Source organism: Aulostomus chinensis, chromosome 8 (genome assembly GCF_037954235.1).
Source record: "Aulostomus chinensis isolate RoL2024-O1b breed Wild chromosome 8, RoL_Achi_v1.0, whole genome shotgun sequence".
NCBI lineage: Eukaryota > Metazoa > Chordata > Actinopteri > Syngnathiformes > Aulostomidae > Aulostomus > Aulostomus chinensis.
The window spans coordinates 12,951,739-13,077,317 of NC_141327.1; the positions used below are offsets into that span (position 1 = coordinate 12,951,739).

The following is a 125,579-nucleotide window of genomic DNA, read 5'->3' on the forward strand; positions in this document are numbered from 1 at the left end:
ACCTTCTGCACATAAGGTGACCAGCATGGCACTTCTCATTTAACAGCAGTTTAAATAACAGTTCTTCGGGTTGGACAACGTCGTGGAAAATATCTTGACCTTTCATTTGACATAACAAGTTGATCCAATCCACATCAGACCAACTTCAATCCTGCATTTAAACGCTGGTTTGGCATTTTCTGCCAAAGCCACTTCCTCCTGTGCCCTGTGTTTGAGTGTAATGAGGGAAATATTCCTGCCTCGCTGAAGTGGAGGAAGCAAATTGCCGTCATCATGGCCTCTTTTTTTGGGATTGTAAAAAAGCAATCAGGAGATGCAGTGTCCTGTGGTGTTACAGGGGTGTTGCAGGTACGGTTTCATGTGTTTGGATTTCAAACTCAAGTCAAAATTAATGGGGAATCGTACTACAAATACGGATGGCTACATCTTAAATAGCAGCAGAGTTGTGCTCGACAGTGCTCCCCGCCATCCTCAGAAACAGATGTTTTTGTTGAGAGGGTTTCTCCTGACGTCTAATAGAGATCGTTACGGAGGAAAACCGCAAGAGGTGACAATGCAATTGGCAATTTAGTCTGGCTTTCCACTGGCCATACAAATACACATTCTTGAGGAAAGTCTAGAGACAATGCGAGCGGGGAAATTATGTTGAGGACTGGGGACGAGGAACTTCGTGTGGCTACTCTGTGGTCGCACTCGCAAACCGAAGAATGTCGCCACAATCTCATACGCTCTTGGAAGCCAAAACTGTGATGCAGTATATTTGAGAAAAAACCCACAGCAGCAGCATCAATTTTCTCTTTTACTGCTGGCTTGAAGTCCAGGCGAGGCCAAAACCAGCAACTAAATAACTGTTCTATGAATTACAGCAATTTGGAAGGCATTATATGAAATCTTTTCTTTTTTGCATCATAAAAATATAATAGTTGATATTAGACTGTGAGAAAAATGTAATTTGTTACAACAATTTTTTTAAAAAAATTTTCACATTGAACTGTCAGATTTAATAAGACTGTAACAGAGGTGATCGTTCTCTCTCTTTCTGACATATTTTCTCAGCATGTTGACATAATCTGGTTTCACTAACACGCAATATGTTGTTATTCATAAAATGGATCCTTTAAGTGCACCGGCGAAGGAAATGTATGCATGAATCATAAACACATCAACAATGTCACACACTGATAAGACACCTGATGTGGGATGAAACAAAGAGTGACATTTTTTGTTTTTTAATAAAAAGATATTTTTTTAATGTAACAAAAGAAGGGCTTTTTTTAACATCCCGTAAAATTGAAATATCTGACAGTTATTTGTGTTTTCTGGTGAGAAATAAATATATTCACGCTTCATTTCAAAAACTGGAAAAAGATCAGGCTGGTTTTTGCTTTAAATCCAAACGTGCTCTTAGCGAACTGTCCCTTCATATTAATTTGACACACTGAACTAAATGTTAAAAAAGAGATCAAATGTGTGAATTGAGTGAAATCACCGTCCGTAAAGGCTTGTCTGAGAGTAATAATGTTAGTGCAGGCACCAAAGGTCAGAACAAATGTGTGTGTTTGAATATCCTGAGATTATAATTTCAAAGTCCTCACCGTGAGAAGAGGAACAATGGGAAGGGTGAAAAGTTAAAAAAGCAGGGTCTCTTTCAAATAAACAAGCATGGGTTGATCCTGAATAGGGCTGCGACGGAGCAGCCGGATTGGTTCTCAGAGGATGGAGAACAGCGCCAGCTCTCCTCCTCCTCCTCCTCTGCTCTGCTGTAAACACAAACAACCTGATAGAACCTCAAAACTATCACTGCCTTATTTATTTATCCCATCTTCCATTTTTAAACTCCCCTTTCTCTCCTGCTTAACATGGCACGGACAGGAAAGTAGATGGGTGGGTGGGGGGAATCAGAACCCCCCCCCCCTTTTTGTGCTATTGCTTAATGAGCCTGAAAATACAATTGCTCTGTTCTGACTGTGGAGGTAGCCTGCAGGCTAGTGTAAAATAGCAGTGTGAGGAAGCCCAGAGGGCTGAGTCTTGCTGAGCGGGCCCAATAGAGAGATGTGATGAGAGGGCTAAATCCCATTAGGCCAGTGATGTGGAGGAATCACGGTGCGTTTTGACCTCACTGCGACTGGTAGGGCCACTTGTTGCGCTGGCAAAATCCCGGATCCACAACCACCTCACTAGCGACGTGTACGATTTACTGAGCCCGCACCACAGTCACGTGTATTGGCATCCATTATGTGAGATGTCCGTTGTCACATTTCAAACCCATAATTCCAGTTAGTTCCACACAATGGCTCCTTTGAGCTGCTACTACAATCATCATTCAATTTAATTTTCTATTCTTCAGTAGATTCCAGGGTGAGGAGCGGAGGCGAGAGTCTCCCACATTGCATATGTCCTCTCGTGAGTCCCGGGTGCTCTTTTGACCGCTCCGCTAGGCATCTGCTGCCCATAGCCTGCCTATATCTGCATTCTAATGCACATATCCTGCTGGGATGTTAACTTTAGGCCCTCAGTAATTGATGGCTTCCACACTTCAGCCGAGTCCCCCCTTCCACTCTCCCCACCGATTGTTGGTATATCTCTGTGGTTTGGGGGTTTTTCACTCAACCATTGTTCTTTTATGGTGGAATTATAATAGACTAAAGGAGGGGGAGAACAGAGAAAGAGAGGAGGGAGGAGAGGAGGGGATAAAAAGAGAGTCGCTGCTGATATTTAGTGAACTCCAAAGGGGGAGTTTTCATTCTCATTCTGCAAGTTTGGCACATGCCTTCTGTTACTAAGTGGCAGTGCATTGAAAGAGGGCCTTGCATTTCCCATTCTGCAGCTCTGCTAGGTGCCTAGACTTACAACCCTGGCAGCTGTTGGGCCTTCTATGCAGCTATAGACTCCTCTCCACAGGTGAGCTCCCCTACCAAACTCCCAGTCTCCACTTCACTCAATAGGGCCTTTTTCTGGCCTTTTATCGACGGGGAGAGGCTAACATTGTGTGTGCCACTCACAGAAAGTGCAATTCATGCTTCTCAAGATTGCAATTAATGTTATTCATTGTGTTGCACATGCAGTTGGATTCAGAGAGCGGGTGATTTATATTTTGTTTCAGGGTCATCCTCTCGTGCTCATTCAGGCACAAGAATTTTGCATAACTTTTTGAAGTGTGTGTATACAGTAATTACAATGTCCATTAACAAACAATTACAAGCGTCGCACAACAAACACAGAGAGAGAGATCCGGTTTAAGATGATCTCATGGAACTAACAAAAAACAAAAAAAAACCAAACAGCCCGTTTGGTAAACGATGAAATCAGTAAAAAGGAACATTTTCATCATGAATTTCTCCTGATGATATAATGTTGCGCACAGTAAGTGTATGGACGATGAAGTGGCCAGTGGTTGAGTCAGTATTTTTTAAGGCCACAATTACTTTAAAGCTTTCGGCCGGATTGGTGAACCACTCTAAATGATGTTTGTTGTTTTGGCTTGGGCAGGTTTCAGCGCCAGTTTTTCGTCTGAAATCAGTGGCAGAATCCTCTCTTGTTTATTTTCTTCTTCTTTTTTTCTCTGTGATGCGAGCTGTTACATATTACTCCTGAGGTGTGGTGCCTCTTCCCTCAAAGGCCTCCACTGTTTCCCCCAAACTGCTGCCAAGCTGGGCTATCTATTCATTTGGTTACTTAAGTGTAATTGCTCCCCTTTGAAGCCTCAGAGAGGCAAATCATTTGCTTTGGCCCCGGGGCAGTAATGGTCACCGAGCCAGCGACCCCCTCCTGGTCCGAGAGCGTCGGAGAGACCGCGAGAGGCCAGGTCCCATACAGAGAAGAAATAATACGGCCAGGGCCGCTCAATTTCACCTCCCTTTTCATCCTATTCTTTGAAAACTTTTTATTAACAACAGCTTTCTCTCTCATACCAGGGCGCCAGGAGAGGGGAGGAGAGGAGGCAGAGAGGTGGGGAGGCAGGGAGGGGTGGTGGTGGTGGTGGTGGTGGCATGAGAGGATATCGGCAGCGCAGGAGGAGGGCGGAGGGGGTGGCTGTCCCCTGTAGATGTCTGCCGGATTCTCAAACATACACTCAAATACACACACACATACACACACACACACACACACACACACACACACACACACACACACACACACACATCCACACATCATCAATAGTGACAGGTCAAGGAGGCATTGAGAAAACAGCCTCCCCCTTTGCTCTCCCCCATGGTTCACACTGCTAAACAGGGACTCATGTTTCATATGCCACAGGCCTCAACACACACACACACACACACACACACACACACACACACACACACACAAACACACACAAACACACACACACACACAAACACACACTCAGTGTGACTGTGTTTGCTAATATGAATAAGTGAGTTTGCATTTGCTGCTACACACACGTGCGCACGCACGCACACGCAAACACACAGACAAACATACACACACACACACACACACACACCTGATTACCTGCTCACCTTATTGTAAATATGAGAATGTATTTGACTTCATGCCAGAATGTCCACTTTCAACTCATGACAGGCTGCGGAAATATACGGCAACATAGTACACAAAGAAGCTATTTAATGCTGAAAATTACTCCACCACTTACTGTAATTGTCACAATTCTGTGCACATTGACATTGTAATCTCATAATAAGGTAATAGGGGCTGAAACTGTACAGGAGAACGATTAGAAGGGTGTAGCTCCAAAAAAAAAGGGGTTAAAATGCCAGGATAACATTTTCTTCTCTAGATGGAAAGGTTCCATGTTGTGTGGAGGATTTATGACCGAAAGCAACAGCTCTGCCCTCTCGCTCTCAAGGAATATCCATGTATTTATGACATGTAATAAGTAGGAAGTCCCTTTTTAAAGCAAAAGTGATAATAGCAACTGCTCTCTAAACAGGAATTCCCATGCTCCTAAAAGTATACTGTGTTCAGATGTCATAGCATAAGACTGTAATGGTGAAACCAACTTTTAGAAGGAAAAACATTTCTTTAAAATAGCACAATTTATCTGGAAGACACGGTGGAGCCAAATCGATGTCGACAGGCATCCATAAAAAGCCAACCTGGTTATGAATGCTGCGTTTTACTTGTATCATTTTGACTTTGAGGTTTTTAAGAGAGGAGCATTCCCCGCAGTCAAGCCAGATGGTAACAATTCTTAGACATATTACGAGCAGCTCTCTGCCAAATAGCATACCTTTGGGCTATGTTTTCAGTGGGCTATAAAAGCCAATAATGTAATTTTGATCTATTTTATCAGATATCACCCGGCCCTGGCTACGTTTATATAAGACAAAGTTTAAAACAGGACAAGAATTCTATATGTTTTGCTTTTTTTTTCTTTCTCAGTGCACATTTTTCAATATCTGACCTGCTGCGTGGCTTTGTTTGTTTGACTTCTGCATTGGACTGAAATGTGAAGTGAGCCAAAAAGGTGAGGTTGGCTGCCATGTTTCCAGGCATGTGGCACTGACTATATGAAAAAGTACAATTTTTTTATATCTAGGTGCATGGTTGTCTACAAAATGATTGTGCAAGACAGTGCAGACAGACTGGGGGATTTGTTGTGGAAGCACTTATAAAGCCTGACCTTGACATTTCTTAGTGTAACAGTGACACAGTAGCAAGCTGGGATCACTGCATCACACTCCAGAGAGCTCTGCCATCAGCTCAATGACTCATTGCTGACCTTGCAATAACTTTTCCACTTTTCAAGACCCATTAAGGAAATCTTAAGCGGCTGTCACATCTTTCAGAATCCCATGTGAGACTCTATGACACTAAACACACTTGAAAATGTGGTGTTGGTCTGTGTAAACACAGAAACACAAGGCCAAGAGGCTAAATTAGCATTCATAGAGTCACATTTATACCTTTATTTTACAATCAGATGGGGAAAAAAACTGTTTTATTGCAAGCAGAATAACTTTGCAATTAAAAATGTATTATAATCTGAATCCAAAACTTTTCTTTGCGATCCAAATTCTCAAACTTCAATTTATACGACTCTGACATCTTTCAGCGTAAGCCCTGCCCACAAGACTTAGTTCAAAACAAGTTTGCGCTTCGCATTTATATATTTATATTCCCAAACATATCTTATTTGCAGCATATTGGATTGTTTGTAGCTTGACTCGCATGTGAAATTTGTCTTCATCGCGAAAAGTCCAAATTGGAACTCCATACATGCTTTTCTCCTCCATGATGTCCAGAGAATGCAAGTCCAGAAACAACCACAACAAGGTGGGACCGTGAAGGACATTAGCTCAGGTTTTCCGTCGTGAAGGTTGTTGTTTTCTTCTAGCCTGATCACATGCACAAGTGGAGGCCTGCTGGGTGGAATTACTTGCACTAATGGCACTGCACACTTTTGTAGCAGGAAATCGGACAGCCGCGCTGTAACTGCTAAAACGGTGATTAAAAAACCCAAATTGCATCATGATGTTGAGCAATTTAGCAGCGAGAGAGCGAGAGTGAGAGAGAGACAGACGGAGAGAGAGAGAGAGACAGAGAGAGAGAGAGACAGAGAGAGAGAGAGAAAGAGAGAGAGAGAGAAAAACCTCTGAAAATGAAGTGAGGGAGATTATTGACCAGTTATGTTCCACTCGCAGAGCTAGCTGGTTGTTAGTTGGGAAAGATAAGGCTTTTCGGTGACTAGCGTATTTTAATTAAAGATCGCAATATTAACTCTGTAATCTGCTCGTCTGTGCGGTCATCAAGCGTCTCCCTGGCTGCTTTTAATAGCACACAAACTGCAGTTAATGAGACAAATAGTTGGGCAAAGTTATGCCTGGCTGACTGCTGGATGTGGATGCTGTGAAGATGTCTTTGTACTCTGTAGGTGACTTTAGATTGAAGGATAATTGAAGGTGGAGTATGAATGCCAAAGTCATGAGGAATAAGGGGCGATTTGCTCAACAAAAAAAATAAGCAAAGAGACAATATTTCACCAATTAGCTAGTTTTTATGATTACATAGCTGCACGCACTAACTTTTCATCATGTGAGGCTTTTAAAAAACATGGTCCTAATTTAACATCAGAGAGATGTAGAGCGTGCATTATTTGACGTTTTATCTCCTCATAGTTATATCCCCTCTGTGGTGCTTGCAAAAAAAAAAGTCATTGTGGATAACAAACATAATTTTCCTGAGATTAAGTGAGTAAGACAGGGGAGTGATATCGAGCGGTCGGCACAGGACTTTCTTTGTCTCTCATCTCCTGCAGCCAGTCTCAAAGCCGAACTTCCTCGTTGTCTGAAGTCTGAGTTAACTAAACATTTTTTCCTCTTTATTCCCTTTCTCTCTGTGAATTTGTGGTCGTGTGCAATTCTTTAATGAGCTCCATCTTTGACCTGGGATGTATGTTTCCAGAGATGTCATGTCTGGAAAGTCGAGGAAAGATTTCAGTGCCCACATTATTTAACATTAAGGGGAGAGAGAGAACGCAATATCCCCTCAAAGGAGAATTTGTGAACGCTAAATACTGACACAGTTGTATTTTGGAAATAAAACAAACAGGACTGATGTCAACGTTGCATTTTTTCTTCTTCTAATGAATTGTAAAATGTGCGTTCAAACACAAAAGAACAGATATTTGCTCATTAATCAGTCAGTGTATTCATTTTTTTCAAGCAGCCTTTTTTTTTTTTTTACTGTAAATTTGTTCTGCGTGTTTCCTGTTAAAACACATGACATATGTCTTTATACTTAACTTCAGATCATAAGGATAAAAAGAAAGAGGAGAAGAAAAAAAAAAAAAACAGAGACGGCCTGTGACCGTAAGTGACATGCTTGCCACGGCATTGTTTGAGGTTTTTGCAGACCTGTAATCAAATTTGGGAAGGTTTGGAAACCTATCGTCATGGTGCGCTCTCCAAGACAGAATGATATCCCGTCTAAAATAAAAGAAAGTACTCTTGCACACATTCACTGTGCAGCGCAGAAGAAATATCCCCCACAAACAGCAATTTCCATGCACCATGAAAAACGTTCCTATTACAAATACAGTTGTTATGTCCTTAAATCTGTTTGTTTTGTCATTTTGCTCCAGGGTTGTTTCTTTTTCAGGAAACCCTGCTTCAATTAAGTGTGATGGAACACATGTGTCCCTTATCGGGGGCCAACATCTTCTACTGTTGGCCTTTGAAACGACACTGGCTCCACGGGATAATTTGGCTTTAAAGGGGGATTCTCTGGAGGTGCCTCCTCTTGTGCCTGTCGGCGCAAATCAGCTGACGCCCGCCGTGTCTATAGACTTGTTAGAATTGATCATAAGTGGTTATGCATGTAGCTGTAGCCTCAGGGATGGTAGCCATCCTGGGTCTCCTAGATTTGAGGCACAGAGATGGTGCAGGTTCATTGTTGCTGCTTTTTTATCACAAGAAACCCTGCACAGGTATATAAGAGTAATCATTATAAGAATAAAAGTGAAAATGTCAAAAGCCAACTTCTAAACTCTCCCTCTGACACTCACATACACGCTCACACACACGACTCAGCCGCTGCTCTTAACAAAGAGTCCCCAAACCTCCACCGACATCCCACAATGGACCAGTGTTTATAGTTATGCTCCGTTTATGTCACGTCACCAAAACAATTTCCACCCCGTACAACAAAAGACTTCATTATAAAAGCTTGTGACAGTGAGTTCTTCTTTGTTTTTTAGTCAGAAAGTGAAGGATAAAAGTTTATCCTCCTCGTCGCTGAAGTGGCTCACTGAGGCCTTGTGACAAAGACAGACGGCGCAGAATGGAAAATCGATTCCCTGCAATCATCTGCTGTCATCTTCTGTCAACCCTCACTACTGCTCCTTTGAACAGACAATAGTTTATTTCCACATATATGCTGTTTTTTTTCTTCTTCTTTTTGTGTACTATTTCCAATGCCTTAAAAGCACAAAACATTACACAAAACAGCCCATCTGCCAACTGCTCACAAACACACATAATTTAAGTTTTTCACAGTAATTTCAGCTAACTGTGGAGCTCTCCTAAAGCACTCTCATAATAGCACTGGACTCAGAATAAGGTTTTACACCGGCGGAGCGAGGAGCTGCCGGGGGGGGGGCTCAGAATAACTGCATGAGCCGTCAACAGGAAGAGTGTAGCGCACCACTGCAGGCCAACAGCTTTAATTGGCTGTCTGCAGGAATTTCTGCTGTGGCACACTAATTGACCCACAACTCCCTGGTGCTTTATCAACGCGGGGAAATGCCACTGGGCCGATAACCAGCCAGCCTTGTAAACCAATCTATAACCAATGGCCAATTTAAAACACGTGTTATTGACTATTTTTTACGACAGGTCGCCTCGTCTACTTGACTGAGATGTTATGGTGTCTTTTAAGTTCAGACACCTTCTGACTGGTGGTGCGATGATTACAGAGGTGACAGCGTTGGCGGGTTTCATTCGGTCATTTATTTTTGAAAACTTTTCACGCTAAAGGACAAATCAATCATATGTATTTGCATTTGTGGGTTTTGTTTTGTTGAAAAAGTGAATCAATGGGACCTTTGCACAAGCTGTGGACATGATTAAAAACACAACGGAAAGGTCGGTTCTCACTTGCGTGTTGCTTGCTAAGCTTTTCAGGGTCGACTACAAAAATGATGCCATAAAATTAGTGAGTAAGTGTGACAGGTCGTGATCCAAAACAGCTGCCAATTAACTTAATGACTGAATCTATCACATTCAATTAGAGGGAGTCTACGAGCTGTCAATCCAGGCCCTCGGACTAGTGGTTGAACAAAAACACAGGCGGAGTGATCGCTCAAGGAGGCATGCTTCTGTCTTTGTGATCCTTATCGGACGGGCCCTGCATCGTATTTGAAGCAGTCCACCCTGACAGGTCCCATGGATAAAATGCTGTATGAAAGGGGTCACCTCAACCTCTGGAATCCATCGTCAGCTTTCTGTCTCACCCAACTGACAAATGGTTTTGAACAGCATTCGGGGAGCTTTAGAAAGGTATGCGTGTGTGCAGAAAGTGCAAGAAAAACCCTACAAAGGAGTAGAGAGAGAGAGAGAGGTAGAATTAGATAGAAGAGGCAGATCTAAGTGAGATAAATGATCCAAAACAAAACAAATAATGAGAACCACTTTCTCTCAAGCGCCCTCTTCCTTCTACTGTAATCCCCCAGAGGGGCAGCTATCTGGCAGGAGTTTGCTCCATGGTCAGTGTCTTTAACCCCACATGATAACACTTAGCCCAGCCATAAAGTATAGGCCCCTTTAACTGATCCATTAGCGTCCGATCCCTGAGAGTGGACCCGCCGGTGTCTACTGAAACTTACCAGGAAGCCTTGAAGGGAAACAGCGTGGCAGACATGCACTGAGATCAAAGACAAATGCCCCCCCTCCTCATCCTTCTCCCCCCATCCAGCCCTCCGTCTATCTCTCACTCGCTCCCTCTATCTGTGTCTTTTAAGTGTACGTCCACACTTTAAAGTCAGATGGCAAAATCAGTGAATAACTGCTGGGTTGACAGGCCATTTAAAAAAATAGAAAAGGTTTTTTTGGAGTATTTTGTTGTGATGCTCTCTTAAAAACATTAATATCCTCGAGCTGGCTTTGACTCCCTTCACCAGATGTTGGTACTGATTGCAGTGTCACCAATAAAACAATCAACTTGTGTTTGTTTTGGGCTTAACCAAAAAAAAAAGAACAGCAGGACAGAAAGGTCTAAAAATGAAAAAAAAAATCTGTTTGTTTGGAGCAAATTTGTTGATTCATCTGGCAAGCAACTCCTTCTGACTGAGAACTGAAAAATATGTAAACAAGAAGAACCAAATGTTGATTTTGGGTGTATTAAAACACAGGTAAGGCTGTCGCTCCTCTACTGGGTGCTGGATGCTCATTGACCTGATTTTAACATGGTGGCCAGGTTGTAGTTCTCATCTAGAACGGTGCAAGAATGAGTCCTAAGTCCCAGAAATAAGTTAGCATTGTTGATCGTCTGGTCCCTCCATCGCCATGCTTTTTTTTTTTTTTTTTGTTCATACCACAATTGGGAATCTTGATGTTTCGTATTTTAAAGAACAGAGGTTACAACCAAGGGCCTAAACAGAGGTTTTCAAAACAGACAGAGACCAGTTTTAGTTGTGGTGATAAAGCTTAGCGTTTACTTTTTAATCGTAGCAATTACACTTGAAAAAAAAATTTAAGTGAAAGTACCATACGTTTTTATGTGACTCATAGTTTCTGGGTTTGCATTAAAAACACATAAGCGTTCTACAGCCTCAATAGACCCTTTTCCATGTTGACATGTCTCAGTCAGGTTAACACATTAATGACATTAAGTGGGCCTGGATACTGGTCTTGTACATGCAGGCACATTGGAACTGCTGTGAACAGTTATTAGTTAATTATACCTGTATCAACCCTCGTATGACAGTTCATAATGGCTGCTGTGAAGGGGCCTGTGTCTATAGTTATATATTGACCAGGAGGGATCCATTTTTGTAATGCTTATCCTGTTGCGGGTCACGGGGGGGGGGGGGGGGGGGGGCTGGAGCCTATCCCAGCAGCTAAGGGTGAGAGGCGGGGTTCACCCTGGACAGGTCACCAGTCCATCACAGGACCAACACATAGAGACAGACAACCATTCACACTCACAGTCACACCTACAGTCAATTTAGAGTATCAATCAGCCTCGTCCCCTCTTGATGTCTTTGGACTGTGGGGGGAAGCTGGAGTACCAGAGAGAACCCACACAGGAACAGGGAGAACATGGAGACTCCACACAGAAAGATCCTGTGATGGAGCCGGGACTTGAACCTGGAACCTTCTTGCTGTGAGGCCACAGTGCTGACCACTGCACCACCGTGCCGCCCCGCATTTAATTCATTATTCGATAATTCATATATCATGCCAGTAATGCCAATATGCAAATTGAAGTCTTTATATTGCTCTACAATGTTTTTAACTGCTTGATGAATCTGGTGAGTCAGTTTACTGTAGATGACTTGTAATGTGTTTTGGACATTAATTATGTTTTAATGGCTCAGAGCGTGTGACGTGCAGCTTCGTTGCCTGCTGAAGAGCCTTTTTATTATTCTGTATGATGTGATGATGTCATGATGTGACGTTCTGGTGAAACCTTTGGGTCGACAAGTTGGTCAATACAGATGTGCTCGGAAAAGATGGAATATCAATTTTTGGAAAAACGGAGGAATGTTTTCACAGTTTTTCTTTTGTTTACGTCTTTCATTGTGCAGCGATATCTTCCCCACCTGGCTGGAACACGTTGTCGTCGACACATGTTGTTGATGAAGCCTTAACCTTCTCCTCCTCAGATGTCTTTCCTGCTCTTTCTTCTTGACTCTGCCCTTCCTCTCTGCTCTATGTTCTCTATCTTTGTGTTCCTCCCTGAACTTCCTCCTCAGGAGCTTTTCCTCCCTTTCTCCTATCGACATCCTTTAGTCTCCGTCCTCTCCTTCTCTTCTATCATCAAAACCCCTCCCTCCCTGTGCTCTGTCTCTCAAACCTTTCCTGCCTCTCTTTACTACCAACATCCCCCTGTCTTCCTCCCCTGGTGTTTTCAATTTAGCGCCACTATGAACCAGTTCACATTGTAACGGTATCAATTAGTCAGCGACTCCAGCACATTTATTTAATGGGCCCAGGAGTGAGCTCTGGTGATTTACAGGCTGCGAGAGAGATGTAAGGGTGAGGTGTACAGACACGGGCTGATATGGAGGGGTTTTTGTTTTTTTTAAGGTCTGTGGGAACCCGGCCGATGTAGTGCGTACCTTGAGGATTTGGTCCTGCGGTTGAAGGTCCCTGTAGTAATGCGGTGAAACCTCCGTAAGATGAAAAGGTTTGGGGAGGAAGAGCGGTCGTGCAAAGCAAAGAGAAAATGTTGAAGATTTTCTGAAGGGCCTGATGCTTCTTTCATATGTATTGGGTTTCAACCACAGTCGCTCTGTTGCATGAGCCGTGTTCTTGTGACAAGCTATGGAAATGATTTGAGCAGAAGATCAGATGGCAGAAATATCGTAGATTGATTATGGACTCAAACACCACAACACTCTTTAATGATCTTCCTCGCATGTCGGGCTTTCTTTTGCCGTGTGGTGTAATTATTCTCCACTGGAGATGGTGTGATGTCATAGGAAGGTGTGTCTACTGCAACAACCTTGCTTTGTTCAGACTAAACTGAAACACATCTAAAACCGCTTGCGTGGAACGAAGTAGATACAAAAACGTGAAGATTAACATGAAATGGGGGAAGTGAAACAATTCATCTTTTCCTCATGTTTCTCATCTTTTATCCTTTTTCTTTTTTCCTCACTCCTCTGGTATTAGAGCAGCATGTTCATGTGATCAGCGTGTTCCGATGTGTCCCTCTATGCACTCATAAATAGAATTTCTTGTTACATTTTGGCATCTTGGTCATGTTACACACCACTGTAAGCTTCTATACATTCGTTGCTGTCTCACCTGGAACTGAGAGGTTTGTGTGAACGATGGAGTGCATTCGAGTCTGACATCAAACACACAGTGACGCTTCTGGAAAGACAGAAATAAAAGCAAGGGATAGGTGTTTTGGAAATATGCATATAGCTTTCTTACCAACACCCTTAGTCTAGTTCTAAAGAGAATCTCTGAAGGTTAACATTTCTTATTCACACTTCACTTAATTAATTATAATATAATATAATAATAATTTCCTTTGCAAACATAAATGTAATAAAGACAGCTTGGAATTTTCTGATATTTGTGAGTTGGGAGACTTGAGTCTGGAGCAGAATTACCAAATGTTGATGCTGCCTTAAGGTTGCCAGGCAACCAGGAGAGGTCCTGCTCAGAAGTTTGGGAGATGTTGTGGACAAACAAACAAAGCAAATTAGTGTTTTCCCCCAAAATGTCAAACTGCTCCTTTAATTTTCTGAACCTCAGAACCAATGCAAGCCAGAGGTCAGATGGGACAAGAGACACCAGTGTTAGTAAATTAGTGAATAATTCCCCAGGTTAGCTTTAGTTCTCATAGAGTACAAAAGGTTTAGGCTTTGCCTAAAAAAAAAAAAAAAAAAAAAAAATTGTTTTTCTTTTGGTACCAATTTTATTCATTAAGCTGCATACAAATATGTTTAAATATACTTGATTTTAATTTGTGAGTTAAAACGCAGAACTATAATATAGCAGGCAAAGGTGTGTGTGTGTGTGTGTGTGTGTGTGTGTGTGTGTGTGTGTGTGTGCACGGAGAACTGAGCAGGGGACCAGCCTGTTGTGGGTGAACCAGAGAAGGGTTTGTTGGCCTGTCGGTACACATAGCCAATGGCCTGTTGCCTGTCACCGAGCCCCCGTCATGTCTCTCAGTGTCTTCTTCTTAATTACCCATCATTCCTCTTGCGGCAAGGCCCCTCACAAATTACAGTGCATTGTCCCCCGCCGATCGGCCTGTCATCACGCGGCTCCATGTTTCAGAGCACGGTTCATTGTGAACAGAGAGCAGAGCTGGGGGTCCGGCATCGACTCAAACACACACAGGCTACAAAACCATTAGTGTGTGCACATCCGCGCACACACACTCATTGGATCTCTCTCATACACAGCCTGGCCATTAGCTGTGGTGCCAGCTGACTCTGTGACCCAGACAGTTTTCCGCCACGTCAGCAAGACCAAATGACAGTGCTACAGTGGTAATACCCTCACACACTCACACACACAACTACACAAAGACCAACAGAGATGAAGTGCATTGGACTGTGTGTGTGTGTGTGTGTGTGTGGGGGGGGGTTGTCAGTGGAAAATAATCTTCTCTGTTGATCAGCTGGATGACTATGTCGCCCCCGGTGATGAGCGAAGAAGAAGTGACCTCCTGTTTGTCGGGTTAGGCGGAGACACCAGCTGCAGGAGGACCAGTGGTTCCTGTTAGACAGTTGATCCACAACACGCAGGATTTGGGTTTGAAAATGACAAAGTTTGGATCACAACAAGGTGTGTGGAGACAAATTCACAGAACAATAACAAATTCCAAGACCAAAGTGCATTTTCTGCATCACATGCTACCTCCTGCACGCTATGCTACGTCATCGGCCCTCACCAATTAATATCCAGTATTCAAAATAGCTGAGAACATGTCTGACAGGTGTGAAAGGGAAACTCTGGACAATGATTCTGCAGACATTGTCAAGAGGTCACATGAGGAAACAGCTTATGACCTCCAGTTTCAGTTCCACTCATTCCCCTTAAAAATGTCTACATTTCTCTGTTAAATAGGTCCGTTTATTTCAGAAGGAAATGCTGGTCATGATAGTTTGTAGCAATTCTAATGGCATGTTTGTCGGGACCTAGTTTTGTATTTAGATAATCTGGACGTATTATAAATTTAGGATTGACTCAAACTGGTGAGCTGCCATCAGTTATATCAGTCATAGCATCAACTGATTGTTGGTTTTTCTCTTGGCAGGGATTTGCTGACCACAATATAATAGAATATTGCCGGGCTTATCTTTAATGCAACATGTCTAAAACTGTAATATTTATTTCTGAAAAAAAGACTTGAAGAATGATAATGAAAGGGTGCTGGCTAAAGAGAAGGACATCATCGCCAGATATTGAATTCATCCCTGTTTAGAATTATGAGCCTTTGCGCATCGTGTTTACCTTTTTAAATAGCAGAAACAAGAATAGCTCTTTTGTTGTGATTACGTGGTGACCCCGATTTTTTTCTAACTGAACATTTGTGTTTAATTATCAGCTGATAAAATATTCCGAGGCATATATTGTGTGCTCCACGTTCCCCTTGACCAGCGCTGTGACTCCCTCCTTCAACACTCAGGCTTGCTGCACTCCTCTTCGTCCTGCCGCTCTGAGAATTTTGTCTGCCAAGTTGTTGCATCAGCCAAACATTAAAAACTTATTGAAAAACAAACACATAGTAAACTTTAATTGTAGGCAGTTGCCTAAGGTACGAGGGCTTGCAATTTTACTGGTTCTCTCCTCTTATTACCTAAAATGCAAGCAAAACACTAATTAATAATCGCTAGCATATGCTGCATGAAGTGTGAAATTCTTTTACTGTGGCATTAGGTGCAAATTACATTCAATGTGCATTCATGTTTGTTCAGATGTCGATGTTCAGATCCTTCATCCGGCAACATGTTCGCTTTAAAGAGCAGCAACATTACTGATAACAAGTTCAAAGGAGTACTTCACCGCTGGACAGAGACAGAGACTAAGGTCACGGTGTTCATTGTGGCTCAAGAGGTAGAAAACTACCACCACAGCGTGCCGGGCTCTTGGTCCGCCACCCCACGTGCGGGAGGACAATCTCCCGATATCTAAATGTTCTGTTAGCATCTTCGCTAGCGTGAAGAATATTTCCTTGCGATGTTCCCACACTTCTTTTAGGGTAAAAGGCAGTATTTGGTAGTTGTTTCGGAAACATCCAGGGTGTTCTGGGAACATTTAGGGAATAGATCATAGGAATGTTCATAAAATGTTCCCTCTATTGTGAATTATGGGAACCCTTGGGGAGCTTCACTAGCCGGCATTAGTTCATCATAATCAAACCCTGTACTGGTGTGGCTCCTTGGGCACTTGTGAAAGCAGTCACGGTACTCCACTGCAGACCCAAAGAACTGAGACCACCTCGCCCTAGCATCTCTGTCAGTTTCCATGTGAACACTGGCTGAGTTTTGAGCTGAGACCCGGCTGCAGGAAGTGACCCACAAAACAAGAATTCCGGGCTGTCTGCACACAGCGTTTGTTCAGACGTAAACAAAGCGATCGGTGACGTGGCAAGAGACGACTAATTTGAACTTCTGCTGGTATGTGATTCTGCAAACACATTTCGTGCACCCCCCTCAGCAAATGCACCTTTTTATTTGTCCCACTTGAATTTATGCACTTTGAAACTCTACCGGACTAAACTAATAGAAATTTAGACTACAACACATTGACAGGGAACATCCCATACATATTCCCAAACATTGATCATCCAGGAATGTTTTTGGAATGTTAAAAGCAGGCTGTATTTTATACCTGTGGAATTGTTCCCAGGACTGGGAATGTACAAGTTTTATTAGTAAACAAAACACTGTCAATTTTTAATTTACTCTCAACTCAGACTGCCCTTGTTTGCTTTGGTGACGACATGGCCGACATGCAGGTCGAGGACCTACAGTGCTGCTAATATGACAAAAAGAGCCATGAGTATGAAGAATTTAACACCCAGCAGCTCCCAAACAAATACCTCTTAATTATAAGCAATTGGCCCTCCTTCCTCGCCGACTGCTGCCTGGGACACATGAAAGCCTTGGTGACTGTAAGAGTTGCTGTTTATATGGCGGTGTGGGGGGGGGGGGGGGTGTGACGCGGCTGTAAAATATAAAAATGGAAGGCTCTCATTGAATACAATGACTTCCTTCCTCTCTCGCTCCCTGTATCGCCCAGGCCGGGGAAGAGGGAGAAAAAAAATCCATTTGGCACTGATTAAGGAGGACGCTAATTTTAAGGAGGGGGCTTGGAGACCACAGGGGTTACACACATGTATCTGAAGGCACGACACTCAGGGCCCCCTCTAATTTAGATGTCTAAGAATTTGCTGTATGTGCTGCCTCATGCCAGTAAGTCTCAGCCTCACTCTAAATAAATGGCACAGGGCAATGTGCAGTCACCCCATTTGTAAGTCATTAAAATATTTTCTTTGTGACATCTTAATTAGAGTTTGCGTCTGCTCGCTTGCTCATGAGGAGTGCTGAGGTGATAAGTGTTTAGTGCGTGCGCGTGCGCGTGTATTTTGTGTGTCGCTCCATTCATGCTACATCATGTACTGGACAGGGACGAGTTCATCCATTTCAATCATCTGTAACTCATCATCTCATTCAGATACAAAGACACAGATGTCTTCACATGACTCACACTGTTCAACAGTAACCCTCCTTGGTCCACACAGCCTGCCCCCCCACCCCCAGCCCCTCCACCCCCCACCCCAGACCCTGAGAAGCTCTGACCAGAAGCCCAGAAGAACTTTTCAAACCCTTCAAAAGAAATGACAAAATACATTCTTGTTGCTTCAGGAAGCGCCAAGTCACATGCGACATCCCGATCTGGAGCACAACATTATTTATCTTTGCATAAATAAACTGTCTTCTTATCTGATGCCGCAGGGGTTAAAGGTTAGATTTCAAATTGCAATGACGGAGTAGAAACAAAAATATCATACTATTTCCTGTCTGAATTTTCAGGGCTTATGGAGATACTTCACCCCAAAATTAAAGTTCACCCGTTACCTATTTACTTCCATGCTGATGGAAGGTCAGGTGAAGTTTTTTCGGCTAACAATTCACTGCTGGAAGTTTCACAGGAGAAGTTGTTGCAGAAATCTTCTAAACAATTCAAGTGAATGGGGACCAACTTTCACACACAAAAAAAAAACATAATAAAACCATGAAATGCCTTCATACTGCTTCCAAGTGTCCTGAAGCCTTGATATGCCGAGCTGCTTTGAAAAACATCAGTGACGCCATGTTTTCAACAACATGTTTTATGTTTGTAGCTTCAGGCTACAATGAACAATGAAGCTGAAACGTGGCGTCACTGATGTTGAAAGAAACCCCACCGGACCTTCCATCAACACGAGGTGAGTAAATAATGAACTTTAATTGTGTGGAGAGCTATCGCTTTAATTTGATGAACCCACCGACTGTCTCTAGGAAGCTTTGAACTTTTCATATATTGTAAAATCATAAAACTATTGATTCTCATTCACTGACAAGGGGATATAAAAATCTGAATAAAGTCAGCTAAAGTTAAAATGTATTTCTGGTCAAATACTCATTTGTTCTGTAAATCAGTGGTCCTATGCTTTCCTTCCAGAAAGAAAATTGACTCCAAAAGACAGCTCTCTTTGGTTTAATGTTTTCTTCTCCTGGTTTTGCGCTAATTGAACAAAAATATGTTTCCATTACATATTATGTCTACGCAGCTGGAGAACCCATTTTGGTCGAATCTTTGCATAAAGCATGGCGTTTACTCAATGGCAGCCTGCTGCTACACAACAACCCACATTAGCTTTCTTGCTAACGTTCTTGCTTCTTACTGCACCTTGAAGCTGCCAAACAAACACTGGCACAGAAAAAACTGCCCGCTAGCTACTTTTTTTTTTTGTTGTTGTTGCTGCTAATTAGCTGCTGAAACAAGATGTAAACAAAGTTGCTAATGTCACTGTTGGATGTGGACCCGTGCTGAAGATTAAACTAATTCAGTAGAAACACAGACACGTGTAACATTCACAAATCGAAATACTTCCACATTTAACAAATAATTACATTTAAGAATTAAGATCAAAACGCTGCTGATGAGGACGTGACCCGAGCGTACTGAAGCACTGCGACGCTTTCAGTTAAAAGGTGTATATTTATGTCTGTGAGGACGTTGCAAAGGAGTGTGTCCTATCACCACAGCCTCTTTGGGGAAATAGCTTAGAACTCAGCATTTTTGGGGGGGGGGGGGGGGGCACAACAACAAGCTGCAACTAATTGAACTGTAATTTGTAAATCTCTAAATCTCTTTCGTCAGCGACACAAAGACAGCGCTGATTTCCCTCCAGCGTATCTTCTTCATCATGAGGATTATCTTTGTATCTCTTGGCCTGAGAATTGTGGCTCTAATAACTTTCATTCCCAGCCCCTGTAGCATCAGTAAAATGTTTACAACAGGAATGCAGAGAGGTCTTTTGGTGAAGCCATGCATTCATTACAGAGCCTTTGACTCAATTCAGTGTGTATAAATATATCCATTTCATTATGGAGGCCGGTCAAATATTTGTTTCAGCGGTTTTCCCCCCATATAATGTAAATTGCTGCAAGCTGTTGAACTTGGAAGACGTTTTCTCATAATGCTTTTCTCCCTTCACATAAATCACAGCTAAATGTTGCGTTCAAATGACTACAGACAGGCAATTTATTCTTGGATTACCCAGTCCCCCTCAAAAGAGGCTTGTGGTGACGAGGTCGCTTCGCTTTTTTAATAGTGACTGTCATTATTAGTTGACAGTTGTTCATCATCATCGCTTCCAAATTTATGGTGCTTCCTTCAGAGTATTTTTTTTATTACATGACCAAAGAAGTGAGGGGTGAAAACATGTCAGGAATTAGACCGCGGCGTGGCAATTGAGCGCAACAAGACTTTGGTGAAGCGAAGGGCAGATATTTGTTTATGTCAAAATCTTACGAATAACAATTTATAACCTTTTCACAACAGGCGAGTGTTTGGTTTCCATGCTGACTCACCTCAAACTGGCACTGACCTTTTCATTCCATTTATGGAAAGATAACAACTTCTATATTATATCATCTACAACCAGCAGGAGAGTCCAGAGGTGAAATCCTAGTTCCCCAATAACAGAAATGTTCTAGCGTACGTGCTGCAGATCTTTGTCAGCTTTAACTGGATCTCAGCGGTTTGCTAACAGTTGGCTCCGTTGGTAAGTGGCCCTGAGTCGCCCCACTGAGGGATTTAGGGGAGTCTGTCAGCAGTGGTAATCAAAGTTAATCCTGTGAAAATCTGCGTCTTATTTGCCTGTTAACTGAAGTCCTCCATGATAATGACACAAGTGAGTTTGGTGGTGTGAAGCAGTGGGCTCACTACAACCTGCTGAAGGAGTGACTTTTTAAACCAGCAGGACCTTTATGTCATGGTCCTCGTGGTGAACATGTGGAGGCTCTGCAGGCTCTGATTTCTGACATCAAGTGTTAAGTATTTTTTTTTCTCCTAAAAAATGATATTTTTTGTGTTTTACTGCATAGGGGAAATGACGCCGAGTGTCTTATTACATAAATGAGCGGCCACTTGGTTCTGGAGCATGTGCAGTGGTTTTCGACGCTTACAGGGCAACGGGGGGGGGGGGGGGGGGTGTCCAGATGTTGAATGGGGGTCCTGCAACATGTCAAGGATTAGACACTTGTACAGGGTTGTTGCCAGGAGTTAGTCGATGCACTGTGGAACCTGGATACTGTGTCATATCCCTCAAAACCGTCCCCTGATAAATGCTCATGCGTGATGTAAACTTAATTAGCCTAATTTGATGGATGAAAAGTGATGTGGGGTCAAGGATCTGTTAACCCGCCTCAGAGTGAGATCAGAGTCAGTTTCACAACAGAGCAACTATTTATCCTGGAGAGAGAAACACCTCTTACACAGGAGTCAATAATCATCTGCTCTTATTTTCATTTATAGACAGAAGATGTGGAACAAACGTCTGACTGACGCAACCAGCAGTGAGAAGTTACTGATGAGTTCAGTCCCCTCTCGTTGCTGACGGAAATGAACTAATGATGACAAAGCTATTAAAACTGCGACTGAAGACAATCCCGCGCTCATTCATTTACTATTTGCTACACAATAACAGCTCAGTGACATCTGTATAACGAACACAGATTTGCAATTTCACACAGGCATGAATATTTGAACATTTTTATCAAGTGTCTGTGTTTTTGTTCTCCACTTAAGCTTCCACACACAGCTTCTACTTCAAGAAACTATGAGGAAAACAGCAGTCGGCTACAGTGAAGTAAATGAGTAATTCAATATGAACATTGTGTTCCTTTAATTATGGGATGGAATCCCAAAAATGCTTTGTGTGTTAACAGGAACCCCAGCAGAGAGCAAGATGAAGTCACCCAGATGGAGAGAAAGACAGGAGGAGGAAAAAAGGAGAGATTTTATCTTGAAAGAAAGAGAAGAATGGACGAATCAAACTGAGGGAAACGCGCGCACACACACACACACACACACACACACACACACACACTGTTTGAACACAGATAATATCATTGCTTGAAGAAGTGCATCGACACATTAGAAGCAGAGTTCTTAAAGAAAAATAATAAATTAAAATTTGTAAGAGTCCAACCCCCCCCCCCTCACACTCACACACTGCATGTTAAAATCTTTAAATAAAATTTCCCAGTCTGTCTGTGGTACACTGATTACTTCTTGCCACAGAAATCACACAATTCTGAAAAGGAATTGTTAAATAATACATTTTATTTGTAGAGCACCATTCAGACAAAAATTGCAGCTCAAAGTGCTTTAGAACCAAGAGAGAACATTAAAAACCTGTTAAAAACATAGGATATGGAAAAAAGAATAGAGAAATACACTTTTAAAAATTATCAGCCACCGTAGTTTAGAACCAAATTGGTGAGTTATTCTCAGCAGCAGGATGGAGCTACGTTATAACATCCATTATATTTTAACATGTGAGCTGTACAGCACAGAGGAATAGGTTCTCTTTGCTTTTATCGACAGTGACAATGATAACAGTATAAATATCAGTTTTAGACTTCCGAGTTGTAGAAAGGAGTCATCATCCTGTTTGTGAGCGCTCCCCGGTGCTGTGAGCGTGGTATAATGACCAGTGATTACGATGAACAGGAGGCTCACAGGCAGTATATTAATCTCCATAAAAATAATAATAAAATCAAAAATCTGATACCACAGAGCTGCTTCCACATGACACAGAAACCAGATCTCTGTCTGGATTCTTTCAGCATGTTGGTTGAAAACATAATGAAGTGGGTTTTTTTTTCTTCTAAATTAAAATTAGACATTCGTTTTCTCATATGTCAGACTTTCCATCACTCCAAGAGCGTTTCTGCTGCATCATGAGCTACATTTTCCCAGCTTTGGCTGATAATTCCTCCCAAGCTCCATCTACGCTGGCCGAGTCACGGACTCAATAGATCACCATAAATCACACAGTGACCTTCCTCTCAACCGGGCCCATCTAAAGCTCATTCATCCCTATTTGCCATGCAGCTCTGCTGGGTCGATAATTGGCAAAGCAAAACACAGATTAAGCCCAATTTGGATGGTTTCAAGTTGAAGCTTAGCAGAGACAGCCGGGCTCAGGCTGAACTGGAGTTCACTCCGCTCTGGTCCTCGCTGCCTGTCTGAGGCTTCGACGGGAGGGGACCGCAAAACCTAAATCAAACCAGTCTGTGTTCCGTGTTTGTGTTTGCATGTGGGTGTGTGAGAGAGACAGAGATGCAGGCAGAGGGAACTCAAGAGCGGGGGTGTGTGTGTGTGTGTGTGTGTGTGTGTGTGTGAGTGTGTGTGTTCAATGCCATTCCTAATAGAAACCAACTTGCAGCGTTCAAACCATTTGTCTCATTAACCTATTAGCTTAAAGTTTAATTGCAGGATGTCGTAAAATGATTTGGTCTGTGAGTAATGACAATATTTCGACTCCGTAATAACCAGAACAAAGCAAACTGCGTGGAAGCAAAGCAGAGCGGGTTGTTTTTCTTCCTCACGACATGTCTGGGCCGCAGCTTTGGGCCTTTACCTCGCTGTGCCGCTCGGATAATTGTTTACTGGTGAGGTTTTTGTTGCGTGAGGGCAACATCGCGGCAGGATAACAAACTAATGACTAATTTCATGGCTATTGAGTCATTTTAAAAAGACCGTCCTGAGGATAAACTTTAAGGAGCAACTGTGACTAATCCAATAGCAGGTATTAAAGGTACGGTCAACAAGGCTCTTGTAAAGGGAAAATAGCAGCATTAAATGTCTAAACATCACTTTTTCAGAATCTTTACTGGATGTTAAGAAAACACAAACCACTCAAAATCTGTTAAAAAAAAAACAGGGCTTGTAAATACGAGCGGATACCTGGCACCTTATTTCTCGGTGCAACCATGGGAGACGACCCCTAGGTGGCAGCGTTCTTCATGGAACCTCCACTACTGTAACAACATCACTCCAATTTCAAAACCTCTCAATTGTGCTGATTTTATTTGCTCTGCAGGCAATGAAACGGGCTGACAGTGCATCCAAACCCCTCGATAAGTTATGATCAGCTGCCCCGGCTTTCGCTCCCGCCCTTTAAACAGCAGCTTGATAGGATCTATGAGGCGCGCTGGGCATGTATAGTGTTACTCTCATCAAAGGGGACTGAATGGGGGTGAATGGAGGATGATGTGTGTACTGCCTCTGCTTAGTGGAGGCATTTCCAGCTGGCGCCAGGGCAGAGGAAACCCACTGAGACACACAACAACACACACAGACACAGGGGTCAGCCTGGATTCACCCTCCTCCTCCTCCATCTCCACCTCCATGCCTCTTGGCCTCCACCGCCTCTTCTTCTCCTACCCAGACCCCCCTCTCACCCACGCACCCCCTCCTTCCCTTCCCAGGCCTGACTGCCTCTCATCTGCTCCTTCTCTTGTGCTCATCCTTTTTCTTTTCCTCATCCCTCGCTTCTCTCTTTTGTTGTTGTTTTTATTGATCAAATTATTAATTAGGCTGAACATCTGAACAGTGAAAAGAGTTTTTCAAACACAATAGTTGTGACACACTTCTGAGAACGTAACTAGGGTTGCAGGGATGAGGAAATCCTGCCGCCACTGTGACAACAACAGCTAACTTTTAACCGTTACCCCGGATATTTTACCATGTTACCAGAAAAGAGATGTCAGTTACTTCTTCTTCCTCCCTCTTCAATAGGCAACAATGCTTTTCGCCAACACTACAAACATATAAGCCAGAAAACGCTGTGGCTCCTCACACTGCTAAACATGGTTATGCTAACAATACCGGTTAATTACTTTTTGCTGCTGCGCGGGCAGGATAAAGACGCACACAGCAGCTTGACACAGTAGTAAACAAAGAAATTCTTTTACTAGCAACACATTTAGCCTTTAGTGAAACCTACACAGGCTGACTGAGTGCTTTTTAACTCAACATGTTTGGTTGGGAAAGAGAAAAGCTTACCTGAGCTCCTGTGACTTGTCCTGCTAATTAGCAGCTTATCTCCATCAAAAAACCAAATAAAACGGTTCAATAGCTTCGCTTTACTGACTTTGTATTCTTATTTCTTTAAAAATTAAGACAATTTAAACATGATGAGGGGGTACACTCAGTGGATGTCTGAACACCGAATAATCAAGGGACCATAAATAATACTGTTAATTATACCCACACTATGTCAAAATGCCATAGTTGCAATATGATTGACAGGCGACCTATCAAGGGTAAACTGCAGCGGCAATGAATGATAGAGATGAGGTGCATGTGCTTGCTATTGGTGGAAAAATGCAAAAAGTTAAAAAAAAAAGAACAAACTTGCCACTTAACTTTAGTTGTACAGTTACTCCAGAACACACCTCATATATTGATTGACATCATTTAAGAACGAGTCCTGGGTTTCTATCGGGCCAAAATTTACAAGCACTTTTAAGGTGAAAGACAAGTCATCAATATGTTTTATTCTCATGTTTACTCCAAATTGTAAAACCCTGCTGTCACTCACGGTCAATATCTGACTTTTACTATTCTAATAAATACAGGAACTGCTCTCTATTACACTTCCCATTTGAGTTTCATCTTCGTCTAATCTTCATCCCCAAGTAGCCCCTCTTTTATTTTGTATTTCACAGCATTTGCTGACTAGTTGACGCTGTTTGGGGGTGATGTGTGATCTTAACACCTCCTGTGTGATCAGTCTGTGACACCCAGGAAAGAGGAGGAAGACCCCTCCCTCCTTCTCTCCAACCACATCAGGGCAGGGAGGAATCTGATTCTGGGGGATGTTAACGGCTATGAGTCTTGGCATGGACCTCCCTCGCAATCTTTGGGGGAATTCTGGAGAACGGTCGGGACAAATTAAAAAGCCAACCTGCTATTTTACTGTTAAGATCTGTTGATGCTATAAAGCAAGTAAATGGAGCTGGCGGCCTTTACATGACGACTCGGGTGATTTTACGTGATTTCCCCTCCGGCACTGAATCCAAGCATTTTTTTGGCACAAGATGTTATGCCTTTACCAAGCGTGGGATCTGTAAATGCCCTAATAAATATTTTTTTTAGCACTTTATTCAGTTCCATGCCCTGGGCCAGCAGCATCTAAAGCATGTCACCCAGTAACAGTGGGAAGAAAAAAACAGCCCTAAAGGCTAAACAGGGTGTAATGTAGATTTAATTAACGAGTTAAGCATGGGCTCACACACACGCACGCGCACAGACACACACACTAAGTTGTAAAAATGAACACCAACACATGCGTGCATGCAAACACACACACACACACACACACAGAAACTAAAGGAAACAGTGTTTGTTAATGACTGCATCGTCACACACACACTTCTAACATACATACATGCATACGTACACACATACACACACATTCACGTCTTGGGTTTGAGCGATGGTGTGAAAATATGTGAGTGTAAATGAGATGCAGACAGGCTCACAGCAGTGAACCGACAGAGGATGTGGCTTGGCTTTGAATTGCTAAACGAAAGTTTGAGGAGAAGGAAGGAATGATATTTGAAATTCTATGCATACAGATCATCTCTGTGCAACAGTGTAGGACGTGCCGGGCATTTTTCTGCTCCTGGTCATTTAGGATTAGACCACTGGACCAGCAAGTGTCACATGAACATCTTCCTCCAGCTCAAGCAGACGTGGAAGAAGTCTCTATATCTTTAACTTGAATAAAACAAAGGATCTCACTCAACGCTCAGTGTTCTTCAGGCAAAATGTATTATTTGAAGAAATTTAAATTGGCAGCATCTCACAAATTCCTAAGTAGCAGTTGTTGGTTTACTTGAGGAACAAATGTATCCTTCTGTCTTTGGCCAGTCAAGGTGCACATTTTACAAGTAACTGAGCAAATACTTATGTTCTTTTTAAATTCTAAACCATTTTACATTCAATTAGATGACCGAGGCCGTTTATTGAAGATGACACTGTTCCCGATTTGTTTGTTCCAAATTGAAAACGTGTGTAAACTTTCTATATCTGGTATGATGCAACACTGAAAAGCTACACACACACAAACCTATAATAATAATAATAATACATTGCATCTGTATAATGCTTTTCCAAGTGCTCAAAGGTGCTTACGATCACAGATTTAAAAGCTATTTTCTATTATTATAATAATATTCATATTATAATGATAATATTATTATTATCAGCCCAAAATGCATTTCTATTGTTCTAATTCGAGGAATAAAGTACAGTTGTGAATGGAGGGGCACTTCTTTCAAATTCAGACATTATTTACAGAAGCATACATTTGCCGTCGGTATTTCACATTTTAGCAGGTCAAAGTAAAGCTTATTCAAACTTATATTGTAGTCCTACTGAATTCATGACAGTACCTCATGCTGGTCATTGGATTTGTATGTTCCAAACCAAAGGAAACAACAGCAACCTTCAGAGATGACGACAGCACCATGGTTACTGACCCCGGTGACGTGCACTGATTGACTTCATACTCTAACACACCCCGTGGATGCTTTCTGTTAAATCTGACCACATCGGTATCAAATCGTCCGAGGTCATTAGAAACTTTAAATCAGTGAGGCTCGTAGTGAATGACAGAACTGAAAATTGGGAGTCATTTATTTCTGTTCAGTCGGTGACATCAGAGCAGATGACGGAAACGTTTGGCACTCGGAGGACAAGCTGTGCTGCGATCCCACCTTCCTCCGACTCAGATGAAGAGATTTGCTCCGATGCAAGATATCATCCACCATTTAGAAAAAAAAACAACTAAGGAAAACAATGAATGCATTATAACACTCGTAACACTCCTCCTAAGTTCAGATAAATAATTTGCTAATTAAACAAACAGAAAAAAGTGAGGACCATATCAGTTGTACGTAATACATCAGGTCATCAGATAAGTTCCCATTTCATCCGTTCATACCCACTGACAGATGAGCGGCACATTACACTGCTGGTTCTACACCACACGTTGATTTACACGGACGCAGCTAACAATTCAAGAAGCCTAAATGAAACACATGCCAACATGGAGACGGATTCAAATCTGGATTTTCATCTTTGAAATACCTTAAAGATTTACTCATAAATGCAGCAAATAACTCACATCATTGTGCAATATTCTTACTGGCAGATTCATTATGTACAACCAGATAAACAGCAAGAGCCAAGTCCTGCTTTTAAAATTTGAATTTTAAGGTTTTTTTTTTACTTATTCATTCGTTTTGGAGGCTGTATTCCGCGGCTACTCACACTAAAATACACTATCAATGCCTTGCTTTTACTTTTTTTTTTTTTACCTTCGCTTCGCATTTTGATAATTAATATTTCAACTTGTAGGTATTTTATAACTGTATGTGTTTTCAGTATTTATTTCACGTGTGCTGAACTGTACTCAGAGATATTCTTAAGGTGAATTTAAAATGAGAGAATATTTAGGAGCATCTCATAATATAACCCAGTCCAGTCAATCACTGAGCTGCAACTGGCAGTCCAGAGATAAACAGATACGCTATCAACATATTTCAGCAAAATTTAAATTGTCCATCATAGTTCCTGGTCTCACTGGTTCAAGTGTGAGCGCAATCACTGCTGATTTCATCCTCAAAGACCAAATGAGACGACGGCGAGATAACAAGATGGAGTTACGAGGGCGAACTTACACTCATCTCATTAAAACTTGTTATCTTCACAGAGCTCTCGCCTCGCTTCTCTCACCTTGAACAAGAACTGAGACGAGTCAAACAGTGTATCTACACACACACACACACACACACACATACACGTGTGCGCTCACACGCACACACTCGGTTGCTGTGTGTGTAGACTATATACACGGGCCTATGCACACATGCTGAATGCAGATGGCAGAATTTAGTCATGACTCAGTAACACTGTAAAAGTCAAGACACATTCTCTGACACTTTAATGACATTCCTGCCACTAACCACAACAGTGCTCTCTCTCACTCTCTCACACACACACAAACACACACACACACACAAACACAGTTGGGTATTAACTTGTATTAAATATTAATAGAATATAGCTGGATGGAGGTTGAGGGGGCGTGTGGTTTACATTGCTGGAATATTGAAGCAGCATCTTGTAGGCAACTAACTCAATGGGCTGCCTGGGGGACGTCCTGGACACACACACACACACACACACACACACACACACACACACACACACACACACTTCACTCCTCTCCCTCCACTCCTTTGAGAGGTTCCTTGCCACCTTGTTGTTTGGCCATCTCAGCCTCCTTCAGAACGCTGATGACTGGTAACCATGGTGATGGCAGCTCAGGCCCAGTCTTCTTGACCTGGTTGAGGTGGCTGAGGGCAGCGTACAGCCCAGTGTTGGAGCTGCCGTGGACGCCGTGCTCCTGCTGCTGCTCTGTGTAGTACATCTCCAGAGCTGCCGGGGTGCAATGCCTCTGCTGTTACGAGAAAGAGAAAGAAAGAGAGAGAGAGAGAGAGCGAGAGAGAGAGAGAGATATCACGCTTACCTTCATAACTCACAACACACCCGGGTCAACGCAGACCATCCTGGAGGGATGATGATGCAAAAATCTATCAAAAAAATAGGTGAGATAGGAAATATGTTCATGATGTTTCTCCTGATTTTCTGTCTGCACTCATGTTAGATTCTGGTGCCAAAACTTAAGAAGGTTTGGGGTTAAAAAGCCCATTATAATTGCTAATGATTCCAGGCGCCTTCCCCCATTTCACTTCAGTCCAATTGAATTTGCTTCAAGTCAATCATGTTTGATTCCAGCTGCTGTTGCGTCACTGTCAGTCATCTGTGAGGGACAAAAATGACAGGAATCAAAGGAAACTCTGCTCCAGCTCTGAGGATTTGAGTGTACAGCACCAGAACAATGTGGCAGCATTCATGAATGAAGGTAACGGGAGAGGAAGCTATCAGAAAAACTGTGAGTTCTGACAGTGTTTATATAAATATTCTAGTTTTGATCAGGTCCCTGCTTACGTGATCATGACAGTGCGCTCTGAGTCTTGAAAATCTCATTTCTGCTTAAGTGACATCAACGATTACGAACAAACACACTTTGGTGTCCTGCTGTCCGAACTTAGTCTGCTAGATTTGACCTCTACGGTTGATCACACGTAGACAACAGTAGTGTGCGTGTTTGCGTGTGAGATGACATCAGTGCTCTGACGAGCATCAGTACACGAGACAATCAACAGCAAGGTCGTTCAAGTGCATCTCACTGCTTTAATGGGCTACTACCTCTCCAAGACCAAGAAAAAAACTTTAAGCTCTAATTCAAAATTGCGTGAGAAAGTAATTAAAAGTTAAGGATGTTTCACAGAAAAAAAATATTGCAGGAAAAAATATCATGTAGATGAAACAAAATATGATTAAAATGGTGCTGTAAATGCATCGCAATGTTTGGGGCCACCAAGCGGCTTTCATTTGGAATGCATTGTTTTAATGTTTTAATATAAAGACGAGACAGAAGCCTAAAGGGGCTGGTATACTCTAGTGCCTGTGCATGGATCCATCCTGTGTGTCACCTTGTGCGGGGTACAGCGGCCATAGGAGCAGAGCACGCAGACCTACAATTCTACAATTTAATTTAGCAGACACTTTTGTCCAAAGCGACGTACAACACAAGCAAGAATTTAGACCTAATTAAGGAAAAGTCCATAGGAAGCGCAAAAGTGCTTCAGTTGTGATTTGGTCACAGACCTCCAGCTTGCATATGACATAAATCGGCTGAAACACCAGCAGATTTCTCAGGAAAATAACGTTCTTTGGCTAGATTTCAGTTCTCTAATCAGATTAGATCAGATGCAACACCAAGGCTGCAAAGAAATCTCCGGAAGGGATAGAAGAGGGAGCATTATTTGGCAAGTCATTGAAATCAGTGTTCCGCACATCTGCTATTTCCCTCCTTAAGTTTGACAACACATTTCTTTTATTCAGTTTTTTTTTTTGAATTTCCTCGGCCTCAAACTGATCCATGCTAACGATGCCTGCTTGTTTAAAAGAAAATGTAGTAACATGTTTGACAGCACCCCCCCCCCCCCCACACACACACACACACACAAATACACACTTTGATGCCTAAAAGCCCGATCAAACCTCTGCAACTTGTTGCATTGTGACACTTTTCTGGATATGAGCAAGCTCTTTGTATGAGAGATTTAGTTTCAGGTCACAGGTTTTTAACTTCCTGCTGGGAACTGGCACGCTTACAAAAAGGGCTGCGTCTACAAATCCGTTTTAAACATGAATTGTTGATCATTAAGAAAACGGGGTTGTTGTTTTTTTCGAGGATTCTAAAAGGCAGACGACACAACAAACGTTACTGGGACCACATGACATGCAGCACATGTTCCTACACATCAGCTCAGGTGAGTGAGAACAGCTGGTGAAAAGAGAGTTGAGAGATTGAGGGAGTTGCCACGCACAGTTGAAGATTCACAGGACTAACAGGCCAATAACGGACGCTCGATGATCCAGAAAACTTCTTCACAACATAATTAGAAAGCCACACTGATTTGTTTTTGAGGGGAGCAAAGCTGCACATGGAGAAGTACTGTGGTTGAACGAAATCAAACAAACTCAACGCCCTCCTGTCACCACTATGTTTGGAGAATAGTTTCCCCTCCAGAGGATCTACTACCTGACCTTCCTCGCAGTCAGGAGCTGAACATCTCAAAAGCACAGCAGTGACTATGCCACCCTCCATCCTCACTCCTCTTTTTATGTCGCCAACAACGCATTAGCAGGAAAAAATGCTGAAAGCAACTGTAACCGGCACAAACTTCAAAGGTCCCCCATCCCCTCCCTCCTTCCCGTCCTCGCTTCCCCCCTCACTGTTAAGCCTTTAATCACAGTTTAGTCACGCTCAGCCCTAATTAAAGACCCCTCCGATTCACAGGCGGGCGCCCCAATCTTTGCCTGACCAGAAAGCAGGCTCTGTCGCTCCCTCTCCCACTCTTTCATTTGCTCTTCAGAGACAGCTTCGTTAACTAACATGCGTGGCGGCGCTAGCGCGGTGCAAGATGTCTCCAAGGTGTCGTCAGGAGATAATGAGTTTTGAAATGCTGCTCATGTGACTGATGTGAGGGTGTGTCGAGAAACAAAGCAGTGAGTTGCGCTGTTGACTGTGGTAGAATCCTGGGACTGGATCACATAATCACAGATCTGTTCCATCTACAGATGAGAGTTCTGCTGGTCTGCTGCAGGAAGACTCATTTCCTTACACGCAATTGTGTGAATCCGTATGTTGGTGCAGACCCACACCTGGGTGAGGGTTCATGGCACACTCGGACTTCTGCAGAGAAAACTTAAAACGCATTCATTTGTGTGTGCAGGTGTGTTTTCTACCTTCAGGGTGAACCCCTCCGGGCAGGTAAGGTGGTCGTACCACATGGCTTTGTACATGAGCAGGAGGAGGAGGCTGGTGAGGAAGGCCAGTGTGATGAGGATCAGCCCGGTGATCTGGGTGACGACAACACACACACACACACACACACACACACACACACACACACACACACACACACACTTATGAACACACATAAAGTGTGTATGGGATCGACTCCTAATAAATGACAGTAGCTGTGTTCATGGAAATGAAGGAACAGTTCTATGGCACGAGGGTTTTATCTGTTAGGCAACACTTGCTAATACAGAATTCTCCAATTCACATATGTTGTGTGTGAAAGGGTTGTTAGAAATTATAAAAAAGATGGAATGCAGGGGGTGGGTTTCTGTTGCACGACCTTGGCTTTCTCTGAAACATCACTGTAGAAGTTGATATTTAGCTTCTTGATGTTGGGAACATGCAACTTGTTCCTCCTCTTCTGCTGCAGCTGGTACTGCGTCGACGTCTTCACAACGACCTGCGGCAAAGTCAAAGTAGTCGGTGTGATTGTCCTGTAAAAACTGCAACTCCTGCATATCTGGTCGATGTTGTATTTGCTGAGTGCTGTTTAGTCCGGGTCTAGTGAATACGTATATGTAGTATATGCTGTGCTGAGGACTGCATTATCCAACCAAAATAGGTATCAGAGGGATTTCCTCTTGCATTATGCATGCAGGGAGCTGCTGGGACAGTGTGGGCTGATGTCAAGGTTTTAACCCGGAGAGGAAGGTAAATACAATGGTGCCAGTGTGGGGTCATGCTACAGCGATAAGTACACCCAAATGTATTCTAATGGTGATTGTTTTGCTGCAAAAGGTAATCTGGTGGCTTCTACTAATATGCTGTGATATACATTGTGTTGTGCTATGTGTGCAACAATGTATTTTAGAAAAAAGTACAGACTCAGAGTCCTAATAGGCCACTCTTACCTTGTCTGCAAATGGCTGCTGGAGCTGGTTGACCTCCAGGGGTGTGATGAGGGGGATGTTATCAAAGCCGTCATCTGCAGACGGTTGTTTCTCCGGCTTATCGGACAGATTGCTGCCCAGCTTCACCATGGTTGCTCTGCTGCCTGACAATGCCTGATCAGATCTGGAATGCAGGGACAGAGCTCAGGTCAGATGCACTCAATGTGCTTTATAACCAATTTTGAAAAGGCTGCGTCAGGACAAAGAAGACAGGAGGTAAGAGTAGAGAATGATGAGAAGAGACAAGGCAGGATGAGAGATATACAGTAGACCTAACTATCGATACTGCAAGAGATCAAAAGAAACACATTTGCTGCTTGATAATTCAAATAAAGTAAAATACAAGTAGTTTCTGATACATGCGACCTTAAGCAGCAGTTTTATCTGAAACTAACAGAGATGTGCCTCTTTCATTCCTCCTCTGAGCTCCAAATATCTGTTCCTGCTCTGGGTTATTGGAGCTGACTGTTCCTGAAACTCCTGCTGGTTAGTAATGCTGCATTCAGGTTCCAGAAGCGTGGTCCAAATTCTCAGTACAGCTATCATGATGGGGCAAAAGGAAGACGAAGAGGGTCTTTATGGGAGAAAAAAATTGACAAAAAAACCCAAAAACGAGACCTTTAATGCTGCTAGTCAGCTGTTAGCAACTCAACAGTCAGAGTAATAAAGTCAATGATAAACGTGAATGAACCTCCTTTTAAACCATGTTTCATTTCCGTGTTGTCAAAATCTGTTGTTTCTCAACAAAGTAAGTTAAAATACTGCGGTATTCTGCCAATTCTCAGATGAACTAATTTGGATGAGCTAGCATCCTGCAGCTGATCATTTGTATCAGCAGAGCCCGCTGTTGCTCATCAACAACACAAAATGCTGCTTTCAGGGACCAGTAAGACATTTTGGTAGATGAACCCCTTTTACTCATGGAGCTTATCTTCGATTAGCATTCAGAAATGAAACAGGATATAACAGCCAGCCTAGCTGTGTCCAGAGGAAAGAAAATCTGCCTACCAGCACCTCTGAAGCGTACAACTGAACATTTCTTTGATATGTTCCGGACTACTTCTTGGAAAGGGGGAGATAACTCCCAGGAGTCTCTGTTGGTTGCTTGGCAACTGTTTCTGGCCAAGAAATAGTCCAGCATAAAATAACCCCTGTAAAAACCACAACTTCTCTTGTACTTGTAGCGTTTTGTAGAACTATATAACGTGTCAACTGAGCATGAAAGATGCTGTAGAACTGTTACCTTCAGACATGGAGTCGCCCTTGTTATCATTCTTCTCCTTTAACGCGCTTTTGGCTTTAGTTTCATATTCGCCGCAAAAATGTTGACGCTGATATTCTCGTCTCAGTAAATAACAAAAGGTCGGCAGATTAGAGCATCGTGTGATTCATCACGACCGTTTCATACCTTCCTCCAGACTCTTTAATATTTGTATCTGGCTTGCATAAGTAACATTCCGCTGACTCTTAATTGCCTGTGAGCTTTGACAACGCTTCTGTTTTCTCTCCTCCATCTTGATCTTCGAATGTGGCGATAACAGATGGGGAGCCTCTTATCTAAAGAACAGGACTTCAGGAAATATGTTGGAGACAATTATGTTTGTTGGTTGAGAAGCTCTTCAACAATCTCATGAACAAAGCGTTAACCTCTCCATTATCCAAAAGACGATGTAGTAGAATAAGCTTTTACATCCCCAGCAGCATTTCTCAGGCAATTCGAAAGCTCTTCCATGAGCATTACTGGAGTATTCAAGGTCCTCGGTGTCGATGCGAGTGGGTGGATTGACTGGTCATCTGTGCCGACCGCCATTTTCATCTCCACACTTGGAGGGAAGTGTGGGAACGATGAATCATCCTGAATCTGTGATGAACAAATGAGCTGTCAAACCCTCCTACACCGCGTCCAGAGACGCGCCAAGGAACTGGAAGGGCAGGAGCTGCAAACAACAACTTTTACAACAATCTGGAAATGTTTCCTTTTCACAAAATATGCAATTTATGGGCACAGTAGATTAATTATGGACGACTTCATTATCAACCAACAGAACAGGAGAGACGCAGCCTCCTGAAGGTGAATATGTCAGCGTCGTCCATGGAGAACTCAATCAGTTGTAGTTCAGGGACCATCTGAAGACCCCTGCACCAGCACACACGTGCGTGAAGGGCACGTGACAACATGGCATAGATGACGTACTGCCAGAGCTGAATAACGACCCTCCAGGTGTGAGAGCTCAGACACTCGAACGCACATCCGTTTGTTTGAAACGAGTTGTGGGGACAGTCGAAACATGTTTGTTTGGTTTTGTTTTTAAATCTGGGATGTTTCTACTTCTCAGAAATCACCCAGTTTTAACACCAGTAAGGGAGTAAAGCTTGGCTATCGACGTCAGCAGCTTAATTAGCATAAGAATACACGACCAACATCAATTAATGACATTAACGACGTGAGGTACTCGGCTGCAGAGCTCCAGCATCTCAGCCTCTAATTCCCCATGAACAGCTGCAGTCACACAAATATGGCCATGAAAAAAAAAAAAGGGAAACAAACTTACTGAGGATTTCTCTGCTCTCTCCGCTCGTCCGTTGACGCTGTCGGACCCCTCCGATGCTGCCGGGGACTCGGTGTGAACGCCGGTTGCCGTGGTGATGTGTGACCGGACTGCGCATGACACACAGCCTGGAGCGGACGCGTCCTGCGGAAGCTGCGCGAGATGTGGGCGAGGATCACGTAGATTTCTCTCTCTGTTTAACGACGAACGTTGGGTGGAGATCGAATTTAAAACCATCATCGGTATAAAAAAAAAAAAAAAAAAAATGAGAAGAAGAAGAAATGACGTATTTTCAGCTGACACGACTGATTGGGACAGCTAAAGAAAATATTTATAAAAAAAAAAAAACAATTCGAAAACCATTTTAGAACTCAAAGTGAAAATAAACTGGCCAAAACGGTCTTGTACTGCATAAAGAGTGGTACTGGTATTTTTCCTATTTGTTTGCTCAGTTTCAGGATGAGTTTCTATCAGATCTACAAAAGATCAACGTCATAGGCCTAATAATTGTTCTTATGAGGAATTTTTTTTTCTGAATTGCTGGAAACTACATACAGTTTTTAGGTCCATTAAGGCTATTAACTTAAGTACAGTTTGAGGTACTTATATATGAATGGTTGTACTCCACATCACAGAGGAAAAATCTTTAAATCCTTCATTTTGCTTTACAAAATACGTTAATATTAGAAAATTGCACAAAAACTTTAATGTTATTCTTTGTGTTACTTAAATACTATGTTAAGTATTTTAGCTCCTACTAGAATGCGATCCTGGCTTATAGAAATAATATGGAATAAATATTTTTCAAATTTTGTGCTTGCTTCTGCGGCGAATAGCTACTTTACTTTTATTTGTAGTCCCTTTTCGTTAACAGCAATCTTCAGTCGAATGAAAAACTCAAAGTCCATAAATGTTACGATCTTTGAAAATAACCCTTTAAATGCTGAGGACAAATACCACAAGGCTGTATTCTTGCGCCCACATTTACCCTCTTATTTTACCTGATCTGCATCTTTAAATATTTGGGAATTTTCTTAACTAGAATTTTAAAGACAGCTCAAGGGCAGCAAACCACAACCTTGTAAAGATGGTCAGAAGGTGAAAGGTCGGTAAGCTCGGTGTAGCTCACTTGCCTTTGACCTACATCCTGTGACCCGGACGACCCGAGGAATCTTCAAAGCCGAGCCTCGGAGTATATCAGGGTAATTTACTCCTGAATCACAGGAGCCTTGCTGGGAGGGACAGTGAGCTAACTGAGTGGTTTTTGATCCATGGTGATCTGGTCCAGCTCATTTGGTGAAGGTGAGGAGGAGGTGATGCATATGTAGAGGTGTATGTCAGGGAGAAGGAGAAATAGTTTCCAGTATAGGCGTGTGCGCGTATGTGTGTGTGTGTGTGTGTGTGTGTGTGTGTGTGTGTGTGTGTGAGAGACAAGTGGGTGTTTGAGAGAGCGATGGCTTTGAGAATGCGTGGGAAGAAGGAGCCAGGCTCGTCTGTAGATTTAACTCAACCTTTTCATGGAAAGAGGACCCATGCTGATTTCCTCTTTGGCCATGCTTGACTGTATGAATTCATTATGCCTTTAGGGGAGCACTCGTCCAAAAATCAGCACCCCTCCCTCCCTCCGCCCCCCTGCCAACCCATCAATTGAGCCTACATTTATTATTTTGACCTTTCCTTTGCGGGGGAGTGACATCAAAGTGGATCCTCTAGTTGTTTCCCTTTAAGGAGACGGAGGTGTCATCCTCACAGTGTGAGAGGCAGACTGCCAGCCTGCGAGAGAACCAGTCTGGCTCGACATAATTAAAATGAGAATTAATTAGCCTACACAAGAATAGCTGGAGGAAATACGGCAAGTTAGGTGTTTGTGATATTCTAACACTTTCTTACCTCAGTTTTCTTTTTAAACTGAGAATATAAGATTTTAGCAAATCACTCAAATGAAATAGATATTATTCACAACGGGTTAAGTTTGATCATAATCAAGTCTGTAGTTTCAACACATTGTACCTAATACTGATGTTTATGATTTTAATGTTCTCAGTTAAACAGATTTAAATTCAACCTAAAATGTAAGTCCAATTTATTGCTATTGAGATGAGAGTTATTTCAAATGTCATTTCTGCATCTTATATCTTACACATATGATGATGATGATGATGATGATGATGATGGAATTGTTGAAAGTGATTTTTCTGGTTCATGAGGACCACTGGTGTTTGTGGTCAAAGGAAATCAACCAGTGTTTCTTTTCTTTTCTTTTCTCACAGCCACTAATTTTAGGTTGAAATGACTGGCGGTTTACTCATCTTCTATTGTCGGCATAAAAAAAAAGAAAAAAAAAAAGGATATATATATATATATATATATATATATATATTCATACATATCATATTCTGTGATAGCTGTTTATCATTTGTAAGTTTTAAAGTTTCATTTTTCATTTGTTTGTTGTTAAAACAACTTCATGAGTTCCTGAAGGGCTTTGTGACGTTTAAGGGACTCAGACGACGATCTAAAAGCTGCTGAATTACACTTGGCGACAGTCAACTGAAGGCCAGAGAAGTTTTACAAGTGTCTCTGATAGTTTTTTCTTTTCTTATTCAGGTTGTCCATTGTGAAGGAAAAACAATTATTCCTTAGGGTTCAAAATTTTTGATAAGAATACCCAGTTAATGTGTTAAATAAAAAAACCTGGACATGGTCACCGGGGGAAGTGAGGATCAAACCCGCGACCCTTCAGTTGCTAGACGGCCTCTCCACCTCTGAGCCATGCTGCCCCACACTAATATATTGTATATATATTTTAAATATATATTCAGAATTAAATTTGTTGTCCACTGTCAGTCATAAGAACATCTAATGAATTATATCATCTAAAGAGGTGTTTTGAAAATTTTTACATTCCTTTACCTCAGTTCTATTTTGATTTCTTTAATTGTAGTGTTGTATTATCTACAACGCTCATTTAAAAAAAAAAATTATTTGTTGTGTTAGCATGAGCTTCATCTGCGAGCAAACATGAGTTTTTTTATGGGTGTAGGTGATAGACCTTTGGAAGGGAAGTTTGACATTGCACAAAAAAACATTTTAGGCAAAAAGATGATTAAAAAAAAATACCATTTTACCACTGCGATCGTATGCAAGAATTAACGTTCACAGAAATTCTGAGCGTTTGAACGTTTGTTTGTTTTTTAAACAAAACTTACAAAAATAAAGGCTCAAAGTAATCAAAGTCTCGTCAACGCTTCAGGGCCACGTCAACTGCTTCATCAACAGGGCCATCTAGTGAGTGATGAACCACATGGCGGCTCCAGAGATCAGACCTGATGCCCCGATCCTGGACCTGTCAGTTCACGCTGGGTTTGCAGCACAGTGGTTTGTGCTCGATTGTCCCTGAAAATGTGCTCTTTAGCAACTTGACTCCTCAGTGTTACTGGTAAGGTCTTTGCAGGGTTGCCGGGTATGTAAGAGCAGGAAATGGTGGGTATGTCATGTGATGTGGCGGACTGAAACTTCAAGCTCTGGAATACGACAACAACTGGATATTTGATCGAAAATCAAAGCTGAGATTTGTGGTGCAAAAAGTCAACAAAAAAGAACTGCAAAAACATGTTCAGAGACATTTTATTCAGAGATGAATCGTATAAATTAAGGCTCAAAAATAATTGCTTATTGTTAAAAAATGGGACCTTTCAATAAGAGTCACAATCGTTTTTTTTTTTTAATTTTTGAAAAGTTGTCATTGTAAAATGTTTTTATTAAATAAAACTTGCAGCCGAAGTTCTCATCACCTGGATTTAGCTCGAGACTGAGGTCGCCTGACTTCTGTCATGAAGAGAGAAAAGAGCTTCATCATAGAGAGAAGGTTTTCATCATCAAAACATTTATGATTCCATTTCCTGAACACAACGGTCACGTTTCTGACAGCCGCTACTACCCATTATACACCCAAACACGGAGTATAAAACCATGATGTTGCTGTCAAAGTACTAGTACACACTACGTACCAGGGATTTCATGAGGCCAGAAGTCATCACAAGCCGGACACCGTGGCTCTGCTCTTCCGTTGAAATATCTGGCCACACATGGGTTGTGGATTTTTATGCCACAAATAGGATTCTCACAAATTTGGCACTGAAAACAAAATCATATGATTGAAGAAATACATTTCCGGTTATTCTTATAAATTGTGGATACGCAACATCTTTAAACCATAACTCTGTTTAATGTTGCTACCACTTCACAGTAAAAAAAAAAAAAAGATGGAATCTATTAACCCCATCTGTTTTCACATTATGAATCAGAACTAAATTTCCAAATTCACAAGGACATATTATTCTGGGTTTTAAAAAAAAACTCAAATGATATTCTCATTCCTTTAAAGTCACTCTCAAATATGGTAATTAGGGTTAGACATTTGAAACCTGACGGGATGACAGTACTTCCGGTGTTTATCAGAGGGGTGTAGGTGCAGTATTCGAAAGCCACCGTTACCTGGAAAGCAAGACTGTGACAGATGTGACACGTTTTGATCTGGTCTTGATACATGGCGCGAATGTATGGCTCCATCTCAATGATACATCTGGTGGACAAGGTGTATTCTCCAAATGTCTAAGTGAATGAACACAGATTACAAGTCAAGTCAGTCAACAAAAACACAACTGGAGAAGGAAATGGAAGAAAAGGATTCGGTTACTTTCCTAAACTAACTCGAGACTGCAGTTGTAGGATGGTTGATTATCTGGAGTTCACATATTTTTTTCTCAAATATCTCAATGACACCCATTTGGATCTAAACCCCCCCCCTCCCCCCTCCAGAAATAAACATGATATTTTTGTACACAACTGCATAAAACCTGAGTACTTTCCAAAAAAAACAAAACCAAACAAAAAACAAAGTCAACATCCACTTAAAAACCTTTATTGCTAATTCTCTGTAGCAGAAAGAGGTATGAAATAACACAAGAACAGTTTGGACCTCTGTCTTCTACGTAAAATGACTCGCCTCTGCTCTGCTGCTTAGAAAAAAAAAAAATCAATAAAAACCTAAAATGTCACGTCCTTCTCATCAGGTCTAAATGGGTTAACTGGCCTGTTATGGATTTCCTTTGTGCGCTTGCATGCGAAAAAAAGAATCACAAACGTTCATCCTACACTCCTCAAACATGCAGATGGTTTTGTGTTCAACAATTCTGGTGATGATTCTCTCAGTTCTCCTGGAACCTCCACAGGGGCCACGCCAAAAAACACTCACAGGTTTTATCAACTACTTCAGCCCAAAATGTTAAAAGGTGAGTGGACTGGAGTTGAGCTGGGACATTCAGTTGCAATGGAGATTTACACCGGGACTCAAGTGACTGACGAAGTAGATAGAAAAAAAATTAGGAGTGATGTCAGTGGGATTTCAAAGGAGACGATACAGAAAGCCGAATCGCCATCTGTGAAACTCGCTCCAAATTTGAAGAAACACACCGACGCCGTTCAAATGTCTCTCGAAACATTGCAGTGACCTGCAGTAGGAATGAATCACCTAACTTTGATCTAGAAATGGAGCTGCCATTTACCTCATTGAGCCACTTGTCATGCACCAGGCGGTTCAGGAGGTTCTGAGTGTCACTCTTCTTCAGCTTTTTGGACGTCAGGGTGTCAGCACTGTTCAGGATGTCGGTGGACGAGGCCATACCGGTGTCAGAGGCCACGATCAAGTCGATCTGAGGGAGAGCGGCACATGTTGGTCGTGACACGCATTCCAATGGGAATAATACAGAATGAAGCCATGGCATATTTTGGACAAAGCTATCCGCAGAATGTTGATATGCACCTCACCGTTTTCCTGAACAGCTCCAGTTCATTGTCGGCATAATCTGATGACATTCTAGTGACATCTGTCTCAGCCGTATTGACCTGGGTGGATTGAGGGAAAAGATAAATAATAGCGCCTGGGATGAATAATAATAATAATACCTACACAAATTATTCATGGCTTTGGAGTTTCTTGTAGCCTTGAAACAGTTGCTGGTTAGCTCACAGCGGCCTGACACGTCACTAACCAGTGCATAATGCTGGTCGCCGCTGTCTTCAGCCATCCCTTTTCTGATCTGCATGAACATGGGCTGCAGATTAGAGTTGATGGTGTCAATGAATTCATCGAGTTTTTCAGGGACGTACTGTGCTGGAGGGGAGACAAAACAATTGTTAGTCCCCAGACAACATCTTCTTCTGTTTCATCAAATTAGGCGGTCACAAACGTTTCGTGGACTACCACAGTCACGGCCAACCAACACTCGCTACTTATGTCTACTGAATGTTAAAACAAAGTGAGTCATTAATGAAAAATGTTATCATACTAATTAGTGTTAATTCAACAGCTGATGTCAATCTATTTTTCAACATTATCAGGACCGAATGGTGACACGAATAAAGTAGAAACTGAGTTTATTCTTGTGTTGCTTACTACTCTGTTTTACACTTGACTTCTGTTTACCGTCATTACCATCTAGCTGATCGTTACTGAGTCCAATTCTTGGGCTCTTGATGACAAATGCTCCCAGACTTAATAATGACTGAATACTCACTGTTGTCACTTTCACAACAACTCCGGTGGATTGTCCTTGCCTCCTTTTCATGAACGATACCGTGGACCATCATGGTTTGCAAAAATCTTCTGTGGCTGTCTCTCATCTGTCGTGACATGGCTACAGACCGCCCCCCCCCCCAAAAAAAAACAACAACACACACACTTTATTAGAACTTTATAGATATGTAGACTTACACCTACAAGTCACTCATGTATTGCTACAATATGGCCACTGGAAGTTGTGTATTTTTTCTTAGTATGAAAATATGGTGACAAAATGGAGGGGGTTAAACTAAACAATTTGACACCTCAGACGCGAAGCCTGTGTTGAAACGTTTTCTAACCCTTGAGCAAAGATTTTAGTAAACCAGTTTTGGTTTAGTAAACCACTAACATTAGAAAACGAACACAAAACAAGACTGTTAAAACACTGTCATCAGTTGTTATGAAAATAGATAGGCGAGAGTTCCTCAGCTGCCTAACGTCACACATTTCTTGTTGGGAGTGTTTCGTCACTTTTAACGTTTACTGTTAGCCAATTCCGTTTCAGGGGCTTTTTTTCTTAGTCGCGTTAAAGCCCAATAGCTAGCTGTCAATATTTACGGCGCCTCGCATTTGGAAGACACAACTGTTGACAAACTTTACCGGCTTTGTTTCTGCTTCATACCTGAGATGTTTCTTCTTCCGCGTTCTTTCTCCCGCCTCCTTCTTCTTCTTCGCCTCTCGTGTTTCTAGTAGTTTAGGTGGCTGTACTCCCGCCTCCCGCTGCTCCGGAGGACCGACGCGCGCGCCCGTGTTCACACGTATAACTGAAGGTTTTCAGGGAAAACTACGTACCCTTGCCGTTTAGGGCCTGTTATCGATAAAGTGAAACTTAATCTATGTTATCAATGTTCTGATTTGAAAGGCACCTTGATTGACTGATGGGTGGATCTTTATTGTCAGAGAAACATCAGTACAGCTTCTTTGCCTTTACTTTTTCTGTAAATTGCCACTTTTTTTTTGGTAAAACACAGAATACAGACTCATGCAATTCAAACCGGTTTGAACTGCATTCATATTTCCCCAAATTAGCGCAGAAGTTAACATCATGGGTCAGAGTCTGGAAGTGTTTTTAAACCACTTACATGTTTCTCTGTTTTCACATCTTGGTGAACTGTGAAAATGCTTCTAACAAGCATTTTTCTATGTAGAAATAAAGGCCCATTGCCGACCCTCCTTTTTATAAAAAAGAAAAATCAAATTCACATTTCTTGTAGATTCTTCATAGTGCAGAGGTATTTTGTGGTTTAGTGATGTGTAAGAGTTGCTTCACCAAGGTGTCCATGTTGGCATTTCTGATGACACATTAACCATCACAATGTAATGAGAATAAAAAAAAAAACACCAGTCTGGATATATTGTAAATGCTTTAATACTCTAACAAATTAAATAAGAACATATAATACAAGGTGTCTTGAGTCTCTGATTACAATATAGCCTATTATTAACATTATTTAAATACAGTATCCAATGTCATTGAGATTTGCTGCAGCATTTAACCAAATATTCCTCAAAAGTTTCCCACATCTTCAGAGACACTTCATCAACAATTCGATGAGTTTCATGGTTTGTTATTGTGTTCAATAGGGCATCAGTGAGTTTACATGCACATAAATAATTCAGCTGTCAAAACACTAAAGGCAATGGCAAGATAAACCCATCAATATGGTTTACAGTACTCTGATTTCCCAATGACCTGAGTTTTAACATTTTACGTAACTGCATCGATGTATATGCAGTTGTTGTTTGAAAAGGAGAAAAATAAAAAGGTCAGGGTCCCACCCAGGACACGTCGCTGGTCTACCACAGAGCCAGAGTTGCTGATCCATCAAACCAGCTCACTATTGGTTAGTGGGAGGAATACAGAGCAGGCATGAGGAGAACCAGGCAGGTACAGTCAGCAGGTTCACACCCTTGCACCTAAACATCACACTGCCGTTCTCCTGCACTCATACATGGATCCATGCAAGTGTGGAATTACAGTGCATCTTCTTTACAACATCATCTTTGAACCAATGGAAATGAGAAACAGTTAAGACCAGCAACTGAAGTGTGGTCCATGATGTGGCCTGCTGTTTTGCTTCATCACATACAGTAGCTAAATCATTAGGGTGGTATCAGAGTACTGCCTTTGTGTTTAAACAAATTATTCACGTCGAAGAAAACGCACTGACATCTAGCGAGAGACGCACAAGCCTAAGAATAAACCACTTGCGGACACTATGCTGAATTTACGTGGTTGAAATTAGAGGTTACCAGACAACATGAACCTGGTTTTATTCATATGAAATCGCAAATTTGCTTTTTCCAAATGAGTAATGCCTCTTGATAGGTAGTCTTGACCTTGAGATATGATACTGCCATTAGTCGAACTAAACGTCTAGAAAAATCTTTCTGATGTAAACAGGAATTAAAAAGCGGCAGTGCAAAAGTTGCTCTTCTGTCTGTCAAGCAGGACTGGGGCCATACTGCGCTAACACAGTAAGAGTTTAGACCACGAGCTCCGTGGGGGGGAGAACACACACGGACATTAGCCTTTTATCCACCGTTCTGTGGTGATATTAGCTTGCTCACTGCATGGAAAATGATTGGAAATACTGTTCTACAGAATTTATACTTTTGCCCAAATGGGTTCACATTACCAACCAAACTTAAAGAAGTGCACTCGATGTGAAATCAATCCAGGAAAAGGAACCAAACTCTTTGCTATCTCTGTTGAGTCAAAACTGTACAAACAGCATGTGCAATAGAAATTATCCACTATGTGATCAATCCTCACTGAAGTGTCGCTCATTCTCCCACTTTTGGCCTTCTGTTGTCACTCAATAGCTTCTCCATTGCTCTCCGACAAGATCCAAAAGTTTGTTTAGTCCAAATCTGAGCACGATGGGCTTCATTTTTTTTTTTTTAAAGGCCCCAAGACTACCACCATCCTCCTGTTGTTCCGAAGCGCCCATTGTTGGCCGAGTGTGCTTTTCATCACTTCCACCGTCTTTTCGTTGGCAGCAGTTGGCTGATAACACACCGAACCTGAGGACCACAAACATGGAGTGAGATGGAACATTTGCCGAAGATTATTAAAAGCCTGGCTGCCCCGATTCAAACGTCAGGAGGTCTACATGTACGGGCCACACCAGCAACTAGTTTTCTTCCCTCAAGATAAAAGTGAGTGTTTTGTTCATAATTTTCTCTTTGAAACTGCGTTCATGTACCTTGTACTCTAGTGGCTGGTGGGAAACTGTTCATGTGTGTTGATGGACTGTTGCAGCTTCTCTTCTTTGGCTCTTCTGCTGTGGCAAAGCTGCGGAACATCACAAACACAGTCAACGCACCTTTCTTCTCAAGCGCACCTCTGGTAATATTCAGACACTACAGAGTGGCACAGACATGACTCCTTCATCCCCCAAATAATGGTTAAACGCCTCAGATAATGGCTTTACTTAACAATTTAGAATTTTCTTTAACGGCGTAAGACACATCCGTACACACCACTCGTGAATTTCAAAGCGTTTGTGTCTTGCAAATGGCTCTTGCTAATAAGAGGCGGAAAAAAACAAAAACCAAAAACCAACCCTAAACAGATTGTCACATGAAGCCGACTGTGGTGATGAGGAGGTCGTACGTCCCTGGTGTGGTTGGCTTATGGTTTAGCTTTGTACATTAATGACTACATTTATGCTTCAGCAATCATTAAAGCAGTTACTGAGAAGATTACCTTGCTGAGAAAAACCAAGAAAAATGACTGGTGATTTTTTTTAAAGAAGGTGACGATGTGAAGAATGTCTTCACATCAACTCCGGTGGCCTCTCACCGTTCTCTTCTCCATGAAGCTGGTCAGGAATTCATCTATGTCTGTGCGTCCCTCCAGGAAGTTTTCAGCGGTGTCCTCTGACTCCTCCTCAGCCTGGTGCGCTGCAACCTTCAACCGAGCCTGAAGAGTACTCAGACTGCAGCTCTAGAGGGGGACAGAAATTAGCATTTGACTACTGAACTGTGCATGTAATCGCACCACCTCCAAAATTAGCTTTGCATGCCGATAGAACAGTTTTATTAAGAATAAGGCCAGCACTCTATATAACTACTAGCACCAGGACTGGTGCCAATCAATCACGTTTAAACTAAGTTATTTCTGACTCCATCAATTAAAGCGACAACTAATTCCTTTACAGCTTTAGTCATTAAGATGTTTTAAAACCAAACAGGAACAGTCAGGGAATGAAAGATACAGAGATGAAATTTCCCGTTATCAGTCTCTTACCTCACTGAGTTCATGCTGTCTTTGCATCTTTATCTCAAAGGCTGATTTCATCTGAGTGAGCTGTTCGAACTGTCAACGGACAAACACACGGAGTGTAAGCTGCCTAACCACGTTGGGAGTGGGTGAGTTGAGGGTTTATGTGGAGAAAAGGATGGATGTTATAACTGACCTTGTAGAGCATTTCTTGTCTTTTTCCTTCCAGCTGTGGCTCCATCTGAAGGTTCTTCTCTAGAAATCACAAAGGCAGATGATAAGCTCAGCACACGCGACTCGGTAAAAGAGGAAGTCTACTGAAGTCCAGGAGCAGCGGATCAACTTACTCGCCATAGCTACGATGTTAGTGACCAGCTCTTCTTTATCATCCGTAATCTGTTTGAGTTGTGGCAGACTCACAAAGAACTTCAGCAACACGTCCTCGTTTTCAGACATGTCTGATAACTCGGTCAGACTGAGGCAGCAGGCAGACGCGCACCGAGAGAAGACAAATATTTATTTCAGGTACAAAAGAATGTTCTGTTTCATCACCGTAGCTAGTAACCTGCATGAATGATGTAACAAAAACATAAAAGACATTTTGATTTGAGTTTGTTGGACTACTTTACCTCAAGTCACACAGTTCGGGAAAAGACTCAGGAATCTCGGGCATCTTGTATATGTGTCCATTCAGCCCAGCCTGAAAAGACACAGAGGTAGTATGAGCATGGCTATCACTACATTTAACACTTTATTTGTCTGGGCCCAACTAGTCAGTTTTCAAGATTCAGAGGAGCTGTGTGAATCTTTAACATACAGATGTGTACAAGGCTGTCTCGCATCCTGGTCATCTGTGTGTTAGTGTACAGAATAGGGCATCATAATGGATGGAATATTAATATCTGTTAAAATTGTTGTCAACTGCTATCATGTCCTTTAAAATGGGTGTTTTGCTCTTTGAAAAGCCTGCTGCATATCAAAGCAAGCATTTCAGCCCCACTGAGATGGCTTGGCTTCATTTTTGCCAAGCCAGCGCACAAATAAGTGACAAAAAACAAAAACAAGAAAAGCCCTGTCGACAGTGAGCTTCACCACCAAGGATGTGCGTGTTATCCATCATTAGTGTACCTGTGAATCGGCGATAGGTACAGGTAGTGGCAGGTCGGTAATGAGTCCATATGGGGCTGGAGCTCGAGGAGGCCCATGAACATTGTCAACACCTGGGTGAGCTGGAGAGGGAGCCGGTGCAGGACCCGGAGGTGGTGTCTGACTCTGGCCCACATGGCGGGGACCGTAGTGGAAGGCCTGGGTGGGGTAAGGTGTGATGCCTGATGGTTTGTACATACTGCTGCAGTAAAAAGGGAAATAGGGTTATCTTATTATTTATTTGATATTTAGAAGAACTTGGTGCTGCTTATAATATCATCTAGAGGTACTAGTTTACTTTTCATAATTAGTCTTTCCTTTGCCACCATCGTTGCAGTGAAATTAAGAAGGAACTTTTCAAATGTCAAAATTAAATTCAAGCCTCTGAGACATTTGCTATAAGGGACAAAGGTATTGCATAACAACTATTTGGACTAAGACCCCAACACAGCATAGTTACTGTTTACTTCCTTGCAATGATTTGATCATTGAAAATTGACCACCGATTTCTAAAAGAACAGTGACAATTTCAAATACGTAAAAACACGAGGTTAGGAGACTCAGTTAGGCTGAATGCTTCATGCCTGTGATTCATTCTATAATAATACTGTCAGAGAGAGGAGAGATCAGTATAATATTAATGTTCTCAGAATTTAAATTCTCTTGGTTAGAAAAATGATGCTGATGCTTGAGTTGTGTATCAGCATTCAACTGGAGGGTGGGTAAGAAGGGAGTAGACTCACTATGGAAAACCAGAGGGCCCAGTAGACATCAAGGCGGGGGGACTCTTCCAGAACTCATCCAGGAGACTCTGGATGACCTTACCCAGATCTGAGTGCATCCCAAACTACAACGCACACCACAAGAAAGGAAAGTTCATTTTGCCTGTCTGCATTCACACTGGTACAGTATCTTTGTGTAGGTGTGGCCTTGTTGGTCCAGAGGTGTTCCGATTCTCACTTCGGGGGTGATAGCTTCAAATCCCCATGAGCCCTTCAATCTAACACAATACATGACTCAATTTCTTCTTCGGGGATCAATAAAAAAATAATTTCTGATTCTGCTTGAGCAAAATAACCTTACATAAGCCTTTTACCTTATACTAGCCAAAGCATGCCTGACACAAATGAAGAGCTGAAAAAACAAACTATGTTCCATGCAACCTTCAAATGCAGAACTAATTTTCTTCCCGGTCAGATGATCAGAGCATCTGATCTGATGACATGGTGAGAAAGGCCCTGAATTTTTTTTTCCTTCATTATTCATGTTTAAACTTTACAAATCAATTTTCTGCCTGGCTGTGGAAACCACAGTGTCTGTTCTGCCACCATCATATCACCGTCTGTCTGGGTCATCGTCATGACAGCAGATATTTAAGCTACTGTTCCGCGTAACTGTTGGAATGTCCTAACATCTATCAGCTGGCTAAAGATATAAAAGAGATCTATACATTTTTAAGACTTCGTCAGCGACAGTGATACCAACCACACTGAGGATTTCAGCGCTTAGATGTTTGCTAATGAAGTTGGAACGTGTTTCTGTTCAAACTGACTGGATACTATTAATGTCTCAAATGCTCTTTTTTTTTTTCTAATGAAGGGACTCACTTCTTTTGGTTTCTGTTTCAGTCAGATTGGTGACAATCGTTTTGATTGAAGTTGTGAGGAAGCGCGTTTCTTTTCATCCTACCATAATCTTGCCGATTAATTCTTCTGTGTTTCACCTAATGCTTCTCTCTCAATGTTATGAAAACTGCTGATTGAAAATCAAACCGTTACCATTCAGAAAGATAGACGACATCACTGAAAGTCAGCAGTCGCATTCATGCTTGCCTTAAATATGGATTACTAGTCACAAATCGAAAACAACAAAATTTGTGCATCTGCATGCCACCAACCAACATATCATTTAGTTTACGGTGGGTTTCAAAACACTCATGGAACAAGCTAAACACTTCTTGGCCCCTCTAGAGCCTAAATTTGGTACTAGGAAAGGATTCCAATGGCCAGTTTCAGTCAATCAAAAACTCCTCTGCTTCATTTAAATTCTTCATCTGATCTTAATCTTAATCTGACGGAGCAAGGAGCAATCAAAGCGTTTTGATAGCAGCCTTCTCATTTATAGCAGAATGCTGCCACTGCTGCTGGTAAAAAAGACAAGCACCACCAGCATATTAGATCAACTGTAGCTGTCGATATTAATCCTGTTACAGCTATAAGGAAAATGTATCTGCTCTTTCTACTGCTGGCATCTGTACAAATGGTGTAGATTGCTTATACAGTAAATGGCAATGCTATGGCATCCCAGCAGGGGGGGAAGCATTTACACTTCTGTATATCAATCGGGACTGACAGAGAAATGATGCACTCTCTTCACAACAATTGAGGGTAACTTACATTAGCGACGAGGGGGCTTGTGATCACGGTGCCGTTATTACTGTCAACTAAATGATGACCAACAGGAGGGTAGACACTAACCACCGGCTTTTCCTGGGGGAACTGAGGTGGAAGAAGACTGGGGAAAGAGAAGGGGATGTGTGTCACAACGTAAACTTTGAGCGATTGCCCTAAAAAGAGACTTAGCATGACACTGTGCTAAGTTCTTATGGTAGGGCAATATTCAAAATTAAGAGAATGCCTATATACCGCTCGTGCCACAGGATCATTTGGGAAGATAAAAAGTTTTAACCAGCATCAACTAACCACATGTATAGTCAGCCCACTTGCTTTCGATTCTCTGTGACTGTATCTCCAAAGATGTACTCACATGTTGACAGTAATGGTTGAGTTGTTGACTGTGAATGGTATCCTGTATTCAACATCCTTCTGGATTTCTGCAAGGCTGTTGAGAAACAACAAATAAGAATTTCATAATCTCTATTCCATTATTATTATTTTTTTTAAAAACTGGCCTGCTTGCAATATAGTGTATATTTAAGGGTTAACACAGTTATACATCTTTTATTCCTCATGAAACTGAAAGCAGGTTTCCTGACATGTGGAAAATCCTTTTTACTAAAGATTAAGTTGATAGAAGTGGAGTATCAGCAGTGTTACTTCAGTTGCTGGTTTTTATACCAGATACAATGATCCTACATGTATTTTATTCCCTTTTCATTATTCAGTTACATACACACCACGCCACAAACAGCATTTTCCAACACCTCATGAGCGTTAAAAAAAAAAAAATTGCATAATCATAAAAAACGTCCGACCCTTGCACGCCTTTCTTTGTCTCGCAAACTGGAACCCGGAATTAATCCATCTAAATGATTAACAGTATCTTTATGTTTTAAATTGATATCAGAGCAGAAGGATAAAGTGACAGTGAAACTCAGACAACACAGCTCCCGAGTAAACAAAGGCTAATACTTTAATCTCCACATCTAATTAACTTAGGTAGCTCATCCTAAAACTACATGCGTGACAAACGCTGCAATGATCGGAGGACGTGGTCAGCCAGCGACAAGTTGTGTCATCGACCCTAAAATAGGTCACTGTAAAAAGTCACCTGAACCGCACTCAAACTATTTCTGGTCAGCTACGGGGAAAGGTTAGCAAACATTAGCTTGACAACGAAGGAACGGCTTTGTCCCGTGTACAGCGGTGTTTTCAGATACATTTGACTCACGAAATAATCAGAGAATTAGAGAGTACTCGTTAAGAGTACCTTCTGAAGCCAGGTGGCTAGCCAGGCTAGGTAACGTTAGTCATGATGTTGTGTAACGTAACGCTACAATAACATATGCTCGCGATTCTTAACAAAAGAAGGCCAAATTCATTTTGCTGACGTGTGTGGGACATGAAAAATAAAGTGACCAAGCTAACAACAGTCGCCCCGGTGGGGTTCCAGGTGCCCAATCGTTCACTGTACCTGGGATGAGCAGCTTTCAATGACTCGATTTGCCGCTGTCTTTGTTGCTGGAGGCTGTTCAGAGGAGGGAGAGGTCCGGAGCCTTTGGAAAGAGGGAAAAGCCAGTTCATCCTCCTCTGGCGACACGAAAGAATGAATTTAGTGACTGAATCGAAAGGTCGGCAACAAATGAAAACGAAATGGAAGAGATGAACAGCCCGCTGAGTGGAGATTTGGTGGTGCTAACTCCTGTTAGCTTGCAGACTAATGTCGGTTTGATGCCAGTCTTTTACTCAGTAGTTACTTTACAAAGTCAGATGGCATATCCTTCAGTCTCCGAAAAAACGTCAATTCCGGGTTATCACCACGAGTTTGTATCGACGCTTGGCACTGACATTGATACTACTGAACGTGAGATAATTATAGCTAAAGGAAGACAACAACCCCGGAGCTTTAGCAACTTATTTACGTATTACGTCACAAAGCAATGGACGTCAAGCGTAACTTCCTGTTTTTCTTCAGTGGGGTCGTTTATGCTGGCTTTAGGTATTTTATTGTGCACTGTTAGGGCAGGAATGAAAAACCTTATCGATTACTTTACTGGAATAAAAATAATATAAATACAAATATTTAAACTGTTTCAATGCCAGTTTCCAGCAAACGTTGCATTCCTGTCTGAAACACAGATAATATTTGGGGAATTAATACCAGATGTGGTTATTTCCAAATTCCCAGCTAGCATGATGAAAGGTTTTTTTGATACAGTTGAAGGCCCACAGAAAAAATGCAGACCACAGACAGTACATTACAGGGAAAAATAGGGATTGACCCCTGCCTGGATGCAGAAGAACAACATAATTTGTGACTATGGTCAAAGAAGTGTGCATTAATAAAGAGATGGTTTTCTATCATTTTAGGTATATTTTAACACAGCTGCTCTGAGTGAGGTGCAGAAATTGGGAAGTTGACATTTGCAATGTATTTTCAAATAGCGTCATTAATTTCAACTTTAGACGGCACGGTGGTGCAGTGGTCAGCACTGTCACCTCACAGCAAGAAGGTTCCAGGTTCAAGTCCCGGCTCCAGCACAGGATCTTTCTGTGTGGAGTCTCCATGTTCTCCCTGTTCCTGTGTGGGTTCTCTCGGGTACTCCAGCTTCCTCCCACAGTCCAAAGACATCAAGAGGGGACGAGGCTGATTGATACTCTAAATTGACTGTAGGTGTGACTGTGAGTGTGAATGGTTGTCTGTTTCTATGTGTTGGCCCTGTGATGGACTGGTGGCCTGTCCACAGTGAACCCCACCTCTCACCTGAAGGCTGCTGGGCTAGGCCCCCCTTGAAACACTGTCAATCGATCAGACGATTCCTTTTTTCCCCCCTTATGCTGCCTCTTGCTCAGGCTAATGGCTCAAGCTTGTCCATGACAGATCTTGAAATTTTGACTGCTATATCTGGGGATGTGTTGGTGACACTTTGACATTCTGTGGTCATCACTGCTGCAAAGACAATACAGACCTGCCTCTGATCTAGTTTTCATTTCTGTGACTGGAAAACTGTTGGTGTGTAGAAACTTATGCTAAAATCCTGCAGTTGTTTTTCCTCTTGCGTATTTCAAAAACATAAATAAAAATAACAATAAACAATAATTAAGAAAATCTGTACCTCACATTAAAGTAAATTATCTTAGATGTCTTAAAACGTTTTTTTGTGGTTGGAGCTGATGGGTATAGATCTCAATTTTACTGCATTTTTAGACCTGAAATAATACCAATTATACTCAAAACCTTCAAATGGATCCTGCAGAAGGGAACAATCCGTCCCTCCTGGAGAAGGGCAAATATCTCTGTTCTATCCAAACAGGGGAGAAACAAGCAAGAATGTGAAAAATATTGGCCAATTTATGTTCTTATTCTAGATTACAAATAGTTCACATCCATTTTTGCACACCGGTTGGATAAAGTATCGCCTGAACTCATCTGTTTAGACCAAGCTGGTTCCATCCTTCACAAATAAACCTCTGATAATATCAGAAGAATACAGGGTTGGGCATCTCTGGCATGAGGCCGATATGATACGCATCACGATACACTGTCCACGATACGATGCATTAACGATACATATGCAGCAACTATCGGTGCGGTACGATTCCCAACTTAATCACGATGCACTGGACAGTTCAATGTGTTTGAATATTTCTCAATCAAAAATATTACAACCACTGACAAACTGGCCTTTTCACTGGCTCTGTGACACAGAGCCATACAGGGCAGGAACTTGCTTCTCGGAGAAGAACTTCCTATTTGGTATTTGTTACCGTGGGTCCAACACATTTAGGAGAAGTATACAGCCTTCGTTCTCAGGAACATTGTAGGGTTGGATATCCTTACAAATAAAGAAGGCTATGGCATCATTTACTGCCTTTGCACAAACTGAGCTTTTACCCAGCGGAGCGTGGAAAAAGCTTTCAATACAGCGCTCTTCTTGGACACGGCATTATCAGACCCCGAGGCAAGGGATGCTGAGTTACTGTAACTGTTGGAAGCCTCCACGGTCACACCGTCGCTTCATGTGAGTAATGAGGCTCGTTGTGCTTCCTCTGTACCATCTTACAAATTGCTTGTGTCTTGAAAAGTTCTCCTTGTTTTTTGTAAAATCCTTAATACTGCAACAGTCTGGACTTGTGGCTGCAAAGTATGAATGTATTAAAAGCGCGCCAACGTCCACACGCAAAAAAGTACACCCACGCAGCGGTGCACATTAACATAATACAGATCCTATTTCATTGGAGTAAAAATGTGAAAATAACATCTTTCTTGCTCTGTTACACAACCAAAATTTGCAATTTTACTAATGGAAACTTTTAATGACCGATACATCTTGATTTTTTTCAAAAATTGCATCCATTCACAGCTGTTCTCCTGATGCAATCTCATCTTGCCTGTACGTGCGGGTGTAGCGATTCAAATCCATTTATCTTCCCATCCCTAGAAGAATACCACACATCTTAAGTCAATTGCAAAAGTTGTCTACATGCTGAAAAAAACCTTTGAATCGATTCGATGGGCTTTTTTATTCAAGGGTTTGAGTAAATTTGGGTTACAAGAAAATTTCGTTGGAGTAATTCAGGCTCTTTAAGACAAAGCCTCGGCTTGCATTAAGGTCATTGGGGATTTGTCTGACCCTTTTATTTTTGAAGCATGGTTGTAGATGGAACCTGACAGCATGAAACGTTACTGGTATCACAGTCTCACTACTCTCTTGGATGAATGAATCTACACAGCCAGGTGGAAGGAGCTAGAGGCCAATCTTTTACATCAGTTTCTAATTCAAACAATAGTTGCGGACACAAGTTTGATGGATCAGTTAGTTAAAGTGGGGAATCCCTGGATGAATCACACATTCAGAGTTTGGCAAAAGGTGACTAATAAATGCGGTCTGTATGAAATGCTCAGGGGGTTTAAAGGGTTTGTCCATGACTCAGATTTAATCCCCAACAGAGGTAACTCAAGTTTTAACTTATGGGCAAAAAAGGGCCTCACATCCTTCCCTACACTAACACAAAGCGACTCTGTCCCTTGTTTTGATTTTTCACAGCAGAAATGTGACTTGCACAGGTATTCTAAATTATGGTCAAACACTGAACATGAATGTAAATTAACAGACCTCTTGGCTGTCGAATTCGAGTTTTTCAACCTGTTCAAATCATCAATCATGACAATCCCAGCCAAATCAGTCGCTAGACTATGCTCCATTCTGTCCACAGCCAGTAATAACAATACACCGTATATTAAAGGAAACTGGGAGAAGGAGGCAGGTATTGTGCTTTCTTGTGCTGAAATCTGGAGCTTTCAACCTCAAATTCCATGGACTGGAGAAGACAAGGTAGGGAAAACATTATCAGATACTTCAGGACGCCATGGCAGGAGAAACACCAAGACACAAATATGCCATGCTAGAGACAATGTGGTTCAATGGTGGCTATCCATTAAAAGAGTTTTTGGGATTGTCCCAAGCTGAGGACCTTTTGGAGGGATGTTCATATCACTTGATGTAAAGTTTTGACACTGAATTTTCTTTGAAATTTGAAATCCTTTCTCTGGGTCGCTTTCCATCTCTGGTTGCGAGGAAAGATATAAAGTTGATGCAAATTCTCTTGGTAGCTAGTAACAAGACAACCACGAGAAAATGGTTGAATCATTAGAGGAATGGGTCGAAATAATTTTGGGAATCTTTACAATTAGCAAAATTAACCAACTCGTTAAGGATTCCAAAAAATAAATTTGACCAAATTTGGGAAAAACAGATCATATTTATAACCCCAGAGAGAGCTGACTTTATATGACGTCTCAGATGACAGCTTTGTTATGGAATACTTTCTTTTTTCTTTCTTTCTTCTTTCTCTTGTCTTTGTCCTTAGCTTTCTTTTCCTTGTTACATTTGTGATAGTGGCTGCAGACGGAGCCCCTCCCCCCCATAGGGTTCTGTAAATAGTTCCATTCAAAATGTAGATGTATACAAGAACATGTGCACAAACGTTGGATTTTTAGTTCGAAAAGAGAAGGAATTTCAATTTTGAAACAGAAATAATACATACCTTCCTCAATGCTGCAACTTCCAACTTCTTTGGGTTATATGTTGTTTATTTTTATGTGTGGAAACAGACCTTTCAAGTTGGACTAACAAAATACTATAGAGCAGATCCTTGGAAGTATAGCATCAATTAGAACATATGTGGAAACAGGCCTTGATCTACCAGGTAATCCTCACTCTGGGTTACTTGCTCACAAGTCTCATTCAAACAGTTTTGAGGGGATCAACTAAGTAGGACTGTGTAACTGTGGTTTTAATTTAATTTAGATCCAATTTCCACAACCCAGAATCCCAGAATATTAGAAAAACGTATCTCGAGTTTACACATTCATATGTGGCATATACTGAAATGGTACACCTCTTATATTATTCCTGACAGCAAGTGAGAAGCATGGTAGAATACTTTTGCTTGCCAAGTGCAATAGTTGTCATAAACATGAATGTGTTGAATAAAAAAGTAGCAAGGTTTAACGGAGAAAAACACACCAATTTAAATCACCAATTCTTATTTGGCTATTAAACATGACAGCCTTAACCAACTGACTTTGCTTTAACATTGAGCACGTGCAAAAAAGGTAGTAAATCTTTATAAAACACCCATCTATTGTCTAGCCACAGTTAACTAGGGTTTTAGTCAGTTTGATATATTAGTAAAGCCACTCTGACCATATTCCTTCCCTCAATGATCCACTACAAAACAAAGAAAATTCTTCAGTGACAAAGAAAGTATAAAATGAATCATTATTCTCGATCCACTTCACACTCAGTAAGGAACATCGGGATTCTTCATCGTGGTTAGCGAGACAAAAACACTTTAGAAATAGATTTCTATTATCGTATAGTTATTGACTTGAGAAATGTGTTTCTAAAGTATTTGGTTTCACCAACCATGATGAGTCATGATGTTCCTTTCTGAGCGTGAAGCAGATGGAGGAAAATGATGAATATCATGTGTTCTCGATCACTGATGAATGTTCTTTGCTTCCTCGTGCTGCACTGAGGGAAGGAATATGATCAGAGTGGTCGCAGCAAAAATGTTGAATGGCAATTATACGTGATTTGCTATTAAGTACAGTCTCCTAAACATGATAAGATGGAAATAAAATAGCAGTGGTGGAGCCATGAGGCTTTGAAGTTTTCAGGTGTTAAGTGTTTTATTGCTTGAGCTTTTGAATATACATGATAGACACCTGCTGGTCACTGAACAAAAAAAAAGCGCAGGAAAAACTCTCATGATAATGAGAACACCAAATGCGCAGGAGAAAAAAATGAAAAAGATTAAAAGCTTCATTAGGCTTCACCTGATCGTCGCTCCTCTTAGCAAAATAAGTAATCACTGAATTGGCCTTCAACGGACGCACAAGTGCTGCAACTTCTGTACTTCAAAGCAAAAGCACTTATTCTTTGATTAAAAAAAATTCATTCCTGAAGATTGGGATTCCTAATATTTAATTGTGCAATTAAGTTCCAACATGCTACTGCAACCACTCTATCATATTCCTTCCCCCAATGCTCCACAAAGAAGCAAAGGACAGTCGTCTATGACAGAAAATCATTACCTATCCACATTATAATCAGAAAACAATTTCAGAACTCATCACCATGGTTTACAAGGCCACACACATTTCTTAAATTAAAAACTATTAGTTTGTAGTGTGTGTAAAAACAGGACATCATTTACTGTACCAGGAAATCATTTTCAGTCAGGTTTACTCGCAACAGCTAACGAATACCTTTGTGGTGGTGCAGTGGTCAGCACTGTCGCCTCACAGCAAGAAGGTTCCAGGTTCAAGTCCCAGCTCCAGCACAGGATCTTTCTGTGTGGAGTCTGCATGTTCTCCCTGTTCCTGTGTGGGTTCTCTCTGGTACTCCAGCTTCCCCCCACAGTCCAAAGACATCAAGAGAGGATGAGGCTGATTGATACTCTAAATTGACTGTAGGTGTGACTGTGAGTGTGAATGGTTGTCTGTCTCTATGTGTTGGTCCTGTGATGGACTGGTGACCTGTCCAGGGTGAACCCTGCCTCTCACCTGTAGCTGCTGGGATAGACTCCACCCCCTGGACTCTTAAGTAAAAGAAGATGGATGGATAACACCTATGTAAAAAACATGGACATGTATAAAAAAAATCTATCTAATATCTCCTAAAAAACAATGTTTCTAAAAGTATGAATGTAGTTAACAAAGAAGACGCAGACTGCTTTGCGAAGTCGGAGGCAGAAACATGATGCTAGTTATACATTTCTGAAACGGAACTAATTAAAATAAAAACTTCACTTAATTTCTTTGTAATGTGAGTTATGCTGCTAGAAAATGCCTCATTCAGAAGCACACAGCCTGCAGTCTTCAGATTGACACAGTGAGGCGTTCAGCCTGTGATTCAGTCCCACTCCTTAACAGCTGCCTTGACTACAATATGCCACCAGATGTCGCTATTCATGATGACAACAAAGCCCCAACATTAACACCTTTCTCCTCCTAAATGTAAAGAAAAATCTAAAGCTCCATAAGACCTGCTCATCACTTTTCTTTGCAAATTAGATGATCACTGAATTGATCTTCAGTGGAGATATAACTGCTATTACTTCAGTTATAGAACAACTCAATTATGACTTGGATGTACAATCTATATTCAACACATGCCTGCAACCACTCTGAACATATTTCTTCCCACACTGCTACCCAAGACAGCAATGAAAAATCATCAATAACAAGAAACATATGAAACAAATCATTACTCTCTGTTTGCTTCAAGCTGAGAAAAGATTAATGATTGATTAATTAATTGATTAATGATACATAACAAATATTGCACAAATCCAAAGGAGAAAAAAATGCAAAAAAATTGTACAAAGCCTGCAGCTGCAAACAGCATCATTTAGAAGCACACAGCCTGCAGTCTTCGGATTGAAACACTGAGAATTTGAGCCTGTGCTTCAGTCCCACTCCTTAAAAGCTGCCTTGACTTCAATATGCCACCAGATGTCGCTGTTCACAATGATAAGAAAAGCCCCAAAATTCACATCATTTTCCTCTACAATGGAAAGAACCAAAGCTTCGTCGTGTTTCACCAACTCATTGTTTCTCTGAGTAAATTAAGAAGCATTGCTTTGACCTTCACGACAGGAATGACTGCTGTTACTTCTCTACTGTGAATCAAAGGCTCATATTTTTTACTGGGAACAACACTGGACAAAATATCCCCTAACATTTACCTGGGCATTTTTCATTCAACACACAAGTGCAACCACTCTGATCATATTCCTTCCCTCATTGCTCCACAAAAAGGCAATGAACAGTCATCAATAACAGAGAACATATGAAACAAATCATGCCTCTCTGTCTGCTTCACGCTCAGGAAAGAATATCACGACTCATCATCGTGGTTAACGAGACCAAACACTTTAGAAACACATTTCTCAAGTGGAGCACTAAAGAAATGATCCCTGAAAGTATAGTCTTAGCGTGAACAAACCTGAAGAAAGCATGTCATCAATAAAGAAATCAGTCTCACTCTGGGTTACTTGCACACATATATCCCAATGACAAGAATCAGTGGTTTCAACAGACTGTCATGACAGGTGCTCGAAGCACACACACATGCACAACTGGAAATGAACTTGATGCAAAAAAAGAACTTATCAGAAAACTTGTCTTATTTTCACATAATGAGCACATAAATATACCCCTGGTTGATTAATGATACATAACAAATATTGCACAAATCCAAAGGAGAAAATAATGCAAAAAAATTGTACAAAGCCTGCAGCTGCAAACAGCATCATTTAGAAGCACACAGCCTGCAGTCTTCAGATTGAAACACTGAGAATTTGAGCCTGTGCTTCAGTCCCACTCCTTAAAAGCTGCCTTGACTTCAATATGCCACCAGATGTCGCTGTTCACACTGACAATAAAAGCCCCAAAATTCACATCATTTTCCTCTACAATGGAAAGAACAAAAGCTTAGTCGTGTTTCACCAACTCATTGTTTCTCTGAGTAAATTAAGAAGCACTGCTTTGACCTTCACGACAGGAATGACTGCTGTTACTTCTCTACTATGAATCAAACGCTCATATTTTTTACTGGGAATAACACTGGACAAAATATCCCCTAACATTTACCTGGGCATTTTTCATTCAACACACAACTGCAACCACTCTGATCATATTCCTTCCCTCATTGCTCCACAAGGAAGCAATGAACAGTCATCAATAACAGAGAACATATGAAACAAATCATGCCTCTCTGTCTGCTTCACGCTCAGGAAAGAATATCACGACTCATCATCGTGGTTAACGAGACCAAACACTTTAGAAACACATTTCTCAAGATGAGCACTGTAGAAATGATCCCTGAAAGTATAGTCTTAGTGTGAACAAACCTGAAGAAAGCATGTCATCAATAAAGAAATCAGTCTCACTCTGGGTTACTTGCACACATATATCCCAATGACAAGAAGTCAGTGGTTTCAAGAGACTGTCATGACAGGTGCTCGAAGCACGCACACATGCACAACTGGAAATGAACTTGATGCAAAAAAAGAACTTATCAGAAAACTTGTCTTATTTTCACATAATGAGCACATAAATATACCCCTGGTTGATTAATGATACATAACAAATATTGCACAAATCCAAAGGAGAAAATAATGCAAAAAAATTGTACAAAGCCTGCAGCTGCAAACAGCATCATTTAGAAGCACACAGCCTGCAGTCTTCAGATTGAAACACTGAGAATTTGAGCCTGTGCTTCAGTCCCACTCCTTAAAAGCTGCCTTGACTTCAATATGCCACCAGATGTCGCTGTTCACACTGACAATAAAAGCTCCAACGTTCACATTTTCCTCTCCAGTGGAAAGAACCAAAGCTCAGTAGCATTTCACCAACTCATTGTTTCTCTGAGTGAATCAAGAAGCATTGCTTTGACCTTCACGACAGGAATCACTGCTGTTACTTCTCTACTATGAATCAAACGCTCATATTTTTTACTGGGAACAACACTGGACAAAATATCCCCTAACATTTACCTGGGCATTTTTCATTCAACACACAACTGCAACCACTCTGATCATATTCCTTCCCTCATTGCTCCACAAGGAAGCAATGAACAGTCATCAATAACAGAGAACATATGAAACAAATCATGCCTCTCTGTCTGCTTCACGCTCAGGAAAGAATATCACGACTCATCATCATGGTTAACGAGACCAAACACTTTAGAAACACATTTCTCAAGTTTGGCACTATAGAAATGATCCCTGAAAGTATAGTCTTAGTGTGAACAAACCTGAAGAAAGCATGTCATCAATAAAGAAATCAGTCTCGCTCTGGGTTACTTGCACACATATATCCCAATGACAAGAAGTCAGTGGTTTCAAGAGACTGTCATGACAGGTGCTCGAAGCACACACACATGCACAACTGGAAATGAACTTGATGCAAAAAAAGAACTTATCAGAAAACTTGTCCTATTTTCACATAATGAGCACATAAATATCCCCATGGTTGATTAATGATACATAACAAATACTGCACAAATGCAAAGGAGAAAAAAATGCAAAAAAATTGTACAAAGCCTGCAGCTGCAAACAGCATCATTTAGAAGCACATAGCCTGCAGTCTTCAGATTGAAACACTGAGAATTTGAGCCTGTGCTTCAGTCCCACTCCTTAAAAGCTGCCTTGACTTCAATATGCCACCAGATGTCGCTGTTCACAATGATAAGAAAAGCCCCAAAATTCACATCATTTTCCTCTCCAGTGGAAAGAACCAAAGCTTAGTCGTGTTTCACCAACTCATTGTTTCTCTGAGTAAATTAAGAAGCATTGCTTTGACCTTCACGACAGGAATGACTGCTGTTACTTCTCTACTATGAATCAAAGGCTCATATTTTTTACTGGGAACAACACTGGACAAAATATCCTCTAACATTTACCTGGGCATTTTTCATTCAACACACAAGTACAACCACTCTGATCATACTCCTTCCCTCATTGCTCCACAAGGAAGCAATGAACAGTCATCAATAACAGAGAACATATGAAACAAATCATGCCTCTCTGTCTGCTTCACGCTCAGGAAAGAACATCACGACTCATCATCGTGGTTAACGAGACCAAACACTTTAGAAACACATTTCTCAAGTTGAGCACTAAAGAAATGATCCCTGAAAGTATAGTCTTAGCGTGAACAAACCTGAAGAAAGCATGTCATCAATAAAGAAATCAGTCTCACTCTGGGTTACTTGCACACATATATCCCAATGACAAGAATCAGTGGTTTCAACAGACTGTCATGACAGGTGCTCGAAGCACACACACATGCACAACTGGAAATGAACTTGATGCAAAAAAAGAACTTATCAGAAAACTTGTCTTATTTTCACATAATGAGCACATAAATATACCCCTGGTTGATTAATGATACATAACAAATATTGCACAAATCCAAAGGAGAAAATAATGCAAAAAAATTGTACAAAGCCTGCAGCTGCAAACAGCATCATTTAGAAGCACACAGCCTGCAGTCTTCAGATTGAAACACTGAGAATTTGAGCCTGTGCTTCAGTCCCACTCCTTAAAAGCTGCCTTGACTTCAATATGCCACCAGATGTCGCTGTTCACACTGATAAGAAAAGCCCCAAAATTCACATCATTTTCCTCTACAATGGAAAGAACCAAAGCTTAGACGTGTTTCACCAACTCATTGTTTCTCTGAGTAAATTAAAAAGCACTGCTTTGACCTTCACGACAGGAATGACTGCTGTTACTTCTCTACTATGAATCAAAGGCTCATATTTTTTACTGGGAACAACACTGGACAAAATATCCCCTAACATTTACCTGGGCATTTTTCATTCAACACACAACTGCAACCACTCTGATCATACTCCTTCCCTCATTGCTCCACAAGGAAACAATGAACAGTCATCAATAACAGAGAACATATGAAACAAATCATGCCTCTCTGTCTGCTTCACGCTCAGGAAAGAATATCACGACTCATCATCATGGTTAACGAGACCAAACACTTGAAACACATTTCTCAAGTTTGGCACTATAGAAATGATCCCTGAAAGTATAGTCTTAGTGTGAACAAACCTGAAGAAAGCATGTCATCAATAAAGAAATCAGTCTCGCTCTGGGTTACTTGCACACATATATCCCAATGACAAGAAGTCAGTGGTTTCAAGAGACTGTCATGACAGGTGCTCGAAGCACACACACATGCACAACTGGAAATGAACTTGATGCAAAAAAAGAACTTATCAGAAAACTTGTCCTATTTTCACATAATGAGCACATAAATATCCCCATGGTTGATTAATGATACATAACAAATACTGCACAAATGCAAAGGAGAAAAAAATGCAAAAAAATTGTACAAAGCCTGCAGCTGCAAACAGCATCATTTAGAAGCACACAGCCTGCAGTCTTCAGATTGAAACACTGAGAATTTGAGCCTGTGCTTCAGTCCCACTCCTTAAAAGCTGCCTTGACTTCAATATGCCACCAGATGTCGCTGTTCACAATGATAAGAAAAGCCCCAAAATTCACATCATTTTCCTCTCCAGTGGAAAGAACCAAAGCTTAGTCGTGTTTCACCAACTCATTGTTTCTCTGAGTAAATTAAGAAGCATTGCTTTGACCTTCACGACAGGAATCACTGCTGTTACTTCTCTACTATGAATCAAAGGCTCATATTTTTTACTGGGAACAACACTGGACAAAATATCCCCTAACATTTACCTGGGCATTTTTCATTCAACACACAAGTGCAACCACTCTGATCATACTCCTTCCCTCATTGCTCCACAAGGAAACAATGAACAGTCATCAATAACAGAGAACATACAAAACAAATCATGCCTCTCTGTCTATTTCACGCTCAGGAAAGAATATCACGACTCATCATCATGGTTAACGAGACCAAACACTTTAGAAACACATTTCTCAAGTTTGGCACTATAGAAATGATCCCTGAAAGTATAGTCTTAGTGTGAACAAACCTGAAGAAAGCATGTCATCAATAAAGAAATCAGTCTCGCTCTGGGTTACTTGCACACATATATCCCAATGACAAGAAGTCAGTGGTTTCAAGAGACTGTCATGACAGGTGCTCGAAGCACACACACATGCACAACTGGAAATGAACTTGATGCAAAAAAAGAACTTATCAGAAAACTTGTCCTATTTTCACATAATGAGCACATAAATATCCCCATGGTTGATTAATGATACATAACAAATACTGCACAAATGCAAAGGAGAAAAAAATGCAAAAAAATTGTACAAAGCCTGCAGCTGCAAACAGCATCATTTAGAAGCACATAGCCTGCAGTCTTCAGATTGAAACACTGAGAATTTGAGCCTGTGCTTCAGTCCCACTCCTTAAAAGCTGCCTTGACTTCAATATGCCACCAGATGTCGCTGTTCACAATGATAAGAAAAGCCCCAAAATTCACATCATTTTCCTCTCCAGTGGAAAGAACCAAAGCTTAGTCGTGTTTCACCAACTCATTGTTTCTCTGAGTAAATTAAGAAGCATTGCTTTGACCTTCACGACAGGAATGACTGCTGTTACTTCTCTACTATGAATCAAAGGCTCATATTTTTTACTGGGAACAACACTGGACAAAATATCCTCTAACATTTACCTGGGCATTTTTCATTCAACACACAAGTGCAACCACTCTGATCATACTCCTTCCCTCATTGCTCCACAAGGAAGCAATGAACAGTCATCAATAACAGAGAACATATGAAACAAATCATGCCTCTCTGTCTGCTTCACGCTCAGGAAAGAATATCACGACTCATCATCGTGGTTAACGAGACCAAACACTTTAGAAACACATTTCTCAAGTTGAGCACTAAAGAAATGATCCCTGAAAGTATAGTCTTAGCGTGAACAAACCTGAAGAAAGCATGTCATCAATAAAGAAATCAGTCTCACTCTGGGTTACTTGCACACATATATCCCAATGACAAGAATCAGTGGTTTCAACAGACTGTCATGACAGGTGCTCGAAGCACACACACATGCACAACTGGAAATGAACTTGATGCAAAAAAAGAACTTATCAGAAAACTTGTCTTATTTTCACATAATGAGCACATAAATATACCCCTGGTTGATTAATGATACATAACAAATATTGCACAAATCCAAAGGAGAAAATAATGCAAAAAAATTGTACAAAGCCTGCAGCTGCAAACAGCATCATTTAGAAGCACACAGCCTGCAGTCTTCAGATTGAAACACTGAGAATTTGAGCCTGTGCTTCAGTCCCACTCCTTAAAAGCTGCCTTGACTTCAATATGCCACCAGATGTCGCTGTTCACACTGATAAGAAAAGCCCCAAAATTCACATCATTTTCCTCTACAATGGAAAGAACCAAAGCTTAGACGTGTTTCACCAACTCATTGTTTCTCTGAGTAAATTAAAAAGCACTGCTTTGACCTTCACGACAGGAATGACTGCTGTTACTTCTCTACTATGAATCAAAGGCTCATATTTTTTACTGGGAACAACACTGGACAAAATATCCCCTAACATTTACCTGGGCATTTTTCATTCAACACACAACTGCAACCACTCTGATCATACTCCTTCCCTCATTGCTCCACAAGGAAACAATGAACAGTCATCAATAACAGAGAACATATGAAACAAATCATGCCTCTCTGTCTGCTTCACGCTCAGGAAAGAATATCACGACTCATCATCATGGTTAACGAGACCAAACACTTTAGAAACACATTTCTCAAGTTTGGCACTATAGAAATGATCCCTGAAAGTATAGTCTTAGTGTGAACAAACCTGAAGAAAGCATGTCATCAATAAAGAAATCAGTCTCACTCTGGGTTACTTGCACACATATATCCCAATGACAAGAAGTCAGTGGTTTCAAGAGACTGTCATGACAGGTGCTCGAAGCACACACACATGCACAACTGGAAATGAACTTGATGCAAAAAAAGAACTTATCAGAAAACTTGTCCTATTTTCACATAATGAGCACATAAATATCCCCATGGTTGATTAATGATACATAACAAATACTGCACAAATGCAAAGGAGAAAAAAATGCAAAAAAATTGTACAAAGCCTGCAGCTGCAAACAGCATCATTTAGAAGCACACAGCCTGCAGTCTTCAGATTGAAACACTGAGAATTTGAGCCTGTGCTTCAGTCCCACTCCTTAAAAGCTGCCTTGACTTCAATATGCCACGAGATGTCGCTGTTCACAATGATAAGAAAAGCCCCAAAATTCACATCATTTTCCTCTCCAGTGGAAAGAACCAAAGCTTAGTCGTGTTTCACCAACTCATTGTTTCTCTGAGTAAATTAAGAAGCATTGCTTTGACCTTCACGACAGGAATGACTGCTGTTACTTCTATACTACTATGAATCAAAGGCTCATATTTTTTACTGGGAACAACACTGGACAAAATATCCTCTAACATTTACCTGGGCATTTTTCATTCAACACACAAGTGCAACCACTCTGATCATATTCCTTCCCTCATTGCTCCACAAGGAAACAATGAACAGTCATCAATAACAGAGAACATATGAAACAAATCATGCCTCTCTGTCTGCTTCACGCTCAGGAAAGAATATCACGACTCATCATCATGGTTAACGAGACCAAACACTTTAGAAACACATTTCTCAAGTTTGGCACTATAGAAATGATCCCTGAAAGTATAGTCTTAGTGTGAACAAACCTGAAGAAAGCATGTCATCAATAAAGAAATCAGTCTCGCTCTGGGTTACTTGCACACATATATCCCAATGACAAGAAGTCAGTGGTTTCAAGAGACTGTCATGACAGGTGCTCGAAGCACACACACATGCACAACTGGAAATGAACTTGATGCAAAAAAAGAACTTATCAGAAAACTTGTCCTATTTTCACATAATGAGCACATAAATATCCCCATGGTTGATTAATGATACATAACAAATACTGCACAAATGCAAAGGAGAAAAAAATGCAAAAAAATTGTACAAAGCCTGCAGCTGCAAACAGCATCATTTAGAAGCACACAGCCTGCAGTCTTCAGATTGAAACACTGAGAATTTGAGCCTGTGCTTCAGTCCCACTCCTTAAAAGCTGCCTTGACTTCAATATGCCACGAGATGTCGCTGTTCACAATGATAAGAAAAGCCCCAAAATTCACATCATTTTCCTCTCCAGTGGAAAGAACCAAAGCTTAGTCGTGTTTCACCAACTCATTGTTTCTCTGAGTAAATTAAGAAGCATTGCTTTGACCTTCACGACAGGAATGACTGCTGTTACTTCTCTACTATGAATCAAAGGCTCATATTTTTTACTGGGAACAACACTGGACAAAATATCCTCTAACATTTACCTGGGCATTTTTCATTCAACACACAAGTGCAACCACTCTGATCATACTCCTTCCCTCATTGCTCCACAAGGAAACAATGAACAGTCATCAATAACAGAGAACATACAAAACAAATCATGCCTCTCTGTCTATTTCACGCTCAGGAAAGAATATCACGACTCATCATCGTGGTTAACGAGACCAAACACTTTAGAAACACATTTCTCAAGTTGAGCACTATAGAAATGATCCCTGAAAGTATAGTCTTAGTGTGAACAAACCTGAAGAAAGCATGTCATCAATAAAGAAATCAGTCTCGCTCTGGGTTACTTGCACACATATATCCCAATGACAAGAAGTCAGTGGTTTCAAGAGACTGTCATGACAGGTGCTCGAAGCACACACACATGCACAACTGGAAATGAACTTGATGCAAAAAAAGAACTTATCAGAAAACTTGTCCTATTTTCACATAATGAGCACATAAATATCCCCATGGTTGATTAATGATACATAACAAATACTGCACAAATGCAAAGGAGAAAAAAATGCAAAAAAATTGTACAAAGCCTGCAGCTGCAAACAGCATCATTTAGAAGCACATAGCCTGCAGTCTTCAGATTGAAACACTGAGAATTTGAGCCTGTGCTTCAGTCCCACTCCTTAAAAGCTGCCTTGACTTCAATATGCCACCAGATGTCGCTGTTCACAATGATAAGAAAAGCCCCAAAATTCACATCATTTTCCTCTCCAGTGGAAAGAACCAAAGCTTAGTCGTGTTTCACCAACTCATTGTTTCTCTGAGTAAATTAAGAAGCATTGCTTTGACCTTCACGACAGGAATCACTGCTGTTACTTCTCTACTATGAATCAAAGGCTCATATTTTTTACAGGGAACAACACTGGACAAAATATCCCCTAACATTTACCTGGGCATTTTTCATTCAACACACAAGTGCAACCACTCTGATCATATTCCTTCCCTCATTGCTCCACAAGGAAGCAATGAACAGTCATCAATAACAGAGAACATATGAAACAAATCATGCCTCTCTGTCTGCTTCACGCTCAGGAAAGAATATCAGGACTCATCATCGTGGTTAACGAGACCAAACACTTTAGAAACACATTTCTCAAGTTGAGCACTATAGAAATGATCCCTGAAAGTATAGTCTTAGTGTGAACAACCCTGAAGAAAGCATGTCATCAATAAAGAAATCAGTCTCGCTCTGGGTTACTTGCACACATATATCCCAATGACAAGAATCAGTGGTTTCAAGAGACTGTCATGACAGGTGCTCGAAGCACACACACATGCACAACTGGAAATGAACTTGATGCAAAAAAAGAACTTATCAGAAAACTTGTCCTATTTTCACATAATGAGCACATAAATATCCCCATGGTTGATTAATGATACATAACAAATGTTGCACAAATCCAAAGGAGAAAAAAATGCAAAAAAATTGTACAAAGCCTGCAGCTGCAAACAGCATCATTTAGAAGCACACAGCCTGCAGTCTTCGGATTGAAACACTGAGGACTTCAGCCTGTGCTTCAGTCCCACTCCTTAAAAGCTGCCTTGACTTCAATATGCCACCAGATGTCGCTATTCACACTGACAGTAAAAGCCCCAACATTCATATCATTTTCCTCTCCAATGGAAAGAACCAAAGCTTGGTCGTGTTTCACCACCTCATTATTTCTCTGAGTAAATTAAGAAGCATTGCTTTGACCTTCACGACAGGAATGACTGCTGTTACTTCTCTACTATGAATCAACGGCTCATATTTTTTACAGGGAACAACACTGGACAAAATATCCCCTAACATTTACCTGGGCATTTTTCATTCAACACACAAGTGCAACCACTCTGATCATATTCCTTCCCTCATTGCTCCACAAGGAAGCAATGAACAGTCATCAATAACAGAGAACATATGAAACAAATCATGACTCTCTGTCCGCTTCACGCTCAGAAAGGAATATTACAACTCATTATCGTGGTTAATGAGACCAAACACTTTAGAAACACATTTCTCAAGTTTAGCACTATAGATATGATCCCTGAAAGTATAGTCTTAAATTGAGTGATGCGTGAAAATGCGAACTCATTCACGAGGAAATTCTTTTCAGTGAGGTGTACTCGCGCTCAGCTCTGACTAACTAGAAACACGGTTAGATGTTTAAAAAACGCTGATAACTTTTAAATCACAAATTTTCTAAAGGCTTTAACTTAGTTAACTCAGAATACCCAGAATGCTTTGTGAACTCAAAGACAGAAACATAATGCTCAGCTATACATCTTTAAAACTGAACAAATTAAAATAAACAACCAAACAATTTAAAATAAAACCTTACTTAATGTTTTTGTAGACTGAGAAATGCAGCTACATCAGCATCATTTTGAAGCATACAGCCTGCAGTCACGTGACTGAAACAGTGCGGAGTTCAGCCTGTGCTTAAGTCCCACTCAACATCTCCTTGACTACAACATGCTACCAGATGATGCTATGCAAGCTGAAAACAAAGTCCCAATTTTTGCAGACTTTTTGTCCCAAAGGAAGTGAAGAGCGAAAGCTTCATAAGGCTTCACCCGCTTATGGCTTCTCTTAGTAAATTTTTAAATCACTTTATAGGCCTTCAGTAGGAATTTACTGCTAAAAGGTATCAGTTCTATAGGTAATTTCGTGTGCCTTTATTCTACAACAAGCACTCTGACCATATTCCTTCCCTAAAGGCTCTGCAAGGAAGCAATTAACAATCATCAATGACAAAGGATATATGAAATGAATCATTATTCTCTGTCTCCTCCACACTCATGAGAGAATAACATGACTCATCATTGTGGTTAATAAGATCAAACACTTTAGAAACACATTTCTAAAGATATAAACTACAGAAATGCTCCCTCAAAGTATCCCTTTATGTTGGGACCGCATATCACTCACGTGAGGGGGGGACCCGAATCATGGAGACGATTGCTAAAACAATAAGCTCAGAACTGCATGAAAAACTAAAAGCAGCTGAATTTTGGGGTCTGCTCTTTGACGGTTCAGAAGACATAAACAAAACAGAGCAGGAAATCGTGTACATTGTGTCAGTGTCAAGCAATGGAGCGTATCGCTCAGATTTCCTTGGATTAATTAATTTTGGGGCGCAGCGATTAGCACAGTACAAAGTGGATGGACTTGTGCAAATTTTCCATGAGTGTGGATTAAGGGACGAGTGGAGGACGAAGTTGGTCTCAGTGTGCACAGACGGAGCAGCTGTCAACATGGGGAAAAACAGCGGTGTCATTCCTTATCTACGTGAGAGGGTGGTCATCAGGGATGCCCTTGTGCACATTCTGTGCACTGCCCACACCCTGGAGAACTGCGCTAAATCAGCTGATTGCATGGTGCCATACTGTGAGTCTTTTAATCGCTCTGTTGTCATGGTGCTTAGCTTTCATTTACAGAAGAGGGTGCAAAAAAATCAGCACAACTAAAGAAACTGTGTGTTGAGAATGGCATTGCCTTTGTGAAATTGGGAAAGTTGAACAACATTAGATGGTCTGCATGAAGACAGGAGACTTGATTGAAAATATGGAGACTTTTACCTGCCATTAAAATTCAGCTGGCTACGAGTGATGACAGTGACCTGAAAAATTTATGCACAGAGGCCTGCATCCTCTACCAAGACTACCATGGACATGGTTGACATTGAGGACAGTGAAAGCAGTGATGATGATTACACTGTTCAGCTTGTTGCATAGGTTTTAGCTTCAAGCAAACTGATCATATTCCTTCCCTTGTTGCTCCACAAGGAAGCAAAGAACTGTCATCAATAGCAGAGAACAAGGACAACACAGGGGTCCTCTCTATGGCTCCATAACTACATGCTATGCTTGGCAACAAAGGTGGCACGGTGGTGCAGTCCCGGTTAAGCGGAAGAAGATTGTTTCAACAAAGTAGACTGTCTGATGACAGACTGTCATCACAGGTGCTCAAAGCATGCATGCACACACACACAGAAACTGGAAGGAACTTGATGCAAAAATAATAAAACAAAACAATATTTTAAGAAAATTTGACTTATTTTCACATGAAGCACACATAAATATCCCCATGGTTCATAAATGATATATAACAAATATTGCAACACGCAAAAAAACATGTACAATGCCTGCAGCTGCAAACAGCATCATTTAGAAGCACACAGCCTGCAGTCTTCGGATTGAAACACTGAGGACTTCAGCCTGTGCTTCAGTCCCACTCCTTAAAAGCTGCCTGGACTTCAATATGCCACCAGATGTCGCTATTCACACTGACAGTAAAAGCCCCAACATTCATATCATTTTCCTCTCCAATGGAAAGAACCAAAGCTTGGTCGTGTTTCACCACCTCATTATTTCTCTGAGTAAATTAAGAAGCATTACTTTGACCTTCACGACAGGAATGACTGCTGTTACTTCTCTACTATGAATCAAAGGCTCATATTTTTTACTGGGAACAACACTGGACAAAATATCCCCTAACATTTACCTGGGCATTTTTCATTCAACACACAAGTGCAACCACTCTGATCATATTCCTTCCCTCATTGCTCCACAAGAAGGCAAAGAACAGTCATCAATAACAGAGAACATATGAAACAAATCATGCCTCTCTGTCTGTTTCATGCTCAGGAAAGAATATCACGATTCATCATCGTGGTTAACGAGACCAAACACTTTAGAAACACATTTCTCAAGTTTGGCACTATAGAAATGATCCCTGAAAGTATAGTCTTAGTGTGAATAACCCTGAAGAAAGCATGTCATCAATAAAGAAATCAGTCTCACTCTGGGTTACTTGCACACATATATCCCAATGACAAGAATCAGTGGTTTCAAGAGACTGTCATGACAGGTGCTCGAAGCACACGCGTACACACACGCGCGCGCGGGCGCGCGCACACACACACACACACACACACACAACTGGAAATGAACCTGATACAGAAAAAGATCTTATTATTATCAGAAAACTTGTCTTATTTTCACATAAAGAGCGCATAAATACCCCCCATGGTTTATCAATATACATAACAAATATTGCACAAATGTAAAGGTGAAAAAAAATGCAAAAAAAACCCTGTACAAAGCCTGCAGCTGCAAACAGCATCATTTGGAAGCACACAGCCTGCAGTCTTCGGATTGAAACACTGAGGATTTGAGCCTGTGCTTCAGTCCCACTCCTTAAAAGCTGTCTTGACTTCAATATGCCACCAGATGTCGCTGTTCACACTGACAATAAAAGCCCCAACATTCACATCATTTTCCTCTCAAATAGTAAGAACCAAAGTTTAGTGGTGCTTCATCTATTTAGTGTTTCTCTAAGTGAATCAAGAAGCATTGCTTTGACCTTCACAACAGGAATGACTGGTGTTACTTCTCTACTATGACTAAAACGCTCATATTTTTTACTGGGAACGACACTGGACAACATATCCCCTAACATTTACCTGGTCATTTTTCATTCAACACACAACTGCAACCACTCTGATCATATTCCTTCCCTCAAAGCTCCTCACAGAAGCAATGAACAGTCATCAATAACAGAGAACATATGCTAAGCATTGATCTCTGTCCGTTTCGCGCTCAGAAAGGAATATCACGACTCGTCATCGTGGTTAACGAGACCAAACACTTTAGAAACACATTTCTCAAGTTAAGAACTATAGAAATGATCCCTGAAAGTATAGTCTCAAATTGAGGAGTGCATGAAAACAGGTAATCATTCACGAGGAAATCCTTTTCAGTGACGTGTACTCACGCTCAGATCTGACTAACTAATACCTGTATAAGAAACACGGTTAGATGTTTATAAAATGCTGATATCTCTTTAATCACAATGTTTCTCAAGGTTTTAATGTAGTTCACACAGAATACCCAGAATGCTTTGCGAACTTGGAGGCAGAAACAAGGCTCAGCTATACATCTTTAAAACTGAATAAATAAAAATAAATAACCATACAAATCAAAATAAAACCTTACTTAATGTGTTCGTAAAATTGAATTATGTTGTTATAAACAGCATAATTTCGAAGCGTACAGCCTACAGTCTCGTGATTGAAACAGTGCGGAGTTCAACCTGTGCTCCAGTCCCGCTCAACATCTCCCTTGACTTCAACATGCCACCAGATGTCGCTATTCATTCTGAAGACCAAGTCCCAACTTTTACAGACTTGTCGTCGCACGGGCAGAGAAGACCGACAGTTTCATCAACCGCTTAACGCTTCATGCCTTATCAATCTTACACTCATAGCATATCTTAGACAATACAAATTCTCCGACGAATACGCGTTTTCACACTTAGTCATCATGAGTTTCCCGTACTTGCATAGTATTTAGTGCTTTCACACAAATCGGCCACCACTCTGATCATATTCCTTCCCTCAAAGCTCCGCAAGGAAGCAATGAACGGTCATCAATGACAGAGAGCGTATGAAATGAATCATTGCTCTCTGTCCGCTTCACGCTCAGGAAAGAATATCACGACTCATCATCGTGGTTAACGAGACCAATCACTTTAGAAACACATTTCTCAAGTCAAGAACTATAGAAATGATCCCTGAAAGTATAGTCTTAGCTTGATAGGCGTATGAAAACAGGAAGTCATTTACGAGGACATCACTTTCAGTCAGGTGTACTCCCGCTCACGTCTGACGAACAACTGGTACCTGTGCAAGAAACACGGTTACATGTATTCAAAATGCTGTTCATGCTATTACAATGAAAAAGTATTCATGTAGTTAATTCGGAGTACCCACAGTGCTTTGCGAACTCACAGGCAGGAACATCAGTGCTAGTTGTACACATGTTTAAAACTGAACAATTAAAACAAATAAATTGTTTGCAAATTCAGTTATTTTAAGTAGGCGGGACCTTTCTTGATGTTAGAAGTGTTAAATTGGCTCTATAAAACTAAATGTGAAAAACGCCGATTGGTCCGTTCGTTATTGCGTTCCTGACAGAAACAGTGTAACGACCCAGTTCCGCTGTCACCTCACATTACCTACAGTTAGCTACATTGACCACAAGAGGGCTGTATTTCATTGTGAAATAATGGACTTCAGTTCCGAAACATTTTCTTGAAGAATTAAACTTGAACCAATAAACATTAAATTGTTCAATCTGAAATTACTGGTCAAGTATAAACCACAACTACTTTGTTACAGCATTCAGACGACAGCTTCTCTCAGAAAAGTTGAATTTCGCTAGATGGTGTCAGAAGTTATAACCACAACATTAACCTTTAACTTTGTTGTATTTTCCCAAGTTTTTTTCAATAAACGCCGGAAAAAAACAACTGACATTAAAAGTACTTAGAAGAAAGCGAGGCAGAAAAGAAATTATCTTGCAGGCGAGCAGTTTCAACTTCGCACTGTAAACGTTAGCTAGCATTTTTGGCACCAAATGTATAAAATGCTCACCTTTCTCCTTTAAAATATGTTGCCACTCGAAACAACGATAAAACAGCCAACGTTACGGGTCTTCGCAAGAGAGATTAACCGCGTCGACCGTGTAGATATGGCGTCGCAGGCCCGAACAAAACGACAAGCTATATGAGGTGTTCAGGTGTTCGCTGCGCATGCGCACATGATATCACGGATTTCTCATATATGCTTAAAATAGTTTATTAAAGATTGGAAATTCATTCAACAGGTTTACTAAGATACGTGCATGATTCCAATAATGAGAACAACATACATGGGATAAACCTCATCTAGATTCATTCATTACATTACAACAGAAATAAATATTACATTTCATACACAACATTGATAAATTATGATCAACGACTCATGTTAGATTGCAACATTAAAGATTGGGTCATACGTAAAATAAGTGTTTGCAGTTTATTTTTCAGGTAAGAAAAGGAATGAGTAGAAGGCACATACGGACATTGAGGAATTATGTCATACATGCACTTATGACAAACACATTGGGAATCCAGTCACATAAATGTATTTAAACAAACAAACAAAAACAAAAAAATAACAATAAAATGCATCGCTGTTTCTTACTTACACATCCTGTCATATCTAAGTGCTGGGTAATAAAGCATTCCTTCCCGCATATACAATATGGTATTTACATTCTCAATAACAAGCAGTTGAGTAACATAATCTATGCTGACTATATAGATTATTCCAAACAATAGTCAAACAACAAAAGAAAGACAGAATATAGTGACATATTCTTATTCTACAGATAAATAGTCCACAGATGTTAATAATATAGTTATTGTGCTCTTTCAATTTTTTTAAGTTTTAACTGCAGCATCTCAACTGTTAGTGACATTAGTTTTTACCCTTTCCCAAAAAAACCCAAACTAAATTTGATGACTCAAGTCCCAGATCATTCATTCTGTGAAAATTCCATTTGGTGATCGAACTTCAAAATAGCCTAGGGCTCGTCAAATAAATTAAACAGGTCACCATGCATTACTTTACTCCAGAAAAGGACATAGACATATAAAAATAATAAATATCATTACTAGTAGCTGTATTAGGTGTTGTGAGGTGCCATGTCTCATCAGTGGAGGTCTATATAGGTTAATGCAACATGAATCAAAGTGGGAATTATTAGCTGACTGGGAGTACTGGAATGGAATGATTGGAATGATATTGCTCTTTATCAGCAGAGACAGTCAGTCAGGAGTTCACAGCCATGCTCACTCCACTTCTTTAAGACATCTCCTTGTACCTCCTCCAGAGCCGGTGCACTTGTCTCCTTGCCTCGGAGCGAACACAGCTGGGAAAGGAGGAGTGCTGTTGGCCCTTCACCTGGTAAACAGAGCAAACCAGAGCACGGTCATGCTGGGAGCTAGCCAGCTGTTTCGATAAATCGGGATAGATAGGAATGCAGATTTGAGATCATTTTTCTTTACTGCCATTTATAACCTAGCCACAGCAGAAGCAAAATAATCCAATCACTGAGAAAGGAAAAGTCCTTCATTCCCCTCAACAAAAGTGGTGAGAAAACCTTTTAGGTGTCAAACCGCTTTCAAGTCTACAGACTGAATCATTATAGAACCAATTGTTCTGGACTACGGCAGCAAAAAAGTGATAATTAGTTAACAAAGTGTATATTGTGAAAAAAATGCAGTCAACTGTAAAATCAATGGAATAAAGTGGTTATCGCCCAGTTACCAAGATTTTGAAAATGTTTTATTAAGTCTCTAAACTAAAATGCTGCAATTAATACAAATGATCCACTTTATGAACTTTTTCTTTTGTTGGTTGTTGTTTTTTCTGTTGTAGATACTTATCTGCTTGCCAGCTCCCTCTTCAGACAGGATCTAAAGGAAGTAGCCCGCTCCACAGCTTTATAGCCCTGAGAGGTTGGCAGGAAGACATCAGACGGAAAGACGGATGAAAAGAAAACAGGTAGAAGTACAGAGGATGATGAGGCAACATTAGAGAGATGGGAAACAGTCATGAAAGAATCAGAAGTTAAATGACAGGTGAAGTTGATGGATAAAAAGTGTAACACGACAGAGGAGTTTAAAGACGATGCAGGCAAAGTAACAGAGAGATTAAAAACAAGAGATAACATTGTTAATAAGCCAAGACTGTGAGGCCAAGACAGCATCCAAAGACAGCTGAGGAGGCAAATATAGAGCATCTTCTAAGTTCACTCCATCATGAGCTGTATGTTTGTTTTTGTGTGTGAAATGAGGTTCCGCACCACTAGAGGGCAGCGTCCTTCCTTGGGAGAAACCGCGTGTCTCATGGTGATTTCAACTTCAGTTGGAGTTTGACGTCACTTGAAGTGAGTCATTGAAGGAATGAGCGATAATTTTCTCAGACGTGTCAACAAAAGTGACCAATTGTCAATGAGGATGTTGCATCAAATAATCAATTAAAAATATGTTACTTTTACAGGGAGATGTGAGAGGCTTCATCATAAGAACATAAGGCTGGGCGATGTATGGATATCATGATATCAAGACAATGGGGAGGCATGGCTCAGAGGTAGAGTGACCATCTAGCAACCGAAGGGTTGCTGGTTCAAACCTTTTTTCCCCCAGTGACCATGTCCAAGTATCCTTGAGCAAGATACTGAACCCCTAATTGCTCCTTATGGCCCTGCCACAGACTGGCGACCCGTCCAGGGTGAACCCCACCTCTCGCCCAATGTCAGCAGGGAGAGGCTCCACCCCCCCGCCCAGTGACCCTTAATGGATAAGCGGTATACAAAATGGATGGATATCAGGACAAGATATCGTCTTACTTTTAGTACATTGTCATATCGTGACAGAAAAACGGTTCTGGTTTTCTGCTTTTAAAGGCTGCGTTACAATAAGTGATGTCATTCTCTGAACTTTCCAGACTTTTTCCTGCTCTTCTGTTTATCTTATCCATTACAAACGCATTTCTGATGAATGTTCATCCGAGATGTTTCGTGAAAGAACCGACAGTAGTCCCTACATTGGCGCCACAATATCAATGTCAAGGTAATTCATGTCATGATATTTGATTTTGTCCTTATCGTTCTCCCATTAGAAGCTGTTCATTAATAACTTGAAAGAGTAGGTATTTATAATGTAATGCATGTATTGCTGCATGTTAAAGTATTTATAATGCTGCGAATCCTAACCATGTCCATGTGGGTTACTATGGGAGACCCTGACTGCTGACCCTGTCTCTCTGCTGGAGATCAATAAAACCTCACCTCTACTTGTCCTACATGTCATTGATGTTATCTAGTGTCCTCAAACTCAAATAGATTACAGCTCCTTCTCCATCATTCGTCTCTGACAACTCTGGGTGGCAACTCATTGCCCGTTTCTTTAACAGCCTCAGAACCTCACCCTGGCTCCTCGGTGCAGCCGGTCTTTCATGATGCCAATGAACTCCTTGTATGAGAGCTGATCATCGTGATCAACATCGAAGATCTTGAAGATCGTGTTGACCAAGTGACGTGTCAGCTTCAGACCTGTGGCCACGTACACCGCCCTCGCAAACTCATCTGGCAGTAGACAAAGTACAAATGGTGTTGCTGTACAGTCAGCTAGAAGAGGTACTACTGTCTGTGTTTAAGGGGTGACACACACACACACACACACACACACAACACACACACACACCTTGTCCAATCGAGCGAGCAGCAAAATTGTACATCTGCATGGCTATTGCAAAGTCTTCCAGGTTGTTGAGGAACTGGAAGAAGGATCTGAACTCATCAAAGGTGATTCCCTGAAACACCAAGAGAAACCACACATGAGAAAGCAACCCTACAAGCAATCAAGAAAACCAGGAAAGGCAGAGGTATTGATGAAATGTCATTCTTTGTATCAAAACAAACTTTAAAAAAAAGCATGTCAAAAAATTGCATTCCTAAAAGTGACCTCGGCAGCTGTGCAAACAACATTCCTCAAGGCGAATCAGCCCCGTAGGCTGATATAACTAACCGAAATGAAAAAAATCAAAAGCAAAAGATTGCGCCTCAACCTAATGATGTCACAAGACATCATTAATAAGACTTGTGTGTGATATGAAAATGGAAACAGTAGTGTTTCATGAGCATAAAGTAGCTGCATACAGTGACAATGCAGAGGCAGTTCCGGGTGTAACTGGGTGCTCAGATGAAAGGTGGTTCTACACGGTAGGTGCCTCATTAAGGCCGAATGACTTCTTTTGTTTTTCACTGACTAAAGTTTTGAATACTTTTTGAGATATTTCTGTAAAACCACCACATGCCCTTTGTTGAGAATCAAGGTCAAACCTGCTAACTAAATATGAAACACAACAAAAGAGGAAATGCATTTAATGAAAGCAGGTTGAACAAGCAGATGAATACATAAAACAAGCAAATTTGCTCTTTAAGTTTTTATCTGAGTATCATCACATCTTCAACCTTTATATGGAGGAACAAAGAGGATGTGCTAACTGGACAGCAGGAGAAACACACAGACTGTAGCTGCAGGTTGGATGGATGGTGCAAGGCAGAGACCAACCTCCTGCTTCTTCCACAGCATGACAAGAAAAAAGGTAGGAACAGAAAGAACTGGGTTGTACCAGGACCAAAGATAGATACTGAGATACTGTACATACAGATGCAAATTGATCTGCGGTGAAATCAACTTGAGGGAAGAAATGAGGAACCTTTGCTGCTGTTTTTTTTTTTTAATTCATTGGCAGGTGTGTGTGTGTGTGTGTGTGTGTGTGTGTGTGTGTGTGTGTGTGTGTGTGTGTGTGTGTGTGTGGTCAAGTGAAGCAGGGGAGCGCTGAAGTGCGGAGAGCCACAACAGCCTCGGGTGGAGACTGTGGTGGGAAATTACAGATGTTCTATATGGCTGGAAGACAAGCGCACCCACAGAGGAGGAATAAATAAAGCAGTCATGTAAAGGTTTCTAAGAGGTATTGTTGTCATCCAAATGAAAATATGAATATCCCAAAATACAGTTGAGCACTTTAATGTAAAATTGTCCGCTGTGTACATCCAAAGTTTATTATTAACACCTTTTATATTACCTTTGTATTTTTTTTTTACAAGGTGCAAGATGAGCCGGGTTTCTTGCTTCCTGTTCTTTCATCTTTAAGGAGCCAAAGTCCCTAATTGTATCGTATCAAGTGTCTCGTAAGATGAACGAGGAAACGCTAATTGTGGCATTTATACATTAATGGGATGATTCTTCTCAGTAACCGGTGAACAGCCGTTTTCATGGTAGTGGGGACGCCTCGTATTAATGCTCAGTGGTACATGAAAAGTCTTGTACAGTCCTTGTACATACATACATAAACAGTATGCACATACACACAAACACACACAAACACACACACACACACACACATATAAGATTTATTTTTTTTAATTTTGTTTGAAAAAAAGGCTTATGTGTAAAAGAAAAGGCCTACTTCAGTTTTACTGCACTCATTAAATCGCTTGGACTGGAACTGCTGGCAGCCACTAAAAGTGGGAATGACAGAGCAACCTGCTGGAAGCACAGTAGTGTGTATAAAACAGCCTGCTGCATTGCGTGTGTTTTGTCTGATGTTGCTGTTGTGAATGGAGAGATCCATCAATATATATTTCTTTATCAATTTTGTCCTCTATGAAAAAATATAAGATACCTTAGTTTCTGATTTCACACCATGTTTTATGATTTAGGGTAAGACTGAGATGCTAGCATTAGAGAAATATTAACCAAAACATTATCCAAAAAAAATAACTGGAGGATATAATACAATCATCTACCTTCTCAGCCACTCACTGACAGCCAGAATGAGCAGAATCAGAATTTGGAATTACACTGGATATACCTTCATTTTTATGAACTGTTCGCGTCTGTTCGTGCTTCCATTAATAAACTACCACGCGTGCATATGTTCTGTACCTTCTCATCTGGGATACACTGGCGGACGTTCTCCAGATAGGCGCTGATGTTCTCCACATTAGTGAAGCGCAACAGGATCTTGGCGAAGTCTTCCTCACTGATGGTGGTCATTCCTTTCGAGTAAGTCAGAAACTCGATCTCCAACAGCTCTGTTTGGAGGTTATCCATAAACCTGAAAGAGGGCAAAGCAAAGAAAAAAAGGAGACTTTATATTTTGGTATTTTGAAGTTTATTTATATTTGCTTGTCACTGAGTATTTTCAGTACCTGTAGAAGTCATCAAAGGTAAGCTCTGCCTTCCCCTTCTTCCCAAAGAAATGCACCAGTAGGGTGGTGTCAATTGTTATACTCTCATCTGCTCGCTACGAAGCATCAGAAAGGGAGAATAAGAGAGAAGATCAGCAAGGGACAAATCAGTAAATATCAGGTATTTATATTTTGGTCGAGAGAGAAACAGTGTGCAGGAGGAGTCTATCATCAATCCAACATGGCAACCATGGTGCCGAGCTAGCAGGAAGCAAGTTTCTGCTGCATGTGTGCAGGACGTAGGTCAGGTGAGCAACTGACAAACATTCAACTGATCAGCTCAGACAAACACTCAGCAGCCTTAACATCTACGCACCAGTCTAGGCAGCAACGACGTGTAAAAGGATTCTCTCTCAGGATGACACAAATAGAAATGGAAGACAAATTTTAATTTCAAAATTCAATTTTAACCTTTCAGGGAGATATTTTCTGAAAAAATTGGAGAGAAAAGGCAACACCATTTGGTGTCATGGTAGCCATCTGTGGTGAAGCGACAGCCGGGGAAGAATGGTTTGTAGTTCAATACCTTTCAACTGATCCGGGGCATGATTTGGCCATCATCATTAATTACTAAACCAGACTAGAATCAAACTGGACTTTTTTTGTGACGATCGTTATGTTATCCCATTTAACTGAAATAACGTTCAATGGTTCATACTTCTTTAATATCTAATCACATTAGTAAATACTGCACAAAAGAACTCGTGTCTTGGAACACAGCGTGTACGGCGGGGCTGAACGAGACTACGAGTGACACAACGCTAAGAAAAGACGAAGCGTGAAGCTAGTTGTGGTGACGTTGAAGTCGTGTGTGCTTAGTGTAGCTTTTGAATGGTATAACGTCAGCTTTGAACTTCTGTTGATCACATTTGCTCTTCAAAAATCAAGTGGAGTTAATTTGTGAAAATTCTCTTTATAAACAAAATATTTAGGTTTCATAACTTTAATTTTGGCTACAATGCGATTGGTACGATCCAAAATACAATGTAAAAGTTCTGTTGGCGATGCTAACTGCTAACTGTGAGTGACCCCTTTAAACTTAGTCCTCTTGCAGGGCCATGACCTTTAAAAAAGAAGTAAAGATATTTGGACTTGTTACGTCCCTAACAACATCAATTTAACTGAAATTTAAGTTATTTCTAAGGTGAATTTTTATGAAAATGTGTAAAGAACTGAAATGCAAAGATTTCCATGACAAAAATATCACACAAACAATAATGGCAACTGGAATAACCTTTCTGTCCATTTAAATCTAGAAGGCAATTGAGATCATCTTCATTGGAATTAAAGAGAATTGACAGGAGAGATATCTTGAAACTCAACTATTTTTTCATGCAGCCCAGACTGGCACACGCAACAGAGACTGGAGAAGATACAAGAGGAGCTTATTTAGAAGAATAGAAAAAGAAAAAGCAGAGTCATGCCCAAGCTCATTGAGCAGGGGTGGAATGAGGAAAAAGATGGGGAGAAGAATAGACTGAAATATTTCAGGAGAGAAAGAGAGAGGAGATAAAGACTTGTGGAAGCAGGTGAGACAAAGTACACGAAGCCGGCGAACATACAAGCCACCACGTCCCATGCATTTCTCTGCAAATGCCACATTAACACACCTAAACAGAGCGTAAAACCACAAACAGCAGCACTAAACAAAACCCACACAAGCACAAATGCAGAGATCGTGAGCCGATTCCACCTTTTTCCGTCAATGGATGAGAATCTTGGGTGTCACCTTTGCAACGTCAGTGGTGTCTGTTGCTCCTTTGTCCTACACCCTATTTACACATCCTTCTTTCTTATCTACCCTCTTCTGTTTGCAAGTGTGTCTTCACTCAATTATCCTGGTTATTTGACACCCATTTAATAGGCTTTGTGCTGTTTGTTCTCCTTGCTCACGCTGTAATCTGATGGTTAGCACTTTCTTAATCCCTTACAAAAACTGCTTGGGGAAGAGGAAACCAGGTAACTTGGGGTTCCTTTGAGAAAACTGTGTAGGTGTCGATGTTTAGGGATTAGTGTATGTTTGTGTTGTGTGCTGACATCCCGACCTATCAGAAAAAGGTGACGGTGCTTTTGAGCAGTTCCAGAAAAACTCAGCCAGCACGAAGGGAAAAAAAGATGTCAAAGCCTGTGTTTATGCCATTTCCATCATCATCATAAGTATCATTATCACCACGATGCTATGTGAGGTTCTACCTCAAGGGTAAAATCCTAAAATCCAATGCAGGACAAGAAGAAAATGTCAAACAAGATAACAGATTTGTAAAAGAAAAAAATAAGTTTGTTCAAGTCAGGATGTCTTAGTTTTTCTCGGGCTATCAACATACCGCAACAATGGTGAACAAACCACACAACTGTCCTAATTAAAGACGGACCGTGACATTTTTAGAGCAGATCTGAATCATGAGGCAGATACGCGAGTTATTTTTCAACTGTGTTAATATTGTGAGATAGGGCCTTCATTTAGAGGTTTTAAACTCTGGTGTAAAAATATCCTTCGTGCTAAAATTTTCAAAACAAATATCCATTTCCTCTTTCAAAAAGATATAACTTTTTGGAGTCAACTCATTTCCTGAACTCTGCAATTCCTTGGACTAATCTGGGGATCGTCTCTGTGGGTACTGAGCCTCTGACTGTGAGGACCGGGTCAAAGTTTTGGGTACTTATGGCTGGATTAAAACTCGAACCAAAGTTCAAACAAAAGCTCTGCATGCTGATTGCCTCATAGGCTAAAAATGTATTCCAGGAATCGCCATTAAAATTAAATTCAGTTTGCGACTCTCAAATTTCAGTCTGTTTGTGATTCACACTGCAGTCTGGACTTTCAGTCTTTGGATAGGGACATGTTTCTCATGTAAACAGACAAATTGAAACAATTACAGACTTCAGACATACAGATCATTTCAGTGTGTTGTTTTCTCTGTCTCATGTATTTAAGCTTCTTTTCATTAAGTCTCTGATTACGGACAAACAGGACAAATGTTACGTATTGTCTTTTATCTTTAAACTGACGCACAACTGAAGTCTTTATGACACACGAGCTGTTCATGCATCATCCAGGTGGTGAGTCTGCTCCTCTCTTCCCTCCTCTCTCTATTCCCTTCCTGTTAGTACCTGAAACTTAAGTCTGTTTAGGGCAAAAACATCACTTCAGTACTGCTTTGTAAAATGTACATTATTTTGTATACAAATTACTTTTTGCTTGATTTACAAATAACCAAAGAAAGACAGTGCTGAGCAATTCCAGGGGGTAGAAAATATAATGAGAGTGAAGTTAGTTAGTTGAGTTGCTAAAGTCATCGCTGATGACCATCACAATGAGCGGCTCTTTTCACATTAGACTAAGTTAGTTGACATGTGTCTGATTTACATAAATATCAGGCATTACAGCTTTAATCATTAACTTTTTTATTATTCAATTTCCAAAGAGTCATCGAGTCCTTCTATGACAGGCATCTGCTAAGTGTTTGATGCAGGACGCTCAGACAACCAGAAAATTAACGTTAACTTAAAACAAGATAAGAGTTTTAAGAAAAATTACTGTTAATTATTTTATATTGGCTGTTTAACCAGAGAAAACTTGTCATTATTATTGTTTCATTCAAGCCGGGTTAGATTTAGTGGGTTTTTTTTCCCCCTTTTTGCAGCCAATAGAAATTAAAGGTATCAATATGGTTCTTTGACAAACCTGTGACCGGTCGACCTCAGAGAAGATGAAGTGTCAAACTTATCAAAATAAGCTTATCATTCCTGGAAGTGTGACAGCATCACTGTGAGCTCATAAGGACATAATGGTTACCACGCCCACAGGGCACGAGCCGCCACCTGGTGTATGCATGTGTAACGTGTGCGTGTATGTGTGCGTGTGTGTGTGAGAGAGCTTGAACAGACTTTGATCATAAAGCTGAAGGTAAAACAGTAATTAGTGATGTAAACACTAAATGGTCTTCCTCACCCTCCGTATGCGTGAGTAATACCTCGGAGGAAGAGCTCACTCCATCCACAACACCTGCTACTCTTCAGTCGAGTCAGTCGCTCGGTCACCCTCCAGCAGTAAAAACAGCTCACCCACTTTTCCTTCCCTCAACCTCTTCTTCTTCCTCTGTGCATCTTATCTCTCTGTCTCTCCCTCCTTTCGCCTCATCCTCACCATCAGCACCTTCTTCACCAGACAAACATGGAGGTGATTTGCTCTTTCCTTCCCTCCCTCCCTCTTTGCTTGTCAGTCAGACCCTCCTTCTCCAGACAAAAGCAAAGCAGTATAATGGTGACTAATCTGTTGCGTAAACACATCTTTCCTTAAATACAACCTACTTCTTTCTTTTCCCCTAAATGAGCTTCCCAAACCTCTTCTCTCCTCCCACTTTGTACCTCACCGTTCGTTCCCTGCTGACTATGTCATCTACTTCAGGCCCCTCACATCTGTTTGTTGATTTGTTCTTTTCCTTTTTACAACCTACAACTTTAATTGTGTTATCATTTAACTCATTCCCCTTCATTGTGTGTCCCATTTTTGTTTCATTGACCTCTTTTTATATAGTTTGTTGTCCTATTAGTCTGTTTTGTCCATCTGACATGCTGGTAGATGAAAGGCCACAGTATAAATACAAGGTCAGAGACATTGCACTCCACTGTCATTACCTCCACCTCGGCTTCCGCTGCCACTGCAGCACAGAGCAGCCTGTTATTAGGCAGCTAGCCTGCTTGCACTGTTAGCTGTTATTAATCATTACCAGCACCTTAAAGCTGCTGATTTTCTGTGGTTGTTGTGCTGCCTACCAAAGCTGTTACCCACATCAATGAAACTGTTTGTGAAATAAAATTAGCCACTGTAAAGGTAATTTCAATGAAAAACCAATTGCCAAAATTATGATCTATCAAACTTGTTACTGATTCTTTTGTCTGTCAGTTGTAACCTAAAACACTCAATTGTGTGCAAAGGCTACCCTTAGCCTGACAGCTATTTGAAGATCCCCAACTAGCAGAGAATAGCTAACATTAGCCACAAGTTATTATGATAAATGTTTTACATTTAAAGAACTTTTTAAGGATGTTAAATGATTTCAAATAACAGTCCTAAAAGGCTAAATGCTTCCTAAAGCTAAAATGTCATGACTGCAACATTCTGAGAATGTTCTAACCCTGCTGTTGAATGGTGATCTACAATCTAGTCCATCAACCAACACTTAGGTATGTTTTTAAAGAATATTATTCTAACTGTGGGAGGGAATCATTATCAAAACATTTCCTGTAATATTATCATGACATTTTAAAAACAAAACATCTGTAGCTGGGTCAGCTGAGTTTCCAGTGTAAACCCTTTTAAAATTCAAAGTTGAAAGGAAATAGACGTCTGAATTCCAACAATGATTAACTCTCTGTGTGTTGCTATAAAGATCATAATTTCAATATGCGCTACCGCGTCAGCCGTCTTGATATTAGTCTATTAAATATGTTGTGGTGTAAACTGAGAATGATTTGACACCGAAGCTACAACACTAGCCACAAAACCACACAGGTAACACGGCACAGATGCACATACAAAAGCACCATGAAGAGATCACATGACAGGAGGCAGGTGATAAACCTGAGAAACAAAACAAGTTATTAAATACACATAACAATAGCTATCATCCAGTTCGCATTATTGTACAAATCTGTTAACCAGTTCAAGAGATATAAATAATACTACCAACAAGAACAAATATAAAGAAAAGAATTTTCAGTATATTTGTTTAACAGGAGAGACACAATGAAATGATTTATGATGGAAAGATGCTAACACACACATGTAAGTCCATCTATGAATAGATGATGCATGGCCACACTGTATTTAATGAATATTAGTACTACGATTAGGTCAATCAAACATAACCGATTACACACAAGGAAAGGGAACACAAGCTAGTTTATATACCTTCATGAGTATAGCAACTTTCAACAGAGAGAGAGGAGGAGTATAGCAGACATTCAATCATCCAAATCACTGTGGTCAGGGACCAGAAGGATGTGGGGCCGACAGAGGATGCTGGGAAAGATATGCGGTTTTATCTACACCGATGTTTAGGAAAAAAATAATAAGACTTTTTAGGCAGTATTTACCCAATTCAGAATAAAACAATAGCAAAGGGGAATATGACTTTTTCAGATTGCCGAGGATATATCTTTGGAATAAGATTTTTTTGAAATAAAGAACAACGTGAAATTAAGTCTTTGCAGGCCAGTGGTCATTGCAGTTCTACAGGTTGAGGCCTCTGTGTTTTCATGCATCTCTACTCTCTTTGTGGCCATGCTTGATGTAGCTTTGTACATTTACTGGGATGAACGGAAGATCTACTTGGTAGGAAGCAGAGGATGAGATCGAGTGAGGGGTGAAGAATGGGGGAGGGGTGAAGGACAGAAGGCAGTTAGATCTGTGTACCTCTGCCAGGTCAGAAAAGAGGACTTGGCTGGCGCCTCGCCTCAGAACGTCCCAGTAACTCCGTGCCACAAACTCCTGACTGTCTTTTTTTAGCACCTGTAGGGGTGGTCAAGCAGGGCCAGGGTCAGTTCACTTCCACCTCAGGCACCTCAGGAAGCAAACTTCAGCTTTCTATGATCCTTCTATCAGGGCTCAGGGTGTACCAACAGAATGAAGATGACAGTTTTCTGATGTTTTTTGTTTTGTTTATAATGTACTGTATTGTACATTCCAATACAAAAATACAGATAATAAAACAGTATTGCATGGTACAATTTCTTATCAACATTATTCCACTAGCAGCTAGCTCTTCCTGAACTACTCAATATGGAAATCCATTCATTGAAGCTGTTCATAGCCTACAAACAAAGCTAAAATCATACACGTTCACATCCTATCATCAAAACAAACTAGCCTACATACTAATATCCATTTTTACTATTTGTTTCATTGTAAATTAACCCTATATACTGAAGTAAATAATGAATATAAATTCATAAGTGTTGAACACAACATGAATGACGGGATGGTCGGTGTAAATCAAAAAGCTCTTGTTTGCTCTACACGTATATGTACCACATATAAACAAATCAAAATGACTTAAAGACAAAAAAAAAACATTCAGTGGTGCGATTTAACACGACAATAAATAATACAGATTTAGGGTTAGCTGTAAAGCTGCGGTATTTTAAGCACCAAACTCCCCCTTTAGTTATCAAGCCTTTGTTCTGACTTAAATCATGTACAACTAATGGCTCTCTGAAACAAATCCACAATTCTTCCACCCAGAATTTTCTTAATTACTCCTACAGTTGTGGCTGAATATATTTCCATCCCTCACCGTGACGTCACTGGTTCACTTAGCGATGTCTCTGTCAAAGCCATCCATGGCGCTGAGCACCTGACCACCCACCTCATCTCCCTCTCAGGGGAGAACATAGCAGCAGCCACCTTAACATGACACTGTTAACTCCATCCACAACACCTGCCTCATTCTAAGAAGAGATAAGTGGATCATAACCTGAAGTTACTGGACAGTAGCATTAAGTTCCTCCTGATATTGATAGTTAAGTAGTTAATTCAAGCCTTACTTATGAGCATAATTTGTCAACAGAGTGGCGTTAATTATTACATGATCAAAAAGCCTGAATTGTATCAAAGAGAATAACATCACACTATATGATACTGCTTATGCTGTACAGTTAATTTCAGCTGAGGTTAATGAAATCTTATTCTGTTTTGGATGTCTGTTTCCCTCAGAGACAGAAATGCGAATCTGCACAGACAACAGCCCAGATCCACATCAATAAAAGTCTCTTGTACTCTCAAAACTCTCCTAACTAGAACAAACACACATGAATAAACTAACAGCTTGTGCCCTAAACAGTCCAAATTGTATTTAGACCTTCAGAGTGTCCCCAGCCATTTGAAACCCCATCCCTCTCTTTTTATAGGACTTCATTTTGGCTGACCTCTTAAATCTATTACTCCTCACCTGCCACCCCTCTCTCCATTCATCCAGCTCTCTTCCATCATCTCGCAATCAATCTCTTCTCTGAGCGGACAGATGGACACCATGCCCTTCTCTGCTGCTCTCCCTCTTTACATCCATCTATTGATTCACTCTTACGTCCCTTTAAGAAGCCTTCTGACGACATTTCACTGACAGGGGGAATGAGACTTTGTCAAAGACACAGGTCAGGACACAACAGTGGGTGACAGAACAAATGGAAATAAGCATCACCCCTTGAAACTAATCCAGTAAAAATTAAGGTTTAATTAAGGTTTAGGTTGCATAATTAATCAGCCCACCAGCAGGCTGCAAGACATAAGATCACTGAAGCTGCAATTTTCTTAAAAAACAAGCCAGCTATTCCTGTCTTCACAACTATTGATTACTTTTCCTTCTCTACCTGACCATAAAATTACAATTTATCATGACACTAAGCTACCTGTCTGCTGGCTGTAGCCTTATACCTACCATACAGACATGAGAATGACTGTCAAGAATATCCCAAAATGTACAATTTGTACAAATAGTAGTTTGCACACACTATTCCTTTATAATGTCTAATACTCAACTACAAGTGCATTTTCGAGTCTCATTGTAATTTCATCGCTTTAATAAAACTTCTAAGGAAACTACACAACTTCGAGAGAACCAAGAAGTTCTCTGGTCAACTTCTCATTCATTCTCGAACTATCACAACCCTAGAAGAGCAAAAAGAAGACTACTGGGGATGTGGTTCGGGATACATACGCTGTTCATGGGGGCAACCTGATATCCATACAGCTGCATACTCTAACACACAGAGAGAGACATGAGGAAGAGAGAGAAAGAAGAGGACAGAGCATGCAGTCAGAGAGGAGGGAGGAGAGAAGATAAAAGACATGTTAGTACATGCAAGGAAAGAGGCCGTGGATACACAATCTGCATCAGGCTGTGTGTAAAGGTGTGATTTTCAACACGTTTATGATTCCGCTTTAGAACACACATTTGTTGGGTAAAATCTTTCTTCTTTTTTTTTTGTCAATACACTCAAACATCATTCGTCAATCTTTAATTTATTTTTTTTCTATTTATTTTTCATTTTTAAATTTGAAATTTTAAGATTGGAAATCAACTGGATTCCAATGTAAAAAAAATCTTTTTTTTTCTCATGGAAAATCACTGATGCTCGAAAAGTGTGAATAAGTAATAACTTTCTTCTTTCTTTTTTTTACATAGGTCCCTTTGAAGTTTGTGGCAATTCAGGCAATCTTTTACAACTGTGATAATCAAACATTACCCGGATAACTTATTGATTAGATCTGATTCTAAACATCAGCTTGATGGATTATTAATAGCACCTGAAAACCTTTAATAGCAGTTAAATCCTCAAAAAAACAACATAAAACTATTAATGGGTGCATTTAATTCAAAGGAAGATGTTGTTCCAAGAACTTAAATCACAGAAGCGTTGAAAAGGACAAACTTTTTTTTTTAAGAGTTTATCCAATTTACCAAGTACACAGTACAGAGATATCACATTATAAGGAAGGCAGCGTGCATGGTGACATAATCACGGTGAAATGATAGTTTTCATCTCTAACATTTAACTTGAATGATGATGATGATGATGATGATGATGATGATAATGATGATGATGATGTGGGATTTTCAATACATCCACATGTAGTTTTACACAGCCCTCATCTTGCACCTTCATCATTCCAACACAAGAGGCACTATATCAGATTACATTGATGGATGCATTGAAATGAGGCTAGAAGGGATCACCTTCGTCTGAAATTCAGAAGTCAGAAACTTTATAGAAATGTCTGATGTTCACCGTCTGGATGTGTTTAATTGTGTCGATACGTAAGTTCCAATAAAGCAACAGATTTTGGATCTTTACACTGCACGTTTACCCCACTGATGATAGACGCCCTAGTGATGCACAAATCTACTCCTGATAGCCCATGGTTGCTGTGCTGCTGGTGTAACAGGAGTGGAAAAATTACTCACATCCCAAAAAAAATGTATGCATCCTCAAATAATCGCTTTTATCTACTTTCTTACCAACTGTGCTGACTTCTCAGCATCCCCTTTCCTCCCTTTCTTCTCATTTTTCTTTCGAAAGATCTCCTGAAGCTGTAAAAAGGGAAAGAATCAAGATCTCATTAATGATTCAAAATCAAATTCAAAACTGTGCACACAGCTTTAATGCTTGAGCTTGATAATAAGGATTTCCGGATTGCAGAGGGAACGTTAAATGCCACTTGGGTTTAGTACAGTATGCAACTCACTTGCCTGATCAGGAAAGTTGTATCAACATGCTCTTTGACGTGTGTGTTCTTTCAAACCTTCAAAATCAGTCCTCTTCCTTCCTTCCTTCCTTCCTTCCTTCCTTCCTTCCGACCGCTCTGATTTTTTTAGCTTTGTAGATTTAGGTCATTTACATATTTTTCACTTCAATTGACAATGCTGATTAGTAGTTTCTGAATAAAAACATCTGCATAAATTTCAAGTTTATCTCTTAAACTAGGTGCTATTTGTCTCCATACATGATATGAATGGCTTCTCACAACGGCATGTGATCTGCCGGTGATCTGATTAGTGATATACTTGGTAATTTTTTATTTTCAGATCAATGGAAACATTGATGATCACATTCCATCAAATTATGTTGAGACTGGATGGATTTTCCTTCAGTGCTAGCGACTCACCACCAAGAACTCCCTCTTGTCCACCATCTGGTTGCCGTCTGCATCAAACATATTGAAAGCAATCTTGAAGCCAGCATGAGGCTCTGGAGAGCAGAGAGGAGAGCACATAGGGTGAGCATGTGCATCTGTGAGTGAGTGTGTGTGTGTGTGTGTGTGTGTGTGTGTGTGTGTGTGTGTGTGTGTGTGTGTGTGTATGTGTGTGTGTGTGTGTGTCTGTTAAGAGGAAATTTCAAATCCAGAAATAGCAGCAGAAGTGGCATGTAATCAGGAGGGAGAAGGGTGAGGTGGATAAATGGACTATGAGCTCTTTGGATTAAGAAGTACCTACGCTTGTCGTTAATCCTGTTATTAATGTAAAAACAACTGTTTTAATCTTATCTGTAATGTGTGAAAGTGAATTTCATTTCAAAGAAAGAATTGCAAAGAAGACTGATCATGGAACTACACACATCAACAAAACATTCCCTTCTCAATCAGGAAGATCAAATTAATGAGACAAACCTACCCGCTATCCGTTTCCTGAATAGATTTTGTCATAACTAATTGCTGCCCACTTGTTTGATATGAACCTATTGTGTTGATATTTTTATTCTTAACTATTCCTTTTTCAGTTGAGCTTAACAGCACATACTTGGATTTAACTATCATAAAGATAAGACAAAAAAAATACTTCAAATCCTAAATCTCTGTGTAGTGCAGTAAACACCTGTTTCTCAGGGAGCAGAAAAACACATAATTACACATGTTAAATAATATTTTTTTTAAATTGGTTGACTGTTTGGAGGGGGTATTGGGCAGGGTTTTTAAAATTATGGGAACATTTCTGCTTACATAATTACTTTCAATATGAAGTAGCTAGTTAAACACAGACTACACAATTACCACAGCATGATGATGCGATGCTGGTTTATAGAGCGGCAACAACTACAGCATGATGTCGCCCCTACGTTAGTATTACAGTGCTCTGTGACAGAAAGTGTCATAAACATAAAAGTGTTGCCATCTAGAATGCAGTGTACCGGTGTTCCAGACATTCCCATCTAGAACGTTCTGTTCCCATTCCATTACTGTGTACTTATACACAAACAGCGACGTTTAATAGGGTACAATATTCATGACAATAGTAAATAAAGCAATTTTTCTTTTTTTATGGCTCTAACCCAAGGGGGAGGAAACACCACCAGATTTGTGTCAAACCTGCTTCTTATTGAGTTCTGGGTGGCCTGTTTATAGCTCATGGCATACTTTCACTAACTTTGTTCTCCCAAAACAAGCATACACAAGGTAGCAGTGAGGGAACCAGGGAGAGATAGAATAGGAAAATAGAAGATGAGGTTAAGTGATGGAGGATGAGTGGAAACCCTGATTCAACTCACTTGTCAGGATGCAGAGCAGGAACAGGTACTCTGTGTATGAGATGATGCCTAGAAATGAGATGGAGAGAGTTAAAGAAAAGGTCACATTCAACACACACACACACACACACACACACACACACACACACACACACACACACAATGTTTACAGATGATCAAAGACCACAGGCCTCCTGAGACACTCACACACACACTCACAGTAACACACATAATCCTTCCTTTCAAGAAGATAACATCTTAAAATGTGTCTCTTCAAGCTGAGCTGCCAAAAGCCATTTGGCCACACACCGTTTCTTATTATACACCCAAAGTGTCCAAAGTAAAGACAGAGGCCAGTGTGTGTGTGTGTGTGTGTGTGTGTGTGTGTGTGTGTGTGTGTGTGTGTGTGTGTGTTTGGATAAGCATGTGAAAAATGTTTCAGGAGGTGATCCCTTCTAGCCTCAGGCCCATTTAGGAATCTTTTTCGCTTTCTGTCTGATGGTTGAGATAGTTCTGGGTGACTCGCTTGAGTGTTTCGGGAGACTGATTTCCCATGTGTGCGTTGGTGAAATTGACACCAGCTAGAGCCAGCGTGAGGATTGTGTTTCATGATGCTTGACTACTTTTTGTAAAAAAAAAAATTTTTAAAAAGCCGGTTAGGAACTGAATTCCCTTTTTTTCCTCTGTGTAGCCTGAGATTTTGCCACAAGAGATGCACGCTGAAATTTCTCAAGCTTCTAAAATCATTTCTTAATGTTTACATTCACATACTTTCAGTGATATATGACTGAAACAGGTGGGGAACTGCAAATAGTAACTATTATGGGAGAGAAACTTAAAAAAGAAATTGAATAAAATAATAGTTTGATTATATGAGGTACACCCTTCTAGTTTAATTGAAATATTCATCATCATAGACACAAGTTAAGAGGTCATTAAAAAGTCATAAAACTCCATCATACATTTTTTAATAACACGTGTATTGTAGTTGCAAGACATCCATCATTTGCGTATGACGCATTAGAAATATAGCACAAATGTAATACAGTTTGTATTTGGACTCACCAAGATATGGGATTGTAAGTAATATATAAGACTTCTACAGAGGGAAAAGAGAAACTCATTATGTCATACCAGGTTCATTAAAAACATCTCCGAATACTGCGGTAGAAATCTTAAAGTACTCAGTGCCTAATACATCATTATTATGCCTGGTTACTGAGTAACCCATTGTCAACAGTTACACGGTGAAGTCCCATAAACACACACTCACACACACACTCAGCTATGCTCAGGCAACACGGTGCATTCCATTGTCTCACATGGAAATATGAAGCCATTCCAAGGATTTTAACTGTCCTTACTCATCATGGCAATGGAAAAGAGAGCATGTCCTGACATCAGCGTTCGAGAACAAACACACACACACACACACACACACACACACACACACATCCTTGTACTTATATCTATGTGAGGACTTCCATCGACGTAATACATTCCCTAGCCCCTCACCCTAAACCTACCATCTCAACTGACTGCCTGACCCTAACCTTGACCCTAATCCTCTCCTGAACCTAATTCTAACTTCGACCCTTAAACCAAGTCTTGACCTTCAAACAGCCCTTTGAAGAAGTGAGGACCGGCTAAAATGTCCTCACTTTCCAAAAATGTCCTCACTCTGTTGGTTAAATACGTATTCTAGTCCTCAATATGTAGCAAGTACAAGAACACACACACACCGCTTTGCAGATTTGTATATGTATCTTTGTAAGAACAATGCCTTCTCTAACCACGTGGTTTCCCCTGAATCATTAACTCAATCCACAATATCAAACTAAAATGGGTCTAAAACTTAGTCTAAACTTAAATCTGAAACTAGAATTAAATGTATGCAGTGTGGACTTTAGAAAAGACTTTGATGAAAAGCTTGTGAGGGTATTTTTTTTGTAAAATAGAACAAATCATTATGTTGACTCATACGATTATAGCAAATAGTTATCAGTGAAAAATATGAAGCCTTTTATCTGGACATAATTATTACAGAGGAAAAAAGACTGGTCCTGTTAAAATATCAATATATATGAGTCTTTCCTTTCCATGAAAACCTCAGTTCACAATCAATGCAGTTGTTCTTGTTGCATGTCCTCCTCTACTTTACCTGCTTTCCTCTTATTTAGTTTATATACAATTTCCAACTCCTCTTGAACATTCATTTTTTTCCATTCTCCGTCCATGTTTCTGTCCTTTTTCATTTCTGATCCTCCTTCCTCATTTTCGTCATCTCTTTTTCATTTCCTAGCATTTTTTACGTTTGTTCCCCTCAGCAAGTCTATGATGAAAAACGAAGAAAGCAGTGCTCCGGGACTCTGCTCCCTAAACACACCACACACTCACACACACGATACAAAATGATGAACATACTTATATTATTATACAGCGGAGCAAAAGAGGGGCTGGATCAAACAGAGTGTTATATTTAGCATCCCCCAGTTTACATGTGTATTAGGAGTCAACCCCGGAGTGTGTGAGTCCTATACTCTTGAAGCAAATGCTTTAATTAGGGAAGCCTCGCTCCCTTGCTGCTGCTGTATAATTATTTGTTCTGTTCTCATGTGCATTGAGAGGAGAGTAGAGGAGAGGAGAGGAGAGGAGAGGAGAGAGGAGAGAGGAGAGAGGAAAGAGGAGAGGAGAGGAAAGAGGAGAGGAGAGGAGAGGAGAGGAGAGGAGAGGAGAGGATTTATTTTTAGATTGTTCAGCAGGTTGTTTGGCTGTAAGGAGGGACAGCATGCTCCGAGCCTGGATTAGAGACACCTACAGTGACACACAAACACACACCCAAGCTCGCAAGTGTTTTATTCAGTGACATATCAGCAGGTCAGCCATGAATGCAAACAATATATAAAAATCAATGTTGTAAAAAAAGTAGTATCTCAAATTTCTCCCTCAATTATTCCAACAGAAAGTTCAGTCTATTCTCAAATTAAAGTTCATATATTTAGTATATTTACAAAGCAAATAAAACTGTGGCCCGGTAACAATAAGCCTCACTCAGCTGACATTCACTGATCTTGACTCTATCTACCACTTACCAACTCTGATAACGTTACAGTGAACCTCTTACAATGATTCTTCAAGTGTGCACTTTTGAAGTGAGCGCAAAGGTGCTCAATGTGCCTTTCTGCTGTTTCTCACAGGTGTGGGTGAGTAAATTTGGTTCCATATTTTTTAAGTGAATTTTCACCAAACTGTGGATAAGTCACTAAAAGAGTAAATACAGATTCGATGTGGAACGTGACTGCAACAGTCCAGAGCGACTAAAATATGCTACCCAATGCTGCCAGAAGATGGCGGTATGAAAAACATAACGCATGGTTGTGACGGCAAAAAACAGAGTAGAGGAAGAGGAGCTGCCTGTCATTGAAGAGTGAGGTCCTGAAGAATTACCTTCAGTTCGACAAGTTATAAAGTAAAATACCAAATATCGCCAACGTTGCTGTTTGTAGACAAAGGCAAACTAGCTGGTGGAAACAGCTGATCAGTCACATGAGTTTAAGATTTGCTATGTGAGAGTAAATTCACTCAAGGGTTTTTCATCTCTCATTGTTGCAAATGCCTCCTGAAAAGAGGCAAAATCCAACTAAAGAAAGCAAAAAAACCTTTTTGCAAAATTTGGGGAAACTTTTGAAAGCGATACTTCAGAGTAAATTGACGGAAACTCAACCAGTGTGTGTGTGTGTGTGTGTGTGTGTGTGTGTGTGTGTGTGTGTGTGTGTGTGTGTGTGTGTGTGTGAGTGAGAGAGAGTTTGCGTGTCTGTGTGTTGTGTTTTCACCTCGTTCTCTCAGGTTGCGGAACAGTTTGGATGATCCTCTCCACACAGGGGGTGTGTCTGATAGAATCTTCTCCAGCTCCTAAACAAAGAGGTAAGTGAAGGGCAGGCAGACAAATTCTTGTAAACCACCTAGACTACGAGCAAATACAACAATGCTGTCTTTCAGCTGGTTTTAGGACTCATTACTCTGCCGCTCCATGGCATCAAGACAGGAGAAAGCAAAAGCATCAAGGGCTCAATCCAGTAAACTGTGACAGCAATTATTTTCTGAATTTTCTGAATTAATGGTATCACTAACAAAGCACTAGCACTACTGAAGCAAGGTCGCTGCCTCTTATGTGGAATCCAGAACGGAGGCCTGGAGTATGTGACAACCTTCTCACTTTAAATGCAATGACTATGGTAGAACGATCATATGGAGTGTATGCACTAATGCCACATGTGCAACCTTTTACATTTGCATAAAGAACATTTTCAACAAGCCTGGCAGAACTCATGATTCAGACTTTGTAGTGTATACAAAAGCTGAAGCAGATGTAAAAATGCAACAGATGCCTGCAACATGGAGGAGCAGAAGAAAGAAGCATTTAGAGTGTGTCTCCCACCTGTTTGGTCAGGGACCTCCAGGGCCTCTTGTCTGCCAGGGAATGAGACAAAAGAGGAGGGTAAAAAGAAAAGGAAAGAGGAGAAGAGAGTTTGGGTGGGCTCAGTCAGATAGCATCTGTATTATCTAGAAATGGGTCTTAATGTGCCGGGTACAGTCACAACACACACACACACACACACACACACACACACACACACACACACACACACACACACACACACACACACACACACACTGTAAATACACTGTCATCATCACAGCCCCATTTGTACTGTCTAAAGTGCCTCGTGCTCGTCTTTGTAGTATGTGGAATGTCCCCGTAAAAGCACATACTACTTTTGTTCTGTTTTATACAACAAAGTTCATCTAATTCAACTTCAAAGGGGGCATTAGAGGATGTCGGCTGCTGAGAGGGTATGCGCGGCTGTATCATATGTCAGTGAGCCCGGCTTGATGTAAACACGCTCATACAGGTGCACAGTTTGCACGCAATACAATTACATGCCAACAGAAGAAAGCAATAATAGCTTATTTTGGTTGGATGAGTGGCTGAAAAACTTTGTGATGAACTCAACACAACTCGTGAACACATAAAGGAAATATTGTCTGGTTTAGATATTTACTGGGAGTAAGAACGTGTAAATGTGAGCAAATGGAATGTGGACAAGTCCAGGAGTGTGTGTGTGTGTGTGTGTGTGTGTGTGTGTGTGTGTGTGTGTGTGTGTGTCTGACTAACATTAACCTCAGACTAAACAATAGCAGTAAAGCCATCTGCTTTGAGGCTGGCTGGCCAGGACTAATCTGTTACGAGTCTGGCAGCAGGCTGATAGCAACAGCAGAGACTTGTTTAAACTCAGCATTTTGAAGTGTATAAAAACATGGCCTCGGCACATGCCCGCCCCCCAAAAAAACTATGCCTGGTACTGACATCATTCATACCCACGATAATGCATAACAAAGTGAGAAGTAAAAAGCATTTCCATCAAACATGTAGGTCTACTAAAAACTTAGAAACAAATAAATAAATAAAACGATAAGGAAGCTATTTGTACTGCAACATTAGGATTGAGATATGACAATAATACAAATAGAATTCAAAGTCAAACTGAACTACATGCATGGTCATATAATAAAATGGCTATGACCACTGACATTGTTTACTCTGAGGTAAGGTGTTCTTTAAAGGCCTTTGTCCCAACAAAAGGTTGAATTATTTATTTAGAACAAAAAAAACAACTCGTGCTTTGATACATACTCCTGGGTTCACTCATGGTGACTGACTCGATGAAGTTCTGAGGTGTCATGAACACCTGCCCCTCATACTCCACAGAGCTGAACATGCGGAAACGATGCTCGTGGGATGACATGTACACGTCTCCATCCTCAAAGTCAAAGGTACGTGCCTGCAAAATGCAAACAAAATAAATAAATAAGATATACCATCCATTTTCTTCCGCTTATTCTTGTTAAGGGTTGTGGGGGGGCTGGAGCCTATCCCAGCGGCTACGGGCGAGAGGTGGGGTTCACCCTGGACAGGTCACCAGTCCATCACAGGGCCAACACATAGAGACAGACAACCATTCACACTCACAGTCACACCTACAGTCAATTTAGAATATCAATCAGCCTCGTCCTCTCTTGATGTCTTTGGACTGTGGGAGGAAGCTGGAGTACCAGAGAGAACCCACACAGGAACAGGGAGAACATGCAGACTCCACACAGAAAGATCCTGTGCTCGAGCAGGGACTCGAACCTGGAAACTTCTTGCTGTGAGGCAACAGTGGTGACCACTGCACCACCGTGCCCTCAAAATAAAATACACCTCTTAGGACTTTGATGCATATTTTTAGGGTGCAGCCATGCAGTCAATTCAATATCAAAATTTACATTAAGATGGGCTGTAAACAACAAAATACTTTAGTCATTTGATTTTTACACACCGCCAACATTCTAAACTGAATGATTTGGCTGTTTTTGAGCTATAATTGAGACGTCAAATACATAGTTTTACTGTTTAAGCAAGTTTCAGAGCACAGAACAGCAACCACACAGTGACATGTGGTAAATTTCCAAAGTAATATTCGTTTGACTGCACCAGCTGTCACGGTTTTTAATGCAGAGACCTCTGTACAGAGTTCAGACAGCAGAATGTAAACTGTATGCTCCTTTCCCTGCTTTTGAACCTCTATAATGAGGAGATCCATCTATTCTTGGCACAAACCTCCTCCACTGAGCTCTCTGAAATTATAAATAGAGTCAGCACCTCGGGTGCAGTACAATAACATTAGAATAAGGGCACACATGAACATACACAAAATACTTTGTCACAACTTTCCCCATGATTACTCTCGCTCTTTTTCTCTCTCTCTGTCACACACACACACGCGCGCACACGCACGCACACGCACGCACGCACGCACGCACACACACACACACACACACACACACACACACATACTTTCTCTCACTCTATGAGCACCCAGAACTTCAACTTGATTAGCTGCAGCAAATGAAGTTGCTACGCCAACAGATTGTGCTGTGTGAAGCGATGTAATTAGCAGAGAGGTTTCCAAATTTAAACCTGTTTGGCCGCAGGACCCAGCTCACTGAGTCTTCTGCTCGGCTAACATGCTAATGAGCATACAGTTTCATTCATAAAGCTTTGATGCTGCCATCACTGAGGGAGCGTTTGAAGGCATGAATAGGAGATGAGGGTGCTGCTTCACGGAAATGCAGCGTTATCAAGTGTAAGGGGAGACACGACCGCGGCTTTGACTCTCACAAATGAATGGAGTTCACAAAGTTTTTGCAGAGGCAGCCATGTTCACATGCCATGCTGCACATGTTCTTTTGCAGTTTTACAGTAAATGGCATGAAGCCACAGTCAAACTTGCTCCTGTTGCCTAGTCTTGTTCCTGTGACTGCACAGTTGATGTCCTCAGGTGTTCTCCCTTCAGACGGCCTCATGTTCTCCACTCACATCTGGCAGCTCTTCAGTAAATCCTCTCTGTTTTCTCAGTGCTAAACAGTGTTCCACCTGTATTCCAATACAAGCAGGCCAGCTGAGGCCACATGTCGCCCTGCCCAAAAAGTTCAAAGAGACTGCTCAAACTATCACTCTTCTCAGCTGACATAAGATCCAGTACCGACAAATTCCAACATGCCAAGAGGGAATTGCTTCAATTCTTGTGAGCTATGTCTTTTGTTGTTTTGTTCAACAACAAAAAATTCAGTAAGGTGTTTCCCTACTTCATTGTGTGAAGGGCTGCAAATTGCCTTCCTTGGCTTTCCCAGTCCGAAAATTCTTTCAGCGAGGACACGGCTGCCAGTTGCTGCACGTTTCCAATGGTGTCCTATGTCCCATGAGGCCAGTCCAACATTACACTTCTGGTGCTGGGCCCATGTCTCCTCAGTAATCCCTATCAGATTTGTAAAGGCCTATCAGCCAGGATTTCAAGCTTAAATACCTGGATATATGTTGTTGCCTTTGCCACTTCTGATTCTTCATCTGTCAGTCAAAACCAAGTGTTATAAATCAGTGGATTCAGGGGGATGCAAAGTCAAATGAACACTTACACTGCCTTTGTTTAAATCGCTCATCATGAATACAGTGTTTTTGAAGGCCCTTTTGGTGATAAGCTGTTAGTTTTTAGACCTAATCTACCAGAAGTCCTTTCTAACCCAAACAGTATCAACTGTATAACTTCGCCGATGTCCTGTTAAGTCAGACAATGGAGGACAAGTTAATCATTTTTTATTCCTCCAGTCCAGTGTTTGTGCACCAAAGCTGATACGTTTAACTTCGGAGCTAGCGCTACATTTAGCGGTGATTTGGACACATGGGTGCAAGGTTAGCAGTCACCCTGGAGCTGCTGTCAGCGGGGATTGTGAGTGCTGTCTGCTTGGGCGACAGAAGCTTGGAGCCAGGTGCCCATCCTGATCACTGATGTTGCACCACTGAAAATACTCTTGTTTTAGTCTTTACAGGGGCAAATCATGTTGAGTTTTGTCACTGGCTCAAATATCTCAGATATGATTAACATGAGAAGTTGTCAGAGATGTGAGCTCTTGTAAGCTAAGCTAACTAGCATAACATGTACAGAGATTTAATGTGGAAGAGTTAACACCTTTATTCAAGCTAAAAATGTGTTTGAAATATCCATTAACAGCAGTCACACAACAGCAGCAGCATGCTTTTGTGTACTCCAACTTCTGAGGGGCAACCAAACATAAATGATCCAAACTCAACAAAACAAGTCAGTTGTTTCACTACAAATCCTATTAAAATAGTGAGGTACGATGCTAATTCTCAAAATGACAAATTTCAGCATTTTATACTTAACCCCTTGTATCAACACAACCACACTATACTGCTTTAATTTAGGTGCACATATAAATCCCTCTGTAACTGCATATTTGTAGTGCATATTAATAATTCCATATTAATTCCAATATATTTACACTCTCTGCCATTGCAGGTCTCTCACCTTCATCCATATAATGTAAAATTCAAAAATTAATCCTTACTATAATAATGTCAGAATGTATTCAAATTTCTTATTCTGTATCATCTTTGCACAATTTTCCTCATGTTCTAGACTTAATAGATCATTTCCACACACATGCATTTATTATCCATCCATCCATCCAATTTCTTCCGCTTATCCTGTTAAGGGTCGTGGGGGGTGGGGGGGGGGTGGGCTGGAGCCTATCCCAGCAGCTTTCAGGTGAGAGGCTGGGTTCACCGTGGACAGGCCACCAGTCCATCACAGGGCCAACACATAGAGACAGACAACCATTCACACTCACAGTCACACCTACAGTCAATTTAGAGTATCAATCAGCCTCGTCCTCTCTTGATGTCTTTGGACTGTGGGAGGAAGCTGGAGTACCAGAGAGAACCCACACAGGAACAGGGAGAACATGCAGACTCCACACAGAAAGATCCTGTGATGGAGCCGGGACTTGAACCTGGAACCTTCTTGCTGTGAGGTGACAGTGCTGACCACTGCACCAACGTACTGCCTCTATAGTAGTTTTAAAGTTTATTTACTCTTGTTCTACTGCATGTGTTTCTATTCTGTGTAAATAATTGGAGAGCAAAGGATTTCATGTACGTGTACTCCTGCCTCTTTCTGTCACATACATGAAGGAAGGGGAACGGCAAAAAATACATTCTCCTGATATGTCAGTTATTTCAAATTAGGGATGCATGATAATATTTGCTCTTCGTTAGCATAAGCAGATCTATCTTTTTATTTTAGAGTGAATAAATCCGGCCGATGGCCAACATTTATAACAACTAATTTTTGCTCATCACTTCCTTGCTCAGTGTCAGTAATGAGAAAACAACAATAAATGTATCATTTATGGGCTTTTGCTTTGGAAATATTAAGAAAAAAATATTCTTTCCAATTCAAAATATTTAGATGTGTGTTTTTAGTATGTAAAAGATGTCAATATCATGGACACGTCTCTCATACAGATAATATCAACATTGATAACTGTGCGCTTTTGGCCAAAATCAGTTGTGTAATATTAGCATATTGGTTGTAAAGACAAAAAATCTAAAATCTTGTTTCTGTATTTCAATTAAGTAGGTAACTAACTGTTTGGACAATTAATGTGTTCATCAACTCGTTTCAGCTCTAATAGGCTCAGTTGAGGGGAACTTAAAGTGTTCTGTTTTTCTTTTAAAACTACAGTTTTATGTTACTTCTACTTCTTTAAACGGTGTTCCTGAATTTAAAATCAGGCTATCTGAAACCTATTTTGAATGACAGTTACACCCTGGGAGGATTTTCATTTCAGCACCAGCTCGAGCGGAGAGCGCCATTCCGGTCTGTGCGCGCGCACATCGTCCTAGCAGCCAAAACAGTGAGCGAACTGTTTCCACTGGGCGTGCTGGGCATGAATGACACAGTTTATCCGCCCAAGAGGAAAACATATTACTGCCAGCACCCGCCACAGAGCACAAGTAGGTTCGCCTAAATGGCTGGAACCCCCCTCCCCCCTCCCCGCTCCTCCTCTCTCTCTCTCCCAGAGGTCGTCTGGCTGCCACAGAGTCTCGAAGGCCCCTATGTCAACAATGAGGAGGACAATGTAAATGCTGCTTCCGAGTAACAACGTCGCGACGTGTCACCTACAGCCTCCATGTTGTCAATAACAGCGTTGGAATCACCCACCTTCTCCTTGGCCTCAACGGTGGGGATGGAGGGCACCAGCCCGCTGATGCTGCGTCCACTCATCCTCTTCCAGCCTCTGCGGCTCGTCATATCGTTGTAGAAGTAGAGTGCCACGGCGCCGCCGGTTGCAAGACACATCCCGAAAGTCAAACATCTCCGTGTCCTTCCTCCAGTGACCCCCTGACGACCGACAAACTCGTTTCTCGCCGCCGAGCTCAGGTTTAGTTTGCCAACCAGCGCTGTCACTCTGCGGAGAGCGGCCATTGCTGCTGTTCCTGCTCCTGCTGCTGGGATTGTAACTTTGCGGGCAGCTGAAACTATCGCGTGCCCTAGTTTTCATCGCGAGATTTGCGGTGACACCTCAGTTGATGCTGAAGCTGAGAGTCCGACAGAGTGGGCAAGATGTGATGCAGCACTGAATGGAAATACGGGACCAGGGGGAGAAATTAACAAGGATGGGATCGGTTTACGCAACCAATCAACTGGCAGAAGTTCTGATATATAACAAATTCACAGCACATTTATATAAATTAGCACTGTAAAATGACAAACTCAGAGTGTATGTTGAACCGCACGCTTTTTTTAATCAAAAGTAGGATATTCTTCAACAACCAGGTAAAAATGTCTGAGCTATTTCTCTGGCATATGATACTGATTTTACAGTGCAACCAATAATTTCATGACTGGTGGATATGAGGCAAAAAAAAAATTGTAAGCTATTCTTATATCTAATAAGACATTGTTCTGAAAAACTTCATCAAATAGCTCATATGGTAAAAGTACAAGGGAAACTCCTCACAGCTGCAACACGTTCGGGTAAATATATACCACTACAAAGGCCTACTCTAGCAAGGGAAGCTGGCGAGCTGACAGCATGCTGTGAAACAAAATCTATGTCAAATCACTTTCAAAAGCAAATATATTTGTCATATCTTGGAATGAAAAGTGAGTCTTCACATTGAAATCAACATGAAAGACATCTCAGGTTACACAGGAAAACTGAAACTTACCAATGATGTCAAGAGGAGGAACGGAGTTAAGGGTAACTACCTAACAAATATCAAAGATGATATCTCCGTTAAGGGTTTACATGAACGAATCTGTTAACATGATGGGGCTTTTCTGTTAACTTTGAAGCTGAGAGAATAAAGGAGGTAAGACTGAAGAAGGGCCTGTCACCTGTTCACACATGAAACAGTGTATCGCTCCATTTAGCCAAAACTCGACACCTCTTAATAGAAAAAATATTCCTTTTATATGTTAAATTTAGCTTTTATTTTCTGCAGTTTACTCGCATGTTAGCAAGATTAGCAGGATTACTATTCATTACAACAGGTTCCCTAGCATAATAGCTATGGAGTGTTTAATAATGCATGTAAAAATTACAATCATGCTGTAAAAACGTACTCGCGTACACTGATTATAGGCTGAGAAGTCCAGCTTGCCTTATACTGCGTTCCCTCTTCTGTTACATTGAATCTGATATTTTTAAGGATCAAATGTGAGTCCAAAACTGAGAAAAAATGAATCCAGGACACCAACAGTTTGTCTAAAAGGAGATAAAAGTATTTGCAGCAGTTGATTATAGTGCTCCAGAAAAAGAGGGTGACGGTGGAGGGCAAATAGGGGAATATTTGTGTTGTCTAAATTGCACGACTGAAATTATGAATCCTTCTTTGCGGGACCTCCAGAGTTCTGCCAGATCAACTTGCATTAATAACCTCTAGGCTACTTATTCAGTTATTCCATTATCCAGGCATTCGATTAGTAATTTCTTTGTGTGCATGTGGGTGTGTGCAGGTCGCAGGGGGGGACAAGGAGGGGGTATAACCCCGGGGGCCTCCTCCCACATACACAGAGACGGTGGCTACATGGTTGGTTTCATTCTCTGCCCCACGTCACAAACAAAGAAGTAAACCAAAAGAAATCAGATCTAAAAGAAACCCATGTGACCATGGGAACAGCTCGCTTGCTCCTTGTAAGTGTGTGTGGTAATGTGCCATTGTAGTTGACATCTTCATTGTGGGTGGGTCGATATTCAATACATCAGGATCTGATCAGCCTGGAGGCGATTCCAATCGATCCTGTCTCCTTTGGAGAAAAAAAAGTTCCTCTGCTGGTCATAAATACTAATGAACCAAGGGAGTGAGGTGTAGACACACACACACACACACACACACACACACACACACACACACTACATGCCTTTTCAGTCAACCAGTCTCTCTCTCTCTCACTCTCTCCAGCTCTCTCTCTCTCTCTCTCTCTCTCTCTCTCTCTCACACACACACACACACACACACACACACACACACACACACACACACACACTTACAGTGTCCTAGCCCTTAGAGATGCTGTCCTTCTGTCTTTCTCATACAGAAATCGACATGAATGCAAAATAACCTGCTTAGCGACCACTCACACACACACACACACACACACACATACACACACACACACACACACACACACACACACACACACACGCCTCTGCACCGTCAACTCATTTATCAATGCGTCTCCCAAGGGAGGGGGCAGCTGTGTGTGCGCGTGCGTGTATAGCCGCCAAAATCAATGCCATATAGGCTGGAACTTGGACCCCTCTTCAGACAGAACCATCCCAACACGAAACATGCAGGTTGAGGCCACACTTATAGAAAAGAATTATTGGAAAGTTTTACGTAAAAATAAACAACAATGCATATTTGGAAAAAGAAATTAGTGACACTAGAGTCTCCGATTCATCACGCACTGCATCTTATCAACTTCCATCAATGAAAGCAGAATATTATCCATTTTTCAGCTCAAAAAATGTCCAGTGCATCACTAATGCCATTATTTACACCAAGATTTGAGGTCCTTCAAGTGTCAAGTGTTGGGGTATTTTCTAAGCTTGCAGTTCAAACAGGTATATTCCCCTCTCCAGGTTGTTATTGCCTGATCCTCTTACAAGATCCCTCCACTTTGAAGCCTCTGTGTCTTTGATTCCTCTTTTAAGACTACAATTAAGGATATATGGGCTCCTGTGCTGTTCAAAGCGTCGTGGAAAGATCAATGAAGGGGATTGACAGTCAAGTGATGTCGTTTGCACAGGTGTGTGTGTGTGTGTGTGTGTGTGTGTGTGTGTGTGTGTGTGTGTGTGTGTGTGTGTGTGTGTGTGTGTGTGTGTGTGCGGGCGCAGTAAATGTGCGGCTGGGTTACATAAAACAGGAGGGACAATAAATCAAGCGAGTGTGAAAATTACGCAAATGGGGGCTTTCCTCCTCTCTCCGCCGCACCTGAGTCATTCCGAAATGGGCGCGTGGGCTGTAAAGCGTTTAGGGTAATGGCAATATCACTTTTATGCTGTTTGACATACACACACTCTCTCTTTCCCTCCTTGTTTATGAGTTGCACACTCCTCTGCGATTCCCTTAGTTTAGAATGGCTCGTATCCGCCCTTCCGGAGTGCCCATGAGCAGGCGAGCAACAGAGAAAGCGTCACAAGCTTGTGGCTCATTAGCAGTTTTTTTTTTTTTTGTCATTTCTTCTCCAAGTCCTCGCGCTCTCACCACTGATACTGGACATCAAAGGTGAGGCGCGCGAAGGGAGGGTGGGTGTGGGATTTGCGTTTCAAACATAAGTGCTGCGCCATAAAGAGAACAGATCAGGGAGCATTTGCATAAAAAGGCAATTCAGGGTGATTTTCTTTACAGACCGTTTTATATGGATGTGGAGCACTTCATGCTACTGCTGCTGCTGCTGCTGCTGGAGAAGCTGACAGAGCAGGAGGTACCGCAGAAATAAAAGCGAGAGAGCCAGAGGGGGAGAGAGAGAGAGAGAGAGAGAGAGAGAGAGAGAGAGAGAGAGAGAGAGAGAGAGAGAGAGAGAGAGAGGAAAACCCTGATGTGCACCAGAGCAAAGGGGAGTATCCTGAGGTGAATGAAGAAGAGAGGCAGCGAACGAGCGAGCGAACGAGAGAGAGAGAGAGAGAGAGAGAGAGAGAGAGAGAGAGAGAGATGAGGTGCTGATAAATAGCAGAACAGAGGAGGAAAGGGGACTCGCATCATTCTGCAGCCGGGATGTCTGCATCCATCACGCGGGAGTTTAATTAAATGACTATCTAATTAACGGGGCTGGTGACTGCGCCAAAACGCGCACTTATTATTGGGGATTTTCTCAGCTCACAAGGACAACTTTTCTTTTTCTCCGCTTCACGGGCTGAACCCTCGTGTGAACAGAAGCTCTGCTCATCACTTGGATCTCGACCTGGGTCCCTAAACAGGATCTGTCGTCTTATCTGTGATGGGGGCAGCCGCCGAGGTTGGAAGCTTCAACGGATTTCTGGACAGCTTTGGCCCCGCGGGTGGCGCTCCGGCTCCCGTTGGATCTCATTTCGTTCTCACCCCAGCTGGAGCGGTGGACTACAGCTCGGTAACCGGACTGATGATGGGGGGACAGGGGCAGTCGCAAGAGCACCTAGTGTCGGCAGAGCGGTTGTCCCGGAGCCTAGCGGACCTCAGCCACCTGAAAGGGATTCTGAGGCGGCGGCAGCTCTACTGCAGAACCGGCTTTCACCTGGAGATCCGCCCCGACGGCACCGTGCAGGGCACGAGGAAGGATCACAGCACATTCGGTACGGATTTCAGTTCAGTTTCATTTTTACATGTCATTACTGATATGATAGTAATAGCAGTTTGGACATGAATGAATGTAATCAATATCACACTACCGCTGCAACTCTCTCTCTCTCTCTCTCTCTCTCTCTCTCTCTCTCTCTCTCTCTCGCTCTCTCTCTCGCTCTCTCTCCCTCTCTCTCTCGCTCACACACACACACACTCTCACACACACACACACACACACACATGCACACGCACACAGGGAGAAATTTGAAAAAACCTGGAGAATCCATGGTCTTGTCATAGGCTACTCTTGATTTTAAATTGCAATTCAATGAGAGGGCAGTGGGTTCAGTCGCACAACAATTTAGGGGATAATGCATCACCACCCAACCATGCCCTAACATGATAATGTTAATACTTCAGCCATACAGGCTAATCAAATGCTAATAATAGGCCCACGTAGTAGCCATATTACAACCATTGCTGTAACACTCAGCTGCAGCTTCTAGTAAAGTGAAATGGAATTTATGGTTTTGAATTCACAATTTACAAGGTGGAACAACCGGGGTGTTTGCACATTTCTACCACATTTCCTCTGTTAGATAAGATTAAAAGCTTTTCTTCAGTTTTATCAGTTTATTCTCAGTTATCAAGATTGTGAACAGCTGTAGCTTTGAGATCAGAAGAAGGCCGCTTCGAGATTTATTTTACTGCTGTAGCACTTCTGGCACTTGATTCATTCCATTGGAGACTTGGATGTAACTTCATGCCAGAGGCCATTCCAGACACCCAGCCTTGCCTGTCAAGAGTCAGACGGTTAAATGGACTTTTTCTGCTTTGAGTGCAAATGAACTTGGTCTTGATATTCTTTATGTGGTTAATGTCATGTATGTGACAAATACACACTGTACAATGCAACATGTGCTTGAATTCATTCATGGAATGTAATATGATGTGATGTGTGTGCAGGTATTTTGGAGTTCATCAGTTTGGCTGTGGGACTGGTCAGCATCAGAGGGGTGGACAGTGGCCTCTACCTCGCCATGAACAGCAAGGGAGAACTCTACGGATCGGTGAGTAAAGACATTATTGAAAGTTTATTTGAAACTACAGAATATACGAGCTCACACATGAACCTGTCAGCTGTAGGCACATTTTTTAAACCATTAAACTCAGTTTCCCTTGTTCTGTGCTTGCTTTATTTCTGCAGGAGAAGCTATCAGCAGAATGCGTTTTTAGGGAGCAGTTTGAAGAAAACTGGTACAACACATACTCGTCCAACATCTATCGGCATGGAGAAAAGGGTGCATTTTACTTTGTTGCTCTGAACAAAGATGGGACGTCCCGGGATGGAACAAGGTCGAGGCGGCATCAAAGGTTCACACACTTCCTACCAAGGCCTGTAGACCCAGAGAGGGTACCAGAGCTGTACAGGGACATACTTGGCCAGAGCTGAAGATTGAACCCCTCAGTCTGAGCTGAAAAGCAATCCAAGTGCACCTAATACTGACCCTTTATTGAGGGAGATGGAAGATCTTGATGATCTGGACAAACATGGATTATATAAATTGCACCAAATCGACACCCGTCATTACTATGGAGGAAGGAAAGAGACCCTCTCTTAACCAGTCTAGCCAGGGAATTTGACTGAAAAGCACTGGGGATCTTCTGTGGAAGACGTGTCACAAGCAGAGACTAAATATTGTCCTTGTATTGGCCTATGCAGAGGCCCTGGTGGCCAAAAAGACGATTAATGGATTCACTTTGAGTCTCCATTTATTAGATCCCACTACAGTACCTGCTGGTCCAAACTGCATGTCTAGGGGGACAAAAGTGTGGAACTGATAGTTGAGATTGAAGCAGTTTCTAGACGTGTTTTTTTTCTGCTGTGGCTGGTAAGTGTTGTCAGTTTCACTGTAGGCCTTTTTTCTTTTATGCTAAAAACTACTGAGGCTGCTATGTAGACCATTTTTTTAAAATGCATAATCCACCATACAGTGTGGCTGGTTTACACAAAAAGGTAGTTCTATGCACTGGAAAGCAGCCATGTTTGCTTTATGAAAGAGAGCTGATGTATCTGAAATGGATTCTGTTGCTCCGAAGACAGATGCTGCTCAGAAAACGTGCATGAGACATAAGAGAAGAAGACCTGTGCTGAAGAAGTCTTGCAAGGACTTCTTCTGTGGTGGAATACCGTGCGTTCTGTTTGAACTCTCATCATAGAACCCAGTAAGGGAATTCTGATGATTTCTTGCTGGCTGCAGTCAAACAACAAGCACGGGACTGACAAAGACACCTTTACAACCTGTTGACAGATTTTATTCTTATTTATAAGGTTTTGTTTGCTAGGACATACAGTATATTTATTTCATATATTTATTTATTTTGAGAATATATTTTTGCAGTTATGAGATAAAATAAAAAAGAAACAAAAACAAACTGTGACAGTTTTCTTTGTGATTGTGTGTCATCACTACTGTTTAGCATTGTGAAGGTATGTTCATTTGTGTAAAATAGTCTTAATGATCTGTGCCCAACCGAAATAATTCCAGTCAAACACAGTTGCGTTGCAGGAAGTACATAAGATAAAAGATGGCGTGCGGAAGAGTTTTAGTGAACGATGAGAGATAAAACTGACACCATGGAGGTTGAGAGATCCTGCCCGAATGGAACCTGTAGCTTAAAATTCAGAATTTTCATAAAGGCTACATAAAATAATGCTTCTCCCCAAAACAAGTTTTACCATTTCAAACACTCATAAGTGGAGGGCTTGAGCTCACAAAGACATTTTTTTTCACCGTTGCATTGCTTCTTTGTGACTCCAGAATGCAGAGAGAGTCAGCCAAGCTTATTAAGCCAAAGCTAACGGCGCACCATGTTCATCAACGACAACACAACAGAAAAACTTTCAGTCAGTGAATGTCGGTTTATCAACTTTTGAGGTAATGAAACCGACAAACATGGATGATGATATGAGCTGAAGACAAACCATAACCCCTCCGGCCCGTACATAGCAGCACCATTCTGAGAGGCTAGAGATTGTTCACTTGTTGTTGATTGCAATTGGTGCAAATGATGGGGCACCATATGCTTGAATGGCGTCCCATGTGAAAGGCAAAAAGAAAAAAAAAACTTTTTGAGTGAATAATCCCTTTAAGGGTGTAATTTTGGCTGGTTATCACTATGATTTATTAAGCAAACACAGGTCTAGTGACACTAGGGGGAACTGCCAGTTGTTATTGGACTACTTCAGACCTACAATATGTGCATCTTGTTACAGGTCAAAGAGAACAGATCCAGACTCTGAGCTGCTGAGCATAGCCAGGTTTGTTGTTGTTGTTGTTGTTGTTGTTGTTGTTGTTGTTTTGTTTCTGCCTTCCAAATAGTGAAGAGATACAGTTTCACAGATGTGGAGCTGGAAACAGTAAATCATACAGTCAGAATGAAGAATGCTAAACAAGACAGGGTCATTTGGCCATAACTACCGGGGGGATCAACCAAATGCGGCATGCTCATCCTCACACCAGAGTTGAACCACCTCTCCCAGCACACCGGGGAAACTACAGTATGAAGTGTCATGCACAGGAAGTGACAATGTCATACCACCATCAAGATATAAAGGGATATTTAAGATTGAGTGAAATGTCAATAATCCAATGTGGCTGCAATTGGAAGTTAGCAACAGAGGCCAAAAATGATCCAGTTTATACCATAATGAAAATTATAAAGGTTCAATGAGACGGTTCTTGAGTTAAAGTGTGGCTATCAACAGTGAGCGACCGCAGATAAAGAAGCGTAGTCATTTTTTTGGTGGGTTCAGGATATTTCCCCTAATGTTTTGCAAATATCCCATTGAAATGCATTTCAATCATGAACACTCTGAACACGTTGCTCTCTGATTGTCATGATGTCAATAAAACAGTTGATGCATTCAAACATACTTTCTGTAGACAGTTTCAGAAGAGAGAAATGAAGAGAGACAATGGAAAAGAATAAATGAGAGATGGAGAGAAGTTACAAATGGAGGTTTTGGTTTATCTAAAAGACAGTGATGGGACAAAGAGGAGAAAAATAACATGAAGTCATCTATGTTCGGAGACAGCGCACGCTTTCGCTGACAGACACTGCAATTAGACGAGTGACTGACAGGCTGAGTGCTCTGCTGCGCTCTTTCATCCTCTCCGTCACCATCTCTTTATCTCTCTCTTCACCTACTTGGCTTGGGTGAGTCATCCCCTGTTCTTATGATGTAGCAGGGATGATATAAACAGGTATGAGTGAGCCAGCGGTGGGATATTTGTTTTGTAGTCTATTCAAGACAAAGAACATAAGTTGACAGAACTGTGAACAGACGGTTCAAGTATCTTATCACTGATGGTCAACGTTCACTCCGGACCTTAAGGGCCTGTGGCAACTAAAGCTTTCTTTTCTGTTGCCAGCATATCCTTTTAATTGGTTTACATGGACTTCTCCTGTTTTTGTTTTTGTTTTTTTTTAACTCTCCCAGCTTTTGTTAGTGCATGTAAACATCTATCAGAAGAAACCGGGATTAGCCCCTATCCTGGTGTTGCTACCAGGAGAACTCCAATAGAAAACAGAACAGTGCAGCATGTAGACGTCTTATTCCAGATACTAACAGCTGCTGATTTCCTGGGCATGTTTGGCCTCAGCCAAGTGACGTGTCAGCAAATCAAACACGGTGGTATCATTCATTCAGGGTTATTTTTTTCTGATTTAAAATTTGCTGTGCTTTGTGCTGTAAAAAATAAACATTACAGTGTCTGCAAAAATAAAATGCAGTAATCGGAAACAGGGATACCAATATTTAACATCTATACAGGGATATAAATATTCAGGTTCATCTATGTGCATATAAACAATATATCCTGAATATGATAAAAACTGGAAAATGTCTTATAATCTGGCTATGTCACAAGTGCCAGAGGTGTGATGAGGCCTTTTAACTAGTTGTTGAGCCGCAAAATGTTAAACTTTTGGTAAAATGCTGTTGTTTCACTGTCGCTTTTTACAGAGTCGTCCACGTACAGTGGAGAAGAGGCAGAACTAATGCCACAAACACCAATCACCACATACTACATGCAGGAATGCTGAGCAACGGATGATTGTACTCGACCATGTGCCAATATTTTCATTCTGCTGGCATTCCTTATATTGGGAACCAAAGTTTATCAGCTGAACAAATGCTTCCAGATGGGTACATTTACGAGAACGCCTGGAATTGTCGGCTTTCAAAAAAATGCTTTGGAGGACACTAGGCCTTAAAACAGTGAACAAAAGCAATTACTTCAAGATCAGTTAGCAAACGACAGCATGTTATGAACAAGATGTGTACAATTCCATGATAGCTGACAAATGACTTTTGCATTGCAGTTGAAAATTTTGTATTTGTCAACTCACATATCATTGATGTATAAAACATAAATACATTTTTGACAATTATTTATGATGGAAAAATGACAGTCATACACTATGGCAACTCTGGTTGTAGTTGGATTTAAGTGGATGAACCAATTCAAAGTTTACTGCTTTAGTAATATATGATATTATCGATACATTTCCCAACACCAGCTGACAACATGGGCGGCACAGTGGTGCAGTGGTCAGCGCTGTCGCCTCACAGCAAGAGGGTTCCAGGTTCGAGTCCCGGCTCCATCACAGGATCTTTCTGTGTGAGTCTGCATGTTCTCCCTGTTCCTGTGTGGGTTCTCTCTGGTACTCCAGCTTCCTCCCACAGTCCAAAGACATCAAGAGGGGACGAGGCTGATTGATACACTAAATTGACTGTAGGTGTGACTGTGAGTGTGAATGGTTGTCTGTCTCTATGTGTTGGCCCTGCGATGGACTGGTGACCTGTCCAGGGTGAACCCCGCCTCTCACCCAAAGTCTGCTGGGGCTCCAGCCCCCCCAACCCTTAACGGATAAGTGGAAGAAGATGGATGGATGGATGGATGGCTGACTACAGTGGTGTTACCAAGTTTGTCTCAGAAATGTAAGCAGCATGTTGCCATGTACATCCTGCACACAGGCACATAAGTTCAGCAGCACGTTTGAGATAAGATTACAGAGCGCTGCGGTTCACATCTGCCCAGTTTCTGAGGTGGGAGCAAAGCTGCATTGTGTCTAGTTAAGACATTGTTGAATGTGGCTGTAATTCTCTGATAGGGGTACACAGTGCAGGATAAGAGGACAGTGCCTGAGTACCAGCATAGACCCTGACTGAGAATGTTTGTCAGACAGAGAGAGAGATCTTAAAACCTGCAGGAGAGAGGGAGGAAGACGTGACTTGAAAGACTGTAAGAAACAGGTGGGTTTTTGAGAGGACCAACTAGAAAAAGAAAATCTGTATGTGGGTTTGTGGTGTTGCCCGCCTGTCATGTTACAAACTTCCTTTGAAGTGTGTGTGCTGGGAAGGGGGAGGCATGTTTATGTGAGTCAAAGTGACTGCACAGATTCATGTCAGCACACCTTCAGTGTGTGTGTGTGTATTTGTGTGTGATCTATGAATCTGTGTGAAGGTGAGCCAGGGGTTCTCCTGACCAGAGGCATGTCTGACTGATGTGTGAAGGCTTGTGTGTGTGTGTGTGTGTGTGTGTGTGTGTGTGTGTGTGTGTGTGTGTGTGTGTGTGTGTGTGTGTGTGTGTGTGTGTGTGTAGTGCCCTACCCCAACCCCCTTCTCTCTGTCTGTCGTCTGTGGGGTTTTCCGTCAAATGGTTAGCTCTCTCCTAGGATCCAGCAGCTAATGGTCCATGAAGAGATAACTAAAGCATGAATACATACATATGTATGTAAGTATGTGTGTGTATATATATATATATATATATATACATATATACGCATATATATGTCAAAACTAAATTAAACTTTCTCACCCAATTTTAAGATTCTTTTATTGTGATAAAAGTTGAAAGTTCAGTGAAGCATGGTTGATTGCATAAAATTCCCATTGAATTGACAGTATCAAAGCCCTGTGTGTGTATGTGTGTGTGTGTGTGTGTGTGTGTGTGTGTGTGTGTGTGTGTGTCTTGTTTTTCACTACCGGCAGGTGTAGAATTGATCTTGTCTGTTTTCTCCAACATGCGGCATCTACAAAGGTGCTCTTCCTGCAGCCGTCAACACACATGCACACACTTGCAACATAAACACACTAGCACACACACTGTCATCGCCTCCCCATGCGTGTGATTAATGGCGTTGTGTCAGTGACTCAGCTGTGGTGAATTTAGACGAAACAATCTCCAGTCCTCATCAAATGTTCGCTTGCATACGCCAGCTAAGTTTTGACTAACAAATGACTTAAAACTCAGATCGAGGATGGTGACGAAGTTACAAACTCACAATGAGCAGATGAGCGCTAAACACATCAGGACGGACTCTGCGTGGGTGCGTCCTCCCTCTCAAGTACAACTTGTTGAAATAAACTGACTTGTATTTGCTTTAAAGGGACACACTCTAATTTGTTAGAAACATGAATATACAGTTGGCCCATCTCTCATGCAATACCAGTGGAAATCTCAGATTTAACCATTGTAACCCTCCAGGCAAAAATACTACCTTTGCAGGCTGATAGGAGACATCTGTGGGATCATTAAAATGCTTTTAAAGATAGAGTAAGGTGTTGGGTAACAGTTAAAAGGGTTGTGTTTTGATTTGTTTCCATTGCTAGTGAGGGAGTCCAGTCACTGTCTGCAACAACACATCTGTACTGTAAGCAGTAGCGATTTTTAGCCCCCCTGAAGAACAAGTCATGTTTTTCTAAATCTGGTACAGTAGGTGGTGCTGTGGTGGCATTTCGTTATCTTCATCAGAGGAAAGAAAGATTGAACGTTACGGTGGACTTAAAGTGTGGAATATTCCGGAGTGTTCCGACAGGGAATGTTAGGTCTAATTTATGCATGGTGTGTTGGATAACATTAGCTCTCTGAGGAAGTCAGCATGCAAACCTGACAGCTTACAAGCTAACAGATGCATTTTATTAATTTACTCAAAGCATTTCTGAATTCGACTTTGTTGCATATTATTGTTTATGTTGTACTGATCGTTATCAGAAAAAGTCTAATTCCTTTGCAATCAGCATGCTATATGTATTCTTGGTTGAAGACTTGTGTTACTTATTGTCCATCCATCCATTTTCTTCCACTTACTCCTGTTCAGGGTCGCAGGGGGCTGGAGCCTATCCCAGCGGCTCCAGGCGAGAGGCAGGGTTCACCCTGGACAGGTCACCAGTCCATCACAGGGCCAACACATAGAGACAGACAACCATTCACACTCACAGTCACACCTACAGTCAATTTAGAGTATCAATCAGCCTCGTCCTCTCTTGATGTCTTTGGACTGTGGGAGGAAGCTGGAGTACCAGAGAGAACCCACACAGGAACAGGGAGAACATGCAGACTCCACACAGAAAGATCCCACGCCCGAGTCAGGACTCGAACCCAGAACCTTCTTGCTGTAAGGCGACAGTGCTGACCACTGCACCACCGCGCAGCCTGTTACTTATTGAGATGTGTTATATCTAATCAAAAGTATAACTGTTAATTTAATCACTGTATATGACAAATATTAATGTTGTCTGTATAATATTAATGCTTGTCTCATCTTCAATAGTGTCGAGGCCTGACCCGAGGTCCGGCCCTTGAACCACTCTTGATATATAAATGTTCCCTATTATAACTAAAGCAGAATCATAAGAAAAGAAAAACTGAAAGAATAAGGCCAAGTAAATCCACTCAACAACACAACACAGTCAAACCACATCAGAGGCTAAAGTAAACCGCTCTTCTGATTTGTACCCTCCTGCTGTTTTCTCTCAGCTGTTTCAATGAAAGAGTGTTACCTGACATATTGTAGATGAAAGATTCACGCCGCTGCACATATTTTCAACCCTATTATCATCTGCAGCTCTGAAGCAGTCCCTGATGATGTTGAGCAGAAAACACAGAGCAGATTCCATGTCAAATACCCATCTAACCACTGTCTTCAGCTCATATCCACAAACCCTAAAACCACAAATTACACACAGCATGGGGAGGACATGAAAATGTTTCACAGAGCGAAAGATAGCTCTGCCAGATCCCATGCTGTTACACTATAGATGAAGAACTTGCAGCATTGATTTTATTTTTATGACTGAAAATAGGATTTGTTTTGTTGAGTAGGCATAGGCGATACAGCTGAAAAATGTATCACAATAAAATGTGTCATTTAAGTTGTCATCGCCAATTGTTTAGGACCTATTGTGATACAGATCGCATTGAAAGGTTGAATTTAACCGTTCTTTTCAGCCATACATTTTTCACCGAACCATTTTCGTTGTATCACAGGTTGACAGCGCAACACAGCTTTTGAATGATTCATTGTTTGCTTGTCAGTAACGATTCAGGGATCTGATTGGCTGCTTATTAGCTCGGAAGGAAGAATAATTTGGATATGTTAATGCACCTGAACATATTTCCATGTGCATCCATGGTGGTATGTAATAAATTAATTTGAAAAAACTATATTTTATTTTAAACTTTAAAAAAAAAAATTCTATCTTTGAACTGTTGATTTAAGATATACGTATATTGCTATATAGATTCATTGCCCAGGCCTTCAGTAGAAAGTATATATTTCTGGAGATTAAAATCTATGGTAATAGATTGCTTCATAATGTATTTTAGGGGACTTGCACCATTCTGAAGCACAACTGTCCATCCTTCACCGCTGGCCTGCATGCACATTGCTTACTTTAGCACACTTACATCATCTCTGACCTGAATAACACTGTACTGAAAGTTTTGCACCATTTCAGCACAATATTCAATAAGAAATAGCAAAGTATGCTGCAAACTTTCATCCGTTGTCAATGCGGTCTCTGATTCCACTGATTCCAGGGCCAAGTAAAAGAAATGACAGAGGTCAAACAAACTGGACTTTAGGGGACGAATGTGTTTGGGCACCACATGGATCACCCTTAGATGTTATAGAAAAGGTATACTGGCCCTGAGGTTACAACACTTGGTGGAGTCACATGGTGGCCAGGGGTGGCTGTGGCCACAACTCACTGGTCAAACTTCGGCCACCACACTGGCCACTTCGACCGGGCCAAAATCTGGCCAGAAAAACAACCAGAACGCTACTTCCGCTTAGCTGTTATTATGTGCTGTCGTACGGATGCATTCTACTGCAACACACAACACTACTCAAGCTTCAAATGCGTGGGCTCCCACTTGGACGGAAGAGTTTTGATTTGGATACCACACATGTGGAGGAGTTTTTTGCATGTACAGAGTGTGAGGAAAGGTCTACGTTATTTATGTGTAAGCTCATTCTTTTGAAAACGACAGTGTTTTCGCTTGATTTAGTAACACAACCGAGCTCTCTAGCTCTTGCTATGCTACGCGAACACTATTGCTTTCCAAGTAGCTTTGTGTGGCTAGATTAAGCTGTGAGAATAAGACCGTGCTGTGATTGAGCAAAACTGTTGGCCATCAGCAGTATCAGTGTTGTGTTCCCAGATGATCTCGGTTCAGTAATATTAAAATACCTAGAATAAAGTTAGTATCAGCTAAAAATAAAGTTTTCTGGCAACCTGTTAGCTATGTCATTAGTTTGAATAGGCTTAATACTATCAGGTAGAGCAGACTTTAGGAGCTAAATGAAAACAACCATGTTTCTGATTTCTGTGGCAACCCCTATGTGAATTATGGTCCCAGCCTGGCCACCCCTATAAAAAATATTCTGGCTCCGCCGCTGTTTGCCACCACATAAAAGATTTCTCCCTTTTAAGTCAAGTGAACACATCAACAGGCCATAATTGATGCAGCAAAGGTTCTTCGTGCAATCATTTGTTACTGACTGTGACTGCAAACAGTTTCAACCCTCTGCCTTTAATTACGTTGGTTGACTGAATTACGCTTTTGGGTTTGCCAGCACACACAGAAGTAAAATGAACCACAGCTGGACCTGCAGGTGTGATCAGCAGAAAATGTTTTTGAAACCTGTTCAGGAAACTCTTATGTGGGAATGAACTCAAGCAGAATAACCTCATAATCTGCCAGAGCTGCATGTCAGTAAGTGGGTTTAGGCTAATTTCCTCCTCTTAGTCGAGGTGTGGGAAACGACGTGATGATTGTGAAGAAGCGAGAATCAGCAGCAACACTGTTTTAGTCATCTGTACAAGATTTGAACTTGTGTTCTTATTGAAGGGAAGAACATTGTCTGAGATATTTCATAATAAACTATTTGGTGATCCATCTGCAGCAGGTCTGGCACTACAGTGACGGATTGACCTTGAAGAGTTCAGCTTTCAGTCTTTTTCTCCTTCCTGTTGCTTTTAGAATTGCTGTCTTTCACAGAGCTTCACGCTCTCAATGCTGCAACTTTATTAACAGATGTTTATCCCATCTATTTACTGAAAGCCAACACAAACAGTCCCAAACAGACACAATGTACTCTCCCTGTGTGAGTATCTTTAGCTTTACAATGCTTTGCTAATTTAGGAGAATCACTGTTTAAAAAAAAAAAAGAAAAAAGGAATAGTTGTGCAAACGATACAGATGGTCCAGAATTCAGGTTACAAAACATGGACAGACTGGCTGACAAACTTTTGGACTTTTTGTGGAATTTCTTGACAGTAAAGACAGAATATTGCAAAGCGGATTTCTATCTTTAGAGACCAAAGTTCAGTTCTTTAGAAACATCAGGAGCAATTGAACAACTTGAAGAATGGAAGATTAACTGTTAATCAGATACACTTCTCTCGGCTGTCTCTCATTCCTGAGTAGTTCAAGAGTTCTTTTAAAAATCGCAATCATGCATGAACAGGGAACTCTCCAGAGCGGAAACAGCAATTTGAATGCAGAAAAGAAGGAAAATTGGGAACTAAAGTGATAAGAAGGGTGGAGGAGGAGGAGGAGGAGGAGGAAGAGGAGGAGGAGGAAGAGGAGGAGGAGGAGGGAAAAGAGAGGATTAAACATGAGACGGTAGACATTTATTCCCCAATGGGTCTCCACCCTTGTGGTGTCAAATCATTTATGTGGCTTATACGACCGACATGTTGGCTCAATGCTATGGGTTCACAGGCAAATTCACGCTTGAAATCTTAATAACAACCATTAACATGACTTGACAAGGTGTGGGGAGGGCAGTAAGACGGAGAGAACATAATTTTGGAGGAGGACGAGAAGAAAAACCATTCAAATCAACAGAATCATCTACGTATGAAGACCAATTTCTTTTTGATCCATAAGACCAAAATTGCAAAGAGTCTTATGTTTGATATGTAGAGCAGCGTTTCAACAGGAACATATCAGCACCTAACAGGCTAACTATGAATGTAAATGCGATGCTTTTTCACTACGGCTTGTGACGATACTTGTGGTTTGGTCAAACATGTACTAGTCTGCTAGCTAGAGATGACACATGGTTGGATTTGTCAATTGTTATGACAGTGAATGAAAGACATCTCTGTCTGTGGCTTGATTGTCAAACTTGGTGTGTGCATTTCCGATGCCCTGAGAAAGCATAGCCTTGAGTTTGAAGCCTGGGGTCCAAGGGGCCCTAAGGGGGTCTCTGGCATGTCAGAATCTAAGGTCTGAGATGACAGACAGGAGAGTCTTGCTAATTCTGATGCTGTCTATCTGAAATTGAGCACCTCACTGACTAAGATGAAAGTCAGAACGCCAAGATCACGGTGAAAGATCAAAGAGTTTTGTGATGTCACACAACCCATGGCTCGCCCAGTCCTCAAACAAAAGGGACTTCACTAATTCTAACAAGTGGAGTGTTTTAGATTAATCACAAAATATGTGATGTCTTTGAGAGTAAAATATTGACCCAAACACATCATAAACCAAATGCACATACCAGACCAGATCCTGGAGTGTCATGGGAGAGGGGGTTGGAACTGGTTTATGCTCTTTGTTTCTCTGCCTCTGCTGAGCTGATTTTACTGTATCTCCAGGGGAACAACATGCAAACAAGAAACACACAATCTGAAAGTGACTTGACAATGAGTGACAGTAGCGATGACGTCGCATTAAGGCTTTGTGATGACTCAGCATGAGGGGTTGCACTTGCATACGGTAGCTGGTTCTATGAACCCTTGACTTTACTGCTGAGCCACCAAGATGTTCAGCTCCTGAGGCCTCATATTCAAGTGTGTGGGAAATGGATATCAGTCCACATAAAACATTATTCTCCATCCATCCATCCGTTCTATACCACCTATCTGTGAAGGGTTGGGGGGTGGCTGGAGCCTATCCCAGCTGACATTGGGTGAGCGGCGGGGTTCACCCTGGACGGGTCACCAGTCCATCGCAGGGCCATCAGAGGTTCAGTATCTTGCTCAAGGATACTTGGACATGGTCACCAGGGGAAGTGAGGATGGAACCAGCGACTGCTGCCCTAAATATTATTTGATATTCTTTAAATAAACAGCGCACTGTCCTAAATACTCAGCAGATCCTGATTTTAATAATGGCTGTATTTTTATGATCAGCAGGGAGTCTAACACAACTGAGCCTTTGGGGGTGGACACACACACACACACACACACACACACACACACACACACACACACAGTGGAAGTAATTAAAGCAAGTGGAGCTAAATTGAAGTATATTGAACTCATCTCTCACACGCTCCCGGTCTGTCAATAGATCACTTGCCAAGCTCTATCGACCTCAGCAAAGACTTCCCTCTGCAAAACACTCCTCTCTGCAGTGTGTAGGAGTGTGTGTGAGACGCGTATACATGAATGAGACTAAGAGACAGAAACAACGCAATCTTTTCAATTATGTCCCTCCTGCTCTCCTTTCTCTCACAGTTTTCCCTCATTTCCTTTCTCTACATCTTTTTTCCTCTGGCATTGCATGGCCTCCGCTCTCCCTCCACCTATTTCTCTTTTCTGGTTTCTCTCTAAATCCCTTTATCTCTGTCTATCTTGTGGGAGGGGTAATGATTTTAACTCAATGAGAGTCTTGCACTTCCCCACACCACTAGATTAATGGATCAATGGAACATTTGTGTGTTCATCTGGGGGCCTGTGTGTGTGTGTGTGTGTGTGTGTGTGTGTGTGTGTGTGTGTGTGTTTTCACTGAGTGTATAGTCATCATAAATAGCCAGTACCCCAGGTGACTCTGCACTGCACCAAGGACAAAGCCCCACTGATGAGAAACGACATGAGAAAGATGACAACAGAGATTTTCCACAAACAGCGGGGGAGTAAGTCTCCGTGGATTTTTATTGAATATTTGGCAGGAATTCTTTTCAAGGTCTCGACATGACAAATGTGTGTCAAACGCACCATCAATGGCAGAGGAGGAGAATGCTGTTCTATTGAAATGCCTTTCCTCTCTAGCTTGATGTGAATTCAATTGGAGAGAAATCGATTATATCCTCTTTGTGATCAATCCTAAGAGGGTTTGCTACCGCCTGACTCAGTTCCTCCACAGGGTGACGGTGCTTCTGCTCCTCTCAGTGAAGTCTGCATCCTCACTTTCAACATTTTATGAATTTTGTCTTATTTTAAACAGGCAGTCTGTTTAGCAAACTGAAAAGACACATCCATACAAACAACACAAGAACATTCACAGTTACATACATCCTTCGGTTTACGTTTTTGTTATCGGATAGGATGGATAAAATGAAAATTTGCAGGAATGTATAATGACCGCAGCTGAACCCTCAGCATATTGTGGATACAAACATTTCAAAATAAAGTCCTTAAAATTATTCAGGGACTTTTCAGAATCATCTAAATCAGCCATGGCCAGCAGGTTTCTTTGACTCAGTTAAAGAATTCAGTTCCATTTTTTTTCTATTCAAATGCAGAATTAGGAAATGGGAAGAAAAAAAATACTTGACAACATAGATTTAACTTAACTATCTGATGAAATAAATACATAAAATAGGAAATAACTGAACAGTTGAAGTTAGACCAACATACTATTTAAATTCTATTCTATTACTTTAGAACTGGAAGCAAAAACCCGCCACCCGGAGGTCTACAGCTTGCCGAGTGTCAACTTTTAGGTCCAGAAAATGAAGACATCTTAGAAATCTGTTTCAGTTGATTTTTCAAACAATATTCAATTTCATGTTTACCTGATTACCTGATACTTTCGTTGAGTTGCAAGTTAACTGCAACCCATACACATTTGTAGTAATTCATTCTGGCATCTGCGGTATACGTGTGCATTCTTCACTACATGTTTGCATTGTTTTGGCCAGTAATGATAAAAAATTCATCAGGTTATTTTTAATACCTATTTAACACTGAGTGCAAAATTCAAAATGTTGTTTTTTCACAATCTGATGATTGTTCAGTAAATCTATAATCGCTGAAATGCAGTTCAGTTCGGTAGACTCTGCAGTTGATATGAATTAGCGGGATGAAATTTCACTTCATCAGTTAAATTTCTATCAACTCAGAATTACACACAAAATGTAGTTTTAACGTTTGATCATTGTATACAAATGCAGTTCAGGCAACAAGCATACGCCACAGTACGCCACCTACAGTATCAGAGTGTGCACTACAGAGGAGGAAGATGATGTTGAGTCTCACACGCACTGATATTGACGTGGCACATCAATGCATCAGGACCATTTGCTGCTTGTTCAATAAATCAATACTGATTGATTAATAATCACCTGCATTTACAAACCCGCCTTTATGCAATAAATTTAGAGAATTCGTGAACGTTGCAATCAATCCCGATTGAGATGTTGAGAAGACAATTGATAATAGTAACAATAATTTGATATGCAGTTTATTTAATAAAGACATGCTGTATGAGAGGTATTGTTGAGCAGGGGAAGCTGAGAACATTTGGCCCACAGACACACCAAACATACACAGGCACACTAACACACGTCTCTGCTTGCTGTGTGCAGGTCTCTGTGCAGTATGGAGGGTCTATCAAAGCTTGGTGGTTTCCTCTGTTACTGTGACAGCTCTTAAGCCTCGCACATGAAAGACTGACAGGGAAGTTTTATTACACCTTTTCTCAGGGCAAGTGTGTGATTTTGTGTATGTGCCTGCATATGCATTTGTGTTTGTGTGTGTTATTGAGTTCCCAGCTGGGAGAAGTGTAGACAGCGGTCAGGTTGAAGACTTGCCAGGTTTTAAGAACAAAACATGACTTCTCAACAACATAGCCTCTCACAGCACTTTTATCTGTTGCTCTTTGATGAAACATGTAGCTGTCGGTGCAAACACAAAGGATTAACACACACACACACACACACACACACACACACACACACACACACACACACACACACACACACACTGGCTGAATATTTCTGGATTCAAGCCTCTGAGAGTATGTCAACAGTGATGCAACAACGTTATACCAAATCCACATAAGGCCACATAACGTTGTTTTAATTCTTGCTTTGGTTATTATTAACCTAAAAAAAAAGAATACTACTTACATCAGAAACTGTGTGTTCCAGTTCGGTTTTGCAGGATAAAAAAAAAAAAAAGCTGTTATAAAGAAGATCTGGGGAATAAATACCCCCTCAGTAACATTTTATAACAAGTGAAAATATCAACATGAAAGTTGTCTCCTGTAATTAGATGATTTTTATGCAGGGGACCAAGAGAGAAATCTCTGAAAGGTGGATTAACATTCCCCAAACCATCAATCCCACATGCATGTGCAACATATATGTTTAAATAAATATATTTACATTTGCTGTGGTTTACTGGCCACTTGACAGCAACATGCTGTGAGCATTACATTGACATAATATTTTTTGCTGCGACAGTAAAACCTCCAACAGCTAGTTGTGTTCTACTTTTTCCCATTTTCCACCGATAACAGCTTCCTGCAACGTAATATAAGAGCAACAAGACTGAAACAAGACAGCGCAGATGTGATTAAGGTAATTGCATTCGGAAGGTAATCACCTGTGGATTTGTCACCAGGATCGACTCCTTTCACAGCTCACCGAATCATGTGATCCATGTCCAATATTGATTTTAGTTGCTGTAAAGAGTCTGAGTAATTAACATAAATTATCAATAGGTCAAATCAAGAATGGTTTATTCATTTCCAAATTGTGGATTTGTAGTGCAACTGAAATTTATGACTGTTTTGTGCATTGAAAAGCAATCGGCCAAACATCAAAACAAATAATACTGAAAGTAAG

At 41.2% G+C, this 125,579-nt stretch overlaps 5 protein-coding genes, 17 non-coding genes and 3 pseudogenes across 27 annotated transcripts; 2 read left to right on the plus strand and 23 right to left on the minus strand.

Moving 5' to 3' along the window:
* Positions 1-26,554: 26,554 nt before the first annotated feature.
* On the minus strand, positions 26,555-35,808 carry caly (calcyon neuron-specific vesicular protein). The gene is made up of 5 exons (XM_086210140.1): positions 35,693-35,808; positions 33,102-33,264; positions 32,531-32,650; positions 32,133-32,246; positions 26,555-29,211 (listed from the first exon to the last, which is right to left on the minus strand). Exons 2-5 carry the CDS (start codon positions 33,228-33,230, stop codon positions 28,969-28,971), a joined length of 606 nt encoding a protein of 201 aa, XP_086066266.1. The 5' UTR covers positions 33,231-33,264; positions 35,693-35,808; the 3' UTR covers positions 26,555-28,968.
* A 3,504-nt stretch (positions 35,809-39,312) lies between these two features.
* Positions 39,313-43,092, minus strand: nsmce1 (NSE1 component of SMC5/6 complex). Of its 2 annotated transcripts, none has more exons than XM_086210142.1 (8): positions 42,915-43,083; positions 42,268-42,387; positions 41,743-41,864; positions 41,519-41,596; positions 41,257-41,403; positions 40,187-40,303; positions 39,700-39,826; positions 39,313-39,517 (listed from the first exon to the last, which is right to left on the minus strand). In XM_086210142.1, exons 2-8 carry the CDS (start codon positions 42,383-42,385, stop codon positions 39,480-39,482), a joined length of 747 nt encoding a protein of 248 aa, XP_086066268.1. In that variant the 5' UTR covers positions 42,386-42,387; positions 42,915-43,083; the 3' UTR covers positions 39,313-39,479. The 2 variants fall into 2 exon arrangements, with proteins under 2 accessions (XP_086066268.1, XP_086066267.1); XM_086210141.1 differs by having other exon boundaries at positions 39,314-39,517; positions 42,937-43,092.
* A 587-nt stretch (positions 43,093-43,679) lies between these two features.
* Positions 43,680-75,070, minus strand: vps37a (VPS37A subunit of ESCRT-I). 3 transcript variants are annotated; one of them, XM_086211049.1, is made up of 13 exons: positions 74,950-75,070; positions 51,562-51,677; positions 50,455-50,529; positions 50,085-50,202; positions 48,432-48,535; positions 47,671-47,890; positions 47,172-47,242; positions 46,890-47,017; positions 46,739-46,797; positions 46,570-46,638; positions 46,123-46,266; positions 45,524-45,612; positions 43,680-45,341 (listed from the first exon to the last, which is right to left on the minus strand). In XM_086211049.1, exons 2-12 carry the CDS (start codon positions 51,669-51,671, stop codon positions 45,532-45,534), a joined length of 1,179 nt encoding a protein of 392 aa, XP_086067175.1. In that variant the 5' UTR covers positions 51,672-51,677; positions 74,950-75,070; the 3' UTR covers positions 43,680-45,341; positions 45,524-45,531. The 3 variants fall into 3 exon arrangements, with proteins under 3 accessions (XP_086067175.1, XP_086067176.1, XP_086067177.1); XM_086211050.1 differs by lacking the exon at positions 74,950-75,070 and adding an exon at positions 56,136-56,154; XM_086211051.1 differs by lacking the exon at positions 74,950-75,070 and having other exon boundaries at positions 47,671-47,887; positions 51,562-52,213.
* On the minus strand, positions 56,787-56,977 carry LOC147257222 (small nucleolar RNA U3; annotated as a pseudogene).
* On the plus strand, positions 56,947-57,155 carry LOC147257223 (small nucleolar RNA U3). Its single transcript, XR_015117686.1, has one exon. It is a non-coding gene; the product is annotated as a small nucleolar RNA U3 (small nucleolar RNA).
* Positions 57,615-57,781, minus strand: LOC147257224 (small nucleolar RNA U3; annotated as a pseudogene).
* LOC147257225 (small nucleolar RNA U3) lies at positions 58,784-58,902 on the minus strand (annotated as a pseudogene).
* Positions 59,377-59,592, minus strand: LOC147257226 (small nucleolar RNA U3). Its single transcript, XR_015117680.1, has one exon. It is a non-coding gene; the product is annotated as a small nucleolar RNA U3 (small nucleolar RNA).
* LOC147257227 (small nucleolar RNA U3) lies at positions 60,284-60,499 on the minus strand. Its single transcript, XR_015117684.1, has one exon. It is a non-coding gene; the product is annotated as a small nucleolar RNA U3 (small nucleolar RNA).
* LOC147257228 (small nucleolar RNA U3) lies at positions 61,189-61,404 on the minus strand. The gene has a single exon (XR_015117688.1). It is a non-coding gene; the product is annotated as a small nucleolar RNA U3 (small nucleolar RNA).
* LOC147257229 (small nucleolar RNA U3) lies at positions 62,097-62,312 on the minus strand. Its single transcript, XR_015117676.1, has one exon. It is a non-coding gene; the product is annotated as a small nucleolar RNA U3 (small nucleolar RNA).
* LOC147257230 (small nucleolar RNA U3) lies at positions 63,004-63,217 on the minus strand. The gene has a single exon (XR_015117677.1). It is a non-coding gene; the product is annotated as a small nucleolar RNA U3 (small nucleolar RNA).
* On the minus strand, positions 63,910-64,125 carry LOC147257231 (small nucleolar RNA U3). Its single transcript, XR_015117683.1, has one exon. It is a non-coding gene; the product is annotated as a small nucleolar RNA U3 (small nucleolar RNA).
* On the minus strand, positions 64,818-65,033 carry LOC147257232 (small nucleolar RNA U3). Its single transcript, XR_015117674.1, has one exon. It is a non-coding gene; the product is annotated as a small nucleolar RNA U3 (small nucleolar RNA).
* Positions 65,725-65,940, minus strand: LOC147257233 (small nucleolar RNA U3). Its single transcript, XR_015117675.1, has one exon. It is a non-coding gene; the product is annotated as a small nucleolar RNA U3 (small nucleolar RNA).
* On the minus strand, positions 66,636-66,851 carry LOC147257234 (small nucleolar RNA U3). The gene has a single exon (XR_015117694.1). It is a non-coding gene; the product is annotated as a small nucleolar RNA U3 (small nucleolar RNA).
* On the minus strand, positions 67,544-67,759 carry LOC147257235 (small nucleolar RNA U3). Its single transcript, XR_015117681.1, has one exon. It is a non-coding gene; the product is annotated as a small nucleolar RNA U3 (small nucleolar RNA).
* Positions 68,452-68,667, minus strand: LOC147257236 (small nucleolar RNA U3). The gene has a single exon (XR_015117687.1). It is a non-coding gene; the product is annotated as a small nucleolar RNA U3 (small nucleolar RNA).
* On the minus strand, positions 69,359-69,574 carry LOC147257237 (small nucleolar RNA U3). Its single transcript, XR_015117678.1, has one exon. It is a non-coding gene; the product is annotated as a small nucleolar RNA U3 (small nucleolar RNA).
* Positions 70,203-70,417, minus strand: LOC147257238 (small nucleolar RNA U3). Its single transcript, XR_015117685.1, has one exon. It is a non-coding gene; the product is annotated as a small nucleolar RNA U3 (small nucleolar RNA).
* Positions 72,049-72,264, minus strand: LOC147257239 (small nucleolar RNA U3). The gene has a single exon (XR_015117679.1). It is a non-coding gene; the product is annotated as a small nucleolar RNA U3 (small nucleolar RNA).
* On the minus strand, positions 73,010-73,222 carry LOC147257240 (small nucleolar RNA U3). The gene has a single exon (XR_015117682.1). It is a non-coding gene; the product is annotated as a small nucleolar RNA U3 (small nucleolar RNA).
* Positions 73,888-74,103, minus strand: LOC147257241 (small nucleolar RNA U3). Its single transcript, XR_015117673.1, has one exon. It is a non-coding gene; the product is annotated as a small nucleolar RNA U3 (small nucleolar RNA).
* Positions 75,071-75,178: 108 nt separating the features above from the next.
* micu3a (mitochondrial calcium uptake 3a) lies at positions 75,179-104,118 on the minus strand. 3 transcript variants are annotated; one of them, XM_086211046.1, is made up of 15 exons: positions 103,813-104,118; positions 98,883-99,030; positions 97,626-97,657; positions 97,021-97,099; positions 93,209-93,256; positions 91,833-91,915; positions 91,186-91,257; positions 89,884-89,925; positions 87,585-87,680; positions 81,128-81,222; positions 80,862-81,033; positions 78,612-78,720; positions 78,336-78,493; positions 76,791-76,855; positions 75,179-76,308 (listed from the first exon to the last, which is right to left on the minus strand). In XM_086211046.1, the coding sequence occupies exons 1-15, from the start codon at positions 104,074-104,076 to the stop codon at positions 76,302-76,304; spliced, it is 1,470 nt and encodes a 489-aa protein (XP_086067172.1). In that variant the 5' UTR covers positions 104,077-104,118; the 3' UTR covers positions 75,179-76,301. The 3 variants fall into 3 exon arrangements, with proteins under 3 accessions (XP_086067172.1, XP_086067174.1, XP_086067173.1); XM_086211047.1 differs by lacking the exon at positions 75,179-76,308 and having other exon boundaries at positions 76,787-76,855; XM_086211048.1 differs by lacking the exons at positions 87,585-87,680; positions 89,884-89,925 and having other exon boundaries at positions 78,612-78,722; positions 80,861-81,033.
* A 3,664-nt stretch (positions 104,119-107,782) lies between these two features.
* LOC147257243 (fibroblast growth factor 20-like) lies at positions 107,783-110,824 on the plus strand. The gene is made up of 3 exons (XM_086210143.1): positions 107,783-108,430; positions 109,386-109,489; positions 109,627-110,824. The coding sequence occupies exons 1-3, from the start codon at positions 108,100-108,102 to the stop codon at positions 109,870-109,872; spliced, it is 681 nt and encodes a 226-aa protein (XP_086066269.1). The 5' UTR covers positions 107,783-108,099; the 3' UTR covers positions 109,873-110,824.
* Positions 110,825-125,579: the final 14,755 nt, after the last annotated feature.

Coding starts and splice junctions, on each gene's coding strand:
- nsmce1 (XM_086210142.1), bottom strand. CDS start 42,385: ATGTCACGACAGATGAGAGACAGCCACAGAAGATTTTTGCAAACCATG. Junction 41,597..41,742: donor GCGACCAGCATTATGCACTG/GTTAGTGACGTG, acceptor CAATCCACCCAG/GTCAATACGGCTGAGACAGA. Junction 39,518..39,699: donor CTGGCCTCATGAAATCCCTG/GTACGTAGTGTG, acceptor TCTTCATGACAG/AAGTCAGGCGACCTCAGTCT.
- vps37a (XM_086211049.1), bottom strand. CDS start 51,671: ATGAACTGGCTTTTCCCTCTTTCCAAAGGCTCCGGACCTCTCCCTCCT. Junction 47,243..47,670: donor TACCTATCGCCGATTCACAG/GTACACTAATGA, acceptor GTGTCTTTTCAG/GCTGGGCTGAATGGACACAT. Junction 45,613..46,122: donor GCTTCATGGAGAAGAGAACG/GTGAGAGGCCAC, acceptor GATGTTCCGCAG/CTTTGCCACAGCAGAAGAGC.
- micu3a (XM_086211046.1), bottom strand. CDS start 104,076: ATGGCCGCTCTCCGCAGAGTGACAGCGCTGGTTGGCAAACTAAACCTG. Junction 91,916..93,208: donor CCTGCTCTGCATCCTGACAA/GTGAGTTGAATC, acceptor TCTGCTCTCCAG/AGCCTCATGCTGGCTTCAAG. Junction 81,034..81,127: donor ACCTTTGATGACTTCTACAG/GTACTGAAAATA, acceptor GCCCTCTTTCAG/GTTTATGGATAACCTCCAAA.
- LOC147257243 (XM_086210143.1), top strand. CDS start 108,100: ATGGGGGCAGCCGCCGAGGTTGGAAGCTTCAACGGATTTCTGGACAGC. Junction 108,431..109,385: donor GAAGGATCACAGCACATTCG/GTACGGATTTCA, acceptor ATGTGTGTGCAG/GTATTTTGGAGTTCATCAGT. Junction 109,490..109,626: donor AGGGAGAACTCTACGGATCG/GTGAGTAAAGAC, acceptor TTATTTCTGCAG/GAGAAGCTATCAGCAGAATG.
- caly (XM_086210140.1), bottom strand. CDS start 33,230: ATGGTGAAGCTGGGCAGCAATCTGTCCGATAAGCCGGAGAAACAACCG. Junction 32,651..33,101: donor AGCAGCCATTTGCAGACAAG/GTAAGAGTGGCC, acceptor ACTTTGCCGCAG/GTCGTTGTGAAGACGTCGAC. Junction 32,247..32,530: donor ATGTTTCAGAGAAAGCCAAG/GTCGTGCAACAG, acceptor GTCGTCACCCAG/ATCACCGGGCTGATCCTCAT.